A 144179-nucleotide genomic window follows, 5' to 3' on the forward strand; every position below is an offset into this window, starting at 1 on the left:
TTGAGATATGCTCCATCGAACTTAACAATAAACAATAGGAAACAAAGGATTTATTGACTGTTTTATTGATTTTTCACTACTTAAATGTCAAGTACTATAGACATGATATACATCATTTTAAAGCTAATTTCAAGCAAAATATTTTGGTTGAATATCTCAAAAATGATGATTGGCGACTTCAGGGCTCAGTTGTGCTGAGGGGTCACATATTTTGACAATGAAAATCACACTGATATTTACCTCAACTCTGAAAACATGCTGAAAAGAAATTCAGTGTGAAAAATCACACTGAAAACAAACCCTTTGTTATGCAGTTATGCAAATGAGAATAATGCTCATTTTCACTGAAATATCTCTGAAAACTTTAACCTGGGGCAAATCACACTGAAAATCTACTGAAAAGAATTGACCTCTTGGTAAATCACAATGAAATTGTTCACAACTGTGGCAGTGGTGATTCTTTAATCCCACTGAAATTGATTTAATCACACTGAAATGAGCTGGCCAGTGCTATTGTTGTGTAAATTTATCCTCTGAATCATTGCTCATTATAGCAAGTATCAAAATACTGAAAATACACTGAAATACTTCTGAAACACAATGTCAGAGTTGACTTTCTTTTGTTCTGGTCATTTCAGTGTTGAGGTTTGCTTTTCAGTGCTTTTTTCATTGACAAAATTTCATAGTGCTAGCATGTACATTTATCTACGAAGAACAGAGAAGTAGCCCAATTGAGGTGACCATAAAATACCATATGGTCACTTCAGAGGGCGTATGAAGCTGACTTGAAGAAAAATATTACAAACTAAGTAAATTATATTATTTTTAAAAAGCTGCATCACTTCAACAAAAACTGTTGCTTTTCAGCAAAGAATACATAAGAGCTGAAAAGAACTGTAATCACATTTAATGCTTTTCTTTAAAATGCCCAAAAGACATTGAGGAAAAAATGGACCCAGTTCCCTGTACTATTTATGCAGGAATGTTGTCTGTATTAAAAAAAACCTACTATGGAAATGTAACTTGACCTAAATGTGAAACTACCAATGACAAACGGTGGCTGGGTATCTTTATTATTACCTTTCAATTCTGAGACACAACTTCCAAGTCATTTCATAAAGATGGTCCCCAAGCAGAATCTCATGAGCTGAAAGACCGTCGGACATAACAGTAAACATTTTAAAAGTTAAAATGCATATTCATCTTGTTGTTTCTTTACACATTGAATGTTCTTTGAGTATATAATCTGTTAGCATAATCATAATTTCTTGAATATCGAGCCAATCTCATAAAAGGGATAAACACATATTTTCAGATAAATTATTTACGTTTTTTACCGTTTGCGGTGCATCAAATCATATTTTGGTTCTACAAAATTCTGGAAAAGGTATCAATATACATTTCCCCAATTTGTAGATAACGTTCCAGTATATACTAATAATTATGCTACAGTTGAAGAAGCTACCATTTACAGAACTTAAGTTTAAGAGCCTAGGTAGAACTTATTGAATAACCCTCGTAGAGAGAATATGTGTACAGTATATGTAAGACTAATCTTTCTTTCTTGCCCTGCGGGGCCATTATTTGGGGGAAAAGTATCAACATCAAGGCCTCACAGACTGGCAGGCCCGAAGCCGGCTACTCCATACGACGACATACCTTCAATGCTTATATTACAAAATACACTCATCAAAATGCACAAGTCTTTAATCTTCTTGGCATCGACCTATTTACACCTTTCCATTTTCCTTCTGGAGCTTATTTCCCTAGCACTGCGTCCCCTATTAACTCTTACCTCAACATCCATTTTGATTTAAGTGTACTAGCTTACCCAATTATCCCTTTACGTTTTGGGACAAATGGCTGTATAAGTAGTATTGGCCAGTCCAAATTAAACACCTGCACACCAGCTCGTGTTAGATGAACTGTAGGTTCTCGACTAAAGTAGTGGGCTATAATCAGACACGTCGGAGGGCCATATAGAATTCAAATATTCGACTTAGAATATTCGGTCATAACGTATTCATTATTTCAATTTTTTTTTGACAGAAACACGATTATATTTGATGTCGAATGTCTATGGGGAAAATTATTAGCAATCAAACATTCGTAGGAACACGACCGGAAATATAATGGGAATGTAGTGATTAACTAAGACATGTTGCAGCGAATATTCTACGTTCAATAAAAGTATATAGTGGGCCTTCCTTAGGTTGTCTGAATATTGATTAAACCAAACGAATGCTTAGCGTTTAGCTGCTATTCAAATATATAGAGTACTTTGACAGAATATCTTTGTGACCTAGTCTTCTAGATTCTTATTTCAAACCGTAAATTATTCATTTCCAAATAATGCCTATACACCGCTTTGAGCATTAAAAGCAAATAATACGTCCTAGTATTTACTGTGGATAATATTACCATATGATAAACTGCACATTTGTAAGTTACCAATGATCCAACTTCGGTTTCGAAAAAGGTAATTGCTTCAACGCTCACCTTTCAAAAGAGTTCCGCCATTGTAAAGTACACTGTCACAAGGGAGATAGCTTTCAAAATTTAATGTCTTTTGGGATATATTGGTGCAAGTGTGGTAAAGAAAACAGTGCTGACACAATTTTAGAAAAGCAGTCTGCAATTTATTGTTTAGATAATTTTTGCACATTTTGGCCAGAAATTTGAGGGTTTTGCCATGTTTAAGTTTTTTACTAAAAATATTTGACCTCGTCGTAAAATTGATAGCGCGTATGACAGAGGCCCGTCTACAGACTATTATTTTGCATGACAGCTCATACGAAATTCTTAAATTTTATGTTGCATTTTGGATAGTGTTTTTGTTTTCTACTAAAGCTGAGTGCCCCCGTGCATTGTCCTCTGCTTTGACGTGAGCAGGCAGGTCCAAAGCCATGAAAAATGAATTATTCTAGTTAAGATTTATACCCTCGGAAACCTCGGAGTAGAAACGAAAACTAATTTATACAGGATACAAGCAAACAAACCAATATCAAGATAAGCAAAGATACAGTGAATCTTTATGAACATAATAATCACTAGGAATTGCACATTCTGACAAAACAAGCCCCATCTACTAAACAAAACCTGAAACAAAATCCCATATTTATTATTTTCAAATGAAATATAACCTTTCTGATGTTGTAAAGGATATAATGCATTCAACACGTAATGTATAAGTCAACGATTACCCACATATAAACCTCTCGAATGGAACAAATGTCAATGCATGATGTATAATGTCACTTGAGGATTATGGTGTAATTGAAGATCGGAGAGCCAGACATAGTCTTACACTCTATAGCCATGTTTCCAATGACATGACATGTAAATTCATGTCCATCTTCACGTATTGCATTTCAAAGTCATCTATAGTGTGTTTTAGTCAAAAATGACTTTTTTCGAAATTCTCAATATAGATTATATAAAATATGAAGAACTCAGGCAACCTGAAAAAACGTTCTCATAAAATAATTTCAGTCATTTCAATTCGTCATTCACGACACAAGCTGTGTTAGTATTACTGAACCAGGTTGTCTATTCACACTCAATTCTCATACACCAGTAGAAACTTGTAAATATTGTCTGGCAGTAACCAGCGTGAACGAGAGAATTCGTGTAGTTTCCAACAAAATCAAGAGGAACAAAATCGCTTGAACACCGATATGAATTCCCAAGGTGTAAACATAGACATATCATGTGAAATCTCGACACAAATGTAGAAAACTCACTAGAATATCACTTAGAAATTTTCGCTTGACAAAACCAGTAAGTTTTTACTTACTCTCTAATATTTCGTCCTACACGTCGGAGGACTTCTTCAGATGTGAAACATCTGATCCACTTTCCCGGGAAACTGACTTCCGGTTGTGATTGGTCTTGTTTCCAGTCTTCAAAAGTGGGTCATATACGTGACTTAGGAAATAAGTGCCTTCCTCTCTATTCATGATCTTTGTCCCCCTCTTTCTGATCTCCATCGCTTCTCGTACTTCTCTGGATCTTCTGATATGTTCTTTGCCAAGTATCTTGGAGTCCTCCCAGTTGACAACGTGATTTGCTCTAGCGACATGATCAGATATGGCTGACTTCGTTTGTTCTTGCTCCGATGTCCTTCGCTCTGACCGAGTGAACCTTTTGTCATTCGCTTTCTTAACCTCCGCTTGATGTTCTGCGAGCCTAATCCCGAACAACCGAGAGGTTTCACCAACGTAACTAAGATCACAATTTTGGCAGCCGATCTCATAAATGCAATTGCCTGTCTTAAGTTTGTCTCTCTTGTCCTTTGGATGGACCAAAATCTTTTGAGGGTTTGGTGGGGCTTCATTGCAGTGTCTACTTTGTGTTTTTTGAAAATTCTTTGAACTCGTTCAGAGATTCCATTGACATAAGGGAGCACTACCATCCCCTTGCTTTTGTCCTCAATCTTTTGATCTTTCTTAGCGCTAGGTTTCACAGTCGCTTTAGATTTTTGGAAGAGAGGAAGGCACTTATTTCCTAAGTCACGTATATGACCCACTTTTGAAGACTGGAAACAAGACCAATCACAACCGGAAGTCAGTTTCCCGGGAAAGTGGATCAGATGTTTCACATCTGAAGAAGTCCTCCGACGTGTAGGACGAAATATTAGAGAGTAAGTAAAAACTTACTGGTTTTGTCAAGCGAAAATTTCTAATTGATATGTCTTACAAACCTGATGAATCTATTCACTGTCACTAGAATATATTCTAATATATTCGCGCCCGGTCAAACACGGAAGTTAAAAAAGCTAGCAGAAAAAATAGGGCAAATCTGTGACCAACAATGTAAGTAATCTGAGCAATTCTCATGTGGAACTGGACTTGCGTGGCACCCAACTAAAGCAATGGGTCAACAAACTGTCTGAAGCTCAAAATACAGTCCTAGCACGCGGCCTTGGACACGCGGTAAGTCCTGATAATTTAAAATAATTATTATCATGGACAAAACAGAGTACAAAGAAACAACTTGTACCCTCCTCAGCGACATTAAAACCTATGAAAACTTATATCGAGCGATTGTTTGCTACATATAAAGGTTTGACTGCAAAAATTCTAAAGATCCTTAATTCGCACGATAACGTGACCCGGGAACGTGACGCTTTTTACTAGGACCTATTGAGATCACTCGTCATTTTCTCAGAGAAAGACTTAATGAGGATCACGATATCAAAAACAGAACTCTCCTCGCTCCTGATGACATAAGAAAGTTACCAAATTTGTCTTACTACGGTTGCGTATTTCAGCTATTCAGGTCAAATTTGTCGCTAACCTTTCGGCATGGGCATAGGTCGCCCTCTCATGCAGTATCTTTATGGAGTGGCTTGAGCAGAAAGCTATTTTCAGAGCTCCTGAAAGCTGTCGCCCGCAGCTCTGGAAAAGATACGTCGATGATATATTGGAACTAGCCAGCAAACACAAAAATGTTCTTAAAACGTTTATTCAAAATGTTTTGATAACGTTTAAGTGCCGGGCTATATAAAGATCATGAATACGTTTTTAAAACGTTATTATTGTCAAATATTTTAGGCAAATATTTGTCAACAGTTTAATAACATACTGTTAGAATGTTTTGCATCATATTTTCAAAATGTTTTACGATATTTTCAAAATGTTTTACGAATGTTATTAAAACGTTTTTATACCCTTTATATAACCCAACTTTTGAACCTTTTCTGTAAAACGTCAAAATCGGCAATGAAATTTATAAGGTTTAACACGAAGAGCTACAACAATGTTTAATGAAAAGTTGGGTCCTTCACCTTCACCTTGTGTACACTTCACAGTGTACCTTGTGACAAGAATTGACTTTCGATTATTCAAATTTAAAGAGCTACGAGGCATTTCTGGATCAATCCATGTTATACATTGTACATAATAAACTAACGCCCTCATTTTACTCCCACATTTTTTTCAAGGGCTTCCATCCGGTACCATCAAGCACTAAAAATGAACTAAACGGTACTATAATTGAGAATTATGCTGAGTGATCCATAATATTATATTATGTGATATTCCCAACCCGATTGCAATTTTGTGTTTACAAATTAAATATTAACGTCCTCTACAAGTAAAGATACCTCAAGAGACAACTCAAAGTGGTGCATTATGCATTTTCTATATTTTACTTTCATATAAATTTATAAGGTGCGAGCTACGCACGAACATTGTTCCAAATAATCTATTTTAGGGGATCGGAGCATTCACGTAGCGATCTTCGAAAAGTTTTCGATACGTTCATTAACTTCTCTATGTAGATCCCCACATTTAGTGGCTTTGCTGACATATCTTGGTTCGACCAGTGCTTTTTAGTCACGTTCTAACCAGGCTGCTAATATTATAGCTCGCCGTTGTGACATCCACCTCTACTCTGGGCACATTACTATCCAGAAAAATATAGTCTTCAACTTAGTCAATCGGTGATGCGATGTCTGGGGGTTATCTTAAAGGAGTATTTCGTGATCCTAGCATCCTCTATCTATGTCATTTTTCATTAGATATCCAAAAAAAAACCCTATTCCCAAAATTTCAGTTGATTCCGATTTTGCGTTCGCGAGTTATGCATGATTATGTGTATTACACGGCTCCATAGACAATGCGTTGTAATTTCGTTCTGGTGCACCAGAACGAAATTCAAATTTCACGATATCTTTGCTAAACGAATTAATCTGCAAGAAATATTTTGTACATAAACATTATGTAGCCAGAGGTTTCCAGTGATATAAAAATCTCAACTTTTTTTGAGAAAAGTGGGGGTTGAGGCTGTGGATCACGAAATGCCCTTTTAACATTATCTCGCACTTGGCAAGGTTGATATTAATCATTCATTTATTGAAAGCTTTGGCTAATTTTCATTTCTTCAATATAGATATAATTTATTCATTATGGCGGTCTAACACTTGATGCTCTAAAGAGTAAGACAAAGTAAACATAATCAAGCCGACGGATGCACTTTCGCAATGTACAGGGTGTCCCAAAAAAAAGAGGCCCCACATTGCGCCCTCTTTTTCTCCTATTTCTGAAAAGTTGATCAAATACATTTTGGTATGTAAAGAAACCTACAATCGTTAGCTTTAATAAACCAAAACAATTATTTCAATCGGCTCATAACTTTTGAAGATATGTCCTTTTAAAGAAAAGTATCCGTTTTTCACTCTGTCCACGGAGGAGGTTTGGCTACTTCAAAGATTGAAAAGTGCACATACCATGCATGAATATAAAACATTCATCGATGATAACTTTATAAAATAACAACTTTATTTAAGGGAATGGGCTTTACCGGTGGGCTTATGGGTTATGGATTTTGTTGAGTGTCATTAATTTGGGCGAAATTGATGTGGGATGAGACTTCTTTTGCTATACTTGCAATTACTTATGTTTTTCTCGTTTCTTGCTTTCTTTTTATTGACAACATAAGTCATTTCTCTTTTTGGAATAAAAGGTAGCCCTGAAAGTGGCTGTTTAGTTTGTCTTTGGTTCTTTTGAAGTGAGTTTACTGTGCTGCTCTGCCCTCTACCTGGTTGCCTCCGTGACGAATACAGGTTTCAGCCCTAGTTCTCATTGCATTAATTGCGTTGCGTACCATCCTTAAGGCCTTGTGCGCCGGATACTTGCGAATGCAGCAGTAATACGGGGTTGCGAAGATGTTTGAAGCTAGCTGGTGATCCTCGCTTATAGTGAATGCTTTCCCAAGACTAATGCTATTTAATATCTATCCATGTCATTAACCGTGTGTTTCGTTTAAATCTTTGATGTAGCCAAACCTCATCCGTGGACAGAGTGAAAAACGGGTACATTTCTTAAAGAGGGCATATCTTCAAAAATTGTGAGCCGATTGAAAGAATTGTTTTGGTTTATTAAAGCTAACGATTTAGGGTTTCTTTACATACCAAAATATATTTGATCAACGTTTCAGAAATAGGAGAAAAAGATGGCGCAATGTGGGGCCTCTTTTTTTTGGGACACCCTGTACATAACACTCTCTACTACATGTATCTAGGCCATGTGTAATAGTGTGTGAACAGAGATGTATATAAATAATACTATTATACATTTATACTTCTAACTCGCAATAAGTAATGTCATTGTGTAAAACCTTTTGCAAAATCATGCCGCATCTATGAATGATTCCTTTCTTTATACTTAATGTGTAATTATCTGGTGATTTTATGTAAACATCTCAAAAAAAACAACTAACCCCCTCAAATAATGACCATTATTCAAAAACGGGCGATTGTATTACAAATCTGTAAAATGCGTTGGAAGCAGAATGTATTTCTTCTCATTTGTAGCAATCGACTAAATATCGACGTCACAGTGTACATTTAAATCAATGTAACCCAAGATTTGAAAGTTGCAGTAAATTGAATTGATTTTGTATTCAGTATAATGGAAGGAGATCTGTGTAATCAGATACCTAATATATCCATCTCCCTTTTGCCACATCGCGACATACACCCCTTCGGGAATTACAATGTTCACGCTATTGAAGAGAAGTAAACAATGTAAGTACAGCACCTTTTAATAACCTTAGACATGACAAAAAGTTTAAACAATCCCAGGAGGGATATTTTCACGCTTAATAGCAACACATTTAGTTGTTCCAAAGAATTGCAGCGTAAGAGCTATCTTTTAAGTGTCGCAGCCCAGATGGATATCAATCTAGCCTATGGCTTGTATGTCATGGGATATATTAGCGGGAAAATTGGTTTGCATGTTCACTTAATGCTGTAATTAAAGTCAAAGTAGGCACTTTCTTAAAGAACTGTACCTAAATGTCACAACGAAACAAAACGGAATATGTATGTTATTAAGGAGGTACTACACCCCTGGCCAATTTTGTGCCTATTTTTGCATTTTTCTCAAACATTATAGCGCATTGGTGACAAGAAAGATATGTATATTATAGGGGCAAGGACTACTGCACTGGAAATTTTATTTCAGCACAGACAACAGTTGTGGAGTTACAGTCAAAAATGAGGGAAAACCGGTATTTGATCAATAAATCAATAACTACTTGCCTTGAGTTGCTGAATTTTCAGTGCAGTAGTTGTAGTCCTTGCCTCTATAATATAAATATCTTACTTGTCACCAATGCACAATAATTTTTGAGAAAAATGCAAAAATAGGCACAAAATTGACCAAGGGTGTAGTACCCCCTTAAGTTATTAAGTGCTTGGACCTATACTCTTCACCATCTATTCCTCCCCTATCGCAAACATTGCTCGGAAACACGCTTGATTTGTTCACTTATGCATACGATACACAATAATATATATACTCTTTCATTTAAATGATCCAAATGATGAAATGTTAGCTCACTAACAAGCAGAAGCTTGTATCTTAGAAATAAAGTCATGGATGTCAAAGAATAAACTCAAACTAAATGATGAAAAGACAGCATACAATTTGGGATCATTCCATTGACGTCAGTACCGCTAAAATTTACGCTTCAAAAAGTGCCCGTAACCTAGGAATTGTTGTCGATGATAATTTGTATATGGATCAACATGTCAAACGTATATGACAGTCTGTATACTTCCACATCAGAAATGTAAATAGTATTAGGAAAATCGTAACAGATGAAACTACTGCAACCATCATTCGTGCACTTATTACATCACGCCTTGACAATGGAAATTCTCTTCTAACTGTCATCACTGATCGCTTATGTCGCAAACTTCAACTCGGACAAAATGCTGTCGCTCGTATTCGTGAGAGAATTGATTTCAAAATACTCATTTTAACTTGTTTTGCCTTGAATGGCACTGCACCAGAGTATTTAATGAATCTTCTTCTTCCTTATAATTATTCAAAGTCGCAAGCTTCGGTCTTCTGATAAACAATTACTTGTCGTACGACGGGTTTCATCTGCATTTGGAGATCGAGCCTTCTCAGTTGTTGAACCTACGCTTTGGAACTTGTTACATTTGAATATAAACTGTGATTCTATCCAGACTTTTGAAAACTTGTTAAAGACTTAAAGCGGATACAAAACATAACTGATTTTTACTTATTGACTATTACCCATGGTTATACTTAATGTATTTAATGCTCAATTGTACTTAATTACATAATTGTATGTTTAATTGAAATTGGGTCCAGGGAGAACGTCGGGAGATTGCGCGGCACCTTCAAATTTGCTGGAGCCAAATTCTCCCAGCAATTGGTCCGGGAGATTAGTAAGATCGCGCTCGTCAGAAAATCTATCTTAAATTTTGCTACAAAATATATGTATATACAGTTTATTAGTGCGATAACAGTTGGAATTATTCAGGTCTGGAACTGAACATGATAATAAAGATTTGTTAGAAATATTAATAAATGAACACATCAATCAACCGTGTCACGCATTGATTTTGTCGGAAGTGAAGAATGTTGCAATCAAAACGGATATTCTGAAACAATTACGATAGAAGTTGTTAAAAATCTTTCTTTAGCGAACTATATTACTTTGAAATAACAACAATACACAATTACATGGCTCCAGTATTATGAGGGTGGGTCAGTATGTCAGTGGACTTCGGGTATATATATAAATTCGCATATATAAATGCGCACGTGACATCTACAAGTCGCCATACCGTGTTCAACGATGTAAGGTACCCGGATGTGCACAAATTCCACACGCAAAAGTATAGGCGAAAATGACATGTTACAAGGAAAATTGTTTTTGCAAAATAGTGGCATTGATTGCAAAGGGGAAAATAATTTGACCCGAAACATAAACTCTTTATTTGGATTTTCCATCACGGAAAAAAAATTAATGACGGAAAAGCTAGATATAGCTGATTTTAAAACTTATATTTCATTATTTCCGTGCTAAATGGGCGTGGCAATTGGACATATTGATGACGAAATGTTATTCTTACTGGTCAGAACTGAGTAGCTGCCGATGATGTTATTTGATAATTTTTGCACGTGAAGATAGGGAACTTAGGGGGCTGTCATTTTTTCGGAAGGAATGGGTCATGGATTTATTTACTTGGGAGTCACGATAAATACCCCCCCCCCCCCCCGTAGTGCCGCCACTGAACAATAACCCTGACCCTAATTTTAACTCTATTTTTAACGTCAATTGACGAAACTATAACTTTAGCCCTTTTCGGAATAATGACCCTCTCGAACTAATAGGCTAGATGTCCCCGCCCGACCTCCTCAACCAGGGGCGTAGCCAGCTTTCTTGGTCAGGGGGGGCAAAATAAAAATTTTTAGGGCACAGACGAAAAAAATTGCAGTTTCATCATACAATACATAGAGACTGTATGTCTTCGAGCTTCCTGAAAAGGGCCTTTTTATTGGGGTAATGTGCGCGCGTAGCGCGGAAAAAAAAAGGTATTTTACACTATTTTCGCCCATTATCCGGCTAAAAAAGGGCTTTATTGTCAATGTGCACGCGTTTTTGTATTTTACACTATTTTGGCCCTGAATTTTGCTAGAAAAGGGCTCCTTGCCCTTTTCTTTTCCTTTGCCCTCCTGATTTTCTCTTTCATTTTTTTGTCAGAGGGGCACTTTTTCTTTCATTTTTTTGTCAGGGGGGCACTCTGCCCCCCCTGCTCCCCCCGCTGGCTACGCTACTGTCCTCAACCATAACTTACTCATTCGCTCGCTCACATCACAGACGCTTACATCAAAAATTGACAAAAAAACTAATTCAAAATGTGTTTTTAAGCACCTTTTTGTGTCCCCCATGCTAAATCGGTGATCTGTACACCCTTTGACCATGTTGACGTACAATTTAGAGTATAAACACGTAGATGACTGTACATGATCTAATGATCCTGGCTGGAAGATGTTGAGGAAGACTCGTATACTATACATCACGCTCATACGTTATATGACAATTTGACGTACAATCACGTATGTGATGCATGGTTTGAGGTTTATTAAGCTAGTAAGTTAGATCTCGTCATACACATTATTGTCATGGTATTATATTGTAATTGTATACGTCAATTTTGATCAGTTTGATTCAACCGGCTTATAAAGTTTTACTTTACACGGAAGGGGAAAGTTAGCAAAAAACAATTAATTTATGAGTGTAAAAGGGGGGAGGGTGGTTTTGGGGGAAAAGGAGGAGGCAAATAATATTTATAAAATTATAAGTAAGGCGAGAAAAAAAGAAACCCTGTTCTACGTGCGGACGGACCTTTCAAGTAGGGTCGGTCGGTCGGTTGGTATTTTTTTCATTTTTTTAAATAACCCAAAAAATCACAAAAATCTTTAAATAAATTTCAATTTGAGAAAATACCAAAAAAAAATATCCTGAAATTTCCGAAATTTGGGGTCGGCATTCATTTGTACAGGAAAAATTTGTTTCCCAACTTGTTCAAAATTGTTCGTTTTTCGTCGCCTAAGTACATAAATAAATAATTAAATAAATAAATAAATAAATAAATAAATAAATAAATAAATAAATAAATAAATAAATAAATAAATAAATAAATAAATAAATAAATAAATAAATAAATAAATAAATAAATAAATAAATAAATAAATAAAAATAAATAAACATTAGTTATGTTTGTACATGGGGGGGGGAGAAGCTGTGCAATAATCATGATCCTTCGATATCCATGATTTATCCTTGCAAATTTATAGCATCGAACCTCCAGCCAATGTTCCTTGCCAGTGCTAGCCACGAAACAAGGTCACAACTGTAGCCACTCCTTCAATGGTCGCCATTTCAGTGATTGACAGTGATGTAATGCAAATATGGCGCTGGCCATCTGGTCACGTGCGCATTTATAAATGCGCATTTATATATACAACCGAAGTCTACTGTATGTAATGATAGTTGACTTTTAACCCCATATATGGATCATTTTCGTGGTATTTCTCTATGATCACATAAACACTGTACCTTTTACTTTTTAAACGACACAGCATATGCAAAAAATCAATGGCCTACAGTCACTAGCTGAAAATGATTCGTTTTTGTTAAGGGAAATATGAGGCATTGTTGTATAGTTTAGAATGAAGTGTTGTTGTATAGTTTAGATTTTCTCGAGAATTGTGAAGGTGCTGAATTTTGGAATAGTACTAGAACACAAACTTCCAGCTCACCCATGTGTGGTCAAATCGTCGGCTGCATTCCATGGTGGCGTATTGTGATTTTTGGTCATTTTTTTTTAATTGGCACATATGTTTTTAATGATCATCTCTTTCCTTTTTTTTCAGCAGTCAAAATTAGCTAATTAATTAGCAATTAATTAATTGAATGTGGCGTATCGTTAAAAAGTGAAATTTTGTGTTTTCTGTAGTGGCGTATCGACCATACGCCACTTTTTATACACATTTAAGCTACTATGGAATGAAGCCGACGATAAAATAACGCCATAGGGATTACACGTCGAACGAGGTGGCGTAAGAATAAGATTAACTTTAGGCTAGGTTATTGGGTTTTGCGTGTTTTTCATAGTGACGTATAGTTTTATACTAACTGTTTTCAGTTTGACAGCAATATTATGCATTTATTTCTTTTGAAAATATTATATAAAAATAAAATCTATTTAGTTTACTACAGAATTTCACATCATTTACAAAATGTAATGAATATCTGATTTACACAACTCGATTTTAAATTGGCATTTCTTCAAACACGATTTTCTCGAAAAGATGTTTATTCGCGGTGCCCTACTATACGCCACTATTGAATACAGCCGACGTATTCTATAAACATTTTGATATTGCTAACAATATTAAACGTGGACATTTACTCTTTTCTACCAGTTCTGGTGACAAAAGTCCAAACATTAAAACGGGAGTCTCCCTTGAAAATATTTGAAACCATTTGAATGAGCAATTTATTTTTAAAATTTTTCTGTTCATATGTCAAGCTAAAATATTGAGGTTGCTGACCTGTTTTTAAAGCCATAATGTACTATTTCCGAATTGTAAATTTGTTATTCTATACTCAAAATGCTTTTAGAAATTAATTGTCAGGAAAGGGTTCTGTCAATAAATTTATTTTGGCCGTTTTTCATGCAGTACTATAGGAGGACATAAAGTCAAAATTCATAAATTATGACCTTTAATTAATTATGACCTTATGTCGTACTTTGCTCTGTTTACCTACAATCACAACAAATTTGACTGATTCTATTTAGGTGCAAGTTGATATTGTTACGAGTCGTACTTGACTCAAGGCCAAAATCACCTTTTACCCGAACTCACACGAATGCACAACACAAATACACTGTTTGGTTAAGCTAACAAAATCTAAGTCTTTAATTGAAAGCACGTTATGATTGGTATAATATATGACAACAAATGCACATACACAATAATCAAATATAATCACTCTTTATCTATTTAGTACTTAGCCAGCATTCTTCTTCTTGGTGATCATAAAGTTCGATTGATGTAATATATCCTTATTCACTTGTCCTGCGAAAATCAGCGAAGTCCAGTGTACACTTGTGTTTATAAATATCCTTGCGTATGAAATCCTCACACAAAAATGGTGTTGCTTTCTCCTTGCCGTTATCTCCTTGCGCTGCTTTCTCTAAACTTAACTCCTTGCGCTGCTTTCTCCAAACTTGGTGCTATTTCCACCTTTCACACAATATCTTCAGGAAGCAGGACTGCGATGCAGTTGTCCCCACTTATTTTGACAGTTGTGTTGCTCCTTTAACCAGACTTCAGCAAATCAGCAAATATTTTCCTTTCATGGAAGAAGTACGTTCCTTGACGTATTCTAAATCTTCTCCGACAACACTGGCAGGTAGTAGTGCATTGACTACTTAAATTAATTCTGGTTCGCAATTTCCTTTCTTTGAAGAAATTGGACTGTAAGCATATTAGCTAGCTAGCCCAGATCAACACTATCAACTGTGACAATAATTGTGTTTACATTTTCTTATATATCAAGCAATGGGAAATCCCAAGTATTAATAGCCAAATGTGATCTTGGGAATTCCCAAGCCTTAATTATAACATTAACCTTTCTCATTACATCACTTCCTTAGGGGAATTCCAAATATTCCAAATTAGATATGATTCAACTTGTTTTGCTCAATTTGAGAGGGGAATTCCCCAACATGTCATCACTCATGTAACTTTGTAAACAAAGACAAATCATCAAATTAAATTACTCAGGGCACATCACAATATGCAGCACACCTTCCAATTGTTGTGCAGGAATGCTACAGTAATTGGAAGCTGTGTTCTCATAATAAGGATCCGTGCTCTTATAACCCTGTTAGCAACCGCAATCCTACTATGGAGTGAAGAGGAGTTGTTATCATCTTAGGCCAGTTTGTTTTGTAGAGTGCAGTTCTTTATTTCGCTGATGCATTCTTCCAGTTCATTGAGTGATGGCGAGAAATCGTTGGAATTAATGTATAATTAAGAGTCATCGGCGTAGTACATCCCATTAACATGATATGTTCTGACAATGTCTACAATACGAGACGAGTACAAAGTGAAAACTTGTGAGCCAACGACCGGCCCTCTGGATCTCAAGTTATAAAGCTCAGATTTAGACTCGTCTGTCTTAATAGCTTGTGTACGACCACGTATGTAAACCAACTAAGTGTTCTGTCAATAACATTATATAGTGTCACCATCAATTGTATTGAATACGGCACGAGTGACAGGAGCTGTCACAAATTGTAATTGCATTGATGCATAATGAAAGTGAAAACTTGTGGGCCAGAGACTGAGCCCTCTGGAACTCCAGTTAACAATTCATGGAGCTCAGATTTTGATCTCATATCTTAACAGCTTGTGTACGACCACGTATGTAACAGTTATACCAACTAAGTGCTCTGTCAGTAACGCCATATTTTGGTTCAATCCGGCGGATGAGAGTGTCATGATAAATTGTGACAAATCCGGCACTAGCGACAGGAGCTGTCACAAATAATAATTGCATTGATGCATAATGAAAATGTATTTGTTTTTAAAACACAGGCGATTCTACAAGATTCAAAATATGTTAAAAATACAACAATGTAATAGCACAATTATCTTACAAAATATTGCTGACATAATATTATGTGAAAGATATGAAAGCAAGATGTGAAAGCATTTAAAGGCAAGGACAACTACTTTATCATCAAACCCAGCAAACACAAAAACGCTTTTAAAACCTATTAAAACATATTTTGGGTTTTGGTTTAGATAAAAACGTTTTAATAACATTAAATGTCAGGTTATATAAAGGCCAATAAAACGTTTTAAACGTTTCGTATGAAAACACACTACGACATTATTTAAAATTTTTACAAACATTTTTTGCCATATATTTTGTCAACACTTAAATAACATTATGTTAGAATATTTGCAGTAGGTTATCAACAAATGTTTTTGAATTTTATACCTTTATATAACCCGACATTTAAACCTTTTCTCTCAACCTTTTCTAACCATTTGCGAATGACGTCCAAAATGTTTTGTGTTCTTTTCATAAAACGCCTTTATGGCTTTTCCTCGATTTTTCTTTAATTCCTTTACAATTAACCCTTTTTCACCCGAACTCTAATAAAATGTGAATAGTGACAGTTAGAAAAGCTAATATTTTGAAAGTCAGTTGCAGACTCGTAAAAGCCAAAAAAGCTGAATCTACTATCCTGCCCTTATCCGCTACCTACCATTACATGCGCGCCATTAGTATTTGCACTGAAAACACAATTACGCTTGTTTAGGCGGGATGCACACCAAGAGTCGTCTATTTCATATCAAGTACTGGCATAAGGAGAAGTCGTGCAAATAGGCGTCAGGTAAGTGTAGTTCACAGTGTTATTTTAACGCTTGTATTAATTCAAGTTTCACTTTAATTTTTCATTACTTTACGTCCATTTTGATTATCATTTTAAACATTGCAGTTGAATTGCAATAAGCATTAGAGTACATTGAAATTCGTACCTGTGGTTATGTAAATAAAGCAAAGTGTTGTTTTTATTGGATAATAATATTGATGAAACAGCAAATAGTCGCTCGATTAGATTTTTTTTAAACATATTATCTCTAATAGAGATTACAGAACACTGAATAATACGTTTCTGACTTTCTTGCCAAATATTTCTTGCGCAATTAAATTCATCAGAGAAACTACTGATTTATAAAACGTTTGCAATTGGAATGAAACGTGACCATGTGTTTATATTACCATAAGAATGTATACGAAACAAAGCAAAAAAGTGGGTATTAGCATACATTATCTGGTATTAGTAGTAATAGTACAGCTGCAAATTCAAGCATTGTGTACTTTCTAGTAGAAGCATGAGAATTTCCAGACATGGTACAAGGTTATTCTCAACCAATTTCAACAAATACGATCTTGAGTCAGAGCTAAATAGTATAGGTATTGGCTGCTTGTTTTAATGTTGACATATTTGTCTTTATTTAGGATATATAGGGGTTAAAACACCACTGGCACCTTAGTTATTTGGCTTACTGTATTGTTCATATACTAGCGTCATTAGAATGAGCAATGGCCAATTCTCTTTAAATTGCAAATGAACTATGACTTTGCTAAAGAGCGCTTACAAATTGATATGCAAATCCAAAATGGCTCCACATCTTTTTTTCTTTAAATGTTTTATTGCATTTTTATGGTCTTAAAATCAACATTGGATCTTGTACTTCATGTGTGGAAAATGACATGCTTCTACTAGCATAAAAAAGTGCACAATGGTGCTAAGTTTTGGAGCTTAGCAGCTGTACTATATTTATGACAGTGCGTTTATATGAAACAATCTCAGCATAATATAACTACAAAATAGTTGTCACTGAGATACATTTCAATTCTTTTTGCAGCGCAAAGCTGTTTTTGCCTCCAAGGCTAAAAAAAGCTAGGTCTCAAAGCCCACGCGCGCGTTCGTTTTTCTTTGCTCGTCCATGTCAGCTTTTAGGTTTTTTTTGTCGTTAAATCATAAAATTGTGAGACAAATTTGGAAGAAAAGTTACTTGATTCGATACTCGCATTGTTTAGGTATAAAACAACTGATAGGCCTATTTGTACTTCAATTGTGTAAATCAACCACAATTTTATGCTTTGTTCTTTGGAACACTCGAAAATGACATCTTAATTCAAAATTTAGTTAATATTTTTAAAAAAACCTCATTCCGCATTCGTTTTTGAAACTGCCATGGGCTTTGAGACATAACCCTTTTTGACCCAAAGTGTCGTGACCTGATCCCATGGCCGCTAGAGTATTCATGATCAGTATGAATTTTGTGTTCCATCTTGGCGCCGTGGTCTTTATGAAATGGCGCCCTATAAATGCCTTGTATGTAATGTAATGTAATGTAATGTAATGTAATGTAATGTAATGTAATGTAATGTAATGTAATGTAATGTAATGTAATGTAATGTAATATAATCTATGACAAACCACAGTGTATTATTGTAATTGCATAAAACGCAAAAATTACGACATTTAACATTGGGCTATTCCATTTAAAATCAACACTAACCCTGTGGAAGATTTTGGAAATATCTTCCATAGGGGGAGTATGAATTTCAAATGGAATAAACACATTAGGCAGCTCCATTTCATACACCTTCTGAGAAAGACTCAACCTGATCATCTACAAAGATCTTGAATCAGAGCCAAAGAGTACAGGTATTGGCTGCTTGTTTTAATGTTGACATACTTGTCTTTATTTAAGATTTACCAAAGTGATCACAAACAGATTGACCACTCAACTGGACAAAAATCAACATGCAGAACAAGCTTGATTCAGGAGCAATTACTCCACAATTGACCACTTACAGGCAGTGAATCAACTTGTTGAAAAATCTAGGGAATACCAGCTGCCCTTATGCCTTGCTTTTGTGGATTATGAAAAAGCTTTTGATTCGGTGGAAACAAATGCAGTCATCCAAGGCATAAACAAAATCTACATAAAGATCATACAGGAAATATATACCAATGCCACAGTTACACTAACACTTCATAAGGACAGTGAACCAATTTTCATCAGAAGGGGAGTTCGTCAGGGAGATACCATGTCACCCAAGTTGTTTGTGGCAACCCTAGAAGAAATCTTCAAAAGATTGAACTGGGTTGATAAAGGCACCAATGTAAATGGAAAGAAATTAAACCATCTAAGGTTTGCAGATGACATTGTAATCATATCTGGAGACGCAGCCGAGTTGGAGGAAATGTTAACTGACTTGAGCAATGAGAGTAGGAAAGTGGGGCTAAAAATGAACATGTCAAAAACAGAGGTCATGTTCAACATGTATGCAGATAATAAGGAAATCAAAATTGGAAATGAAACACTGGAACATGTATCCAAATACACTTACCAAGGACAAGATATTTGGCCAGATGGGAATCAGCCACAGGAAATAAAGAGAATAACACAAGCAGGATGGGCATCTTTCAGCAGACACAAAGATATACTAACAGACAAACACATGCCAAATTGTCTAAAAAGGAAACTTTTCAATCAATGCATCTTACCTGCCATAACATATGGAAGCGAAACTTGGACATTAAACAAAGATATGGAAAGGAAACTTCAGACTACACAACGAAGTATGGAAAGGATGATACTGGGGTATACAAGGAGAGACCGGAAAAAGAACAGCTGGATTAGGGAACAAACAAGAGTAAAGGATGTGTTAACAACAGTAAAAAGAATTAAATGGAGGTGGGCTAGACATCTGAGTAGGATAACAGATGAAAGATGGAGTCAGCTCACAACAGAGTGGCAACCGTTATATGGAGTAAGGAAAAGAGGAAGACCTCGAGCTAGATGGAGAGATGAGCTGGTCAACTACCTGGGAACAACAGCCTGGACAGGAATTGCAGGAGACAGGAGAAATTGGGAGAATTTGGGAGAGGCTTTTACCCAGCAGTGGGATGATATGGGCTGATGATGATGATGATGAAGATATACAGGGGTTAATACAACTGGTACCTTAGTTCTTTTAGCTTACTGTATTATGCATTATCCACGTGAACTGAACTCATTTTGTTCTTAATGTCTGTCTTAATTGAGCACATTAGCGATTCCGTTCGGCCATCACTGTATGATAAGTGTCAATTAATAGTCGAACAAATTTGGCATACGATTGTGAAATTGCGTACTAATGCTGTTTTTTATACTTTAAGTAAGAACAAGGAGTTACTATGATACAGTAAACAAAAAATATATAGGGCTAAAATGATTTACTAAAATGGTTTAAAAGCACTTTGTATGTAGAGATATTTTATAAGTTCAGGACATGAGGTGATGAACATATTTATGTACTTCATAAATTTGCAAAAAAAAAAGAAGAGGGGTACTGATGAAAATCATGGTATTATACCCCCTTAACGTGCTAATCAATGGAAGTACGGCGCTAGTTCACTTGTTCGTGAACGCTTTATGTAAAAATCAATGGCGCATGCAATGGAGCAAACTGCAACTTTTGAATTGGAATCTTCCTTGGGTTTTTTGGATCGTCGTGTCTTTATTTCTTAAACAATTTCAACGAATGAGATCTTTAACTAGAGCTAAAAGATGCAGCTATTGGCTGCTGATTCCAATTATGACATATTTGTCTTTATTTAGGGTATAGAGGGGTGAACATAACTGGTACCTTAATTTGTTGGCTTACTGTACTTTCCGTTACTTAACTTGTCAGTTTGTAAGCCACATAGTACACTAAATCTAGTTAAACGAATGTAACTAGCCGACAGGTAACTTTTCAACACAGGTGTATTTCTTCATTAACCACTATCAAAATTGTAAGCAAGAAGACGTTGAAGTAATCAGAACGTTGTTACTTTGCTTTTACGACCGTAATAAGTGAGGCGCGTACAGGCTCGTTTTCACATTCAGCACATTTTTCTTATATATCTCTTTATTGTTCCAACAACGTCACATTAATTTTGAGAGTACTAATGAATTTAGGATGCCACATAGTATTAGCATCATTTACGTGATAAAATCATGTTAATAAATTCAACCTTACATTTGATCCGAATATCAGGAATTAAGTGTATAACATAAAGTGTAATCCGGAATAGAGGAAGCGGGGGAAGTTGCTTCGTGACAAAGCATGGTAAATAATAACAGGAGACCGATAACGGGAGCACCGTAGAGCGCATGAGTTGAAATTAATCTCGTTGTACTGCCCTCAGCTCTACCACCTTGATGTGCTTTGCACAGTGGCACATCAGTATACACTCTCATTCGTGTGTGCTGGCGGTTCATTGTTGCGCATACAAATGTTGCATTTGTCGCTTTTAGCAATTGGTAATGGAAAAATGCATCCAGCGATTCAGAGAAATAACTGTCACGGTGTTTAATGGTGCATATTGTTTCAAACCATATGACGTTGTAATATTTTGTGTGCCATCTCTCCATTAGTATAACATCATTACAGTTGATAATCTGCTTGTTTCAGAGAGATGCTGTAACCCAATAAGTTAACAATGGCGTTTGTAAAGTTGTTAGCCTGTTTGTTCCTTTGCTTCCAATACGTTTGTGCCATGAATCCTGTGTTACCAGATAATGTCTGCGAAGTTTATTACAAGCCGGGAGATTTGGTAATAGGAGGAATGGTACCTTTGTACACCGGTGGCAATCCATGTGGGGAAGCTTTACTTTGGCAAGTAGTCGAAGTAGTGGAAATGTTTGCATATGCTGTGGAGTCTATAAATAATCGCACTGATGTATTACCAAACATCAAACTTGGGTTTGAAATACGAAATGACTGTGGTAACAAGGATATTGCATTATGGACAGCTATGACATTGTTATCTACGATTGGAACTCAAGAATTTGAAGCTGTATGTGGGCAACAGTCTCGCTTAAATACAAAAGCAATCGTAGGAATAGTTGGACCATCTCGAACAGCTACCAGCTCAGTTGCAGCAAGGGTTGGGAGACTTTTTCGAGTTCCTGTGATATCATTTGCTGCTACAAGTGATGAGTTATCAAATCCAGCCGATTTCCCTTACTTTTTACGCACCGTGCCCTCCGATAATTTTCAAGCTGGTGCTATTTTAGATCTTTTGTTATATTTTAACTGGAAATATATCACTCTTTTGTATTCAGCGGATACCTACGGGATTCGAGGTGCTCACCAACTTCAACTATTAGCCGAAAAGCGAGGAATCTGTATAGGTTTAACGTTACCCCTCCCGGGCTTTGCAAGTGAGGATAATTTGATAGATCTAGCCAACGCATTAAATAGTCCAAAGATAGCAAAGGTTATAGTACTTGTATCCATAAAAGAAACGGCTGAGTCTCTTTTGAAAGCAGTGGATAAGGTTAAATTCGATGAAAGAATAACTTGGGTTGGTAGTGATGGCTGGGGTAGTTCTATAGCAAGGAGTGACGTTAATCATGTTGTACATGGCTGTATATTTGTGCAACTGTACAGTGAGAAGGTACCAGAATTCCACGCGTACTTTAAGAATTTATATTATAACCGAAGCCTTACCAAAAACCCATGGTATGATACGTACATTGAGAAATGGAAAGAATCAACACTAAAACTGAACAAAACTGACAAATCTGGTATACCTAGTTTTCCTGTCCCAACATTAGATTTTGAAACAGTTGCCATCAATGCTGTATATGCTTTTGCATTTGCACTGCATGACTTTATTAAGCATCACTGTGGTGGACATTTACCGTGTAAACAATTAAATCCAATTGATGGCGAGGAATTTTTATCCTTTCTTCTTAATGTTACGTTTCAAGGAGCAAGTGGCGACAACTTCCATTTTGATGAAAACGGTGATACAGGTGGGATTTATAAATTTCGCAATCTGCAGTTCATTGATGGTACTTATCAGTTAGTGGACGTTGGTATGTGGGATCCTTCTAATAAGAGTTATCCGTTTTGGATTCAAGAAAATAGCATACAATGGGGCCATGAAAGAACAAATCCTGGAAATTCAACTTGTCGAGAGGTGTGCTTGCCTGGATACATCCCTGTTCCATTAGAGCGGAAGTGTTGCTGGGGTTGTCGCAAATGTCCAGATAATGCAATTGCTATAAATAACACTGAATGTTCAGCTTGCCCAGATCTTCAGTGGCCAGATTCGGACTTCAGGGCGTGTATCAGGCTTGTTCCTCAAGGGCTGAGCTATTGTCACCCGACTGTTATATTGCTCATAATCTTTGCGTGCATAGGCATGGTAATGACAATCCTCGCAGTTTGTGGATTGCTACGGTACCTCGACCATCCATTGATGAAGGCCAGCAGTCGAGAGCTTTCTGTGCTGAACTTACTTGGAGTATTTCTTGCCATTATTACACATATACCTTTACTTTTGCCACCTACAACAGATTCTTGTGCTGCGGCAGAGGTCATGTTAACAACAAGTTTTACTTTAACTTACGCACCCACTCTTTTGAAAGTAAACCGCATATTTCGTATATTTAACGCTGGCAAGAAATCTGCTAGAAGACCCCGATGTGTTGGGCCAAGGGATCAAGTTTTCATTATAAGCGTGATTGTCGTGATTCAGGTAAGCATGGTAAGGTAATATAAAACAGACGTATCGAATGTATTCATTAGCGAAGACATCTGAGAAAAAGATACTAACACTTAATTGTCGCTGTAGCATCGCCGTTTTGATCTTGGGCTACTCAAAACATGATACACATTTGAAAACAAATTTATTTGATAAAGCATCTTGAAAGATTACATTATTTTACACACATTAAATTGTGTTTAAAAACCAAACCCAAAGTAATTTCACATTATAAGATCATACATTATGATTTTAATGACAAAAATGCATACGATACCCTGAAAGTAAAATAAATGAAACTAACACCCAAACGCGAATAAATTAATTTTATTTAATATACCTTCGTTTTAATATTGGTAAGTTCTGCAGATGTTTCATTTGTCGTGTTACTACTGTTTAATAGTATTAAATGGCGTCGCATTCATAAACCGGAATTTAAAAAAATATTATTCATATCAAATTGTAAGCGCTCTTTAGCAAAGTCATAGTTCATTGAATTTACAACCGTATGACAAAACAGGCGAAAATAGTAACTTTTTGCACAAGATTTGCAATTTAAAGAGATTTGGTCATTGCTCATTAAAATGAGACTAGTATGTGGACAAGATAAGTGTGCTTTTTCATTTAATGACATAAAATTTGAAAAATATTGTAAGGAACACTTGAGGTTTTGACTTTTAAAACCTACGTTTTGGTCAAAAAATGTGCTTGGATAAGTAGTTTTCAATAGATTTACCACATTCGCCTTGCTATAACATTGAATTGCGTTATCTGTTGACCTAATGGGGAAAAGTGTTTTAGGGGGAAGTGTTAGCTTTCGTTTGATATAAAAATTTTTTGATGAAGATTGGATGAAGGGAACACTTAAGGGTTCGACAAAAACCAATCACAGAGGCCTGTTTTCCAGCTAGAAGCTCACACAGCTCTTACGATGCTATGCACTGAACCGTGTAGTGTAATCAAAGACTGTGTAGAAACAATTCACTGCTTGCTTGGAAGCTCTTGGACGAAAATCAGGTGTATCAAGGTGGAAACTGTGCATAGACGGTTTATAAGAGAATCGTTTTTGTATACAAACCTTTCCATATGAGATTCAGATTTTATACACCTTAGGACTTTGAGGAGGTGACAGATTACATAATAAACCTAACACGCATTTAAAGATACATAAGAATGATATAGATTTTGATCAGCAAACTGATAATCTGATATAAGTAGTTTTAGCGTCATCAATCAATATAAAAAACAAGGCAAATAATACACATTGGAGTTTATAGAGATACCTCTTCCATACTAAACTTGCGATGCCTTGAACCTTTGAATTTATTAAACAAGACGTATAATACAATTACAAAGAATAAATAAAACTTTCAGTCAATTATACAGACAGAGAGGCAACAAATGCTTTCATTCTGACGCCTTAAGGTTGGACCAAACTAAGAAAGGAAGGCGTATGAACATGGTGAAGCATAATACTTGGCTATATATTTGGAGGGCTGATTTCTGTGATCGATAACATCGTTTGTTTCCCATTTTTCAGCGACATCTGCTTCTGTCACATAAACAGATGTTTTCATAGTCAAATATAAACACCAAATTAGCCAAAAATATATGATTTACATGCGTAGTTTCAAGTTGTTTTTGTGTGTGATATATGGGTTCAATTTGTAGTATTCATATTGTGACAATGCATATACAGTCGTCAATTTTTTGAACAAGACGAGCAACGTTGACTAATAGCGTAATTACTGTAGTTATGGTTACGACATGGTTACCATACACATTTGATTGCATTGTATTCATAGAATATAGAATAGTATATTCACTGACCCATGACCATAAGGATATATCATAACTATGGAGTTATGGCTTATACACACATGTCTAATTGCACAATATCGTTAATGCTAATTTGCACTATTATTATTAATGCTAATTGACAACAAAGGAAATTGATAGTGAATATCGTAATAATAAAGGACGTCCCTCCATTTGCTCGACACTCCACCTATTCACACGGTAAACCCTCACCCTAAACCTAATCATTACCCTAACCCTACTGCTTTAAGGTGGTACGCAGGATCACTCAAAGTGGAAAATTTTAGACATTGTTTTTTTATTATATCTTTAAAAGTAATTACGATTATAAAAGTATACATTTTCAGAAAGGAAATAATACAAGAAATCCAACTAGCATAGCAGATTCCTGCAAAAATTAGTTTTTAAGAAAAGCGCTAAATTTGGTTTTCAATGCCATTTTTTTCGGTCCACCATAACAACTTACCTTAAATATCCAAATTGATGAAAATTACATTTTTTCTTCGTTTTAAAAATATACTTTAAAATATCAAAAATTTTGGAAAAAAAAAAGAGGCAAATTTTGACCTTTTTTGACCCATATTTTTAAAATGAAGAAAAAATTCAAAAATTTGAGAAATATGAAAACACAAATATGCAATTTTCATCAGGGTAGGTTAGGGTAAGTTGTTATGGTGGACCGAAAAAAATTGGCATGGAAAATCACATTTGGCGCTTTTCTCAAAAACTGCCCATTTTTGCAGGAATCCGCCATACTAGTTGGATTCCTTGCATCATTTCCTTTTTGAAAATGTATACTTTTATATACTTATCATCATTATTTTTTAAAGAAACAATACAAAACCCTGTCTAAACTTTCCCACTTGGATTGATCCTGCGTGCCACCTTAGAGTCTTATGTAAACTGATCTTTGTTGTTGAATGCATGTCGAACAAGTGGGATGTTGAAAAAGTTGAAGAATGAGTAATAAAGCTAATTGAACGAAACGCATATCGAGTGTTTTGTAAATCGATTTGCTAGGCCACATTTTACCAACAATTTTAAATACTATATCCTTCGAAAATATAAGCAAACACCATTGTAATTTGAATGGTATGAATGGGTGTATAATTAACAAACGAACGAACAATAACAATGGTGGATATATGCAATTTTTAACAATTCGGCCGAATAGTAGTATTGAAAACGTCAAAAACAACAAAGTTAACGAACAAAGAAGCAAACAATAAAACAACATGATAATATTTGTAAAGCAATTAAGCTCAGTCACCCACCTTTGCACAGTATTTATTATGGGACCTGAGAGCACATCAGACACACCAAATTACATTCTGAGTACGAGGAATCTCCTTCTGATATCAAATAGTTTTGACGTTTTGAAATTCGGTATATAATACAATTTTTTTTTGCAAATTATTAAAAATTGACTTTTTTGACAATCTAATGCTAAATACGTAAAGTGCATGTAGGACCATCATATAAACATTTTGAACTTTTGTATTGAAGATAATACAATAGTATACAATTGAATACAAAACTCACTCCATACTTTGACCAAATTGAGTCAAGCATGGGAAGTCCAGGACTTGGGTGGTTTTTGCATACATATTATAGTGTCTCGCAAAGAGTGCAAGATGGCTGACCTGCTGAGGATAGCAACAGTGATGACGAAATAAGTTGTAAAAAACGCAGAAATGAAGCTGAATGGGCACAGAACAATAAACAAGACTGAGAGCGAAGGGTATAAAATAAACTTACTATGTGATTAAAAAAGCACACAAGTATACAAAATTACCCCTCACGAAGTCCCCGAAATGCTAATCGTCATACCTTGACAGTTGAACCCACTCATTTGCATGTAAAACTTGCCCTCTTTACCAGGTGAATCTAACTGAAGGAATTAAAATGACAAACACGTTTTTTCTCAAAATCACTTTGCATGGACTTGGGTGGGTTTTATATGTTTGCTGCATTTTACGTATAAATCTTCTATACAAAAGGTCAATATTTTCACACGATTCTCGGCTTTTGCTCCCAGATACATACACTTTATTTACATATCATTAGATTTGTAATGTTTATTTTGAGGACTGTTAAATATCATAAATGTAATTTTTTAATAATCTGACATACAATTCGTATTATATTACGAATTAAAAAAAAACTGCTACCAGAAGGACATTCATCGTATTCAGAATGCAATTTGGTGTGTCTTATGTGCTCTCTGGTCCCACAAAAATATTTTACAAAGGTGGGTTACAGAGCCCTTCAGATATAAAATGCGAGCGCATTTCCTTTATTCATATTTTTCTGCGTCGGCAGCATAATCCATTAAGCAATTGTTTTCCGAAGCATGAAAACCCTTTATAACGCCTCATACTATTTCCTAGCAACATTTAAACGCCATATCCGTCTCGAAATGTTACTTGGCTGCTGTTAGCTAACACAGATTAGCATCTAATAATGCTTCAAGCTAGCTGTAATTCAACTATTTTGTCTGCTAATGGAGTTATATAAATAACATTAGGCAATTTAATTAGCTTTTATCAGACATGAACATCATGATTGGGTCATTCAACCACTACAACGGTTTCAATGTTATTTGCAACCACGTCTTGTAAGTTACAGAACTAATTGTCATTATACCATTTTTCGCCCTGATATGGCAGTGACGTCAACACGTTGAGGCAGCTGTTTTGCTTTAATCGCAAGCGTATACGCCGTCACTTCGAGCGCGATTTGAACCTGTGCTCAAAGAAATGCCCACTGACGCGTGACGTCAATGCCATTTCAGGGTGAAAATGGTAGAGCTATTGCCGTTAATGATTCTTTTCAACTAACCTACCATTTATTAATTACCATAATTTTTAAAACCAAAATACACCTTGTTCGGTTCTGCGATGATTATAATGAATATGAATGCTACAGTATATGTGACGTGTCATGTCAAAAGGAGACACTTTTGGGCAGGTTATCAATTTTGAGGTTTTTACATACCTTAAATATAGAGATATTTTGCTCCACAACACCTTTTTCCCCAGTGAAATCGGGCATTCCTAAGCAAAGATATTGAGTTCGTAAGTTATAGTATTATAAATACAACTGGAAATTGAGATATCGGCCTTTAAAAATATTATTGACAATGTTGAGAGTAGGAGTTGCTTTGAAAAATGTCTCAAAAAATACAAGATGCCAGTTATATTCTGGTCTGAAACTATCAAAAAGTATTTTTAAAATTAATAACATCACAAATTTGCAACAAACCCAAATTGTGAAAAAATCACCCCGGACAGATTTTTGACTATTTCTCCATTTATGATCCTGCCCAAACGTGTCTCCTTTTGACATGACACGTCACATATGTCCCACAAGACACTTTTGCAATATTGCTTCACCCCATATTTTTATACAATTAGTAAAACAAATTAAACATTCATCTTAATGAACCATACCTTTAATAATAATTCACATTGAAAATGGTTTGTAAATTTAGAAGATCCGTGCAACTACTTAACAGAGGCTAACGGCAAAACTTGCTATGACCAATCAATACCGTGAAAAATTGACCCGTATCTCACGTGAAAAATTGTATCATAATAAGCCCATGTCAATGATCGAAACAGATGGGTGTGTCAACCAAAAGATGCTACATTTTGTAATTGAAAGGCAACCTAAAAGGGTAACATTTAAGAGAAAACAGGAAGATTGAGGGTGAGAAGTCAGTAAGGGAGGTAAGGAGAGGGGATAGTTTGTGTGTGCGGGGGTGTGTTAAACAACCAGGGTACGGTACAAATCCGCATATTTAATATATAGTTTTCTACTCAACACCATTTTACGGGACTTACTTGGCCAATACGGGATGTGAGCAATGTATATTAAAATTGTGATCGTGATATTATTTTAACCAAAATGTTCCTTGCTCACTCTTCTTCATGGATTATCATCTCATCTGGTAATGCTTCAAGGTAGCTGTAATTCCAGTTCTGCAATAAATTGATATAAATGACATCAGACAATTTAATTAGCTTTTATCATCTTTACTAACTCCCTTAAGGTGTCATGTGTCGGTGAAGATGCACCCATTGCCAGTGGCAACATCAAGAGAGGGTATTCAACCAATACATGTACAAAGGTTTGAATGCCATGTCTCGTAACTTGTCATTGCCTCTTGGCATTAATAGATGTACTTGATTTTTTCAACTAATTACCATTAACCTTTCAATTTGAAAGACAGATGTCAATGATCGAAACAGATGGGTGTGTCAACCAAAAGATGCTACATTTTGTAATTGAAAGGCAACCTAAAAGGGTAACATTTAAGAGAAAACAGGAAGATTGAGGGTGAGAAGTCAGTGATGGAGGTAAGGAGAGGGGATAGTTTGCGTGTGCGGGGTGTGTTGAACAACATACACACACACCCACGTGTAGACATTAATGTAAGAATGTTGACGGTCCCTTAGTTTGGGACAAGTATTAGGTTGGTATTCGATCCTATCATCCGAAAGAAAGGAACAATAGAAGTGAGCGTTAGAGAAACTTTAAAAACACTATTATGTGTTGGCCATATATCGAGTAAAAATTGTTTCCACTTTTAGAAATTAAGACTTTCTAGAGATATGAATATTTTCATTTTCAGTAAACAGATTAGATTTATATTAAAACAAGAAAGAAAGAAGTCTTTGAAAGTAGTAGTCTTGATTCAAGGCGTCAGGCTGTTTTTTGCTCTCACTCTTGTTTAGTTCCACCATTAAACGACTCTATTATTCGATGTTGGTTTTGCTTTCCTACAATGACAATCTTTGCTAGACCACATCAGTGGCGTAGCCAGAACTTTTACAGAGGGTGGGCAAGGGGGGATGGGCAAGCCAACTTTTAAGGGAGGCAAAAAGTACAAAAAAGGGCTAAAAATCTTACATATCAGGGCGGCCAGCATCCCACAGGGGACAAGAGGGGAGACTTCTCATAGGGGTAGCTGCCCCCTTTTGCCTCTCTGGTTACACCACTGGACCACATGTACTTACATGTGAGCGATAATAGCAGTATGCTGCAATAATACCAAAGGGTATCTGCTCCGCAGGTATAGCAAAGGTGGCTGCAGATAGACACAGCATGCAGATCATTAGCCTCAATCCAATACACTCACACGCTGTACACATGTGTGTATGTAACTGCGGACAGAGTATTCTCATTACAGTGTTACAATTAGCCTAGACTGGTGGACTGCACTGGATGATGTTATATGTATGTATGCATGGATGTAAGAGTGATTCATTATTTTGTATACTAAAAGTATATGAATTGATATTACCTATGCTCTATTTAGGTCAATGTATTCCATGATTAAATAAAACGATCAACTGATAGAAAAAAAAGCATCACCACAGAAAGCCTGATGACTTGTAGCAAGTCTATAAACGAAGAAACGTCCTTTGGTCGTACCTTTTCAACTCCTTCGATCATCAAATAGCTATTATGTACCTATAGTTTCAGTATATCAACTTTTCTTGTTACCAATTATAATGGCGTATCAAGTGTTTATAAATTATACATTGCTAAGTATAGCCTGTTTACATCAGAAGTTGAACTACTTCACCGATCATTAAACAAATTGAACAAGTAGAATACATCGGCCAGACGGCTAGATAATAGTTTTCACAACCCAGTTAGCGGCTCTTAAGAGGGCTTGAGATCTTATTAAGTCATTAGAATGTTTGTTTGGTAAACATAATTAATAATAAGTAGGTAAATATACGCAAGTAGATTTTCTTTCCCTTTAAAATTAATATTGACAGAAAAAACCCTTATCAAATCAAATATATAATTAATTATTTTGCTCATATTGAGATTTGGTACTTTTAGTTTTTGCCGATTGCTAAATTCCCTTGCATAGATTACTTTCATGTTCTTTGTTACATGCCAATAAGTAATGAAAAAACATTACTTCACTTTAACAGATTGGATACGCAGAGAGTCAAAATGTCTATAAATGTATATATCAGAGACATAATTATAATCGCTTATCCGCTATTGAACTTTGTTGGGAATAATGAATAATAGGGTTGTAGTGAAGGGCTTCTGGTCACCATTGCCGCAAGAAAATCATGATGTTTGTATCGTCTAGTTTATTTAATGTTATGCAATCTTCGTTAATTTGATATTAGGCAAATCTTGTCATTTAGCATTTTTAATAATAATTAATTCGCTGGTTTTTTTTTGCTATGGATCGCTTCCATCTTTTGATGATGTCATCAGGCTCCGACCTCAGCTCAAAAATGTGAAAAAGCTGACATTGACTCCTCTAATGTCAAAATATTTTGATTAAACTTGCTTTGCTGGCTCATCATGAGGAGGACGCTGTCCTTTAATCGCAGAACCTTTATTATGAGGTACGCTGTTTGGTACCTCTCCAGTAGGTGATATCTAAACCAGATTATATTTTGAGTTATTGTATTGAAATCAGTTAATCTTACTCCTTTGATTACACTTTGTAGTAGAATATGTTTTGCTGTAAGGGAATAGAGGGATATAATTTGCGCATTCACCTATTGCTTAGACACTTCATTATACGTTGACCATGTATTACCAGATCAGTGTGTCTGAAATTTTCTATTCCGAATTAGTAGCAATAACAGGGAAGCAGAACTATTGAAATTCTATTAATCGTAAAAGAAGATTCGAATATTCGTCAAATATATACTTGTACATGTACAAAAGAATTCAGGAAGTTAAATAATTCGATACTAAACTCCTCAATAAAAGTGTTGAAACTTTCCAAAGCAACATATCAGAAATATTTGAAATCTAATTCCGTATTTTAGGCTTGATTTTTGATTGCCAAATCCAAGGATACTCACATATTTAGACTTTCGCCATCTTGGCTGATGGCTTCTTCAGAATGACCACTGGGGATCCACTTTTCCCGCGGGATTGACCGCTGTTTCCGGCGATTTTCGCATCCCTAGGTTGCTGAGTTCTTATAAGTGGATCGTATACGTGATCAAGAGAGTAACTACCGATGTCCCGGTTGACTGTTTTATCCCCCCGCCTTCTGATCCAAATTGCTTCTCTGATGAGTCTTGTTTGCTGGTTTCCATCTTTCTCGAGTAGTTTAGGCTCTTCCCAGTTGATGACATGATTTTCAATGGCAATGTGGTCAGTTATCGCCGATTTGTTAAGTTCAGTTGTTGACACAGATCTATTCTTTCTTGTATACTTTCTATCAGCGACTTTTTCAGCATCTTTCTGATGTTCTTTGAGTCTCACTCCAAACGGACGACCCGTCTCGCCAATGTAGGACTTGTCACATCCTTTACACCCAATTTCATACACAACTCCACTGGTCTTGATCGTATCAACTTTATCCTTTGGGTGTACAAGTAACCTTTTCAACGTGTTGTGTGGTTTCATGGCGACAGCGATCTTATGTTTTCGGAAGATCCTCTGAAGTTTCTCTGATAGGCCTTCTACATACGGGATGACCACCATGCCTTTAGTTTCTGTGTCCTGCTTGCTGTTCTTAAGCTCTCTTTTGGTCTTATCCAAAACTGCTTTCGCTTCCACCTGTTGTTTTGCTTTGTCAAAAGCCCACTTGGGGTATCCACAACTGTATACTGCCTTCTTAATCCTACTCTCCTCCTCCTCTTTGTCTTCTGTAACGATGGTATGCATTCTGTCTAGTAGAGTTCTGACGACGCCGATTTTCTGGTGTAAAGGGTGCTGTGAATCAAAGTTCAGGTACTGATCGGTATGGGTTTTCTTTCTGTAGACCAACAGTTTAACACTACCATCCTCCTTTCTCACAATGAGAGTGTCTAAGAAAGGGATCTTGCCATTCTGCTCTTCCTCGTAAGTGAACTTGATGTTGCCCGTGGTGTCTACTTCGTTCAGGTGTTCTGTAAGTTGTTCTGTTGTGTCTTTCTTGATGATTTCCAACACGTCATCGACATAACGACGCCATAGGCGGGGTTTGCATTCCAATGGTGCGGTGGCGATGGCCTTCTTCTCCAACCATTCCATGAACAAGTTAGCTATTATTGCACTAACGGGGCTACCCATTGCTGCGCCGAATCTTTGCCGGTAGATCACCCCTCTGAATGTGAAGTATGTGGTAGTTAAAATGAATTCTAGTAAATCCATGATGTCATTGACTGTTAAAAGTGTCCTATTTTTCAATGTTGTGTCCTCTTCAAGTCTCTCTCTTATGATTTCCATTGTCTCCTGAATTGGTGTATTTGTGAACAACGAAACTACAGCGGTCAATCCCGCGGGAAAAGTGGATCCCCAGTGGTCATTCTGAAGAAGCCATCAGCCAAGATGGCGAAAGTCTAAATATGTGAGTATCCTTGGATTTGGCAATCAAATATCAAGCCTAATTTATATTTCCAATCCTACAAATGCATCTATTCCATAATTCCGTATTGTTTCATATCAATACAAACATTGTTCTTTCCTTTCAAAAGTGACACCAAATTTGTGACCATAACTTATTCCATGGTTGAAAGACAAGGAGGTCTGAAAGAAAATGTGCCAAATCTGCCATTGTCTGCGCCAATTTTATCAGTAAACACGAATAAGCAATATCACACTGTCAGTCAGTATTAACGAGTAGAGAACCCATATGCGCTCACAACAGCATTACATCTTCTTCTCATGTTTCTTATCAACTTGGTCACACGCTCCTGAGGGATGGCATTTCACTCTTCAAGCAAGATCTGTCTTAAACCAGCCAGACGTTGTTATCGACAACGTGGGACAGTACAAATTAAACGACCGTACGTGCGTGCGTTAGGCGTGAACGAAAGATGCAAATCGCCACCTCATTTATTGTACGTAGAGATCTCACATACAATATAATGGACAATCTGCGCGTTTGTACCGTACGTATAAATAAAGTCAAATTGTCTCACCTCTCTGTCACTTTATTAAAATGATTTCTTGCTAACATAATAGATCATATTAAAAGTTAAGTCTTACTAGTCGTACATTTTACAATTTAATTTATCCATTAGGAAATGACCTTATACCTACACGTTGCACGATGAGACGGTTGTTTGATGGCATGTAAAATTGAATCATTTTAAAGAAAAGTTGAACAATGATGGCGCTATTTATCTAAAATCTTGTTTGCATTTTTACAAGGGGTAGACATTTGTAAAATAGTATTAGAACATCAGCAAACAGACTAGACTATTTTCAAAAAACTTTTTATCATGAAATGTAGGATATAACTCATATTATTTGGCTAATTTGAATTTAAAATATATGTAAATAGCGCCCTCAATTTGCACACGAATGTGCAATTTATAGAATTAAAATTACCAGAAAAAAGCAAAAAAGTATGAATAATTTGATATAGAAACGAAAATTTATATTAAAACTTAATTAATAAAAAAATAAATTAATAAATGGCCACATCAAACAACCGTGAGATGTAAGTGAGAAAACTCTTGATAATCATTCTGACTTGACATATTTGACTTGTGCGTAGGACTTCCTGTTCCTTGGATTTCCTCCATTACTGTCTGTTGATTGCAAGCTGTTTTGCCTTGCCGACTGGAAGCTGGGAATCCTGTTGTATTTTTGGCCCTTCTAACGCAGTATTGGACGGCGTAATATATTGCCAGGCATCATAACAACATGGCCATGGATGCAGCTTCTGTTATAGTTGTTGTTATATTAAACTTGGCACGAATCTTCACACTTCACATCCTATCCCTCAATGATACACCCACTTTGGAGCGGAGACATCTCATCTCAGAGACTTCCAGTTTGTGCTTAGTAAATCGTGTGGGGTCCAATATACTCTGCGCCATATGTTGCAATTGGTAGTATGACGACATTATAGATCCTGATATTTAAAGATATTGTCAGGTTGTTGTTGACTGTGGTTTTTATCCAAGCAAAGGCCTACGCACAAGTAGTGTCCGCCTTTTCACATTTTCCTCCACTGAAGGGACATTGTTCCCAGGATTTCAAACTGCTGAACTTTTTCAACAGGTACTTCATTGAGGGTGATATCTCGTAGGTCGTTTGTCATGCTTTTGCATTTAGTTGAGTTGATCTTTACACCCCATTTCTTGCATGCTATATATCCAGTTTATTTGTGGCAGTTTGGAGCTTGTTCAAAAATCACAGCCAGCAGGGTGGTGTCATCCGCATTATAGTGGATGTCATTGATTGTGACGTCACCTATATTGCCACCTGTATCAGGTTGTTGTAAATCTTCCATGACAAAGTTCACGATAAGGTTGAATAAGGCTGGTGAAAATAGGCATCCTTTGCTTATACCCAAACTCCAACTTTAAACCACTCAGGTATCGTTCCATTGATAATCATTGCACACTTGGTTACTTTGTTTGATGGTACATGACTTCGATGAGATCAACTAGTTTGCTATCAACTCCAACTCCAATCAAAGAAGTTTCAGTAGATAGATACATTGCCATCAAGAAAAGTTTCTAATGGTCATTAGCATTTCAAATCACGGATGATCACGATAAAACCTCTGATGATCATTCACATCAAGAAAAATATTTGATGATCATTCACGTAATGAAGTCACGAATGATCATGAAATAATTTGACGATCATTCACATCAAGAAAAATTCGATTATCATTTACATCTGAAATCTCGAATGATAATTCACAAGGAAAAATCTCGAATGATCATTTATATTTGTTTTTTCAAATTAAGTTTTCAAAGAAAAGCTCGGATGATTAACCTCATCCGCGTCAATTTTGTCCAAAGTCAGGATTGAAAATAAATTAATAGGTTGGAGCAGATAATCAAATTGTAAATTTTTAGTAAGGTTAGCAGAGATCATGCAACTTTAAATTGAAGATTTTGTTACAATTACCCTATTATAAAGGGATCTCGGATCACAGATTGATGCAGCATGTGAAGTAGGAGCATTAGATATTAGCAACATCCCCGAATCGACTTCGCAAAATACTTTTGATTTATATCATGATCACGGATTCAGAATTTTAAGTCCATCATACAGCGTATATCCAATTTTCAGTTTCTATCTAAATTGCCTACATAGATTGGTTTTACTACAAATTGTGGTGAAAACGATAATGGTATGATATGGTGGTAAATCATTTGTTCCGACATCCCAGATTTGTCTGATCATCAGATGTGATCCCTGGTGTTATGCATAGGTATTAGTTGAGGATTTGTCGGATGTCTTCCCATGTCGTTGCATTTCGCTTCAGTTGATAAGAGTGTGATTCATGAAAGGAATAAATAGTATGCCTATCGCATGTGAAACGTATTACGATACAGTATATTTCATAGGTGGTGGATCAATCATTCTTGAATTCGGGATCAGTCGAGACTGAAGGACAGGCGTTGATGGATTCCTGGTATTATATATCATTCGTTGTCGAATCCTCCTATGTCACAGTATGTGCCCTTCAGGAGATTCCAAAAAGAGGGATGAATGATGTAACAACATCGTTGCACGTCAGTAGTATAGAATGTATGATCAAATCAGATCATTGTAGATTCCCGCCCAATTTTTATCGATCTGAGACGAACCGATTTGAGGGAGGGGATATGTTGTAGAAATACTTTAAGAGTGAGGGCTCCCTTTAGTGACGTTTTGTCACGTGATCGTCAGGGTATAAAGTACTCCCGAGCACTCAATGCTCGTCAGTACCCTGCGACCATCGAGGTAGGTTGGTCAACATATCGCGCTCTCGGGTCAGCTAACAAATAATAAATCCATCTCTCTGTCTCAATCATTAGAAGTCTGACTCCAAGTTAAGACAAGTGGGGATATTGATTGAGATATATAATAGAATTCCAGTGGATTCGAATATTATTCATTATGTTAGACTGATATCACAAACTGTTTTCAAAACGTTTCATGCTTTACAGTAGTTCAAAGGTCAATGTATAGTCTTTTGCAATCTCAGTTCAACATAGAAACTGGGATTTGAAATGAACATTGTAAATTTTCAATCGCCTCATTTACAGACCGCCACAAAGATCAAAGCAATCATACGAATCACAAAAGACTGGGCACCGCTAGTACACACAGCATCTGGGATGCCATTCTGCAAAAAACCGATCACATCGCTAATGACCCTAGTTCCCGTACATGAAAGAAATTAACAAGTACAAGAACGTTAGCTTACCTACTTGTCAAATTGACCAACCTTTAAAACTCATTTATTTATAAATGTATACTGATGTTTTTTTAAATCTATTTATCTTTGTAAAGCGCTTAGGGCCGTTGGCGTAAAGCACTATATAAGCATGGTTTGTTGTTGTTGTCCGTAATGGTGTACTTATAAGTATTCTTATCAAATTATACAATGATAACTACTCGTCTAGATCTGTTAAAAGATAAAATACGTCACCGATCATTAAATAAATTAAACAAGTAGAATACATCGGGCACAGGTTAGAATAATATATCGAAGCTTTTACAACCCAGTTATCGGCTCTTGAGATCTCATTACGTCACTTAAAATACACTCTGTTGGTTTGTCAAACTGAATTCCTAATTTTCATTGCATGGGTAAGCTGTCCACAAACAAGTAGTCTACAGTAAGCCAAATAATTAAGGTACCAGTTACGTTCACTCCTGTATTTCCTAAACAAAGGCAGATGTGTCATATTTGAAACCCACAGACAATAGGTACATCTTTTAGCTCGAATTTAAGACCTCATTCGTTGACATTGTTCAAGAATTAAAGACATGACGATCCAAAAACCCAAGGAAGATGCGAAGTTAAAAGTTGCAGTTTGCCACGATGCATGCCCTATTGATATGTACACAAAGCGTTCGCGAACAAGAGAACTAGCGCCGTACTTTCATTGATTAGCACGAAAAACTAGCGTCGTGATTTCATTGTTAGAACACAAAAGTGCAATCTTCATTAGGTTTTGTATCACCGTTTCTTTAATTCTCAACCAATTTCAACAAATAAGGTCTTAAAGCAGAGCTAAAGAGTACAGGCATTGGCTGCTTGTTTTAATTTTGACATACATTACCTTTATTTAGGATATACAGGGGTGAATACAACTGTTCCCTTAATTCCTTTGCTTACTGTATACTATAAATACAAGCATAGTTTTATGCAACGGCAATTTTCCTTCCTGTTTTATTTATTTGTGAGAAAAGAATCAGATTTCGTGAAAATAAATATTAAACATATCGATTTAGATGTCCTTTTATGGTATAGGAATGATGAATCTCTTCAGTTTGTTACTATGACAACCATCCCGTGTAGAATTCGAGGTAATTAGTTGCTCAGATTTGGTACTTTTGCTGATTGCTAAATTCCCTTGCATATATTCCTTTCAGATTCGGGTCAATATGGTTCAGAAAATATCAGATCAGGAAAAAATTTCTAGATTGGGTACTTAGAGAGCCTACCGAGCAACAATTTAGAGACAAAATTAATATTTATAAATCTATAAAACTGAAAATAAGAGAAATATTGTGAGCGCTTATCCGCTATTGAACTTTATAGGGAACAATAGATAAGTATTACATGTGAAAAAGCCAAAAGCTGCATGTGAGGAAATCTCACACAACCACTAGTGAAATTAAACGACATATCAAATCAAGTGGTAATGTAAGCTTGTGACTTAAAAATCATTACACTGTCTTAAAACATGTTGTCTTTTATCTCGAGTCCATATAAAAGGACTTTCTTAATTAGGACATGATACCTCACATGCTGATATCTATACGAGGTCGGGCTTTTGAATCGTCAATCGAATACAAGATTTGCTTTGCTTCAATGGTTTAATGGAATAAGGATACCCTTTGCGCATCTACTGATTGCTCAGCAACTTCCTTATATTGCCGGATCAGTGTGTCTGAATTTGAATTAAGTCTCTATTCCATACTTAATACCAATAACACGAATGCGGAGCTTGTGAAGTATTGATAACCATATTAACTTAAATTTGAATATTCGCTATTAAAGAGATACACGTTCAAACAAACTACAGAAATATCTCTTATAATTATGTTGCTACGATTTTCGTAAAAAATTACTTAAAGCCTTCATGGAGTCAGGCAGATAGTTTCCACAATCTGTGATGTATATTAAAGAACGTGCTGACCCTACCTTTTTTTGCCAAGTAACATATTAACTGCAAAAGCTTTCGGGAATAAAGATTCGCGCTGATTTGCATTAAAAGACTTCAGACATTGATTGAATTGTATTATCATATTACGTGTCTGAAATAATTGAGTGACATAATAGAATCCCAGTGCAGTCAAATACTATTCACTCTGTCATTAAACAGAACTGCCAAGGGAGAATCTGCATTTGACAGACCGATATCTCTAACGTGGTGAAAGCATATCAATTACATAATCGTGTTTGTAAACTTAAAACCAAAGTTAAAAGCCTATTCAGTGATTTGAATTCAGGATCGTAGAATTCACAAAAATTCAGATTTTGGCACCTTTGTTAGTGTCATGTATGTGTTAACATAGCCAGCAAGTGGCAAATTCGAATTTAAAGACAAAATAAAGATATTTTATATGAAACTGTAATTTCTCTACTTAAGTAGAGTAATTAGGTATTTGAATGGGACTTCAACATTGTCAATACTGCTATTTTCCACGTTTTATCCAAATGTTTCATTTCAAAAATACCCAGTGACAATTTATGCACAATTTTAGATTTTTTACGCTGTCGCCAGGATCACTGAATAGGACTTAAAGTATGGATATAATAAGAGAAAAATAAAGAAATTACATTGTTTTACTACACTCTAAATTACAGGGATTGAAATTCCAAAAGACTTACTTTCAAAACTTTCAGAGACTGTAGTTAGGGACCAATCAATATATATAGGATTAAAATAAGTCTTTACAAAGTTTTAAACATTTCAGTCCCACAGGGATTTAAAAATGCAAGTCCATTGGATTTAATATTCAAGTCCTTTAAGATTTACTTTTAAGCATATCTGGGATTTATTTCAAAATAATATTAATCTTTATGGGGATTTATATATCGATATTAAATACAAGTCTGAGTGACTTCTTATCAAGCAATACGTCTATTCACGGCAGTAATACCAAGTCAGGACTACTTCTTTCATAAAGTTTAAGCAATAGTCTGCAGTACCAGTGATTATTCCAGTGTCACTGCAGTGGCCGAGTGTGATCCTTCATGGAAATAAGCTTACCCATTTATAAATTATATTATGTGTGTAGGTAAGCTTATACAGCAGAAGCACAGACTACTACCTCGGCGATTGAAGATAATGTTCACATTGGCCCTTCGTGCACAACAATGTAAGCTTTTTCATGGAAGTTATAGTCACTGACAGTGGCAATTACAGCATCTGGGATGCCATTCTGCAAAACAAATTCATATTCGTCCATATCACTTCATTCATTCGCTCGCCACCACACGAAATCGTAAAAGAAAGATGGCGGCTGAGCAGTCCAGGAAACCGTTTCGATTTGATCACGTGCACGCACCATCGCGTTGTGATTGGTTTAATGTTTAAGTCTTTCAAAGATTTAAAAATAGATTTGTTTTTACCCGATCCCAAAGAAAATTTAAATCAAACCCCGCGTAAAATAAATCTTAAAGACTTAAAAATTTATAAATCTCAACTAAGATTTAAATTTTAAGTCTTTCTAATTTAGAGTGTAAGTTTATCCGTGAACGCTCGTATATAATTTACATCAGAATTTACCTGATCATCACTCTCAGTTTTACATGCACTCACAACCTATATATTAAATTATCATCAGGATAATAATATCATGTTTATTGAGGATCCATCAATAAGACCTGCATGCAACATACTGTAAACTGGTCACATTTGTACGTACATACCAGAAGTACCATTTTCCCTGAATTGAATTAAGGGATCTGGAATGAGCGTTTTGAGCGTTTCGACAGTATTTTTTGTGGGACATGAGAGCACATCAGACATATCAAATTACATTCTGAATACGAAGAATGTCTTTCTGATATCAAATATTTTTCATTTTTTGAAATTCACGATATAATACAAATTTTATGACAAAATATTAAAATTTGACACCTCATTTGTATCAATTGACTAAATATTGACGTCACAGCGTACATTTAAATCAATGTAACCCAGGATTTGAAAGTTGCAGTACATTCTATTGATTTTGTATTTAGTATATAAATGGAAGGAAATCTGTGTAATGAAATCTTAGTGTTCTTGTATTGTTGTAAGTGCAACTTTCAAATCCGGACCTCACTACAATAAATTGACCGGTTTTTTATTGTTTCTGGGCTAATGTATCAAATGAGGTGTCAAAATGCGCAGAAATTAATTCTGCTTCCAACGCATTTCACAGAGTTGTAATACAACAGGCCGTTTTTGAATAATGATCATTATTTAAGGGGGGTTAGTTACTTTTTTGAGATGTTTATTACATCTTATTAAATCGCATTTCTAAGCCTGAATAACAACTAAATTAGATTTTACACAGTTCCCACTGAGATATATGAGGAGATGACAGATTCGGTAAAAGAACGTTTTCAAATGAAAACATTTAGTATTTGGCTGAGATTAGTAAACCTGTACTAGTCGCGGGTGTTTGGTCATTGTACAAAGCAAAATAAAAACAAGGCAAACTAGAGCTTCTGCGGCTCAATATCAGGCGGGGGCTTCTGATTTACCTCATTTGACCTTTTATCTCGGACAAAAACAGGTAATCTATCCTCCTCCCTCATATCAAGGATAATTTGCATCAAATTTGAAATTTAAGCTCAATAGGGCCCATTTTAACATTTGACCTCGGGTGACCTCAGATTGACTTTTTCATGTTCCCCTTCATATCGAGGAAGTTTAAAGGATGATTTGTTTATGTTTATGTCCTATCGGGCCCATTGTAACGTTTGACCTCATTTGACCTCGGATGACTTCATATTGACCTTTTCATGTTCCCCTCATATCGAGGATGCTTTGCACCAAATTAAGTACCATTGAGTGCAGTTTATCGTTTGACCTCATTTGTCCTTTGACGTCGGGTGAACTCGGGTGACCCTAGCTTAACTTTATATGCTTTCATCATACCCATCGGGCCCATTTAAACATTTGACCCCATTTGACCGTCTGATGACTTCTGATTGATTTTGTCATTTGTACTAGGTTTAAACCTAATCGGACATATTCCAAAACTTAACCATCCACCACCCCCGCATAACTATTCACCATTATTGCACCATCAATTGAAACTATATAGCATTTACCACATAGCCTCGGTGTGTACTGAGCCTTAATATTAACAGCCACTATCAATGTGGATTTTCATAAATGCATAATGGGAAGGCATGTATTCCTGTGATCTAAATACTAGAAAATCACAAGAAAGCCCAATAGACATAATATATCTTATCTTACAACTGTAGGGCACTTGCCTATATATGCAATACTATGTGTAAAGCACCTTAAACGTTGCCTTCGTTTATCACTTTTTATCACTAACAATTATTGTCCCAAGCATACTAACCCTTTAAAACGCCTCGTGTTGGGCTTAGTTACATTTAAGCGCCATGCAATTCTCTAAATGTTCCTTGCCTGCTTTTAGTTAACACGGATTGTTATCTTGTAATGCGTCAAACTATCTGTAATTCCAGTAGTTAATTAAATTTTAAATGACATCAGACAATTTAATTAGCTTTTATCATCTTTACTAACTCCCTTAAGGTGTCATGTGTCGGTGAAGATGCACCCATTGCCAGTGGTAACATCAAGAGAGGGTATTCAACCAATATATATAGTCAATCAATACCAAGGTTTTAAGGTTATTTTAAGCATCTCTTGTAACATTACAAATTAATTGTCATTGGCTATAGGCAATTTGAAAGGCTGACGTTAAAGATCTAATACAGATAGAGTCTTCGTCCGCAAGATCACATACGCTAGATCTTTGAATATTATTGAAAGGCACCCAAGAGGTTAATATTTTACTTTAAGAGAATATAACTAACAAACATACCGTGTAGATGTAATTCGCAATTATTTGCTCAGATTTGGTACTTTTGCTGATTGCTAAATTCCCTTGCATATATTCTTTCAGATTCTTATGTTACGGGTCAATAGGTTTCAGAAAATCAGATATGAAACAAAATATCTATAAATCTATAAACTGAGAATAAGAGACAATTTGTGAGCGCATATCCACCATTGAACTTTGTTGTGAATAATGGACAACTATCACATGCAGGTAAAAAGCTGAAAGCGGCGTGTGAGGAAATCAAAAGGATTAATGAAAGCTTATGACTTTAAAATACAAAACATTGTCTTTCTTTAATGACCTATAATGTAACATATATATACCCAGGTCCAAAAATGCTCCGTCCTATAGAGTAGAACATACTTATACTGTATAGCCAGCAACAATAGTAAGTCTAGATGAACAGTTTAGAATATTTAACTTAATTTATAATAGGTGTAATTATCTTCAGTTTACAGTGATGCATTTGTCTCTTTGTTGCAATAAAATCATAGACGTTGATACTCAACTTGTTGGAGAAAAAGTGAAATTATCATATGCCCAATTTTTCATAAAAATGGCAAACACAATTCCCAGATTGCATAAACAAATTGTGTTGTAGTTTTCTCCCGATAAAGAGGATGTCCATAGCTTTAACCACATAATTTCTGGAGGCACATTTCAAATATCACATGCAAATTGTATTTACAAGACTATGCAGTGTGCTTAAGGTGGCAATTCACCCCTTGATAAATATGTGACTATTTTTGCATTTTTCACAAAAAATAATAACACACTGGTAACAAAAGTTATGTATATTATAGGGGCAAGGAATTCAGAAAAACATTGTCTTTCTTTAATGACCTATAATGTAACATATATATACCCAGGTCCAAAATGCTCCGTCCTATAGAGTAGAACATACTTATACTGTATAGCCAGCAACAATAGTAAGTCTAGATGAACAGTTTAGAATATTTAACTTAATTTATAATAGGTGTAATTATCTTCAGTTTACAGTGATGCATTTGTCTCTTTGTTGCAATAAAATCATAGACGTTGATACTCAACTTGTTGGAGAAAAAGTCAAATTATCATATGCCCAATTTTTCATAAAAATGGCAAACACAATTCCCAGATTGCATAAACAAATTGTGTTGCAGTTTGCTCTCGATAAAGAGGATGTCCATAGCTTTAACCACATAATTTCTGGAGGCACATTTCATATATCACATGCAAATTGTATTTACAAGACTATGCAGTGTGCTTAAGGTGGCAATTCACCCTTGATAAATATGTGACTATTTTTGCATTTTTCACAAAAATAATAACACACTGGTAACAAAAAGTTATGTATATTATAGGGGCAAGGAATTCAGAAAAACATTGTCTTTCTTTAATGACCTATAATGTAACATATATATACCCAGGTCCAAAAATGCTCCGTCCTATAGAGTAGAACATACTTATACTGTATAGCCAGCAACAATAGTAAGTCTAGATGAACAGTTTAGAATATCTAACTTAATTTATAATTGGGTTTAATTATCTTCAGTTTACAGTGATGCATTTGTCTCTTTGTTGCAATAAAATCATAGACGTTGATACTCAACTTGTTGGAGAAAAAGTCAAATTATCATATGCCCAATTTTTCATAAAAATGGCAAACACAATTCCCAGATTGCATAAACAAATTGTGTTGCCGTTTGCTCCCGATAAAGAGGATGTCCATAGCTTTAACCACATAATTTCTGGAGGCACATTTCAAATATCACATGCAAATTGTATTTATGCAGTGTGCTTAAGGTGGCAATTCACCCCTTGATAAATATGACTATTTTTGCATTTTTCACAAAACATAATAACACGATGGTAACAAAAGTTATGTATATTATAGGGGCAAGGAATCCAGTTACTACACTGGAATTTCAATGACCCAAGACAAGCGGTACGTTATTTATGATAAGAAAAGAGGTACTGCTAGAATGTACCTCATTTCCTAACATACATAATGAACCACTTGTCTTGAATCATTGAAATTTCGGTGAAGTAATTGGATTCTCTGCCCCTATAATATACATAACTTTTGTTACCAGTGTGCAGCTATTTTGGAAGAAAAATGCAAAATTAGTCACACAATTTATCAGGCGGTGTAGTACCACCTTAAGGGAGTATTTTTTGACCAGGAGTATATCAACTGCAAAGGATTTCGGGAAATAAAGACAATTGTTTGCGCTGATTTACATTCGTTGAATTGTAATGGACCTTGAAATAATATTGATTTAGGTCATAGAATCCCAGTGTTCTCTAATACTAATCACTATGCCACGAGGCAGAACTGCCATGGGAGTATCTGCTTTTGATAGACCGATATCTCTAACGGGTTTAAAGCATATTAATTGCATCATCGTGTTTGTAGACTATTCCTGGAACCTAAGTTAAGTATTGATATAATAAGTGAACAATGAAGAGACAACTTGCCTGATCATCAAGCAGTATGCAGACTGCGAGTATTAGACGTACAATATGTGAGTGGACACTACGAATGAGCCGTAAACTCGGCAAATTGCATTCTGAGTTACAGTGTAAAATGTGTGTGAAGGTCGTATTCATAGGTATTTCAATTCGTTGCGACAAGTATCTCTTCAAACACTGTTTAAACCAATCAATAATCCTATTGCTAAAGAGGATAATAAGCTTCTACCTATGTGGAAATGGAATTTCTACGAAATGTGGAAAAACAGTCATGTAGAACCAAAAAAGGTACAATTTTCAGTTCAACAAACCATAACCCCGCTTCTGGATATCGTTTGAAGTCAAATGATATACCATTTTAAAGTATGATATATATTTTCTAAACACGAAATAAAACAAAATTTACCGGGGGCCGACTTTACGGCTGATTCGTGGTGTCTAGTCACATATTGTATGTAACATATCTACGTTATTGAAGCAGCTCCCGCAGGCGATGCTTCCCTATTTAATTTCACCGAAATGACTTGCATACGATAGGTGATATGCCTCAACTTTTGTTGATACACCATTCAAAATACATACGATAATCGAGCTCAAATGAGATCGAAAATTGTAGTTAAGCGCATGCACATTCTGTATTTCTTATGAGTTTGTTTTGTATGGCAGTACATGACTGAGAAAGAGATTAAACATAGTTTGGTCTTTTTAACAGTCATTTGTCATGGGTTTGTTTTACATATGTCAGTAACTGACTGAGAAAGAGATTAACATAATGCATTGCGAGTCAAGCATACTAGCGACTGATAACAGCTGTTACGTCATCATTTTCATCTGGGTCGCCAGCATTGTCAGTTGATATTCTCTCACAACTCCCGTATTTTGCGTGTGAGTATTAGGACTGGTGGATTTTGTAATGTCAGAGAGGGGTTGTCATGGTCCCATATACTGATATACTAGGCACTGAACAAGTGCTAAAACTAGGTTGAAAATGTTATTTTATCGTGCCACCAGTTCATGTCATGTCATGATTATACTTTGATAGAGGACGGGAGTACAGGAGGACAGGAAAAGCAAGGTTATCGGAAATATTCAATTATTCTCATGATCATACACGATACAAAATATACGTGGGTGGGGGGTCTCCCTGGTTGGAGGTATACGGGGATGTGCCACGGTTTTAGGGTACCGTACCCTTTCAGCGATGTTGGTATATGATTATGGGTGGGTTTTAAGTGCATTGGACCAATATTTAAATGATAAATCCTTGGCGCTGCTTAACCCTTTAAAAGGTTTTTTTTTTAAATCTAGTCCCATTCTATTTCCAGTAATGTTTAAGTTCTAACGAATGTTTGATGACGTAAAATCGATAATATGTTACGTATAATATCTGGTAGAAATATATTATCGATTTTACGTCATCAAACATTCGTTAGAACTTAAACATTACTGGAAATAGAATGGCAATAGATTAAATAACGTAGATATGTTATATACAATATTGTACGTCTAATAAAAAGTTTGCATACTGCTTCATTGTCATTTTCACATGTACTTTTAAAGGGTCTGTAATGGGCAAACTAAAAGTGCTGGAACATGGAGAGGGGAAGACACGACCTACTCCAAATCACAGCGCCAGATAATGGCCAGGTCACCAAGTGCGAATCATAGCAATTTGTAAGCTGAAGAAGGGACTTTACCCGAAATATATAATGGTGATAAACAACCTATACAACGCCCTCATTCGACCGAAAGTCGCCAATGATCAACAAAAGGGCAAGTCCATCACAACATCTTAGGACTTCTGATGAAGATGTGTGTCACACGTCGAAAATTCAAGGTTACTTAGATCTTTGTGCTGAAAGTCAGTTTAAACTTTTATAAATTTACTTTAATGGTTCCTTTATATTAGTGATAAAGTGATGAAAGGGCATACGTTGCAAGTCCATTCTGCTCCTGGCCAAACCATATGTTTCTATTATAAGGTTGAGGTAATTGAATCTTATTTGTAACTGCGATTGTAAACAATCTGATCCGACATCTTGATTATTTTCCAGCCTAGAGTAATTGGAATGTGTCATGCAATGAAATTGTCTGATCGTGGACAGATTTGTTTTGATGTAATTTAATAGCTTGCTGTTTACATATTTTGTTAATAAAATATATGTAAAGCAGCTTCCCACAGCAGCTGAAGGGAGTATCCCATCATGCATTGCACTCTATCTGCTTGCAAATAGCATACAAAACATAAGTAAGAGCGGCTTAAATATTGAGAGCTATGGATAGTTTCACAATACTTTAGAGATCATATTTTTTCAAACAAAAGTCTTAACTCCCCTGATATAAGCGAGTAATTGAAAGTTGAAGTGAGGGATTTTGTGTACACTTTCTATGGCATGTGCAGTAGTACTATGGTACCAGAGAGCATGATGGGATACACCTATCAGCTGCTGTGGCAGCCGCCTCACAAGATGACCTCATGGAACTCGTTACGTGCCTGAAATTTAAATGTGTATTGTTTATTTGCAGTATATTTCATATGTTACGAACTGACAAGACAAAGCTAGATGAAATTAAGACAAATTACTGAATGACATTTTCAATAATGGTCACGAAGTATGTATTTTGCAAACAAGTCAATCAAGCAGTGGTTTATTTAGAATCGGGTAAATAAAACATACCTCTCCACCCTCTCTACCCTGTTTTAGATAGGTGTATTGGACAAGGTTTCCTAAATTTGGTTGTAGGCCCGGGTTGTAGGTTGTAGTCCAATTTATCCTGCAACTTCATACTCAATATGTTATTATGGCATATGGGTCTGTGCTTAACCGTGCATGTTGACCATGTTGAGAGTTACATTTGATCGGATAAGCTTTGTACTGTGCTTTCTTATAGACGTGGTAAATACCAAACCCTTTCCAGAGTTATTCTGCCACCAATGTACATTAATACGAGGGGGTATCAAAAAGTTTTAGAAATCGCCCAGAAGTGAAAGAGCTATATCAATGAAATTTTGTCAGTGCAATCACTGGTCCTTATGTACACTATGGCGCAAAAATGGTCTCATAAGTATGTTTACTTTTTTTACAGGAGCTAGATGTCACTACCTGCCTATGTAACCGCATAACCAGCAAAATGGAGAAAATTGAGGCATGCAGCATGATTAAGTTCCATTTTAAGGGTTACAGTGCCCAGAAAATGTGTGATTAAATAAAAATTCCTTTTCCAAATAGCGACAGTGACATATCTCAATCACCACCGAAGATAACTTTCATTTCATTATCAATTTTCTAGGCACTGCAACCCTTCAAAAGCAGGATCTTAATAATGCTGCTTTCCTCAATTTTCTTAATGTTGCAGTTTATGCGCAGTAACTGGGGCAGCAGGTTATTGGCATCTAGTGCCACCTGTAAAAAAAGTAAACATACCTATGAGACCATTTTTGGACCATAGTGTACATAAGGACCAGTTATTGTACTGACAAAATTTCATTGATATAGCTCTTTCACTTCTGGGCGATTTCTAAAACTTTTTGATACCCCCTCGTATATGTTGTACGCCTGTGGGTCTCCTCTCCCATGTGACTTCAATGCATATATGAATATATGTAGGCAAATGGGTCTCCTATGTCCTGTTATAGGATCAGATATTGCCCTGTCATGATAGTTGAGTATCGTATCAAGGATTCTCGAGTAGTAATATACTACAGGATAAGCCACACGTTTGCGCAAATGAGGTCAGTCACACACTCAATGAGCAATTTGTGCAATGAAGCGTGTGGTGATGTGTCTTGTATTAGAGATTGACTGGAATAGATTGATTGGAAGAGGTGATGCATATTTGTTTTGTTGTTGTTTCAAAGAATAGATAAATGACTGTTTCTTTCCATTACTATTATAACCAAATAGCTGAAGTGTTAGTTTAGTATCTAGGTTTAGTATCTACCCTATGTTGTCATTCGCTAAATAAGCTGTAATTTTGCTGGGAAGGTCCAAATTAATGGCACTCGTCATCTTGGAAAAATAGCTCGAAATAGACTTCCTCGATAGTCGTTCAAAATGGAGGAAATTTTAGTTGACGATGTTAGACTTGATAAAAACTGAGTGTCGTTTGTAGCGCAATAGTGTAAATGTGCATATTTCATACCTAAAATTAGCTCAAAACTCAATAAAACAAGTAAAATATCGGTATATTGTTTGATCAGCTCGTAATCGGCGGAAATTGTTTGGTTTTCACCACTACGCCGAAAATTAGTCCGGCATTAAGAGCGATATAGCTAACCTCTGTCAAGATTACATTTTGCGTGCGAAAGAAAGTAGACAAAAGGCTTGAAAATATGAAAGGTCAAAATTTTCAATTGATCGTCGGATTTTCCTTCGCGGACTGTTATATATCAAAAATGTGAAAAATATCAAATTTTAATAATTTGTCATAACATTTGTATTATATCGTGAATTTCAAAAAATTAAAATTATTTGATATCAGAAAAACATTCTTCGTATTCAGAATGCAATTTGATATGTCTGATGTGCTCTCGTGTTTCACAAAAAATACTGTCGAAACGCTCAAAACGCTCATTCCAGATCCCTTAAGTCAGTAGACAACTTGTATCATGGTGTTAGAAGTGAATGTTTGATACTCGCGAGAGCACCGGTCGTTTTGAGATGACTCTGATCGCCGTGGAATCAGCGACACCAAAAAGTACTAAAACTATCTATGTTAATAAGAAGCTAAATGAAAATCGGTGGAATCCACTAAGCCCTAACCCTGATTCGGCTTAAACCCGACCGGGTATGGTGGTAGTTCATTTTATCTTCCAATAAGAGCGTGAGCGGTGTAGAACACATTAGAATGTTTAAAAATTTCATTAAGTATCCAAGATTATAATATTGATACGTATGAAAGAAATTTTCCGCATTATGTAATATTTCAATTACGCCATGCACTTTTTACTACACGCTTCATCTTTCGTCAACAGAATATGTAATATATTGATACGACAAAAAGTATGTTAGTCTTTTGGGTATTATTATCATGAGCAGCATCTTTGTCGTCATTATTGTATTCATTGGGCATTTCTCACTCAGATGATCTGATCAGTTGATATAGCCGTAATTAAATTAAGTACACGAAATGTCATGAACATTCGTTATACCTTTATTAAACAAGACGTACACAATTATAAAAATTAGAACACAATTTCACAGATATACATAGACAACACATAAATGTGATCCCTTAAGCTTTGACAAAGCTGAGGGCGTGAAGACATATACTTTATTTAGATTTTTGGCGGGTTGATTACTGTAATCGATTACGTCTTCTGTTTCCAATTGTCAGTGACATCTGTTTATGCGACATTAACAGATGTTTTCATAGTCAAAAATAAACACCAAATTTGTCAAATTATCTATTTTTCTCTCTTTACACCTAAATTGAAAACGACTGCGTGGTGTTGGCTAGGTGCTGTTTTATAATTCATCTTCCATGCCAGTAGGTATTGTTCTATTACAACACAATGAGGTTCAAGAAGAACTTCACCCAAGTTCTAAGGTTGATTTCTTTGAGTTTAGAACAGCTATTCCCAATATTGTTATTCTAAATATATATCTTTGTAAGACTGTGGTGAAAAACGAAGAGAAAAAATTAAAAGATGGGACGTGTTCAATTAGCAACAGTATTGTTTCAAATATTCATATAATTGATGCACAATGAATTACTATCAAATATCTATGAAATAATGTACCCCAAATTAACATTAAATGAAATTAATATAACAATTAATATAACAATTACCCCACTACATTGATTTCACCTGGTTCGAATTTTGTACATGAAATTATGTGAAATTTCTAGACAGGGGTTTAAGGGGGTACTACACCCCTGGCCAATTTTGTGCATATTTTGCATTTTTCTCAACATTTTTAGCGCATTGGTGACAAGTAAGATATGCATATGATAGGGGCAAGGACTACAACTACTGCACTGAAAATTCGGCAACTCAAGGCAAGTAGTTATTGATTTATTGATCAAATATTGGTTTTCCCTCATTTTTGACTGTAACTCCGCAACTGTTGTCTGTGCTGAAATAAAATTCCCAGTGCAGTAGTTGTAGTCCTTGCCCCTATAATATACATATCTTACTTGTCACCAATGCGCTATAATTTTGTAGAAAATGCAAAATAAGCACAAAATTGGGCAGGGGTGTAGTACCCCCTTAAGGTGTCAAGATGAGACAATTGACACCACATCACAAGGGAATTTATGACAGAGGTATACCCAAAAATGTGGAGCTTTTTGGAAGTCAAGAAGTATTAGTTATTTATGATCAAGGGGTGATTGATACTGAGTACTAACCAAGCTTAAGGTATCTGCCAATATCCACCCTAACTGAGCTGGGAAAATCCCGATTATTTTACTCATCAGGTGAGGGCGGAAGACTGATACCCCAAAACTGATCTGATCATGTCTTCTGACATCCACTGGAAAAACACTGGCCCCAGGATTTGAACCCGGACCCTTCGGTACAAGTGATCCATGGGTAGAGCTAATTTATTTATTTATTTATTATTTATTTATTATGCTTCATCACTGGCTCATATACAATTACAAAGACAAATATATTATATATAAATATTGCACATACTAATCAAGACAAAGTAAATAGAATAAAATGCCAGCGAAACGAATGGGACAAACAGGTGCAAAATCACCTCTAGGACCATCCCACCTTTCGATTTTTGAAAACAATTTATGGAGAAAAAAACACCCAAAACCCATCACAGCCCCATCCCAAATTAAATAAGCCTGCAATTCGAGCATCTGCAGTAAGAGCTCCAAGAGCATGTATTCAATAATGAGTCAGATGAGAAAGAGTAAGTGACCCATTAGCTATGCCCACTTGCATGAGACCTTCTCCTGTTTAAGGGCCCTTCTTCTTAAAGGTCCATAACCCGATCGACAGCATCATCCACTTGATTTTTCTCATTGATGAGTTTTTGGTATCATATAATAGATCATATTTTCTCATTACCAGTTCGCTCTAATGATATACACTTCAAACAAAAATAAAGAAATACACTAGAGGCGAAATATATAAATAAAATCGTTAATGTGAATTTATCTTGTCAAGCATGATACGAGGAACGTGGACAATTAATATACAGCCTGTCTCAAAAAAAATTGTGCAAGTGAAAATCGCCCTCTTTGGCAATTAGAAAATACCATTGTGACATGATGCCGTTTGTTCTGTTCAATTTGCTTGTTTTAATCTCGAGATATGTTTAGTTAACAACGAACGGGCTTTTCACTTGCACCATATTTTTTGAGACAGGCTGTATATTAATTTTCCATGTTCCTCGTATTTTTAAATTAAAAGCAAAATGTGAAATGTACAGTGATGATGTACACCGGCAAAATTAAAAAGAAATACTCCAGGGGCGAACTAAATAAAAGATATGAGATATCTAGTCAAGAATAATATTCGGGTGTAGTGGCATGGCGAAACGTCGGGACATGAAAAGAGAATACGACACACAGTGTTGTTTTGGGATGTCGTCCCAGAATGCAATTCACGCGTACCAATGTATTGGCTTGTTAATTCTCAAATAGATGTATAAAGGGGACGATATTTGAAATTGATACACGTTTAAAGACAATCCATATCCTAAACCAATAGGTTTAGTCTATCCAAAGACATTTCCCCAGTCACTTCCCCAGTCTATCAAATCTTGAAGTTCGGTACCATCTTGGAAATCCAACGCTTAAAAAGTCCTCATCAGCACATATGTACAACTGTTATTATTTTTATTTTGTTATATATTTTCTCTCTACCCATCTCGTTTGGCAACTTTTCACTTTTACATTTCATCGAACTATACACCATTTACCATGTTAAATTATCATTGCAATATCTTCGTTAATAAATATATAGACTCGTTTCAAGTGCACGTGCAATGCTTATGCTATCACTCGGACTAAATACATTTTTGTTATTATTGTAATACTTATGCCATGCCTGAACTATTATTATAATGTGATTTTACAACCCATTTACACCTACTGTGTAGGTTTGGTTGTTATTTTCACCATCATTACTCGTTGCTTTACTATTGAAAGCATAGCTCTTGTGATAATAAGTTTATACCTAACCCACAAGGCACACACCCCAGCAAACACAAACACGTTTTAAAAACGTTATAAATAACTTATATTTTGGCTTTTGGTTTAGGTAAAAACGTTTTAATAACATTAAAATTTCGGGTTATATAAAGGTCATGAAAACGTTTTAAAACGTTTTATATGAAAATACTCTACGACTATATTTTTTAATGTTTTTAAAAATGTTATTGTAAACTTAAACTATTTTCGCAAACGTTTTTTGCCAAATATTTTGCCAACACTTAAATAACATCATGTTAAAATATTTGCACTCAGCAAACACAGAAATGTTCTTAAAATGTTTTTTTCAAAACGGTTTAATAACATTTAAATGTCGGGTTATATAAAGGTCATGAAAACGTTTTTAAAACGTTATTGCAAATATTTTGGGCAAAGATTTTTCGCAAAATATTTTTTCAACCCCAAAATAACATTCTGTTTAGAATGTTTTGTAATAAGGTTTCAAACATGTTTTTGGAATGTTATTAAACGTTTTTATACCCTTTATATAACCCGACATTTAAACGTTTTCTGTAAACCATTTTGTGTTTGTTGGGCAGTAGATTATCAAACAATGTTATTAAATGTTATGAAAACGTTTTATACCTTTAATATACCCTTTATATAACCCGACATTTAAACATTTTCTGACCACCTTTTATAACCTTTTGCGAATGATGTCGAAAACGTTTTGTGTTTACAAACGCATATTTATTACCCTTCTATGTATAATCTTGTATATCATATATTATTTAATACTAAACCTTTGTAAAGTTTGCGTTTCAGCGGCGTCCTCATCATTTTACCATATTATATGGTGTTTGTAAAAGCTTTTTTATATTGTAATTATTTGTATGGATAAAATTTAATGAAATAAAACTGAGCTGAACTGAACTGATCAGGAGGATCATCTACCTTTAATCAAATAAAAGTGACCAACTGATAAAATATTATCGAATATCTATCTACACAGATAAGCAATGGCAATGCAAAAGCTGCTTTAAAACCACAAACAAGTTAGGTACCAAATATGTGAATAGGGAACTGAGGCTTTGAAACTATATATTGTTCATCAAAATTGATCTGCACAACATTGATTTTTAGTACTTGCCTAGAGGGGCACCAAACTAAGAGATGGATCTTGAGTTCCCCATCTCGGTACTCAACAGCATACCCATGTAAACAATTATTTTCCAAAGCATGCAAACCCTTTCCTAACTCCTCGTATTTTTAGTAGCCTTTAAGTACCATATCAATCTCAAAATGTTACTTGCCTGCGAATCTCAGGAATATTCGGCCTTCTGTAAAAGTAAAAGTACATGCAGGAAAAGGATGATAATCATCGTAAGCTGACTGAACAATATTGACGAATTGCTAGAAATGATGTTAGGCAATTAAATTAGCTTTAAGTATCTTTACTAACTCCGTCAAGGTGTCACCATGTGTCGTGAAGATGCATCAATTGCTAGTGGCAACACCGTGAGTGGGTTTTTCAACTAAGACAAATGTTTAAATGTAAGCCTGTAACTTCAATAATAATTGGCTATTGACGTTAATATCTGCTTGATTGGGCTACGTGTAGTATAGTCTTTCAATTTGAAAGAGTGATGTGAATGATCTAAAACAGATGGGATGAGGTCTTTCAACCATAAGGGTCCCCACGCTAGACTTTTGAATTGAAAGGTAACCCAAGAAGTTTATATTTTACTTTAAGAGAGAGAGAGAGGTTTATGAAGTAACCAAGTGACCTTATTATAATTCCTGATTCCCCAATGCCTTGGAAGACTCCTTCATATTTATTTTCGTCCAAGCACCACTTCCGGTGCAACCTTCTGCCGTCATCACTTTTCTGATACCTTGCAAAATCCTAAACCAATTGATGACCATTCGAAGGTCATGAACATTTTGTTTTGTAGTCTCTGTGTTTGAACAAATTTCACGCAACATTCTATCCTATTGATTAGCCTGCTCTTACTTGTTCCATGCAAATGACATTGCCATCTACAGCCTGTCTCAAAAAAAAGTTGTGCAAGTGAAAATCGCCCTCTTTGGCAATTAGAAAATACCGTTGTGACATGATGTTTATATCAACGTCAAGGGCACAGTCTTAGCTCTCAAATGCAGTTTGTTCTGTTCAATTTGCTTGTTTTAATTTTGAGATATGTTTAATTAACAACGAAAGGGTAATATCGCAATTGTGCCACTTTTACTAGGGAAGAGGGCTGTACATGTAAATCAATGATAGCTGACGTTGATGCGTCTAATGTACTTTCGGCTTCGAAGCTCGTGCATAAGACTTATCAACATCAGCGCATGTGCATTATTTTGTCTAATTTCTCCCCCAACAAGTAATACGCGTTCATTAACCTATATTGTGTGCAATATTTGTTTGTCTTTTAACATGTCTTGAGTGACAGAGAGAACAGTATTTACCATGATAAAATCGTTCACATGCACATGTACTTGATTTTACAGCAGAATGTGAAATATTTATTTATCTTTTAATCTGTTTTAAGTGGAAAAAGAGAATCATTATACCTGTATCATGATAAAACAATAAGACAGAAAAAACATTTTGTATTGTTGTGTAATTGATGCATCCTTTTGATTTTACGGAGCAGGGAACTCTTGATAAACTTGATAAACTTGATGATATCATTGATTTACATGTAATGTACAGCCCTCTTCCCTAGTAAAAGTGGCACAATTGTGATGCTACCCTTTCTTTTTTAACTAAACATATCTCGAGATTAAAACAAGCAAATTGAACAGAACAAACGGCATTTGAGAGCTAAGACTACGCACTTGACGTTGATATAAGCATCATGTCACAACGGTATTTTTGCACAACTTTTTTGAGACAGGTTGTACATGCAGTAAGTAATATGAAATTGATATTCAATTGATAGTTTGACAATGCTTTCTTATTTTTTCAGCGACGTTGCAATACCATTGGCAAGTGTATGTTGTTTTGGGGAATTAATTTAGCACAATATGTGATATATCAAGTAAATCAGTCTTTCTTATTTTGAAAATATGCTAAAAGTCACCTTGATGTAGACAAATGTACTGAGATCCCATTGAACTTAGACTAATGTTTCCTGAGATATGAATATTTTCATGTTGCAGTTAAAAATTATATAAAAATACCAAAGAAATTAACTATTTCAACATAGAAACTTCCTTTCGCCATATCTCAAATGTAAAAAACAACTAAAAACGATACAACATTACAGAACAAATAACTTCAACTTGTTTTCTTTATATATTAATAATCAGCAAGTGTTTTATTCAATGAAATTCTATTCCTTATAATAGTCTATCTATATGTCAACGATCATTAAAAAAACAAAGCAAATATATTCCCCCATCCAGACGTCTTGATGATACGTAATAGCTTTCTCACAACTAAATTATTGACTCTTGAGATTTCATTAAGTCATTTAGGGCGAGTTTCCCGACAGGAGTCTTATTAAGCCGTAGTCTTAAGGTGGCCTTGAGGCTACTAAGCCTAGCCCGCTCTCGAAGCCCGAGTCTTAACTCAAGCCGGATTTCTTCAACGCAAATTCAACCTAGTCTTAGTGGCCTTGTAGGCTTAACGTTTGACAACCTCGTCCCTTTCAACCAGCGACTTAATTGTATAGGCTGTTGGAGGTAGATGTACATAAGCTGTGGTCCTCACGGTTTACCGTACTAACAAGGTTGCCGTCTCATTATCGCAATGTTCCCGGCGCAAAGACTAGCCTGGACCCGCGGTCTTGTGCTTGGGCTTATACCGTACACAACTTGATGCAAGAATATTGTATCTGTTTTTGTGTCTTTTATATATTATTTTATTTCCACTTGACTTTTTATGAGTCCAACTTGTATGAATGATACGTCTATGCTTTATACTCGTGATTTTTTCTTTGCATCCCAAAAAGGGTAAAACTGTAAGCCCAATGGAAAGGAATCTGTGATTCCCCTAAAAAGGAAAGCAACCAACGTGCTATATACTGCTGATATCAGTAGTCTTCTCAGATCTCACATGAAGTTATCTGTTGGTACAATATTTATAATTATTTAAGTAGAAGATATAGCAATATTATATGCATCTTATCCGTAAATTCAGTTTTAATACTGCATGCATTATTGTTTCGTGTCAAATATTTACTATATCTTTACCAATTTTGTCCTTCTTCTATTGTATTAAATTGATGTCCAACCTGGTATAATATAGGCACTCCAAAATAATATTGTAATAGGCCTACTTATGAAAAGTACGAGTATCAAACTATTAAGGCTTGGATAGGGACAGGTGGTATCATATAGGTCTTCATGATGATGATGATGATGATGATGATGATGATGATGATGATGATGATGATGATGATGATGATGATGATGATCATGATGATGATGATCATGATCATGATCATGATGATGATGAAAGAATTTTTTTTAAAATTATATTCGTTGTTAAACAAAATTATCATTCAAAATGAGTAGGTCTTATGATAGACTTCTCCGTAGTCCACTTGCCAATTGTGCACTACTCTGGCTATTACATTTAAGCTTAAAACTCTGATTTAATTAATGAGTGCACAATTGATAGATTTTCACAACTGATCTTTTCAGTCACCGTACGCCCTCTGTTTGTTAGCTTCCCAAGTGGACTACTGACTTTGCCTTGAGAGTTAGGCCAATTTCTGGCCTAACTAAAATTGGTGATGATGTAATGCATCTTTAAAAATGAATCTGGCTTGTGATTGGTCGCCCAGATCTCGTTATTGTTTAAATCCTCCCGACGCGTACTGCTACCATTATAACTATACATGGTACACAACTATCTAGGGAATGCGGCGCTTTTGTGCTGGTGGATGAACGTATGCATCTAGCGCGTATTGTACCACCATGCTTAGTCTTGTGGTTAGATTTTATTGATAAACAAGTATGATTGACAGTGTGTGAGTCCCGGGGTAAAGTTCTGCTTAAAAGTGAAAGTCCATAGTCGGTTTTTCGGATAATAAACTGGCAGATTCTAAAATTAGAATTGTTCAGTATTGAAGTGTCATTATAATTATGCCATTATATGTTGCATTCAATAATATAAGCCTACGTAGGGCCTATTACTTTTACTGTCACAGATATAATTATATAGCCTAAACTTTTTCATAACCATTTTATTCTAGTATTTTGATGTAGGCCTACTAAATATCAGTATAATTTCGAGTTCAACTGAATGCGTTCATCATGATTAATAACATTTTTATTTATCAAAAATCGACTATGGCATAGTCTAGTCTTATGATAGCAACAGCTATAGGCCCCCTACTTAAAAAAATTCAACTAACTCAAATGAACACTAAAATAAAATGCTGAAATGTTCAACTAAATCGAACAATTACTTACCCACAGTGGCGTAATTAGACATTTTCATTTGGGGGTGGGGTGGGGGAAAGAGGGGGAAAACATAATAAAATGAGGGGCAGGCATCGTTCATGCTCTTTGGGTTTGTATGGGGTGGAGTGTGTCTGAGGAGTTATCTGCTTGGAATGTGTCCCCGGAACATTGGCGTAGATTTCTTTTTGACATGGGGGGGAGGTGGGATTGAAAAAAAATTATGGTACAAATGCAATATTTAAGCTGTTAAAGCTGGTGACATATAGGTCAATGGTACAAAAGTTGGATAAATGCAATTTATTTAACCTTAAAAATTGAGTTTTTAAGGTTAAAATGACCAAATATGAGGTTAATTAATAACTCTCAGAACATGGAAATAGTAGCTCAGAAGTAGGCCTAATTTACCTTTTTCATGGGGGAGAGCTCCCCTTACCCCCCCACCCCCACCCCCAGTTACGCGACTGCTTACTCATGTTAATTGAAAGACCGTCAAAAATACAAACTTTGCGTTACAATTTAAATAATTTGTAAATTGAAATAGACCAAGGCTTACGACCTAAGACCTGCTCTGAGGCAGGGCCAAGAAAAGCCGATGTAAGCCTGGTCTAACAGGCTTGCGTAGACTACGGCTACAGAAGACTGATTTCGAGAAATGCAAATTTTACTGAAGCCTGGGGACTAATCCTACAAGCCTGGCCCACGGGCTAACGAAGCCTCGAGGCTATGGTAGCCGTGCTTCGGGAAATACGTTTTCAGTTAAGCCTGGTCTTACGACCTCTTAAGCCTTGAGGCTAGACAAGCCAATTGCTAAGCCACCCGTCGAGAAATTCGCCCTTAGTATCTATTAGTATGGACTCTGCTATGAATTGTTAAACCAAAACATCCAATTTAATGCGTTGGTAAACTATCCACGAGCTATTAAAAGTGCAAGTGTTATGTAAGTTTCACTATTTTTTATTTTGAGAATTAAGTTTGAAAGAAAAAAAACACCTCATTAAAAAGCATTGAATATTGGTATAAGGTGTCCTCTAATGATACAAGAATGATACAATCACTGCATCTTCTTACCATGACAACAAAGCAATATCGAGATCTACGATTCAGGGGAATAGTTAATTGTTTGTTCAGATTTGCTATACACTCAGAACTTTAGTCACCAGCTTCTATTGTTATGCATAGTCGCTCTAAAAGTCGATCAATACATGTTGAAGTCAGCACAATTCAGAGATACACCTTTTTGCTATGAAATTAATTTTCTTGGTCAAATATAAAGCAATATTTTTTTCCTTCAGAACCTTCAGAAATGTCAGTAAAAAACATAGTGCTTAGATATACATTTGAAAAATCCTGGTGTTAAAAGTAGGCATGAATTTGTGTCTTGATTTTTTTATATTTTATAGGCCTTTTTTAGCGTTTCAAACTAGTATATTCTGCTAAAGAAAGATATGTAAGGCACATCTTGTGGGTCTATATATATAGTTTGGTCAGAATTTCTGTTTTGATTTCACCTTTTTTCACTTGCGACTGCCAAAATGTCCAACCAGTTCTTCATTTCTAATATAACCAGCAGAATAATCGATATTTCTATTGTGGCCTGCAAATTTATCTATCCTTGGGTACATTCGTGAGTTGATTTTGAGTCGGAAATGAAAAATGGTGCAATCAAAACCGAAATTCTGACAAAACTATGACATATAGCTTTATATGATGTGCCTTAGAAAGTGGGGAAATATCTTTCGTTAGCGAATTATGTTACTTTGAAAAGTAAAAACGTTGATCCCACCCCCACCCCCAAAAAAGCTCGCGCGGTAAGTTGAAGCCTTTGAAAATCGGAAAGTTTACACTAGAAGCCACATTTTACACCTAAGTTTAACATCAGGGTTGAAAAAATATACAGCACCGAACATTATAGTTTTCTTTTGACATTTACTGAAAAAAAAAAACAAAAAAATTATTGCTTTTCATTTGACCGAGATAATTAATTTTAGATTAAAAGGTGTAACGCAAAATGTTGCTCATTTCAACACCGAATTCGACGGCTTGTATTGCCTCATTAAATGACTGAGTGAGCCTTGTACAACAATAGCTATCGGTTGACTAGGGTTCTGAGTGTATAGACTACGTTTAGCTTTTGCTGATTGATAAATTCCCTTGCAAATTTTCGTTTCATGTGTAATCAATATATAAATGATATGAACGAAATATAAACTTTCCTTTTCTTTTTCACAATAAAAACTACCCTTCTTTCTGGTGTGTTTTCCTATTATCGTCTCTGTGGGAAGGCGCCCTTAATACTTCCCAGACCAATTTAACTTTCCCAAGGCCCTATGGTGGAAGCACTAAATTTTAAGTCTTATCGATGCTGTTATATTCAATACCAAAGCAGATCAGTTTTGAGACTTCGTATAATAATAATGACAAAATTTGAAATGTTGCATAGTTCAGCAGACTGTGATGACTGGGTATATCATTGCCTACAATGCGTTGGCGGTTTTAGTAGTGAAATGATATCAATTTTCATCCTTTTCCTGCATGTACTTTTACTTTTACAGAAGGCCGAATATTCCTGAGATTCGCTGTTGACAGCATTAAAAATTAGCGTTGGGAGTACCACTGCTAATTACAAAAGTAAACATAGCGTTCGACTAGTGATTTAAATTGACGTACTCAAAGCATAATACAATAACTAGAATGTATCATCAAATGAAATATGCCAATCCAACCACGGTTTGCATTCATATGCCTCCGCAGATGAAACAATAATAGTTTGCTTTTACAGAAGGTCGTATATTCCTCAGACGCGCTTTGGAAGTAACACTGCTAAGCTTTGCTAAGATTTGCTATACACTCAGAACTTTAGTCACCAGCTTCTTTTGTTATGCATAGTCGCGCTAAAAGTCGATCGGTACATGTTGAAATCAGCACAACTCAGAGATACACCCTTTTGCTATGAAATTAATTCTTAGTCAAATATAAAGCAATATTTTTTCCTTCAGAAATGTCAGTAAAAACAGTGCTTAGATATACATTAAAAAAAACCCTGGTGTTAAAATTAGGCATGAAATTGTGTAAGATTTTTTTATATTTTTATAGGCCTTTTTTTAGCGTTTCAAACTAATATATTCTGCTAAAGAAAGATATTCCCCACCTCTGTAAGGCACATCTTGTGGGTCTATATATTATAATTTGGTCAGAATTTCCGTTTTGATTTCACTTTTTTCACTTGCGACTGCCAAAATGTCCAAGCAGTACTTCATTTCTAATATAACCAGCAGAAATAATTTATATTGTTGGTTGCAAAATTATCTATCCTTGGGTATATTCGCGAGTTGATTTTGAGTCGGAAATGAAAAATAGTGCAATCAAAACCGAAATTCTGACAAAACTATGACATATAGTCGTTAGCGAATTATGTTACTTTGAAAAGCAAAAACGTTCATCCCTCAAAAAAAGCTCGCGCGGTAAGTTGAAGCCTGTGAAAAACGGAAACTTTACACTAGAAACCTACATTTTACACCTAAGTTTAACATCAGGGTTTGAAAAAAATATACAGCACCGAACATTATAGTTTTCTTTCGACATTTACTGAAAAAACAAAAATTAATTTTACATTGAAAAGTTGTAACGCAAAATTGTGCTCATTTCAACACCGAATTCGATGGCTTGTATTGCCTCATTAAAGGGGGGTAACCCTATTGGTTTTGGATATGGATTGTCTTTAAAATTACATAATAATATCAAATATCGCCCCTTTATGCTGCTTTGTGAAAAACGAGAGCATTTTCAGCGTAAATGTGAATAAATAGCCAAATTTGCAATCCAATACCTTGGTATACGTGAATTGCATTCTGGGCAGGCAAGCAAGCAACAACAATTCCCGTTCGTATGACGAATGCTGACATGCTGTATAATGCCCGGCCCGTATTGAACGGAAAATATTTGTTGTTGTTTTCGTACCGTTTCAGAAAAAAAGGAAACAAAATATATTTCCCCTTGCAATAATGTACATTTCAAATGAATATAAAAAAGTTTGGGTTAAAAATGGAGAGGAAAAAAAATCTTCCGATACGAGATTTTGAACCGGGTACCTCTCGGGTAACTCACAGTGCGCTAACCGATTGAGCAATTTAGCCCACGATGTACATCGTAGATTTTTTTATAATTAAATACGGCATACCGTCTCGATGGTTCGCAATTAATTCCCTACCCAGAAATCCGAAGTAATTTTTATTTTCACAAACTGGTAGCCTGTAAAAACCGCTGTGTTTCATGATTTCTCCGGAAATACATCGACTTGGAGCGTCAAATTTCAGGATAGTAATGAGAAAAATAGTATCTATTATGTGATACCAAAACCTCATCAACAATGAAAAAAATCGGGGATGATGCTGCTGTCGATCGGGTTACGGACCTTTAAATGACTGAGTGAGCCTTGTACAACAATAGCCATCGGTTGACTAGAATTCTGAGTGTATAGACTACTTTGAGCTTTTGCTGATTGCTAAATTCCCTTGCAAATTTTCGTTTCTTGTGTAATCAATATATAAATGATATGAACGATATTTAAACTTTCCTTTTCTTTTTCACAACAAAAACTACCCTTCTTTCTGGTGTGTTTTCCTATTATCTTCTCTGTGGGAAGGCGCCCTTAATACTTCCCAGACCAGACTTAACTTTCCCAAGGCCCTATGGTGGAAGCACTAACTTTTAAGTCTTATCGATGCTGTTATATTCATTATCAAAGCAGATCAGTTGTGAGACTTCGTATAATAATAATGACACAATTTGAAATGTAAATGCATAGTTCAGCAGACTGTGATGACTGGGTATACCATTGCCTACGATGCGTTGGCGGTTTTAGTAGTGAGATGATATTAATTTTCATCCTTTTCCTGCATGTACTTTTACTTTTACAGAAGGCCGAATATTCCTGAGATTCGCTGTTGACAGCATTAAAAATTAGCGTTGGGAGTACCACTGCTAATTACAAAAAGTAAACATAGCGTTCGACTAGTGATTTAAATTGACGTACTCAAAGCATAATACAATAACTAGAATGTATCATCAAATGAAATATGCCAATCCAACCACGGTTTGCATTCATATGCCTCCGCAGATGAAACAATAATAGTTTGCTTTTACAGAAGGTCGTATATTCCTCAGACGCGCTTTGGAAGTAACACTGCTAAGCATAGCATTTGACAAGTGATTTAAATTGACACACTCTGCAAAGCATAATATGATAACTGGAAAGTATCATCAAATAAAATCTATCAATCCCACCAAAAGGTTTGCCCTCATACATTGTCATATGTCCCTGCAGACGAAAATATATGTATAACTGTTTGCGATGTTTGCAGCGAAATACATGTACTTTAGATATCCGGCGATTTGTAATGTACCTTAATGATTCGGTCTCATATTACTAGTTAACTTGTCTGATATTGATTGAGGTAATAGAACCCAGTTCATCGGTAAACTATTACTAATGTCAGGAACCAGAACTGGTAAGGTGAAACTGCATTTGACAGACCGATATCATTAATGGTTTAAAGCATATTAATTGCATCAGGAGGTTTGTAAACTATTCTAATATACCAAAATTTTGATATAATAAAATAACAGGTATGCTAGGAACGAAAATTAATTATTGCATTCTTCAGTTTCTTCTGTTTAGGGCGGGGGCAGGATCATTCAAAGTAGGAAATTTTATGATGATAAAGTAATGATGATAAGTCCATAAAAGTTTACATTTATTATTTATTTATTATTTATTTAAAATGTCACAAACTTACACCCATCTGCTTACAGAAGAAGATTTGCCCACTCATCCTGCACATAAAAGAATAGTTAAAATTAAAAGTACATAAAATAGAGAAAAGCAACATTTTGGAAAAAAAAAATGAAATCTTGAAACAATATTATAAATATGTAATTTGAATAGGCATTTGAAAATACATAAGCCAAAACATATCATACCATAAATCACTTAAGCATGTTCAAGTAAAACGACTTAAATACGACAAGGCTGTTTGACACTGTAAACATCCTCAAGCTTAATCAATTTAAGGTCTACAAGCCTCTCAGAATAAGATGGACGATCTTCAAAATCAACTTCAGGAAAATCTTTGTAGAACAAAGTACGAGTGATTTTCCTCTGGATTTTTTCTAACCTGTCAATATGATTCCCGTTAGTATTTATAATAATACATGTATTATTGACACTTGCAAACTAACTAAATGAGGTTTAGGTAACCATTAATTTATTCATGTTAAAACCGATTAGACTTCTGAATGATCATTCCTCTGATCCAGAGGATGATTTAAGCACTTCCCACCACGCCACTGTGTTGACTTGTGGTTAGCACAGGTGTGTGAGTGAACATGACACCACTGCTCGCACATTGCATTGACGGGCATGGTTAAATTTGAATTTGGACTGATATATTTACAATAAAAACGCATTCAAAATGCTAGTCGATTTCACATTTTATGTTTCCTACAGAAGGTGTGAATTATCCTTTATGCATACATCACTTTTGTTCTGAAATCGACCAAGTAATAATGACACGCGCACAATTCTTAAACAACATCTTTTGCACAGAATTCAATGGGATTTGAAAAGTAAAGTGGCAGTTGAAACTTTAGTTATAACACGTTTGCAGTGCATGATGGGGCTTCCTTAAATCATCCTCTGCCTCTGATCGTAGTGCAGTTAAAATTGGGTTACCAGCCTTGAACCTTGAGGCTATATACCACTAATAGCCCTGGGCGATGTATGAAAATACGACGAGGAACTATTTGTCTGTGTGACATCTGAAAAGGCTGCTTTAAAATATCTGAAATATATATTGCAACAAAAAAGGACATGATTGGTGCTTCGTAATAGTATATTTTCTCTGCTCATATGACATTTTTATTGAAATATTACCAAAATTCTTCTGCATGGCATCGGGTTTTAGTAAATATTCGCCATCCTAATTGTAACTTTCAGCTTCGAGGGCGCACTGTCATTTGAGATATTTAAAGTGTCAGGTCAACCTGTTTAGGTTTTGATCATTTGGCATCTGAATCATCTAGTTTCATATCGGTATAACTGTGAGAGTTCTGAATATGAGAAAATTCCGCCCGAAATTAGCCAATTTCACATTAAAAATTGGGTAAAAGATAATAAGAGGGTATTGAATCTTGAGAACAACTGCAGTTTGCGGTAACTGTTTACAGACCATACTACGAAAATGCTTCGGGCATACACTAAATTGCAAATCAACATTTCCACCAGTTGATCTCATATTACCGGTATCAATTTAAAATGCTGCCTGCAACTGAAATTGATATTTCTCAAATTGCTAAACTGTCCTTTGTTTCTATGCTGTATAACCCACGTGTTACGAAAATAAAAACTGACAATACAAAGTTGATATTCATAAAAATGTCTTTATTGCATTTTCTTACTAATAATTGTTCGTCAACAATGGTCACGGAGTATTATTTTGCAAATAAATCAATCATGTATTGAATACGTGACTTAAACAATGTTTCAGAAATTCTGTCGTTATTGACCAATTTATCCTCTAACTTCGTATTCAATATGTTATGATGAATGACCCTTCACCGGGCCCCTCAACAGTGTTAACCAACAGTTGCAATACATAATTATTATTTTGATGAGGTCATGATGTTCACTGGGTTTTCCTGATGAAAACTATTAAATCAACTTCATTTACTACATATGCAAGTTCACCTGGTGATTTTCCAATCTGTCTCAAGAGAATGATAGCAACAGAAACGCATGATGCCTGGCGCAAATGTTACAATACTACGGTACACAGCGTCATCACCCCTATATCTCGTGTCAGAAATTACTATGATAGTAGGGCGAATCCACTCGTTCTTCAACAGCCACGCGCGATTTTGTTCAAGATAGGCCGATCGACTCAGGCCAAGCACCTGTTAGGATAAATAGATACGTTTCTTCCCCATTACGAATACGGCGTTGCCATTTATCAGCTGAAATGACTCATTTTTATGATCTACGCATGCTCATCACCCTCTTTAATGTTATCAACTCAAGAAAATTCGATCTTTTGTAAGTTTTTCTTTTCAATAGGCAGGGCGGGTTTTCAATACGAATACGCACAGTGAAGATTATCATATTCTTTCAACACATATATCTTCAAATGCAAGTCTTACAAAAGTATTTTACAAAAACCAAAAATAACAAAATATATTCAAGGATTTGAGATCATAATCATACAAGAGTAAATAGGTCTACATGTAGCTTGGAATAAATACCAGAAATGATTTTAAGCATGTCAAGTGGCGGTAACACACAATTCATCTGAGTTTTCAATTCTATAAAGACAGTGCGTCGGCAGAGTGCAACACTATTATATCGTAAGTGCAGTTTGGACAGTTTTACAGGAGGAGCATATTTGTGTTTTGCGTAGCCGTTTGTTTCCAAGTAGCCATAAAGGGACATGGGAATGTAAAGCAATTTGATTTTAATAATATAAACTATATAAATGGTGTTAAAGTTAATAAATCGATGAATTATTACTGATATTTTAGTGCAACACTATCGTAAGTGCCACATACGATAGTGTTGCACTCAAATAGAAATGTGTGTAGAGTTCAACACTATCGTATGTGCCACATACGATAGGGTTGCACTAAAATAGAAATAAGTGTAGAGTGCAACACTATCGTATGTGCCACATACGATAGTGTAGCATTCATTGCTAAATTAGGATATGCGTAGTATCGGTTCAAATGTCCAATATTTTGTCATTTTATGTTTCTTAACAAGTGTTAATTTATTTTGGCACATAATATTTACATTAGCAAGACACCTTTTGCCGTAATGTTATCTCTCAAGATTTATTACTGAATCTAAAAATAGAAACACCGGGTTTATCGTCTCTATTACCAGTCATGGGAGCTATGAACTTAGCCGGCATGATGACAATGTATACAGCCGTCAGCGTCACAGCCAGTGATGTGTTAGAGACTGTTTTGCACTTACGATGGTGTAGCATTCCGTGATTTTGTTTTGTTATGCCCAATAAAGTAGCGTATGTGGCACATACTAGATTAGCGTGCAAGACTATCGTAAGTGGCACATACGATAGTCTTGCATATTTTATTTTATTAATTAAAAATAATTAAGCAATTTTGAATCGTCAAAATCTCATTTTGGCCAAAAATGTCACACGATAGTGTAGCACTCTGCCGATACAAGCTTAATGTCCGACATTCAACAATAGGATAGGTAATGGTATAGGGCCTGATATTTTGAAAGACAACTCATAGCTGAATTTAATTACATCGCTGAGCTATTGTGATTAGTTTTTAGCCAATGAGATACCAATACCAATCGCTCACCGCGCGCCGAGAATAAATTTTAACTATAGGAGCTATTATCAGCAGCTTGCGGGGCATTCATAGACCAGTTCGTTTACTGCATATACAAAATAATTATTTACCTCATGTGAACGATGTGCGGTATAGCTATTCAACATTCAAATACTTTGTCATCGGTGGTGATATGTGTTGTTTTATATAAAATCGGTCACATTTTGTACAGGTAACTTGCTAATACAAATGTCAAATACTTTAGAAATCACCCTTAATAGAGATGCAAAAAAGCCCACATAGATTTCTTTCATACATTTTTGACTTTTGGTGCAACTGTGGTGAGATGAAATGAATGAAAACTACAGTAAAAGACGTGGTCTTCAAAGCGAAAGAAAGCGTACCAATATTTCATATACTCTCGCTAATGTTATCATCGAGCTAGTAAGTGTACTTGGATAAGGACGTATTGATATGACAATTTGTACTTGATAAGATCATTTATCTCAAAGTGGCTGATTCAATTAGAGTGAAAAACGAGTACAAGACACCAGGTGCATAGTCACTAATGCATGTTGAATTTCATTTATTCTCGTGCAAATGTAGTCCTCATGACGTTAATTATACTTTTGTTATTATGTCGTTATACTATTACATCAGGTGCAAAATATGCTACAATATTTAGGCCTATTAATTAAATTAAAAGAATCCACATTATAATATACAGACGTCACAATAAGTATGGAACATTTCTTCACGAAGTGCCAAGGCAAGTCTGGAATGGGTCTGCATGAACCGCACGGGCTAAATATATTTTTTTTTTATGTCTGAACTATGCAAGGCATTAACAGCTGCTATCGGTATGATAGCGCTGATGGGTTGGCGCCAAGATAGTTGTTAACCTCCCGTTTGAAGCTCAGCCGATTCTGGTTAGAGGTAATTGGACCAGGTAGAGCATTCCAAAAGTGAGCTGAGGATGGATTGGGAGGTAATACTCAATTTCAGCCAGAGGTGGATGTAAAGGCTTTTGCAACTAAGATCTTCATTATGTTGTTTTAAACTGGTATATTATTGCAGGGTAAGACCAGCGGTTTCGGGCCTACCCTGAATAATAAAGATAAGTAAGTAATAAATGGTGTAAAGTAGTTGTATGATAATATTATGAGTTAACATTAAGGTGCTTATAATGTAGTGCATTTTCCTAAAATGGCAGATTTTAAGAGGCTGAATTTGAGCTTTGTGGAGGACATAATTTCGGTCTTTATGCAAAATTGTCTGTTATTATCACATTTATTGGGGGTTGAGGTGATATTTCCTAAACTTTGTCAGCAATTGGCATTTGACAGAGCTTAAAGGTGCTTGCCATGTTTTTGAACATGGGTGGAGCTTAGAATATGGCTCTTAAAAAGTGGTACGTACTCGGAAAGTTTGAATAGCCCCATGGAGTCATTCCGGATTTTCTAATGAACTCACGCAATATTTTTATGTACATTAAGTTTATAAAAACATTTCGCCATATGGGGCGATTGAAACTTTTAAGAGCCGTTTTTTAAAAGCTCCTCTCGCTTTCAAAACTGGTACATTACAAGTACATTTAGTTCTGACCAACACGTATTGGTATTTAGGTGCAGAAAATATCACCTCACACTTCAATAAATTTGATAATATCAGGAAAATGTTTCCCAAATTCAGCAATTTTAACCCAAATTCAGTCTCCCTAAACCAGCCATTGTAGGCTAATTCTCTACTTTATGAGCACCATAGTGTAAACTCATAGAAAGCACATTTCCTATCAAAAATTATTTGATACTATCTCCCGACACCCCCTATAACTATTTAACCAGTGCGATTTATGCAGATCCATTTCGGATTAGTTTTGGTACTTTTAATAGAATGCCTTCCATCACCGGGATGATCACCCTCAGCCTATCAAACACAATTTGGTATGCTTGAAATTGCGAATTTTGAATTCCACTCCAATGCAATAAGTGAGTCATTGAAGTTGTTATCAGGCAAAGTGTTGGTTAATGAATATGCTGGGCCATGAATATTGCTTCTTACAGGCAGGCCATTTATATGACCATTTCTACTTCACTAAGCCCTTCGCGTCCAATAAAGTCTGTAAGTAGCAAAGAATATAAAAGGTCACAAAGTGTACACCGGAGTCAAGAAGCCTGTTACAACAAATATTTCCGATCAATATTTTTTCAGGTTGATTTTTTCGAGTAATTGTAATCTAGTTTATCTATATTCTATTTATCGATATTTAAATCCACAAATTCATTCACGATATTTTGGCCCAAGGCCTTTATCAAGTTTGAACTCACTGAGCTGTGATCCGTGTACCTGAAAATAACCAAAGAAAGGATGGTTGCGTAAAAAGCTGCGCGTGAAATGCGTGCGAGTAAAGTGTGAACGCAGAATATAAAGTACGCGAAAAACGAAGACAGCTAAGCGGATATAACTCATAGACTACTGAAATGCATGAATACTGAAATTAAGGAGTCAAAGTTATTTATGTTGAATGCATTGAATTGCAGACTCATAGCGTTGGGTATAAAGCCATAATGTGTGATTTGTTCCACAGCAAGGCCCTCAATTGTTTTCGAATTTATACTTTTTGCACGATTGTAATGGCTATTGGTGTACATAAATGCTCCGTGAGAGACATCGCCTGCTTGTGTATATTGAATCAGTGACGTACCGTATAAACTTTATGCATATCGCTATTCGTAGTACGTCTTGTTTGTACACCCCATCAGCTGCGTGTAGCTCCTCCAATAATCAGGATAAATAATACAATTGGCATGATTGGCGAGATTATACACGCATTGTGGGGGCGCCATATAATACGTCGACTTGACGCATACAATGTGTGTATATCGCTGCGTGAAGCTCCCGATAATCATGATAATAATAATCGGCGAGCTAAATACACTTATTGTAGACGCTGGAATGAAATAAAAAAATTCTTCGTTATACCTCATTTGTAATTACAAGGGGAAATGCGATCAGTAGCTATCAGTGAAAACTAACATTTAAATAGGAATCTATTTTTATCACACATTATTGCTTTAAGTGTCCCAAGTGTCGGAAATTGCTGTTACTTCAATATCATCCAAAGTGTGATCACTGGTTCTGAGATCCTCTAGGACTGGTCGGGAAATGTCACGCAGAAGGATGTCACATATAAACGTTAATAATGTTGAATTCTTAGTCATAATATTTCGCATGCAGAAAAAAATTCAAGGCGCCAAATGAAGTGCAAAGATGAATATGTTGATGACAACATTTCCTCTTATTCTTAATCAATTCAAGTTACAACACTTAGAACGTACTTACCTTAGTTTGGTAAGATGGGAAGGACGTACTTACCTTAGTGTACATGACCCAGAAAATAAGCAGAGATTTGAATTAAAATATATATCGGGTTTCCCAATTTTGGAATCTCAGAGCTTAACAGTACTCGTTGTAGGAGATCTAATAAAGAACTTTGGAAATAGGACTCGCTAAATATTTTAGCCGGCGAGGTAGGTACCAGGGAATAATCACACGGCTTGGTAGATGCGTCTTGGTTCACTCGTCTCGGCTAGTCTCTCTGATTGGTAGTTCTGCTCCTCGGCTCTTCATCGTAGATTTGGCATGAGTAGGGGCGCTAATATAAAGTTCTTCATAGAACTAGAGGTTCGACCAGGGTCTTATTTAGGCTTTCAGATTCAGCCAAGCACGAATATTATCACACAAACATGAAGACAATCAAAACCACAATTTACTGATAATTAAGTTATATTTATTACTTACTACATCTTCTTCATTCCGTATGAAACGTTATATAAAATCTAACAAGTGAACTAGGAGTAGAACAAACTCCATTATCAAGTAATAATTAGCGAGAATTGTTCTCGCTCTAAACTAAGAAGTTGTGTTCAAATCTTGACGCACACGGAGAGTTTATGGAGAGGTGTTATTCCTCTGAGTGACTGCCACAAGCTACAATTCATTCTCAGTTTGCGTCGTCCACAAGACCTCCGTTTACAAAAGACCATTGTGACGTTTTACGATAGTCTAATCGAAATGATACGAGAGAGTGATCTCACTCGGGGTGAATGACACCATAATTTTGATTAAATAAATAAATTAAAATAGAAGGCACGGGATATAAAATAATATATCGCCACAACAGAGATTAAAACAACTCATTGACTTTATTAAACGTCGAAACTACAACTTGCAAATTAACTCTCATAGTTATGGCCAATGAGACAAAAATATGTACAAACATTCTCTACGTAATGTCGCTATGACCACGGCTTCTGGACGGCATAATGAGAGTGTACCCTCAAGAACTTGAAAAATCTTGGCCAGTTTCACACCACAGTACATATAAGGTTATGTTATATGCTCGACTGAACAATCCTAACATGCAATTTTCACCAGTTGTTTTGCTAAATTGAAGAACGAAAATGGCTTTATCTAAACAAATACCCATAAAAGCCATGTCTTGCTTCACCAACCCAGTATATAAACCTCGCTATTTGATGATCGGTCTTACCCCAGGTTGGGTGGAGTTTAAAAATCACTCAAATGAGCGCATAATGTCTCTACGATTAGGCTAAGACATTTGGGTGTATTCCGGATGGAACACCCTCCTACGCAGAACAAGTGTTAATTCTTGAATTACTTCGTAGCTCCGATGTTCGCTGATTCTCCTAGCTAAGCATAAGAAGATTTCAATCCAATCCGCAGGCAATACAACGTTTTATTTTTATGGTATGTTGAAAAGAGAGAGTAATTCGTAATCAAATATTGATGCTGACTGTAATTTAATAAATGACCAATTATTTTAGTCACGACAATGCAATGAATTATTAGTTGTTTTTGGGTTCTCTGCAAACTAGAAAGATCAGATAGTAAATGTATAGGGAAAGTGAGACACGAACACTTTAAGTCTTTAAATAGATTCTTAGTTTTGATCCTGCTTACAGTTGCCTTTGCAGATTGGCGCAGGATTTCCTTGGTGATTGAATTCCTAGACCGTAACGACAAGCAAATGCCAAAAAGGAATTAGGCAAAATAAGATTAATTGTTATTTCATGACACAGAAAGTAAAGTAAATATATTGAAGAGTATTCCCTCATCAACATGATCAATGAGTATTAAAATCTCGTCTAGTACAACTTTACAAAAATACCTTTGCTGTGCTTTCTGCAGTACGTACATTCATGATCAATGATTATGGAACTCCGATTTGAGCAATTATAGTTTATCAAAGCCACGACAGTGCTTTAAGCGTACTGTCGTTCTAAAAGTTATAAACGAGAATGACGGGGGGGGGGGAGGAGGTTGATTAGCAGTAATTGAAATAAACTTTAAAGTAATACTATATCTTATTATTTGTAAATTCATACAACTAGTCCAATAAATTCCACTTTACATGCAGACGTTTCGGAGTTGCCAGTTGATTTTCCTTCAGAAATCAGATCGTCAAATACGTGACTTAAGTTGTATTGCCCCTCGTCACTGTTCATGGTGTTGCTAAGCAGCAGAAAACATCAGCTGTACACAGATCGTCAGTGCAACAATAGCATCGAAAAAGTAAACTGGTAGTTTACGAAATGTCTGCATGTAAGTGGAATTTATTGGACTAGTTGTATGAATTTACGAATAATAATCTACTATGAACAGTCCTGATGAATATCTTCAAGAAAATACTATATCTGATATATATAGGTTCACATCATAGAAATAGTAGTTACCTTTAATCAGATGCTAACAGCTATCTCGTTGCAACATTGGACTGGACATACCCATGTGGTTGGGGACATTAACATTGTTCCCCATATGCGACACTTAAAAGGGCATTTAGAGATTTTTATATCACCGAAAACCTATGGCTACATAATGTTTATGTAAAAAAAAATCTTGCAGATTAATTCGTTTAGCAAAGATATGGTGAAATTTGAATTTCGTTCTGGTATAACAGAACGATATTACAACACATTGTCTATGGAGCAGTGTAATACACATACTCATGCATAACTCTCTATCGCAAAATCAGAATCAACTGAAAAAAAAATCTGGCAAAGTGTTGGTTAATGAATATGCTAGGGACAAACTGGCTTCTTACAAGGCAGGCCATTGATATGACAATTTCATCTTCAGTAAGCCCTTCGGGTCCAATAAAGTCTGACAGTAACAAAGAATAAAAAAAGGTCAAAACACAAAGTGTACACCGGAGTCAAGAAGGCTCTTACAACAACTATTTTCCATCAATATTTTTTCAGGTTGGTTTTGTCGAGTAATTGTAATCTAGAAACTATTTATCGATGGATAACTCTGGGCAATTCTTTGCCGAATTCATAACGAGATGTATATTTAAATCCACAAATTTATTTACGATATTTTGGCCCAAGGCCTTTATCAAGTGTGAGCTGTGATCGGCGTACCTGAAAATAACCAAAGAAAAGAGGGTTGCGTGAACTGGTGAAGAGCGTGCGAGTGAAATGCGAGCGAGTAAAGTGCGAACGCGTGGAACGCGCATGGCAACAGTAAATGCATTGAATTGCAGATTCATGACGTTGTGTTTCAGTGTCTCAAGTTGGAAAATTATTCTTTGTTCCATCAGTTACATCCAAAGTGTGATCATGATCACTGGTTCTGAAGTGCTCTGGGACTGGTCGGGAGATGTCACGCAGAAGGATGTCACATATATATACTTTAAAAATGTTGAATTCTTAGTCATAATAATTCGCGTGCAGAGAAAAATTGAAGGCGCCACATGAAGTGCAACGATGAATATGTTGATGACAACATTTCCTCTTATAATCTCTAATTTTTGATCAATTCAAGCTACAACACTTATGCAAGTGTTGTAAGGACGTACTTACCTTAGTTTGGTAAGATGGGAAGGACGTACTTACTTTAGTTTGCATGACCCAGAAAAGATGCAGAGATTTTAAACTAAAAGACATATCAGGTTTTCCAATTTTGAAGTCTCCGAGGTTAACAGTACACGTTGTAAGAGATTAAAACAACTCATTGACTTTATTAAACGTCGAAACTACAACTTACATATTAACTCTCGTAGTAATGGCTAATAGACAAAAATGTGTATAAACATTCCCTACGTAAAGTCGCTATGGTCTCTGAACGGCATCCATCGAGTGGGCCCTCAAGAGCTTGAGAAATCTGGATAGTTTTACACCAAAGTATATGACAAAATAAGGTTATATGCCCGACTGAACAATCCTACAAACATGCAATTTTTACCAGTTGTTCTGCTAAATTTGAAAGCAAGAACGAAAATAAACTCACTGGCTTTATCTAAAAAATACTCATAAAAGCTATGGCTTGCAGCTGCTTGCTTCTCCAACCCACTATATAAACCTCGCTATTTGATGATTGGTCTTACCCCGGGCAGGGTAGTGGATTAAAATCACTCAAATGAGCGCATAATGTTTCTACGATTAGGCTAAGACATTTGGGTGTATACATGTAAGTATTCCGGATGAAACACCCTCAGTCGCAGAACAAGTGTTAATTCTTGAATTGCTTTGTAGCTCCGATGTTCGCTGATTCTCCCAGCTATAAGAAGATTTCAATCCAATCCGCAGGCAATACAACGTTTTATTTTTATGGTATGTTGAAAAGAGAGAATAATTCGTAATCAAATATTAATGCTGACTGTAATTTAATAAAATGACCAATTATTTTAGTCACGACAAGGCCATGAAATATTAGTTGTTTTTGGGTTCTATAGAAAGATCAGATAGTAAATGTATAGGCAAAGTGAGAATCGAAGTCTTTAAATAGATTCTTACTTTTGATCCTGCTTTTCCTTTGCAGATTGGCGATAGATTTCCTGGGTGATTGAATTCCTAGACCGTAACGACAAAAAGGAATGATGCAAAATAAATTGAATTGTTATTTCATGACACAGGAAGTAATATTGATGAGTATTTTCTTATCAACATGATCAATGAGTATTAAAATCTTGTATAGAACAGCTTTACACATTTCTGTGCTTTCTGCAGTATGTACTTATATTCATGTTTAATGATTATGGAACTCCGATTTGAGCAATTATAGTTTATCAAATCCACGACAGTGCTTTTAGCGTACTGTCGTTCTAAAAGTTATAAACGAGAATGGCGGAGGGGGGGGGGGAGGAGGTTGATTAACATCAATTGAATTAAACTTTCAAGTAATACTGTATCTGATATAGGTTCACATTATAGAAATAGTAGTTACCTTTAATCAGATGCTAACAGCTATCTCGTTGCAACATTGGACTGGACATACACATTTGGTTGGGGACATTAACATTGTTCCCCATATAGGGCATTTCGTGATCCACAGCATCACCCCCCCCCCACTTTTCTCAAAAAATGTTGAGATTATTATATCACTGGAAACCTATGGCTACATAATGTTTATGTGCAAACAATTTCTTGCAGATTAATTCGTTTTGCAAAGATATGGTGAAATTTGAATTTCGTTCTGGTATAACAAACGAAATTACCAGTCTATGGAGCAGTATACATACTCATGCATAACTCGCTACCGCAAAATCAGAATCAACTGAAACTTTGGGAATACGCTTTATTCTTGGATATCTACTGAAAAATGTCATAAAAGAGGATACTAGGATCACGAAATACGCCTTTATTAGTTTCAACCATTTATTTAGTTCAATCATCTAGTTTCTGTTAATGAAGACAATCTGTATGTGGCGGCATTCAACTAATTCAATGTTGATTCAATGAGAGATCACAAGGGTGTGATTAAAGGATGACAGGGGCATAGTACGTCACTGAATGAAAACGCATGCTCCGATAAACTCGGGACGAATAAAGTAAAAATTTGTGAAAAAGTGCACTGACCTGAAATAAGAAGAAAGAATATTCTACATTAAAATATAATTGTTCAGTTCGGTTCAGTTCAGATTTATTCACAATATAATATTCAAGTATTCATATTCAAGTTAAAAATTACAGCGGTACATAAATACATTATGACAATAAGAGCCTGTCATAATTATAAACACACATACGAAAACAAAAATAAAAGAAGGTCTCTCTGTTTGTCGACCAGCACTTATTTCCCTTACATCACTGATTTTCGTCGGTTTTTCATCCCAGCTACATACACTTTAAGTACATATCATTAGATTTATAAAAAAATACCAAAAATATAAATTTTTTATCATTTGCCATACAATGTGTATTATATCGCAAATTAAAAAAAAAAAATTTCATATCAGAAGGACATTCTTCGAATGCAATTAGATATGTCTGATGTACTCTCATATCTCACACGTGTCCTTTCTTAACCAGTTCGTGTAGTATTTAAAATGTCACAAACTTACAAACTTACACGTACACCCATCTGCTTACAGAAGATTTGGTTTGGGACAGATGAGAATTCATTTAATGACAGGGGCGTAGTTAGTATTCTTGGCCTGACCAAGAATAACATTTTCAAGACATGTATGACCACAAAAACATTTCAGGGGCAAATAAACTTTCGTCCCGGTTTTAGTGAACATGTTTCATTGGCGGAAAACACGTACATTATACCGAGTGTCTGTTTTTACGATTAAGAGCTTCAAAAAGCTTTATTGTGTGGCAATGTGTCCGAATAAAAATGTTGCATTTTGATGATCAATGTGCATTTTGGTGTGAAACGGGCCATAGAGAAGATGCCACGGCCTTTTATTGCCACGCCTTCTTTTCGTTTTTGGTCTTTTCTTTACTTTTCTTCATTCCTAAAATTGAACCAATTTCCAAACAACAGTTCCTATGCTCACGATGATTTAACTTTTGATATCACATTTGGTATCAACCTTCGAAGGAAAGTGTATAGAAAATTATTATATAAATTAATTTGCCATAAACTCATCAGACTCTGATTAAATTGGGATGGAACTAATGGCGACTTTTTAATATGGCTGTATTTAGTTTCTATTAATGAAGAAAATCTGTATCTGGCGGCATTCAACAAATTCAATGTTGATTCAATGAGAGATTACAAGGGCGTAATTAAGGGATGGCAGGGGCATAGTACGTCACTGAATGAAAACGCATGCTCCGATAAATTCGGGACGAATAAAGTAAAAAAAAAGTGATAAGCTTGCACTGACCTTAAATGAGAAAAAAGAATATTCTACATTAAGATATTGATCAGTTCGGTTCTGTTCAGATATATTCACAATATAATATTCAGGTATTAATTTTTTTAAATAATAATATTGAGAGTTGAAAATTACAGCGGTACATAAATACATTTTGACAATAAAAGCCTGTCATAATTATAAACACACATACGAAAACAAAAATAAAAGAAGGTCTGTCTGTGTGTCAGCACTTATTTCCCGTACATCACTGATTTTCATATATCATCCCGTGAACCAGAAAGCACTTTAGCAGCCGATGGTACGACTAAACATTACGTTAACAGCCGTTGGAAAAGTGCTTCAAGTGCTCAATTGGCTCATTTTAGAGTAGTTATGGCAGCATGCCTTCGAGTTGCAAATACCATGACGAATGGGTGGGTAACAAGTCACATTTGATAAGTAAGCGCACGACTCCATAAAATGAAATAAAATATCGTGAGCCTATAAAATCCGAAAATTAATGGTGCAAAACCAATGTCAATCTCAGCTATTTTGCAAGCAAAATGCACATCATTAACCCTTGGCATTTGTTACAATTAAATGAGCTCATTTTCAGACGGACACTGATTGACTAACTTCTTTATAAAAATGATTCATATTAATAAAACATAATCATAATGCAAAAATATGATTAAGTTTGCTTAATAGTATAGATGGTACAGTGGTCTAAATCTATCTTACATCAGTATAGTATGTAATGTTATGTAGATAACTTATCTTCGCATTGATACATCCCGCTCTGGGCTAATGTACTTGTTATAGTCTTTACATTCCCGGCATATGACCTTAACATCAACATTAAGGATTATCATTTTGACGCAAGTACTAAATCATACAAATAAACCAGGGTATACTATACGCCAGATATGAGATATACCGATAACGAAATACTCTTTTTCAGACATACCAGTAATTATAAATGTCAGTACAGATATTCAGGATTCATTGCCATCTTTCTGTGTCCATGTCCGTTGTACCTATTCTGTTTTTCTAGTTGACAAAAGATTTTAAAAGAAGTTACAATAATATCCCCCTACCAAACGTAGAACAGTGCAAGTGGCGAACGTTCATTGAAGCAATACTTCAGGTCGAAACACTTTTATATGTATTATTTAAAGGTATCGTACACAGAACTTCTAAATGTATTTCGAAAATAGGAAATGGTTAAAATTGTTAATGACGTATCTGAAGGAGCTATATACACACTATTAAATATCGGTTAGGTTAAATGTCACCATGCTTGGCAATTACTGTTAACCAGCAAAAAGTCAACAAAAGTAATTGAGCAGAAATCCACCTCATAGTATTTTTAACGTTCTCATTTTACAAATGATTAAAGACGAATTGGACCAGACCATTGGAAAGTCCAAGTAAAAGAGATGATTTTCCTTCTCCTAGCGCACCCTGCAACCTTTTACGTACCCATCTTGTCTCCTGCCTATGACATACGAAACCGTCGATTAAAAGGGCTTCGAACTATGTAGTCTCTAAGGTAACCCTGAACAAGATTGAAAGCAAACGTCAATTTTACAAAAATGAAATAAGTTATCCAAATGAAGATGTTTTCTCTCAAAATCATGAGATTTCATCACATTTACATTCGAAAGGGCATAACCTTTTCAAAACCTCAGTTCAGTATCCCTTAGACTTTTCCGTAGTCCACTTGCCCATTGTGCATACTCTTAAAACTCTGATTTAATTAATTTGTGCACAATCGATAGATTTTCACATCTGATCTTTTTAGTCACCGTACTCCCTCTATTTGTTGGCTTCCCAAGTGGACTACTTAATTTCGATTGCGGTTAACAGGGCTGTCTATATATGGATGAGATTGTCGGATTTCTGGCCTACTAAAATTGGCCATGATGTAATGCATCTTTAAATGGATCTGGCTTGTGATTGGTCACCCAGATCTCGTTATGGTTTAAATCCTCCGGACACGTGCCATTACCATTGATTACTACATCGTACACAACTCGGCGCTTTGTGTACTAGGTGCATGAGCGCGTCTTGTACGTACAGGTTTTGTCCTTGCGGTTAAATTGAATTGATAAACAAGTATGATTGACAGTGTGTGTTAGGGACTAAGTCCCCGGTCAAAGTCCTGTTAAAAATGCAATGTTCATAGTTGATTTTTAACTCGGGCTTTCGCGATTATTAGCTATTATTAAACTGGTAGATTCTAAAATCAGAATTGTTCAGTATTGAAGTGCCATTATAGAATGTTATAATATGTTGCATTCAATAAGCCTACGTATACGCTACTGTTAGGCTACTGTCACTAATATAATTATATAAACTTTATCATAACCATTTACTAGTATTTTGATGTAATAAATATCAGTATAATAACCGAGTTCAACTGAATGCGTTCATCATGATTAAATAACATAATATTTTTATTTATCAAAAATCGACTATGGCATAGTCTAAGTATCCCTGTAATAGAGCGTGGGTTAAACTAAATCAGCTCAAACTAATATATAGAACCAACATTAGGCGAACACAGAATTAATGCTGAATAAAGATGTTAATCACAATAATGGTTTGTTAACAGTCAGATAGGAATGCAGGTGCCCTGATGGGATTTTAAGATTTAGGTCAACTACTCAGTTAAACACTTAAATTACAGGAGTCAGTTTCAACAATGGTTTGCTTACAGATCAGAAATGAACGTGCATGTCCATTCCATCTTAACAATATTTAACCAGCTATGGTTTTAAGCTTCAGGTGAACAAAATTATAAACTGAAAACTTAATGAAAAGTGTTAAGGTAACCCTGAACAAGATTGAAAGCAAATGTAAATTTTAGAAAAATGAAATAAGTTATCCAAATGAAGATGTTTTCTCTCAAAATCATGAGATTTCATCACATTTACATTGGAAAGGGCATAACCTTTATTTTCAAACCTCAGTTCAGTATCCCTGTAATAGAGCGTGGGGTAAATTAAATCAGCTCAAACTAATAGAACCAACATTAGGCGAACACAGAATTAATGCTGAATAAAGATGTTAATCTCAACAATGGTTTTTTAACAGTCAGATAGGAATGCAGGTGCCCTGATGGGATTTTAAGATTTAGGTCAACTACTCAGTCACTTAAATTCCAGGAGTCAGTTTCAACAATGGTTTGCTTACAAATCAGAAATGAACGTGTATGTCCATTCCATCTTAACAATATTTAACCAGCTATGGTTTTAAGCTTCAGGTGAACAAAATTATAAACTGAATACTTAGTGAAAGGTGTAAGTTTCAACAATGACCCTCTGACAAGGTATAAATGAAGATGTCAACCTCACTGAACAGATGAGGTTTCATGCTCCAGTTCAACAACCAGACCAAATATTGAGTGTAGATGTAGCATACAAAATGGGTTGCACAGAGAACAAGAGCTTGATCTGGCATATGATGCCATTGTATTTAGAAATTAATTTAACAACATGCGCGGTGTGAGATTTCCAGGGAATTATCAATAAGGATTCCTAAGACAGACTTGAGTGGCGTATACTTAAATTATAACTGTATCATCGTTTTTGTTTATATTATTAACTGCTCTGTTATTGTGTTCATTTGTTAGGTTTTAAGGAAAGCTTATTTAGAAACAAGTTGGACGTTTTATTTGATTAATTCTTGATCATGTTATTAATTGGATTTTCAAGTGATATGGAATATTTGAAGGAAAATGATATTAGCATAAAGTGTGAGAATGCAGGATTTGTGCAACCTAAGCTGATATTTAATTTAATTATAATAGTCTTGATGAACTTATGCAAACCGGCATTTTAATGTTATTAAAACGTTGTGACCACATACTAACACCTCTGTTAATACATGTTTGTATTTGTTTGGTACCTACCTACGATGTATCTTGCGTTCCTGCACCTGCTGCCTCACACTTCCAGCTTTTGCGGTCCTGTCCTGTGCTGTAAAATGACCAACCACTTGTATATTGAAAGTTTGTATGAGAGCCCAAGATGACCTTTTAACCAAACAGACCCGGTTGGTTTCTAAGTTCGGAAATCAATTTGTTGAAACGGTCACTTTTCAATACTGACAAATTAATTCATGGTATTGTAACATTTTCGTTTCTTGTACTGTTATATTTCCCTACAGATTCTGGCAGCGTGTTGTTCAGCAAGCATCAACCCATCTAAACCAAACTATATGTTTACATCGCCTAGAAGAGACAACATAGAGCTTTACTGCACACTAGGAACTGGGTTTTTGATTTCAGTAGGATATAATGGTATCATCATTGTAGCTTGCTGCTTCTATGCCTTCAAAGCCCGAAAGGTTCCTAGCAATTACAATGAGTCTAAATTTATTGCGGCTAGTGTATATTCAACAGTGGTTGTATGTGTATCGCTTATACCTGTTTACACAACAGCAGTTGGTGCTGTTCAAAAAGTTTCCGCTTTATGCGCTGCTTTGCTGTTGACAGCTTATATAACATTGGTGTGCTTGTATCTACCTAAACTTTATGCGATCCACTTTGTCAATAACGATGGCGATCTTCAGATTCAAAATTGGCGAACATCAAGTACAAGGGTCGGATTGGAAATGAGACCACAAAGTATGCAAAACCAGAGTATGCTAAACGTTAAAGGGGTACCTGTTACTCAAACCTAAATAGTATACGCATGCAGTGGCGGCGCTAGGGGGGGGGGGCATTTTCCCTCCAAATATTTTTCTTGCCCCCCAGTACCCCCCAATTTTGAGGCAAACCCCCCAAAACTATGTAATTTTCCACTTTTTGTGGCAATTTTGCGCAAACTATGTCATTTGTCGAGTTTGCCCCCCCTGAAATTCACCTCCCCCCCGAAAAAATTCCTAGTGCTGCCACTGTACGCATGTAAAATAGAAAAGCTGTTTGTTAAATGTGAAGCACTCGCAAAGCTCTGTTATAGCTAATCATAGAGGATCTGGCAGTTTGATTCGGGATAAAGTTGTATAACCCTAACACACTTTCTGGTATTTGGCGACGGGGAATTAAAGAAGGAAGAAAGAAGATGAAGAGCAACATTGTTTTCTGTACTTGTTCTGAGTAAAGTATTCACTATCAAAAAGCAAAAGCATTAAATATATAAAATGTTGGTATGCATACGTTGCAGTCGAATATGGAAGCATATTTATTGTTATTATTATCATTATTATTATTATTATTATTATTATTATTAATATTATTATTATTAATATTATTATTATTATTATTATTATTATTATTATTATTATTATTATTATTATTATTATTATTATTATTATTATTATTATCTTAATTAATCAATTCTTAAAGACAAGTGTCGTCCTCTTCAATAACACTATTTTAATTTCTCTTGTTTGGATTTTCGACGGATAAGATGAAACACACAAATTATCAAAGCAATTGCATGTGCCAATTGGACTATTGTATTGAATACAAAAAACAATTAATAAGTAAGACTACAAGAAAGAGTGGCTTTGGTAATTAGTTAAATGCACTATCAATGATTTGACTATAGATAAGAACTAAGTGATGAGAGAAACATGACCTAATAGGTCATATTATGGCCTAATGTTTCATGTTTGACAGTGGAGTGGATATTATTTGCAGCTACACGCAATTGAATGACACTTCATAATATGAATCAACACCGCTGTGTTCTTTCTTCTTGCAAAGGTTTTCAAATGATTTTATTGTCTTATTCTTCACATTGCGTTTCAATACCTGAAGAAGATTGATCAGAGATTGAATTCCCTCCTGAGGTTCGTATCTGTAAATTAATTGACCACATCACCAGGCTGTCATTATAACTAGAGGCAGTATATGACAAACGTGGGTCAATGAATTACTTAAAAATGTATCTAATTCCCAGGAAGTGAGTTTGCCTGAGGCAATTTGTGGTTAAATGTTGATCCCTCACTATAAGAGTTATAACCATCGATTTTGTTGAAAAAGGAGGTGAGACATGATCAATTCTGTACAGGCAGCGAAACCTAATGACCTTTAAGCCATTACTAAAAATAAATATGATTACTTGTTTTCATAGATCACTGATAGTGCCTTTAATAAACCTCGTAACGGGCCATTCATTTGGTTAAATAATGAATTCTTTTACTGTGCTCGAGTGGAACCGTTTTTGTAGTAGGAGTAATATAATTATGATTGTTAAAAAGCTGTGTGTAATTTGTGCGTGATGGTTGTGTGTGTGCTAAACATTTTGGTGTGTGCTGCAGAGGGATGTGGGGGTGTGTGTGGGGGGTGCGCTAGTGCGAACAATTCGTGTGATGGGATGAATGGATTTATATATTTGGTATGTCTGGTATGTATGCGTGTTTATGTGCCTTTACTCTAGCAAATCTGTTATAAGCTAAAAAAAATAGTTTCCGGCTGGCGATTTTATTAATCAATTTCCAGCACACCCTATGATTGGTTAGCATCGTGTTACCAGGGCGAGCAAGGGAGGTGCATTCCCTAGTTACGCGATACTAACCTATCACGTCAGAGGCGACCTAACCAACACAAAAAGAAAGCACTCATGGTAATTTGATTGATACGATCGTGTGCAGCATCTTTTTTAACTCCAATTTGAAATCGCATTTGTTACCAAAAGCTCTAAATTGACAAAGATTAATACCAGTATTAATTTGATAAGGCTGAAATAAAACAAAATGCTATATTTCAAAGCCCTTGGAAGTTTCAATTTGTATTTGTTATTTCTTTCTTTCTTTCTTTTTCTTTCTTTCTTTCTTTCTTTCTTTCTTTCTTTCTTTCTTTCTTTCTTTCTTTCTTTCTTTCTTTCTTTCTTTCTTTCTTTCTTTCTTTCTTTCTTTCTTTCTTTCTTTCTTTCTTTCTTTCTTTCTTTCTTTCTTTCTTTCTTTCTTTCTTTATTTCTTTCTTCTTTCTTTCTTTATTTCTTTCTTTATTTATTTTGTTTTAAAGATTTGTTTAAAACTTAATTTTGAATTCGTTTGTGAGTGTTCAGAAGTACACAGCATACAATTTTGTTCATGTACACAATTGAAGTACAAACAATTGTTTCTTAAAAATCAATTTGCCATTTCAGCTGAAATGGCCCCGCTAAGAAAAACAAACGCGCAAAACGCGCTTTTAAACAAGCTATTTGGTTCATTTTTTAAATTCAATTTTATTTGTAAATTTGAAAAAATAAAACATTTTAAACAAAACAAGTGCATTAGTGGGGTGGGGTGGGTGGGGGATGTGTTTATTTGATTGCCGTCTTGGGTCCCCCATTCATTTCAAGTATTGTATGTACATGATCGAGGCCGTGTGTGAGAGTATGTGTGGCTTAAGTTTCGGATAATGAGCGTGATGTGTCTTGAAAGGTGTTATAAGAGTGTTTTTAAAGGGCGTATTATTAAGACTATCGATTTCATTTCTTTGTGCTTAATTTTGTTCTTGTGCGATGATATTGTTTGCGATCATAAATATATCGTTATGAATTCGGCAGAGTGACGAATCGAGAATTTTGAGTAAATTGAGTTATTGTATGCTTATAATTATGTTTCAGATGATCTTTTATTTCCACAAAAAAATTAATGGTAAATGTTATACGTAGATACCGAAATTTTGATTTGGATGAATCGCGTCTGAGTACAATTAATGAATTCGACCAAAAGACAAATCGTATGGCTAGCTGTACAAATCAGCTTGATCTTTAGCAGTGTATAGCTGGAAACCCTGAATTTTCTATATTAAATGTCCTATACTATTATATTTGATACCAATGGATAGCTATAGGTGTCTTCTATCCAGTGATACCAATATAAGTACAAACATTCCCACATGATATCGCCCTGGCTTAATAATGTGAGTGCGCCCTCGTAAAATCCCAAAAATGGTATGCAAAATATAGGCCAATATTGTTATTTCTGGTTTAAAATCCTCGGGTTTAGCTAAATATTACAGGGATGACTATTTAACTTATATATCAAATGTAAAGTCTACAGCCTTTGGACAACCAGTAATTTCTACACAAAAGCCCCAAATCAAGAATGCGTGCTATGGTTTACACGTAGTTGAATACGTATTCGACCTCATATACAACTATTTGCGCAGCGGTTGAGACATTTTGGATTCAGCATAAAGCCGAATAGCTGTAAATACCCGTTTGGAGGGATGATATCGATTGTTTCAGAACATCTAGTTATTGCAAATAATTTGTGCACATTCACTTCTATAATATACATTTCAAATGAGTGCTCAAGAATGTTCTCAATTTTTAGAAGGACCAATGGAATGGTACCATGATTTTCGAACGCCGTTTACTCAGAACAACAATTTTGCGTATTCGGCACTCTGCCGTGTTCATAACGAATTATTATTCCCATGAGGCATGACTGTTTTTTTATGAACGGCTTTAAACTCGTATAAGTATGATATTAGAGATATATGACCGTCCACCACAAACCAGCCGTAAAGTCGGCCCCGGTAATTTTGTTTTATTTAGAAAATAAACATCAAGCTATACAATTGTATTTCATTTGACTTCAAACGATATCCAGCGGGATTATGGTTTGTTGAACTTTGCTCCAAAATGGTATTTCGGTTCTACATGTGTCTCTTTTTCCACATTGCTGGTGGTAAATATCAAATAGTCATAAGTGACGGTCACTTAAAATCATCCCTAAGCCAGCGAGGTTCGAGAATGTCCTCTCATTGTTAATTGTTGGTTATAAATTCCTGTAACCCACCACTTGAAAAGGATTTAGCCAAAGCAAACAAAAACTAGAGCTATTTAAGAACTCTATAGACAAAGGTAGAAGCTTATTATCCCCTTCAACAATATGATTATTGATTGGTTTAAAAGGTGTTTGACTGGCACTACCAACATGAGATACATGTAGCACCAACTTGAGGTACCTATGAATACGACCTTCATGCACATTTTACACTGTAACTCAGAATAAAATTTGCCGACTTTACAGCGCATTCGTGGTGTACGGTCACATATGCCCGAAGCTTTATTCCTTGAGGATATTAGTAGTTTAATATAAATCATGAACTTACTTTTCACAAGAATTACTATTAGGTATCATAACATTGCTCAATTCTCAATTCATTGGAGCATCGGTCAATCTATTTTGAGGTGTTTTTGTTTAGATTTTGAACTTTTATTAAGAATCATTACTGCCAGATATCTATGAACGTCTACGTCGTGATTTAAAGGTGTAATTTTGTAGCACTCAAATAATACAGTTTATACTGGAACATGCCAAAAAAGAAGGAAACATTGGTTTTCTCAACTCTCAGTGTACTTCAGAGGACAAAACGACTGTAACTCCCCATGTTATTATAAGTGTTCCACTAATGTAAAAATTGATGTGCTTAAATTCATGTGCTTCACAATTTTGCATTGTACAATATATCAATGGGCATTATATTCTCCTAAATTCCAAAGTTTTATTTTCAAGAGTGGCAAATATTTTAGAACCTAAAAGTATAAGTCATGTAGGGTTAGTATTTATCCGTCGGATTCAATATTGTAACCTTTTAAAGTTTTAAGTTGAATTTATATTTCCAAATGACTTATTTTTTAATCCTAAATTTTTGTCTTTAATAACGGTCTTAAAAGACTTAAAAATAAAACTTTGTAATAGCGAGGACCGCTTGAATAAAGAATAATATATATTTCGTAAGGATAAACGTGTATTATGTAATTTGTTTGTCTTGGTATTTAATACACTGTAAAAAAGTGTTCTGAATTGGAACACTAAAAATTTTAACACTTATGTATGAGTGTTCTCACTAATTGCATACACCAGGTGTATCATTCATGAACATGGTGTGTTCACCATTTGAACACTTGATGTTTAACCTCTAAACACACTTTGGTGGTCAAAATCGTAACATATGGACATGTTCAAATCCATGTCACACTTTTTGAACACATGAACATGTTCAAAATGGGCATGTTCAAAATCAACTGAAAAGAACTATAATTTGTGTGAATATATAAAATATTAATTGGTGTGCATACTTTGAACAGCGGGTGTTTAAAATCTGAGATATGGTGATGTGCATGCTTCAAGCAAGATATTTCTGCACACAAAAATCCACCATGACAAGTCAAGTAATTCAAGCCTACAAATTTGTCTTATTCCATGTACTGCAAATTCAGTACAGTCTACATGACTGGAGCAGTGGTAGAGGGATAAGTACCAACCGTCATCAGTGGCGTAGCTAGGGTCATCTGATGGGGAGGGGGAGGCACCGACCATGATCATAGGGCCTGCACTTTGGCTCGTTTTTTGCAGGTTTACATGGTCCAATAATCACAAGATGACTGACATGTGGTAACAAAGGAAGCAGTCACTGCAATTTGATTATGTCCCATATGATTGGCCATTCAAGACACCCCTGTGAATATACTATAGCGGCCTTTTCAAAATATAATACCTGTTTGCTTGACTGTATTGACAATACCCGGGAACAATACACACAGTATATGCATTGGACAAACTTTTTACAATAAGCATGATAAGTGATGATGTGACCTCCAGATTTATACATCGTTCGTCTCGCACACTGACAACATTTGATTGAATGGACTGTAGGCTACTGCGCCGTGATTACGGTGAAGGACACCGGTTCAAATCCTTTGTTTGGAGCCAATCGATAAAAGCATGCAGGGCTTCTATACCCATGTACAGTTTATCCCTACATAACCTATGTCTTGAATACGCTGGCAAAGTTATGTAATAATCGGATTAATACTATACAGCAGTAGGTAAAAACAAGTTTTGAATAATCCGCGCTATAAAGTCCCATTCATTGATCCCAGCGAAAGTGAAAAAAAATCAAATTGTTACGTTTATAAATTTTTTGATGAAAAACAAATGGCAAAAAAACAAAACAGGAAAACGACAGTATTGACGAAGTTGAAGCCCCATTCAAATATATGTAGCTAATTTATATACTGTCAGTACCGGTATATAAATTACAGACTCACGTAAATGCATTATTTTTGTCTTAGACACACGGTTTTCGGCTGAACCACTGCACTAGCAAGCTATGTTAGCACATCTATGACAATGACGAAAGGTACAAAATCAGCCATAGGCCTTTAGATAGCAGAAGACACAAAAGTGGTGTTTTATGACCTTTGACATTCTTTTGTGGCGAGTGACATGTTCTTTCAATTCACGCCGAGTGTCCTTGACAGGTTTGACTATGCTTCAGTGGTCATGAAAGAATTCAAAAGATAACCTCTGCCCCAATAATCCCAAGCAATTGTCTGAAACTGCTCCTCGGATCATAAGAACTCAGTCCTCAAATGATACATGTAGTCATAATAATGTCCAACATATAAAAATTACTGACTATCATTGAAGACTGAGTTCTGCAGTCTAGTATCCAAAATCTGAATTTTGATGATTTTTACGATCGTCGGGATGAAAAAAAATCAAAAAATCACTGAATGGGCCTTTAGTTCCCTCTCCTTACCCTGGCAATATAAATCAAAGAAAAATAAAGAAAGAAAACAAGAAAAGAAAATTAACCAAATTAAGGGATCTGGAATGAGCGTTTTGAGCGTTTCGATAGTATTTTTTGTGGGACATGAGAGCACATCAGACATATCGAATTGCATTCTGAATACGAAGAATGTCTTTCTGGTATCAAATAAATTTCATTGTTTGAAATTCACGATATAATACAAATTTTATGACAAATTATTAAAATTTGATATTTTTCACATTTTTGATAAATAACAGTCCTCGAAGTAAATATCATAAATCTAATGTTATATTCTTAAACAGTCCCTGGCATGATACCATACATGTATAGGCCTATGTATAGTAAATTTGTCTGCTTTATCTGTTTTGTGCTGTTTAAGCAAATAGTTAAACATAATTTCCATAAAATGTAAGCTTTTACTGTCAGCTAGATATGTCCCCTTTTAATTTTGAGCAGAACAAGTGAGGTAAAGCAAAGAAAATTGAAATTTACTACTACTAGCGCCAATGAATGTAATAAGATTGTAAAACGGTACGATCCTCTGGGTGGGGTGTGTGTGGGGGTGTGTGCGTATGTGTGTCCTGCACGCGTATTTTTTTCTGCAACTATAACGGGACGCAATACGATACCGGTATGTTATAAGAATCAAACTTACAAGAAAGATGGCTCTTGTCAAATCCTACAATTCTGTCAGAGAAAATATGCATATTTGCATTAAATTTTTAATTAATTGACATAATAGATTAATTAATAAATATTTTATTTAATGATTTACCATAATTCCAAATATGTCGTACAATATGTCAAATTAAAGCTAATGAAATGCTTTATAAATTGGTCAGAGCGCATTTTGCAGAATGCATTTAGTACTTTAGTTACATGATTCCAAACATTCTATTCCAATTTTTTGCTATACACGCATAAGAGCTGTACTTTTAAAATCCGCGCCTAATCAATAATAATAGTCTTTCACTCCATTATCAAAGTACTGTGCTCCAGGTCGCGATATTTTTTTTTCCTAGTCAACATTTGCATCACATAATACATTTACATGATATAGGCCTATGAGGCTGGATTGAGCTGTGTTCAGTTTTATACGGCGGATTTATTGCCATAATTATTACCTCTTACTTAACAAAAGAAAAACAAATTTATTCCAATTAAAATTCTACCAGGGTTCGAACCCACAACCTTTTGATTAACAGTCGAGATCGAATACCACTACGCTGTGAGTGCTTCTGCCAGAAATGCGTTTGTTCATCATACTTATTGATTACGGAATAAATCGCAAACACACGATATATATTGTCTATTACTAATAAATACGTATATAATCTCCAATCTATGCGGTTCCTATGCAAATGTTGACTAGTAAATTAATATAGGCCTCCAGGTCCTAGAGTGTGATGGTTTTGTAGCAGATGACAGTGCTCATTCAAGCCTGTCAAGGTCAGTTAGTAGCCACTTGCTGAATGGATGGCCATGATCAGCTATCAAAGAGATGCCTTGTGCAGCTGCCAATCACAGAAGAGGTTTGATAACATTTTGTTAAAAACCCAAATGTGATATAAGGACAAAGCTGTGCATGTTGGTACTTAATTGTTTGGATTCTTACGTTGAAATTCCCTTGTATTAGTATTTTTTTGTGTAGTGTATAGTGGTCATAAATTATATAGCTTTTAAATTTTGGGCATTTTTGCTCTGTTGCACTGTACCATTATGGAATTTGAGCAAATCAATTACCGACACAAGCAGGTATACAGTGTATTATTTTATTTTTATTTCGTATCTCAGGAGCACAGCTCACTTGGTAAGGCATCAGAATTTGGTACACTAGCGCTTCGAACTTTAAATCGGAAGGTGGTGAGTTCGAGCCTCATCACGGTCACATTAATTTTATAAACCAAATATTGTTCGAACTTTTCATATTTGTTTTTCTTTTGTTTCTTTTCTTTGTCTTTTTTTTTTCTTGTTTTCTTTATTTTTTTCTTTATTTTCTTTGATCCATATTGCCAGTGTAAGGAGAGGAGGAACTAACGGCCCATTCAGTGATTTTTTTTTTTCATCCGGACGATCGTAAAAATCATCAAAATTCAGATTTTGTACAAGACTGCGGAACTCAGTCTTCAATGATATAGTCAGTAATAATCTTTTGGTCATTATATGACTATCATCATTTGACGACTGAGTTCTTATGATACATCATCCGAAGAGCAGTTTCAGACAATTGCTTGGGATTGTTGGGGCAGAGGTTATCTTTTGAATTCTTTCATGACCACCGAAGCAGAGTTAAACCTGTCAAAGACACTCGGCGTGAATTGAACTGACCATGTCACTCGCCACAAAAGAATGTCAAAGGTCATAAAACATCAACTTGGTGTCTTCTGCTAGTGGTTCAGCCCTAAGCCGTGCAGGCCTATTTAAGACAAAAATAATGCATTTACGTGAATCTGTAATTTATATACTGACAGTATATATAAATTAGCTACATGTATTTGAATGGGGCTTCAACTTCGTCAATACTGCCGTTTTCTTGGGTTTTGTGCCAATTTTTTCATTAAAATTTTTTATAAAAGTAACAATTTGATTTTTTTTTCACTTTCGCTGGGATCACTGAATGGGGCTTTGCAACGCGATATATTCAAAACTTGTATTCACCTACTGTTATAGCAATAATCCGATTATTACACAACCTCACCAGCGTATTCAAGATATCCAATGCAAATAATCACCTAGATTATGACGTATCATACCGTAAATATGGCGGAGTACTCAAATTCATTCAACAAAAGCATGATTACAAGCTATTGCAATCTACCGCGACAGCTCGTCTCACACACATAACAAATGCACAAATACGATCAAATAGGTTGACGACAACGTTTGATTGAATGCACTGCATTGTGCCATGATTACAGTGAAGGACACCGGTTCAATTCCTTTGTATGGAGCCAATCAATAATTTCACGCACATCCTCTATTATTGCCCAATTATTGCCCGGGATGATTGCACACTGTAAAAGAGCTATTGTTATAATGTTTGATGAAATCGTGTTTAACTACCGTATTTGCTTAAATTAAGAAGGGGCACAATACAGATAAAGCAGACAGATTGACTACATGTGGTACATGTATATACATATTAATATAGGGAATGTGTGTGAGTCGAGTATTACCTAATTATAATAGGGGCGTATCCAAAAATGAATTCACGCCCCTTTCAAATGTCGAGCCAAAGTGCAGGCCCTATGTGGGGGGGGGGGGCACCGGGTCTGATGGGGGCACAAGCCATATTTTAACAATTTCCTTTGGGGATTTTCTAAATTTAGCAATTTATTGAGGGCACATGCCCCTATGACGCTACGCCATTGACCGTCATGACCATGAAGTATGACATCAGATGATCTTTAAGACTGGACCTGGTCACAAGACTGAACAACCATAAGTCAAGTCAAGTCCTGCAGAGCACACTCCGTCTATATGAGTCATACTGCAGTTACTGTCCGTTTTCCTATACACAATACACAGTGCTCTTTCCCATTGACGCGTGACCTCTACAAATAGCCCTACGTTATAAGTATGGGGATATGACTAGTTAACGTCGCTGTGTGAAAAATAATCGGCCAATATTAAAAGTACTCTTCTAAAGTTCTAGAAAATATAGTTTTTAACATGTCCTAAATTTTTAGATAATTTAGATGTTTGGAAATATTCGTACTTTGGTGTTTTAGTTAATGTTATAGGTAATAGTACATTGCCTAGTTAACGTCGCTGTGTGAAAAATAACCGGCCAATATTAAAAGTACTCTTCTAAAATTCTAGACAATATAGTTTTGTAACATGTCCTAAATTTTTAGCTAATTTAGGTGTTTGGAGAGGGTCGTACTTTTGTGTTTTAGGAAGGATATGTAAACGACAGATAACACCAAAAATATGAAGAAATTATTCTATATGAAGAAAGTCAACAATCAACAATATGTTGCTCATTTTCAAGAATGCTGGTTTACAAAAAGCACGCCATTGTCTCATTTCGTGAACAATGGTACACATACCATTGTTTCCTTTCGTTTCCTTTATAATCGGTTACCCAACTGAAGCTGTAATACAAACTTTATTGCGATATCGCACATGAAAACAGTCACATGTGCACAGCCAGAGAAGATCCGATTTAATCAGTTGAGCTGTTTCAATGAGTGTTATCTTGGTTTAATAGCTTTTAATGGGGTTAAGTCCTGCAAAGGTCGAGCATACTGCAGTTACTGTCCGTTTTCCTATACACAATACACAGTGCTCTCACCATTGACGCGTGACCCCTACAAATGATCTACGTTGGAAGAATGGGCACTTGCCTAGTTAACATCACTGTGTGAAAAATAACCAGCCAATATGTTAGCTATTCTCCAAACTTCTAGCAAATATGTTTCTCTAACATGACCTAAAATTACAGCTAGGTTAGATGTTCAGAAATAGTCGCACTTTTGTAAAATATGAGTGAGGGCAAGGCATAGCTAGCCAACTCCCCGTGTTAATTGAATGGAGATTTGACCGAAAATATTGGTATCGGACCGCTCACTTCTGAAGAATGCCACAAAAAAACGGTACAAGCTACATTTTAACTATTCTCTGGCAATCATCATGATGAGTTTCTTATATAGTATGCCGAAATTGGGTACTGTAGGTGATTGACAAATGGTCGCACTTTTCTGATAAATAAGTGACAGTGAACATGAAATATCAGCGCCCATAAACCCAAGTTAGTAGCTAGTTAGTGGAGGCCGTCACGGGACTGATTATTGATTATTGAAGTGCCTTATTAATAGATACGCACGATTTAGGGCAAGAAAAACAAACCGGGACACTTTTGGAGACATCATCATCATCATCATCATCATCATCATCATCATCATCATCATCATCATCGACATCATCATCATCATCACTTTCTACATTTTTCTACAACATAGGGCCTACCGTTTTAATAAGATTTTTTTCTTGAAATGCATGTAACTATAATTATTGTTTAGAGCGTGATGAAATAAAACATCACGATTTTCATGACAAAACAAATATAATGCATAAGAAATCGTTTGTTTTAGAGCGTGATGATGAAATAAAACATCACGATTTTCATCCCGAAACAAAGTAATACATAAGAAATCAATTTTTCGTGAGTGATGAAATAAAACATCAAAATTGTCATCACGAAACAAAGTAATACATGAGAAATCGTTTGTTTTAAAGCGTGATGAAATAAAACATCACGATTTTCATCACAAAACAAAGTAATAGGCCTACAAAAGAAATACATTTTTCAAGAGTGATTGAAAACATCACGATTTTCATCACGGAACAAAGTAATACATAAGACATCGTTTGTTTGATTGCAATCAACCGCGACAGTTCGTCTCACACACATAACAATGCACTGCGATCAAATAGGTTGATGACAACATTTGATTGAATGGACTGCACTGCGCCATGATTACGTGCACCGGTTCAAATCCTTTGTTTGGAGCCAATCAATAATTTCACGTACAGGCTCTATGCAAATTAGAGTTTACACACGCTGCAGCTGGGGTAATCGACCGAAGCTTGTTGCCGTTAGTGATCGAATGCATGAGCTTATTTGCTTTACTGAATCGATTTACTGGATTAATTTCCTGTTAACTGGGTTTAATGCCACAAAGGTCGAATCGCCTTTGCCATGGACCATGACTGCATCATGGATGAATTCTACTGTAGACATGACTGCATCATGTTAATCAAAGAGTTGCGATTTTGATTTTAACCGTAGGGGTTCTACTACAATTCAGCCTGCATGTACAACACATGTGCACCACTGCATTGTGTATAATAGTGTAAGCTTACCAGAAGCGGCACATGCATGAGTACACTATAATCACGTAATACAAAAAAAATGAATATACATTTTCACTCACAATGTTCTGTGGAGTATTGGTAACCCTTTCGATATAATTTTGAAAAATTAAAATGGTGTTTTGTGGTTAAAATCGTACCTTCAGAATATCGGCTACATGGCATCACATCTGGATCGCTTGTCTGCTCTAAAACGACGCATGCGCCCGGCCAGGGATCGCTTGATGTTCATACAGTGTTCGAAAACGAGTACATTAAATGTTCGTGGGAATATTCACGTTTTGAAACCTGTAAAATACGTAGTGTTCAAATTTTTAACACTACATGCTTATTGAGTTTATGGGCGCTAACGATCATTTTATGAACACATAGTGTTTTATTACTGAACACTTTAATCTTATTACAGTAAGCTCTGACGTTACGTTCTGAACACTAAACGAAATTGAATACAGGAAGTCAAATTCTGAGCAGCTGGTATTCTAATGCTCAACCTCTTTTTTCTGTGTAGTTTCAAACAAAATAACAAAGAACTGATGATAAAGTTTAATGGCTAGAATCCAGCAATTAGACTTGATTAACAGCCTCAATGTTTGCATTACATATCGAAAGGATCATTCCTTTTACCGCAAAAAGTATTGATAAATCTGATCAAGTTGAGCTTGCTACTGAAAATCTGTTTTTACCGGTAAAAATTCAACATCCAATCACAAATTTAAAAGAAGAAAGCTTTGACTTGAGTTGATCAAAATTATCAGTGAACAAATATTCATTGAAATTCTAGTGTTTTTTTCCCGTCCCAAGTCGACTGAGGAGGAGCAGCAATTATAATGGTAGTACATGTATTCCTGGGATGATCCTGGGCTTGTTATAACAGCACTACAAATACAAATAAAGATGTGGAGACAGAACAAGCCAGGAACTGGCTCTGATTGACCATGGTTTACACGTTGTACGACTGCTGTTTCAGTATAAAATTATCATTTGTAACCAGAGAATAACCGTAACACGCTGGCTAATAATTATCGTACTGACAAGCAGATCACCAGGTTTTAAGAGTTAGTGAAAATAATTGGAAATTATTATCAAATGAAATTGAATACCCGCCAAATTATTAGTCCACTTGGGGGATAGATTGTTTCTTAGATTTGCGCTTTGCAAATTATATTCATTATGTCTCTGTCACACATAAACGGAGCAAAATATTTTATCCGGTGGCAAAATCACCAGTCCGACAGAAGATTTGGGGTAGGATTTGGGGTCCGATTTCCGTTAGTTTCTCTATGCGTTATGGCCGGTTAAATTCCTGCAGGCGTCTTATGTAAGTCCGATCGCTCAAATCCGTCCCATGTGGTGCCAGTAGGGGCGTTTGTCCTCTTAGCAGCAGATGCTAGAAGCATATAGTTTTAGCTTTATTAGTATCTCACAAGCGGGAGGTGGTGTTTTTCACTGACGCCCCACACACAAACACCTCTTGATTATAAGAGAGCCGAAACTCCCCAAGAGAGAGTGGTTATCAACAGATGACCCCGCCGGTGAAGGCACAAGACAATTTCCATCTGTGGTCTTTGTATATATTTAACTTAATTCTTCTCTTCCCTTTTTCTCCATTTCTCTTCTCCTTTTCCCCTTTTCTCATTTTTGTCTTTCTTGTCAGTCACTAAAACTTGGGGAGGGGGGGGGGACGGAGCCATTTGATATTGAGTCCCACACCCTTCAGAAAGTGGGGAGACGTGTCTTCTTGTCTACCTCCCTCATGCTCGACGCCACTGTTCGCCAGTAATGCGACTAATGCGTCCGTCGCCAGCACCAGTGAAATCTGCCGAAGACGTTCAGCATATAAACAAAAGAATAACGAACAAACTCAGGAAATATATACTGGACAATGCGAACACACATCGCAAAACTGCCAATTCGGCACACTCCGTTTAAAGGTTTGTGTGCCGACGGACTTAACGAACATAACAGGAAACTCATTTTTCGGATGAAAGTAGGACATAAAAAGAACATTAAATGAAAATTAAAGAACAACAGCGGATTTACTAAAATAACATTTGTTTGTGGTACGTAAGGGAGATCCGGCGATGTGTGACAGGCACATCAAGTTTTGTGCATGCAAAAAAAAACTTGCCGGCGGACGAATTTGGCGGATGACAGCAGGATATAAAAAGAACATAAAATAAGTATTGACGAACAACCACGGATTTACTAAAATACCACACGTTTCTTGTATGTAGGGCCGATCCAGTGATTTGTGACAGCCGCATTACAGGTTGATCATAGTGATTATCAAGTCTGAAATTAATGGAAGTAATATTATAACTCCCTTTTTGTATTCCATTAGTAACTCTATTCTCTAAGGTCACAAAATCAGACCTGGGCGTACACTGGACGTTGCCAAACATTTTGATAAGAAATATACATAACTTTGATGCAACTGTGCCTATGTGAAACGTATACAGAATTGAAAACCATGCAAATACTTTGCCAGAGAATTTCGCCCAAGTTGTCATATGGCAAATTGGGTTAATTGGATTGAGTGGGTACTACACCCCTCGATAAATTTGTGTCTATTTTTGCATTTTTCTCAAAAACTAATAAGACACTGGTAACAAAAGTTATGTATATTATAGGGGCAAGAAATTCAATTACTACACTGGAATTTCAGTGCCCCAAGACAAGCGGTTTGTTATTTATGATAAGAAATAAGGTACTGCTGGGATGTACCTCATTTCCTATCATATATATATACTGAACTGCTTGTCTTGAGTCACTGAAATTTCAGTGTAGCAATTGGATTCCTTGCCCCAATAATATACAGTGTGTTCTTATTTTGTGAGAAAAATGCAAAAATAGTCACAAATTTGCCACAGGGGTGTAGTACCCACTTAATTGGCATTACACGTGTATTTTAACCATTTGAATGACAAATCAATGACAATCATCTGATAAAATGATTTATCTAGCCGATTTAAGAAGAAGGGATTTAATTACAAGTACAAGACACCAGGTGCAGTGTCAAAATTAAAGCACACTGGAAATATATTATTTTCATCTAAGGTTACACTCCTACTCGTTTATATTCATACAACCGAAATGAACTACGGCTGATAATAAAAAGACATCTAACGCAATATGGCTGAAATTGTGACATTTCAATTCGTTTAATCTGGATACCAGTATCTGTTATTTCGGGAATGAAAATTTACACAATAATATAATTATATACTGTTATACGTTGAATGTCTTAGTAATTATTCACATGTACTATTAAAAATTACATATGAAATGTTTTGCACACTCGCAACAATGTCACAACATAATACTTTCTGGTAGTTTGTTTTAGCAATTTGCGTCCTGTTTCTATTCTTTCCGAAGCAGTTATTATCGTTTCATATGCGTCAAATGGAGTGCAATGCTAAATACGTTGATGTCACTATTTTTTTATTACTCTTCATTAATTTCAAGCTACATCGCTTATGCATAATGTGAGAAGAGACGTGCTCACCTTCATTCCTGTGACGAAGAAATGATGAAGAGAAGACGTGATATACCACCTAGTTTCCGAACTCCGCAATCTCTTATTCGTTGTACAGTAGATAAATTATAAGAACCTCAAGTAGTTCCTGATTTACTTAAAAAGGAACTGGTACCTACAATAGTGATAGTGGTCCTCAAGTCATATATAGATTATATTTTACTATAGACGAATCCAACGAGCCAAGTCATGGTCAGGATTTGGTCGGCCATATTTGATTCCCCGCATGCACCAAACAGTTGTTGTGAGTGCCCAATTGGATGGATTAAACCCGCTTAAAATTCGATGTTAGATTCTTTTATGTTGTAAACTGTCATCATTCTTTTGTCTACGTGTAACACGGGTGATAGAATGCAGTTTAAAATACCCTTCAAGGCCGCATCATTTCACATTTTAGGTGAGATAGCTGGATCCCCGTCGCGACTATGGCTGCCATTGAGGAGTAGGAATGCGTGAAATTGGATTCGTCTATATATGCGGTGGTCATTTATTTTCTCACCTAAGCCGCTGACTGTAATTTGATAAACGACCAATTATTTTAGTCACGACAATGCCATGAATCGGAAAGTAATTCAGGCAAATCGAGAAGCGAATCCGTTTTCCTAATTTTGATCCCGCTCAGAGTTTCCATTACCGATTGCCGCAGGATATCTTGGGCGGTAAATTCCTAAACCTCCCTCACAAGTATATAACAAAAAGCCATTAGCAAAGGTTTAATTTCAAGACACGGAATGGCAAATACAGATCATGTATATTGTAGTAACTCTTGTCTCTTTCTATTTTACGCTTTCAGAATCCTGCTACCTTTGCTGTACTTTCTGCAGTACATATTCGTGTGCAATGATTATGAAGCTCCAAATATTTTCTTAACAAAGCGACAATTTGCAGTGTACAAAACATGCAGTTTATAAAAGGCATAAAAGAGAAAGACCTATGGGAGTTAATGTTTAACACAGATTTAATTAAACTTGAAAGTAGATCTATTTGAAACTGGAACTGGTAATTGACATTCGGTTGGAGACAATTACGTTGGACCCATGTGTGTGTCGCTTCCAGCCGCAAAGTTCCAACTCTTTTATTTAGTTTATTTATCTTGTCGAATCAGATACTACGGTAGGCTATGAGTGTCGCATGAAGCAAATTAATGTTTCAATATTTAAAGTTGGTCTGATGGGACTATGACCTAGTGATGTTCGAACCCGCAACCTCTCGCACCATAGTCGAACGCCTTATCGATTGAGCTAACTTGACTGTGCAAAACCAACCTAAAACCAACCCCAAAAGACAAATTCCATCCCTAATCTCCCCGAACATTGTAAAAACCGAAAAGTGGTCCGGTAAGCAAAATATTTTACATTTATTTTGGGCTACAATTTGGGTGTAAAATGTAAGTTGTGTTTGCGGATTTTGCGCAATTGTGACGGTAACACAGGGCCAAAATGATGCCCAATGAGATTTGTTTTGATCGTTGTCCTCCTCAGACATCTAATACGACATCTGATACGAAACTGTAAAACACCACTTATGGCTTATGGTAATGAAAACCTGACAAGCAATAATATAAACCAGAAGTATTTGATTCCTTCCCAGCAAACACAAACATATTTTCTTAAACCGTTTTAAATGCCGTGACGTGTTATAAAGAGATAATGAATACGTTTTTAAAACGTTATTTTTAAACATTTTGGGCAGTGAAATAATATTCTGTTAGAATTCACGTTTACAAAAATGGTTTATGAATCCTATTAGAACGTTTTATACCCTTCGTATAATCAGACATTTAAACCTTTTCTGTAAAACGTTTTGTGTTTGCTGGGTTCCAATGAGAGCTAATGTGAAGAAACTACTGGGAACCAATATGGGTATAGAAATGAGTAAGTTTGATGACAACTGCAATAACTTTTAAAATTCTTTGGGGCTTTGTATATAAAAGGGAATACTATGGAAACGCATAATTTATTCCCATACTCACAAATTTGCCCTTTAAAATACACTTTCTGACCACAGCAACATCATGATATGCGATTTTGCACTGATTATTGGTGCTTCTCAGAAGAGTTGATGTTTTTCATGTTTCCAAATCCTCCCTCAAAAATATTTTAGTTTTACCAGACATAATTATATTTAAGTGTGATTAGATTAATTTAGGAATCGCCACTTGGTTCTTTCAATAACAATTGAGTGTGTTCATTTCAACAAAAAGGTTTTGGGTGAAGAAATCATGATTGATGATGAGTGCAGCCTACTTTGAGTGCAGGGCATTACATTCAAAAATTGTTTTCACCTATCGCTATGGTAATTAATCCTGTTATATCACTACAGTGAGTAGCACACACATATAAGCCCTCGAAAATAGAAATAGACCAACAACAGGTACTCACTGCAATAATTGTGTTCCACGCATCATTGATTTCTATTTGTCATCACTTGAACCAGAAAACACTTCAGCAGCCGGGGGCAAGGACAAGTAAACAGGCGTTGAAAAAGTACTCCAAGTGCTCATTTTAAAGTAGTGTTGGCAGCATGGCTTCGCCGGGTTGCCAATATCATGGTGAACAGTTGGGCAACAAGTCACATTTGATAAGTAACTCACAACACCCCAAAATACAATATCACGATCCAAAATCATTTCCTTCGGGTTCCATAAAACAAAGACGAATGGGTGGATAATAAGTCACATTTGATTAAGTAACGGGCGACTTCATAAAACACAAGATTCCAAATTGATGGTTCGAAAGTTATTATATATTTTGCAACATATGTTTAAGATCATCGTACTTATAACATCGAAAGAGTTAATGGCGCTCATTGTCAAACGTGACTCTATTACCCTGTTTTTCGTTTTGTGTAAATAATAAGATAATATAAAAGTATGATAATGTTTGTCATATTTTTAAATATTAAAATATCAATATTTCAAAAACGGTTTGCTCTACCCATTGAAAAGATTTACATACATGCAGCTTCAAACAGGTTATACTACACCAAATATGAGGTGTTATACTACACCAGATATTCAGTATTAATAATTATTTTGTGTGCGCATGGTTGACATTTCCAAAACCTGTGTTAAACATTTCATCTTGCTATTCTATTTTATAAAAGTATTTTAATTTTGATTAAGAAAGTTAATGATGTGACAAGAGCGAAAACAATTATACATTGGGTAACCGGTAGCTAATACTATAGTCTTATTCGGCAACTAAGGTCAACCAGACATAAGTAAATCAGAGGGAATGACCAGAATAGCGTTCAAATTTATAAAATAAATAGAGATTAGTTTGAGCTCCATAGGGGCAATTTGAAACTTCTACTTTTTTGACCTATGACCTCTTAACCGTATAGTAGGTCAGACGAAAAGGTCACTGTGGGAATTTTTAGTTGTTAGTCCAAGGTCAACACACCTACCAAGTTTGAGCTCCATAGAGGCAATTTGAAATTTCTACCTTTTTGACCTATGACTTCTTAACCGTAGGTCTGACGAAAATGTCACCATGGAAACTTTTATTTGTTAGTGCAAGGTCAACACACGCACCCAACAAGTTTGAGCTCCATAGGAGCAATTTGAAATTAGATTTTAATTGGACTTGACCCGGTCGTTGACCTTTGACCTTAAAAAATATAAACTAGTTCTTTCTCATATCAAGCTGCACCCACCTACCAAGTTTGAGTAACGTGAGACCCCTAGTCTCCGAGAAAAGATGCGGACAAATACAGACAGACAGATTCCGGTGAATTATAGTAAGATGATAGTCTATAATACACACATGCAATCGTGTTCATGTTTTCATGATGGTAAGAGAGTTGTTTCTTAATAAAATAGTTTGTGGTTATCAAGTTACGAGTGGATTCGTATTCACTATTCAAAATATTTGCCTATCCTCTATGATTCATAGTATGACACGATATAGGTTAGTTGAAACATAAGGCAGGTCAATTCAAGTTTCGTTTAAGAATATACATCAAAGAGGTCAAATCATCATATTAAGTTAATGGTTAATTAAGGAAGGACGATGTTTATCTTATTTTTACTACAAATTCGAAAGGTTAAAATATGATTCTGATAAGTACAATACCTTATTTTAACCAAAAGGCTGCACATGAAACAATAACAGCTATTCTTGACACTCAACTCATGATAGTTTTATAAAAATTGTAGCTAGCTGTTCATATCATATCTATGAATAAAACCTGCACAATGCTCACCAGTTCGACAGTCTACCTTTATTCAGGTAATGGCCATGATGCTAAGATGCTCAATGCAGACACAAACAGAAGTTGACTGCATTCTGCAAGTGCCTGCAGCACAAGTAAACATCTCAAAAAAAGTAACTAACCCCCCTTAAATAATGACCATTATTCAAAAACGGGTGATTGTATTACAAATCTGTAAAATGGGTTGGAAGCAGAATTTATTTCGGCACATTTTGACACCTCATTTGCAGCAATTGACTAAATATTGACGTAACAGCGTACATTTAAATCAATGTAACTTAAGATTTGAAAGTTGCAGTAAATTGTATTGATTTTGTATTCAGTGTAATGAAAGGAAATCTGTGTAATGATATCTGAGTGTTTTTATATTGTAAAAATTTGTATGTAAGTGCAACTTTCAAATCTGCACCTCACTACATTAAATGGACCGGTGTTTTATTGTTTTCTGAGCTATCGTATCAAATGAGATGTCAAAATGCGCAGAAATAAATTCTGCTTCCAACGCATTTTACAGATTTGTAATACAATAGCCCCTTTTGGAATAATGGCCATTATTTAAGGGGGTTAGTTACTTTTTTGAGATGTTTACTAGACTTGGGAGAGTAACGTACTATTCAAAGCAACTTGTCTATTCTTGTAGATTTATATTTACATGTGGATGATGTAAATTACTTGAACATAGCTCTGCAAATGGCGAAATGAGTTGAGAATAAAAGTCTATTCAGATAAGATACGCGACCCAGCAATTATCTTGGCCAACCTGTCGATCATTCACTCTGAATTAAACGAAAGTTGCTTTCTAAAAGAAGTCTGAAAGACTTTTTATAAACAATCTATACATTTAATCCTTCTTAAAGTGACTGGTAGTTACAAGAAATTTATTCACAGGTTTGGCTCGTTCCCCGTATAATTATATTCGTGTTTACTGAAAATCTCTCTAACTGTCACTGGTTTGTTTGACCCACCAGTAATGTACTAAAATACATTTGAAGCAAATGGATGGCGATAATTTGGCATCCCAAAGCTTTAAAGTGTTAAAACACTTAAGGGTCCAGAGATGTGCCGTTGAGTAGGTTGTGTCCATACTGGGTGCTCTTTGGTTACCAATGAGGGTGACATAGGGAATATTAAAATGATTTTAACATGAAAGTTGATTTTATGAATGATAATCAATTATCACAAAATGTAAACTCTATAGACAGTGGACTTCGGTTGTATATATAAATGCGCATATATAAATGCGCACGTGACCAGATGGCCAGTGCCATGTTCGTGTTACCTCACTGTCAATCACTGAAATTGCGACCACAGTTCCAGGTGGTGGCCGCATTGCATTCTCTAAATTCAGTAAATTTTCATCGTCAACCGTGTAATTGAATGGGATTATTTTGAAATTTTAAAACGCTTGAAATATCACAAACAAATAGGCCTATGTTGATAAATAATATAAATACAAGCTAAAACCGTTGGGGTTCGATAATGAACCCCACAAAATTAACCGACTGTATTGGAAAATGCCATACGGCCGGGCGGTTTCACAAGTTGCCGGCTCGATCATGTCATCCGCCGCCTGCACAGTTCTGACCTTAAAGCCAATCATGTCCCCTTTCATACTTTCATGCCGTTGCGACAAGAGGCATGACTTATCAGCCATTCACAAGTCTTGATTGTGTCTGTTTGTCTATACAATGCGCGTGTGTCACGCCGCTCGGCGGCAAGCAGCATGATAGTATGAAACCAGCACTACGTCATAGATATGGCCAATTGGCACGCCCATTTAGCACGGAAATTATGAAATATAAGTTTGTAAATCAGCTATATCTAGCTTTTCCGTTGTTAATATTTTTTTTTCCGAGATGGAAAACGTTAATAAAGAGTTTATCTTTCGGGTCAAGTTATTTTACCCTTTGCAATCAATGCCACTATTTTGCAAAAGCAATTTTCCTTGCGACCTGTCATTTTCCCCTATACTTTTGCACGGGGAGTTTATGTACATCCGGGTACCTTATATCGTTTAATACGGTATGGCGACTTGTAGATGTCACGTGCGCATTTATATATGCGCATTTATATATACAACCGAAGTCCACTGATAGATAAATAAAAGTAATGAAATACCGTAGATAAATAAATGAATATATATTAATTATTATAAAGATTACTTTCTGGGAATAAAGCAAGTAATTTTAATATCCTTTCAGGAAACCAAAACCATACAACTAGATATGCTGCGGTCAAAAAAAAGACTAAGTTAAGTCTTGACCTTGAAATGATTTCTGTTGACTTTGAAATTACCTTGGTCAAAATTGTATTTTCGTGAAGAATGCATGCACTAAGTTAACAATTCTTTTAACAACAAAAGAAGAGGAGGAGGAAGAAGAAGTAGTAGAAAAGAAGAGGACGAAGAAGAAGAAGAAGAAGAAGAAGAAGAAGAAGAAGAAGAAGAAGAAGATAAAGAGCAGGAGGATGTATGTCCATTCCTGAGAATTCCACCCTAACCCTCCTTAACCAACAATGAATAAAGCAAGTAATTTTAATTTCCTTTCAGGGTCATAAATACTGCTCATGACTGTATGACAAACTGGTAATCTCTCTCATCGTCAGGGAAAAGATTTTAAATTCAACACGTTCAACAAATATTACATGTCGAATAAAGACGGGCGAATAACTGGCTTTTTTTTGAAATTTTGAAATAGTAACACCGTAATGATATATGAAAACCTGTACGCTTTTGTTTAGCTTTGTTGTTAGGAAAAATTGACAACTCCAAGGGGATCGTCTTGTCGTGTTGAATTAATATCGAATGCTAACTAAATATTTAAATTTTCTAGTGAATTGCAGATTTGTTTAATCTTAGTGCTCTACTGCGCCTTATTTCAAGATAATGAAATTCGAAATGAGACTATAAGCCCAAGTGGGATTTGTGAAGCTGCATATTATATTTTGATTAATATTACATCTGATTTTACACACTTTAGCACATATTGCACATAATGTGATACTAAGCTTAAATTATAGAATGTGAACTGCCTTAGAATGAAAAATGGGAGTCTGAAGTAAGTATGAAGTAATTCATATCATTAATAGAATTGTGTTGTATTTATGTACATATTGGAGGACGAATTTACTAATAATGCAGTTACTGGCAAAAAAGAAAACTACCATCTAGAGCGGAAGAATTCAAATCATCCATCTGTATTCACGTATTAAGTTATAAATGGTATATTAAATCGGTAATAATGGGTGTTGAAGCAAAACGGATACTTTGATTTACATTTTCAAGCTTAAAACCATGACAACAAAACATTTCCTTTTTGTCAGCTATGGCTAAACAAACTTAAAGCCATTTTATTGAAGAAGTGCATGACATATGTGACAACATTATTTAGTTGCGTACACCAAATCAAAATGAATATATTCGGGTAGCCAAAATAAGCTTTTCTGTCCCGTAACGGATTGTGTAGAGTCTTGGAATTTGAAGAGCACAGTACACGTGGTACAACTGTACATTAAGAAGTGTCGATATTCTGCTTTTAATTTATAATGTAAATTTCTGGATTCCAAAGCACCGTAAACATGAGTATAACTTACGTAATTACGTAAAATTGTTATTTTAAATATTGTATCCTTCCTATAGAGATTCCGGCAGCGAGTTGTTCAGCCAGTATCAAGCCATCATACTCTATGTTTACATCGCCTATAAAGACGACAAGAACTATACTGCACATGAGGAACTGGTTTCGTTATATAATGTAGATTATAAGGGGCTGTACAATAATTATGAGCACGGGGGAGGGTAAAATGGGGGTAGGCAGCTATTTTTGGCAAGTAAAAAGCGGCGGGGGCGGGGGCATATTTTACCCAGCGGCTCATTATTATTGCACTGCTTCTATGCCTTAAAGCTCGAAAGGTTCCTAGCAATTACAATGAGTCTAAATGTATTGCAGCTAGTGTATATCAACAGTGGTTGTCTGTACATCGTGTATACCTGTTTACACAACAGCAGTGGGTGCTGGGTAAAAATGTTCCGCTTTTATGCGCTGCTTTGCTATTGACAACTCATACTAAGTAACGTTAACACGAGTGTGCATCTTTTTAAATTGTATGCGATCCACTTTGTTATAGTTGACAAACATCAAGTGCTAGAATTGGATTGGAAAAGAGACCACAAAGTAAAATAATACCTGCTACTCAAACCTAGAACTTCTAGGCATGAAAAATTAGAACAGCTACTGATCAAATTTGAAGCACTCGCAAAACTTTGTCTTAGTCGTTGGCTCTTCAGCATTGTATAGTGCGTGACGGTAAAAATGCCAGGTAAGTTACGTTGTCATAAATTAAGAATGTCCATAATAATTAAGTAAGTGTTATATATAACACTTACTTTAAAAGGAACATATAGCACAATCATGTTCATTCCAAGCTTGTTGATCCCTGGGCATTATTAATTGATTTGATGGATGTATCTATTAGATTCCCATGAATATCTAGGTATTTCAGTTATATTTGAATATGAATAAATTAGTTTGGTTGTGCAAATAAAACCTTTGGATATTGCATCATACTAACTGAAACATACAAGTTCTTTTAAATTGGAATTGTTTCAAGTATTTAACCAGACATTTTGTCTCTCTTATTTTGTAATCCCCATGGAGGTCTTTTTAACTACTACGAAGTATTTTGAATTTTCACAGTACCCTATCATCTCCCATGAGGAAGTTCACTTGCCCCCATGCTCCCAGAAAAAAATCCTGGTGCCACCATTGGGACCACGTAATCTGATTCGGGATAATCACTGTCATGACTGTCTGAAAGTCGTACTATGAAACAAGAAAACAAATTTAAGCCCTGCAGATATGTACTCGAGACATATCTTGTGATGATAAAGTGAACTTGAATACAAGAAGATATTAAAGCTACTAGCATGAAGAATATTCACCACAACAAATATCTAAATCCGTCTGTTTATTCCAAGTGATGCTACTTCGTCACAAGTTCGAAATAATTATAGCATTGTTTCTGTATTCAATACAGAACCATACAACTAGATATGCTGTGGTCAAAAAATACTACAAAGTTCCGCCGTGACCTTGAAATGAGCTCTGATGACTTTGAAATAACCTTGGTCAAAATTGAATTTTCGTGAAGAATGCATGCACTAAGTTAACAATTCTTATAACAACAAAAGAAGAGGAGGAGGAAGAAGAAGATAAAGAGCAGGAGGATGAACACGGTTGTTTGATGTATATAGAATTGGCTTCATTATTAAGTAAATGCAAACTATAGGTGGCGCTATTTATCGTAAATCATATTTCTTAATTTGCAAGGGGTAGGTGATTATTACTGCCATTAAAACAGATGGAATAGGTGAAACAAGCAACAAAGAAATTTTATAAACATATTTCATCAAAAAATAAAAGGAATTTTATGTAACTAACCAGTAACTAAATAGCGCCACCAATTTTGTCATAAATAGATACATTTTATATCCAAAAAAGCTTTAAAATGCTGTAAAAGTGAATATTTTGTAAAAGATGTGAAATTAAAGTTGAAAATGACTCAAAAGCATCTGTATACATTAGGATGATATCGATCGTAGCTGATTAAGCCTAAAATTGGGTTGTACTTGATGTTTTGTTTGAAAAGAAGACTCAAACTGGGCACAGTAGCTGGTTTATTTACTGAGTAACGGCCGGCCCTATGTTTTAGCGTTTGGGCCCCTTTAGTTTTAGCGCTAGCCTTGACAGAATGATGTGTTTGATAGGAGAAGGAGAATAAGGAGAAACCACATGATAACGATATACCCTGCAAGCTCTGTATGCGGGTATAAATATTCCCTGCATGTTCTGCATGCGGATATAACTAAAAGCATAAGCAGAATATATATGCCCTGTTACACAGGCATAGATAAGAAATTGCTAAAATACATGAGTAGTTCGGCTGAACTAAGAAATTACTGACATACAATAGTCCAGCCGAGGTTCGGCTGGACTATATCATTAATAACTCGGAGTCGATTTTCATATCCAGGGATATCTAAGTGCAATCTGTCACTACAGAAGTGATTAAATGTGGTATGCATTGGCGTCCTGTCTCCCCACTCGCCTTAAGCTATATGGATTTTGATATACAGTACTTGGAGCCATCAATTGACATTCAGAAATATGCGTAAGTCATGTTTTATTGTAAATGTTCAACCGGCAAATTACAAATTTAAAGAAAGAAATCCAAATGAATCCATTTTTCAACCAATCTAACATTCATAGGAATTCGTTGGTGCTAACCCCAACTCCGCGGTAGCCTTTTGGCGGAGGGACAGGAAAGGAGGAAGGGAGGAAGGAAGAAAACGAAGAGAATTTTCATTTTCTCGGGGGTGGTTTTGAACCCCCTCGGGTGCTAGACACACAGAAGGCCATACCTTGCCACTCTGGATTACCTTGGTCAGGCAGCGGTACTTTTTCCCGTAGTAAGCATTTGCATCGCATACATCATGTACGCAAGTGGTTAGATTCCACGGTGTTTAGTTTTATAACAAATTTATTGCAATTATTATTTCCTCTATATACTTAACAAAAAGAAAAGAAATTTATTAGAAGTAAAATTCTATAAGGGTTCTACCGGAATTCGAACCAACAACCTACTGATCCCTAGTCCAGAGACTATACCACTGCGCTACGAGTCGTTCTGCCAGAAAGGCGTAAAATTGCAAATTAAATTGGCTTGGTGAATAAAAAAATTTCAAAATTAATGTTGGGCTAGAATAGTGTACAACTGAAAATTTCTATAGAACTACAATCCATGTCTTTATGATGCCTTTTCTTTGATAATCAATGGTCCGATGCAGAGTTACAGCGTACGTCTAGTCCGGGACAATACATTCAACAGTTGTATTCACCTATTGCTATAGTAATTATTCCTGTTACATCACTACTTCTACGGCGAATACCCAAACAAATGTATGTTATGATCATTGACTTGAATGTGTGTGGGCTGCTCTCTTTACAATGATTTTTCGACAAATAAATAGCCCGGGCGGGAAAAGTTAGTGCCCTTGGAGGGGAAATGGTCTTATATATACGCTGGCGAAGTTACGTAATACTCGGATTAACTACCATAGCAATAGGTGAAAACAATTTTTGAATATACCGCGCTGCACTAATACGTTCACGCGGTACCTCTGCATTGAACCATATCATGCTGATCACTTGCCCCTGTAAGATAAGTATCTTTGATAAGATCAGTATTGTATTCAATCTATGATTACAGACATACACAGGTGATGAGTGTAATCTGCTTGTAGTGCAGCGCGATATGTTCAAAATTGTTTTAAACCTATTGCTATGGTAATTAATCCGATTAACTTCGCCAGCATCATTAATGTTTATTTTTTTTATAACTCAGCTATCAGGTCTTTGATGGCGCCGTTTCATCTGAAATACATCAATAAAAATGAATTCGCCTCCCTTTAAAATGACCATTTATGTTTATTATCATTAATATTTTTTTTTCTTTTTACTCAGGTCTTCGAAGGCGCCGTTCCATCTGAAATACACCACATACCACCTCAATAAAAATGAATTCGCCTCCCCTTTTTTTGACTAATTGCGTCTAATAAGATCATATTTGATCTAGCCCATTCAAGCAGATTATAAAACATTGAGATTTTAATAAACGAAGTACATGGCATCAGGTTCATTGTCACTATTAAAGCATTATTAATAGTTTTATAGGAACGAAAATAACTATGGCTAACACAATATTAGTTGAATTGGTTTGTGAATCCAATCAGAACTTTATCCCTTCGAAAGTGTTAAATTATACATTCAAGCTGGCAATGTGATTCATTTAGATGGGGAATGGCTCCTGATAAGGCCATTCATATGACCATTGCCACCTCAGGAAACCCTTTGGGATACAATGAATATAGCGAAGTAGAAAACACATCAGATCAAATGCGTATTTTTAAAGTTGTTTTTGCTGAGTAGTTATAGCTATTTTTATTTCGAGGAATAATGTTAAGACATGTGTAAAATTCACACATGTTTGAATACTTACAAGAATGTCACGAAATAATGATTATAGGCGAACTTTTGTTTGTGTAGCACTCACATACCTACATCGATTACACAAAATTGACGCCACTTGCACACATGCATTGTTATTACCAAGTATCTATATGGTGTACACTGATCTGGGGTCAAAGGTCATTAAGGGTCACTTCCGGTATAAAACGAAATACTTAAAAAATTATTAGCTAAGTAAAACGTAGTACAGTAACGGTATGTTCACACATGATTTGTAGTTACCCAGTGTATATGTGGTATTTTTTTTATTTGGGGTCAAAGGTCATTAAGGGGTCACTTCCAGTATATATCGAAATACCTTTAAAATGCTTGTTCTTCCACAAATTACGTAGGACATTGAAACCACTTGCACACATGCATTGTTATTATCCAGTGTCTATGAGATGTACACAGATTTGAGGTCAAATGTCATTAAGGGGTCACTTCCGGTATACACAGAGGGCAAAAACATGATTTTAACACAAAATGCATCTTCTCTCACAAATTACGTAGGACAGTGACGCCACTTGCGCACATGTATTTGTTATTACCCAGTGTTTATATGGTGAATACAGATTTGGGGTCAAAGGTCATTAAGGTGTCACTTCCGGTGTAAAACGAAATACCTTCAAAAAATTTATTAGCTAAGGAAAACATAGGACAGTAACGGTGTGTTCGCACATGAATTGTGGTTACCCAATTTATATGTGGTATTTTTTATTGGGGTCAAAGGTCATTAAGGGGTCACTTCCGGTTTAAACAACAACCTTCAAAATGCTCCTTCTGCCACAAATAATATGGCAAAGTGATGTCAATGCACACATGCATTACCACTAGCCAATATCTATGAGGTTTTCATATATTTTGGGGTCAAAGGTCATTAAGGGGTTACGGCTGTGTTCTTTGTCTTAAACCACAGCTATGTCTAGTTTATATTCTTACCGAAGCTGTTATTATCGTTTCACATGCGCCAAATGAAGTGCAATGCTAAATATGTTGATGTCACTAGTTCCTATATTACTCTTTCTTTATTTCAAGCTACAACCCCTATGCATCACGTGCTGAGGGACATGCTGACCAACCATTTCTACGACGCAGAAAAGATGACGAGAATTTCAAACTAAAATACGTGAGTGTACCGGGTTTCCAATTCTACAACTTCCGAGATTTGCACCACTCGTCCTTTGGCAGGTTCAGAAATCGGTACTTTATACTGATCCACAACTCATTACAAATTATATATTTTATATATGTGGTGGTCACTAAATCTCTTCTTTAAACAGCTTTGGGATGAAACCAAAACACGACCGGCGGTTGACCGGCGATTCCGTCTGGCTCCGGTTGCCATTGTTTTGAAAAATAGCAACTGGACGGAACCGGTGGTAAACCGCCGGTCGAGTTTTGATTTTATTTCTTGCTGTAATGTGATATTAACGACCAACTATTTTAGTCACGACGATGCCATGAATTATTTCTGGCATTCTCTACAAAGTAGACAAAATTGGAAATAAAGTCAGGCACATTGAAAAGGGATTCCCTTAAGCAGGTTTTGATACCGCTCAGAGTTTCCATTACAGATTGTAGTAGGATTTCCTTTGTGGTTAAATTCCTAAACTGTCCCGACAAGCAAATCAAGGCAATAGTTAGGAACTGTAGTTAGCATAACTAGTAAACAGGAACTGTAGTTAGCATAACTAGTAAAGATTGGTAAGAAAGTCTACTGGATGACCTCGTGCAAAAGGTCATGTCGCTCGTCTATGAAGAAAGTCTTACCAATTTATCCCTTTCCAACAAAAATACATCTTATATAGCATATGCCAACATGTGGTCATTAGAGGAAATATTATCTAAATATATTGGACACACCTAAGCGATATGATATTTTACAGAATAACAGTAATGGAAAAATTTAACTTTAGACCATTGCTTAAAGCCCTAAAAGAGTTTTGCTATTTTGTGTTTTGCTATTATGTGGCACAGTGCGTGCGAAGCGATCAAAAATTGGTAATTTTTTTATTTGGACCCAAAACACGGTGTTTTACGTACTAAAAGGCAAATATACAGAGCAATTATTGATTGACTTTCTCCTTCTGTTATTACTTTTAAGAGGAACGTTCCCCAAACATTTGGGGGGTGGGACGTGTCCCTCCGCTTCCGCCGCCTATGATAAAAACGCATGCACGAACGTAAGCCCTCAATTAGATCAACATCAGGTATGGTACTCACTATGCTTCAATATTTATGTTCTAACATTTATAGATTGGTTTTCATTTGTCACCACTTGAACCTAAAAGCACTATAGCCGCCGGGGGAAAGAACAAGTAAACAGGCGTGGAAAAGCACTTCAAGTGCTCAATTGGCTCATTTTAGAGTAGTTTTGGCAGTATGGCTTCGGGTTTCAAATACCATGGCGAACGGTTGGGTAACAAGTCACATTTGATAAGTAATCGCGCGTCTCCATAAAATAAAAGATCATGATGCTAATATCCAAAAATAAAAATGCGAAAACAATATACATTTTCACGGTTGTTTGATGTGATCATTTATTAATTTTTCTTACAAAACATGATAATGTTCAATTCTGAATAATACCAACAGCTATCACACTAATAAACTGTATATACACATATATATTGTAGCAATAATATTTTAACATAGATTTTTGATTCTGTATCAAATTATTCATCTTTTTCTGCTTTTTTGTGGTAATGTTTATTCTATAAATTGTATATTTGTGTGCCAATTGAGGGCGCTATATTTTATATTTAAATTTACCCAATAATATGCGTTATACCTTACATTTCATGATAAAACGTTTTTTGAAAATTCCCTTGTCATTTGTTAGTCTTTTTGCTGCTGGTCTAATACCATTATACACGTGTCTACAACTTGTTAAGATGCAAATACGATTTAAGATAAATAGCGCTACAATATATACAGGGTGTAACAATAAAATGTGTACAATTTTGGAAATAGAATGACACAAATATGTCGCTTATTTTTTGGTTTGATATTTATATGTCTATCAAGATCATTTCTTTAGCCACCAGATAAGCTTTGTTCCAATACAATCGATGGTATACAAGTGAAGATATGGCCAATTATGTAACCTAGTCTTAAAACCGCTTGGGCAACTTTTGTCTAAGTGTTACAAAAGTGACTGAATAAAGTTGAACCATGAACGAACCAGTTGGACGGTGCTTTTAGGTAGTTTTAAACACAGGGGTATTTGAAGTAATCCTTGAGTTTTTGAAAGTCACAACTAAGCATTGACATAACAACCTCATTTACTAGAAATCGTGGCTGCAGCTCAATAACTTCAACCCCAATTCACGTTGGAAGAGCGTATTTTTATGGGTGTGACATTCGGTAGCACATGGAGTCAAGCAGAAACCATCAGATTTTTTATAGCTCATTTTCCAAACTCACATCTTCCATCAAGGCATACAATTACATATAACTGTGAGATGTATGTAGAGTTTGTTAACAGAAATGCTGGCAATAGTGGTCGCCCTAGAACAGGTATATAGAAGCCCAGCTGAACTTAATTTCAAAATTTTATTGTTTAGTACTTATGAATGCATACATACATACATACATACATACATATACAATTTATACCGCGCATATTATCTAATTAAAGGTCAAAGCGCCTTTACAATACATAAGGAAATAATTACAAATTACATTTACATAAAAAGATGTGTTTTTAAAAGGTTCTTGAAAACAATGAGGGAAACAGCTTCTCTGATGGAGAGAGGAAGCATGTTCCATAGCCGGGGTCCAATAACTGAAAAGGCCCTGTCACCTGTTGAACGATGGGTTTTGGGAATATGGAGCCTAGTATGATCAACGGATGAACGGAGGTAATGATGTGAAATGCTTTGACTGTTGTATAAAGTAATATCAGAGGAGAGGTATGTTGGCAGTGAGCCATTTAAAGATTGATACATATACACAAGTAACTTAAAATTAACACGTTGGCGGACAGGTAGCCAATGAAGCCTCGCCAGGTAGGGAGATATGTGTTCACGTCTCTTAACGCCACAAATCAGGCGCACAGCCTTATTTTGAATACGCTGAAGTTTATCAAATTGCGCATTGGTGATGCCTGCAAGCAATGAATTTCCGTAGTCAAGGCGAGATAGAACAAGAGCCCTGATAATATGATGGCAAGTGTCCTCATCTAAATATTTCCTGATTCGGCCAATGTTTCTTAGCTGGTAGTTAAGAGTGCGGCACAATCCCCCCACCTGGCTGGTCATTGACCCATCCGAATCCATGATAACACCCAGATTGCGGACGGAATTTGTAGGTTTAATCTCAGCAGTACCAACATTAAGGGTGAGATCAGGATGAGATCTGAAATTGTGAGGTGATCCAATGATCAGAAACTCAGTTTTCTCCATGTTTAATTTCAATTTGTTTGATGTCATCCAATTTTTAATATCTGTTATACACCTCTCAATACAAGTGAGTGAACTAAGACATTCTGCTCGGTTCCTGGGATCATACGATATATAGATTTGAGTGTCATCGGCATAGATATGGTACAATAAATTGTGACTGCGTAATATATTACCAAGGGAAGAATGTATGTTGTAAATATCAGAGGCCCCATTATGGAACCCTGAGGCACTCCGCAGTCCAAAGGGATGTCACTAGAGCATTGGCCATCAATAGAGACCCGACTGTATCTATTTAACATGTATGACCGGAACCAAGCAAGAGGTGGACCTGTAACTCCAAGAGCTGTTTCTAGTCTGTGAAAAAGAGTGTTGTGATCGATCGTATCAAATGCTGCTGTGAGATCCAGCATAACTAAGAGCACCATTTTGTTGTCATCAAGCTCACGCAGGACATCACCATGAACTTTCAGCAGTGCTGTCTCGGTGCTATGCCCTTTGCGATAGGCAGACTGCATAGACTCATTCAGTCCATGGCAACTCAAATAGTCTTTAAACTTGGATGCCACAACACTCTCGATCACTTTGGCAATAAATGGTATATTGGAAACAGGCCTATAGTTCTTAAATATGTTTTGGTCCAGAGTAGGCTTCTTTAATATAGGAGTAACCATTGCACTTTTAAGTAAATCAGGGAAATTACCAGATTCAAGAGACATATTTACAATGCGGGTTATTGTAGGCACAACAACAGGCAGATTTTGTTTCAGTAGCCATGTTGGTAGCTGATCAAGAGCACAAGTTTTATTTGTGAGGCGTTTAATCACCGTTTCGATCTCATCCATAGAAATAGGCTCAAAAATGTGTAATCTATGAGTTGTTGTGTCTAAAAAGCTACTATCTAACTCAGTGGGAGCACCAACTTCCTCCAACTCATCCTGGATTTTGTCAATTTTTTCCTTGAAGAAAAATGCAAACTTGTTACACAATGCTTCGGCAGAATCATGAACAGGGAGGGGTTTGGTTGATCCATTGAGAAGATTGCTAATGGTACGAAAAAGATCTTTGGCATTCGCGTCCACCACCTTGGTCTTGAAGAAAGATGTTTTAGCTTGAGCAATCATGGTGTTAACAATATGCAGCTGGTTACGGTAGTTAGCACGATCTTCCTCGTGCATTGATTTTCTCCATTTCCTTTCAAGCTGTCTTCGCAGACGCCTTTCACTAAAAATGTCTTCATTAAACCAAGGTGGTGTACCACGAGTGGATCTACTTTTAGTTTTAAATGGAGCATGTTGATCAAGAGTCACTGCACACGATTTAGAGAAATAACAAACCAAGTCATTAACATGATCAATAGAATCAGGAATATCATTTAAAGCTTTGTCGAGATCTTGTCTAAAAGCCTGATCATCAAGTGTACGGAAATCTCTTCGAGTACTGGTCACCTTTTTGGGAGATGGTTTTTTATATCTCAGGGTACATTTAACAAAATGATGTTTAGATAGAAGAGATTCTTTAACACTATAGTTTACAACAATATTATCATCGGCCCTTGATATTAGGAGATCAAGAGTATTACCTGACTCATGGGTAGGACAAGATATATGTTGCTGAAACCCAGCAGTAGACAGAGAATTTTGGAAATTTCGAACTTCAGACTTAGTAGGAATATTAACATGAATGTTAAAATCACCCAAAATCAACAACTTGTTTGGCATAGTGGTGACATCATTAATAAAGTTGTCAAATTCATTGATGAAATCAGATGTACGATATTTGTTTACAACTGAAGGAGGTGGTCTATAAATACATATAAACCGAAGTCCAGACTGTAAGTCTGTTACACAACAATGTTCAAACAATTTAGTATCCCACTCAGTTACTGTAATAGTAAGATTGAGAGTCGATTTGTACAAAATGCCTATTCCTCCACCCCTTGTCTTACTTCCTCTTGAAAAGTTCAGAAATGAGTATCCCATTGGTTTAAGTTCTTGAATTATAGCGTATTCTTCACTGAAAAGCCAGGTTTCTACCAGAAAGAGAATGTCAACATCCCCTTCCAGGACATAGTCACAAATATAGTTTGTCTTGTTTCCTACGGAGGTTGCATTCCATACTCGAACATCAAGAAAGCTACCAGATGGTTGCACATCCCGTAAATTTGATTTGTCAACAGATCTAGGTTTGGAAGTTTTTTCTCGTCTAGCAGACAGCAAAACTGGAATTTGTTGCTCATGTTCTATATTTGGAGCATTATCCAAGGATTCATCATTGTTCAGGGGCACCATGTATGGTCTGGATACCGGGCGTGTATGTTTGCGCACCCCTCCCCGAACACCCCTATGAGTAGAAGAGGGTCGGCTGTTAATACCTAAATTAACAATATGGGACCAGGCATTTGGAGCCAATGCGGTAGTTTTGTACGAGTTTCCAATTTCAAAAGTTGATCACGTGTGTAAGTACGATTTATGTGGTCTTTAGGTGAGACTATTTGATGATCATGGTTAGCTGGCCCTGGGTTTGTGTCTACATCTCCAGCTCTCAGGATTTGGTCATGAAACGTAGCAGATGAGTTTGAGTAGTAGCTGATTCTAGTTTTGAGATAGGCACATTGTTTTACCATACGTATGACAGGCAGTTTAATGCAGTAGGCCTTGTCTATGGTACAACATGCAGGCAAGTTATCATGCTGGTTGATCACATATAGGCCCAAAAGGATTATAACAAGTAATGCTTGCTTGAGAACCATTATGAGGAGTTCAGTGATTAGGCTGCAATACAGTAAAAGTCTGAAATCCACTCAAGAAGATCAGATCAATATGAAATCTATTATAAAGTGAGTTTGCTGAAAGATCACTTTACAAGTAGCTACAAGTGATTTAAACTGATCAATGTAATTGCTCTCCTTGACCACTCATGCAAGGGCCTAGGATACTAGTCAAGTCAATGAACAAATGGTTGTTTAGTCTGCAGAATTTGGCTACATAAAGAGTCATTTCCAGGTATCAGAAATCGGCGTCAAATTGCAGAAAATATATCAAACGAACCAAAATAACAATCCAACTAGGTTGTTACTTAGCTTTCAGATGTACTTCAGTCACAATATGAGTTCAGTTCACAAAGTAGATGAGCATAAAATCAAAGAAATAATCAGAGCTTAGATGGCAGCCTGCATCCTGGCGCACACCATGTTCAGTTGTGTCATAACTGTTCTCAGTTTTAGCAATGATATATCAGGGATATGAGAAATTAATGTACTTTATTTGAATTTGAAATTAATGTACTTTATTTGAATTTGAAAAGATATTTCATGACTTCATTTATAGATTTTAAAGATATATCATAATCATATCATTATTAAGTTCCATGTTAATTATATGAAGAAACACCTCTTACAATTCTTTTGTGTCAGTTCTTTAATGCACGACAGGCATATCTACGGGGTTCAAACTTGATATGCGCAAACATGGCAAAAGTGGCCCAGCACGTTTTCTGGACGATTTGATTAATCGGACATAACTTTTGAACCCAAGCTAGTAAAGAAACCAATAACCAATGTACAATAATTCTTTTAGTTTTTTCATGGGAAGTCAAAAGGCGATTGTACAAATTTTATTGTTACACCCTGTATACAGTTTATTAGTGTGATAGCTGTTGGTATTATTCAGGTCTAGAATTGAACATTATCATAATGTTTTGTAAGAAAAATTAAAAAATGATCACATCAAATAACCGTGAAAATGTATATTGTTTTCGCATTTTTATTTTTGGATATTAGCATCATGATCTTATATTTTATGGAGTCGCACGGTTACTTATCAAATGTGACTTGTTACCCAACCGTTCGCCATGGTATTTGCAACCCGAAGCCGTACTGCCAAAACTACTCTAAAATGAGCCAATTGAGCACTTGAAGTACTTTTCCACGTCTATTTACTTGTTCTTTCCCCTCGGCTGCTATAGTGCTTTTTGGTTCAAGTGGTGACAAATGAAAATCAATCTATAGCCTATATGTTAGAACATAAATATTGAAGTATAGTGAGTACCATACCTGATGTTTATCTACTTTATGGCTTACGTTCGTGCATGCGTTTTTATTCATTTAGTCATTCAACGTTGATTGCACATATAAATTTACAAGGGCCATTGCATGGCGATACGATACAATCAGTCAAATATTTTTTCTATGGTCTTTGTCTTCCATCGCAGAAAAATCTTATATTTCAGTATGTCAGATTACTCGAGTGTTAACATCAGATTAATACAGAACGACGCAATAGTTGCTCGAAAAAGCGCATTTGACACACACATCACTGAGGTAATAAACACTACACTGCAAAAATATTTTACTCAACACTGAGTAAAAAGATCACAGCTCAACAGTTGAGTAAAAAATACTCAACATTCAGCTCATATAAGTCACAATTCAACAAATGAGTAAAGAATTACTCAATGTTAAGTATTTTTTACTCATTTGTTGAGTTGTGACCTATATGAGCTCAATGTTGAGTAATTTGTTACTCAACTGTTGAGCTGTGATCTTTTTACTCAGTGTTGAGTGAAATATTTTTTGCAGTGTATATAAAATGAGCTTTTGCAGCATAAGCTTTTCATATCTATAACGGAATGATTATTTGGAATGCGTTCACAAAGAGCTAATTAGTATACTAATATGTTACAAATGTGTTGTAATGAGGTTATGAAGGTGGTGTTAAAGAGGTTAATCGATAGTTGTCAAGATTTTATACTATTGCGACTGTCGAGGTCGTTGCAAACATTAAAAACTAATGTTATATTTTGCAAATCTAAGTTCGACGACACGTATTTACTGGTATATCTCCAGTAAGGTTTGCCAGAAACATTACATGTACCGCATACATACCGAGAGGTAAAGCATTGATCTACGCAGTAATTATGGTTTTGACACATATTAATGAATTGAAGTGACAAATCTGATATCAAGAATAAATTACAATCACTCGTCAAAAATACAAACAAGAGACATTTCCTGCAGATGTCTTCATGAAACGTTGTCCTCTTCTAACAAAAAACACGGTTAAAGAAACCTGATATTTACCTAATCACAGTTCCGATTTATATGCATTAACTCATTAAACATTTATTTGAGATTAGAATAAATGTCAATAAAAACTAAAGCAGACACTTGAGAGCTAACTTAATTTTGAACTAATATAAATAAGGAGCATTTATTTGTTCTTTGTACAAACAAAAACTAATTTTAAAGTAACAAACAAAAACAAACAAAAAAGCAAGTTCTAAAAGAAAAACGGCAACAATTATGAACAACACTGTGCACGGCCAATTATTCATTCCTTAACCACAAATCACAATTGTAAAGTGTACTGTGAGGTGTCATGTCAAAACGAGACACTTTTGGGCAGGTTATCAATTTTGAGGTTTTTACATATCTTAAATATAGAGATATTTTGCTCCACAACCTTTTCCCCAATTAAATCGGACATTTCTAAGCGAAGATATGAAGTTCGTATTAAGAAAACTGGAAATTGAGATATCGCCCTTAAAAATATTATTAACAGTTTTGAGACTAGAAGTTACCTTGAAAAATGTCTCAAAACAAGATGCCAGTTATATTCCGGTCTGAAACCTTCAGACAATATTTTAAACATTAATAACATCATAAATTCGCAACAAACCCACAATTATTGTAAAAAAATCACCACGGACAGATTTTTGGCTGTTTCTCCATTTACGATCCTGCCCGAAAGTGTCTCCTTTTGACATGACACGTCACAAATAAGTTATTAAAAAGATAAATAAATGAATAGATAACGGTTTCTTTCAGGAAAGCTGGAATCAATCAATTAATTTTCATTTCCTATCAGGGTCATAATTACTGCTCATGATAGTATTCCCAACTCACTGGGAAACTCTCTCATCGACAGGGAAACAATTTCCATTGGGAACTGCCGAATAGAATCGTCTGAAACTTAAAGGGGGGCTTGTGAGGTAATATTCTTAATATGTATTTCATTTGTTATTTTTAAACCTTAAATTCAACATGTTCAACGTTCATTAAACATTATTTCGGAGCAGTAACATCATAATACAAAAGTAATATGCAAAAGGTGTTTGTTTCTATTGTTATCCTTTTGAATATTGAATGCTTTTTTAATATTTCAAATTTCTAGTGCTTTACAAATTCGATTTGTCTTTTCTTACACCCTGTTTCAATACAATGAAAGTCAGAAAGAAATTATAATCTCAAATTAGATTAAAATCTATATATGTTTTGGTTGATGTGATTATACATACCGTACAAGGTGTGATGATAAGCTTAAACTATGGATTGTAAATTGCTTAAGGTTATTAATTATTTTAAACTGTTGTGATTTGGTAGTTCACAGCATCTTACCAATGGTAGTGAGCTTTGGCAAGTATTGCATTGCTCAATTCATAGCGAGCGTGTAGAAGAATTAAAATATCACAGATATACTTTTATAGGTGCTGCGGTTCTTGAGTTACGTTGTGAAGAGGGCTGAAACAACAACACTTTTGTAAAACGTACATAACTAATTAACAACAATAAATTAAGCAAGTTTTCAGAGTATACGATTTGTAGATTGAACTTTTGCAAAACATCAGGTGTTAATTTTCAATAATATATTGATCTAGATAATGAAAATCAATTTTTAGGTTGCTTCGACCAACAATACCTCGTCTACCCTTAATAATGAGAAGTGTATGTTCATGATGAATGCAGCAAGTAAGATTGAGGTAATTCATATTATTTATAGAATTATGCTGTATTTAGGAAGAGTTTTAAGCTGAATTTATACTCGATCGCTTGTGCAGAAAAGCGATTTTCACGCATGCTCAATGATTACTTACATTTCCAGAGCGTCAAGCCGATCAATCGATTCAAATCGCCGAGACAAAAACGACGTCGCTTTTGCAAGTCGAAGAAATCTCAACTTCCCTGTGATATCGCTTGACACGTGAATGCGTGAACCAATCATATACAACCATCTGAAGCTATTATTTTGCCAATTAGTTTACCTTTCTCGATTATTAATTTTTGGTGATGAATTAATTCAAATCAATAATTATTGACAACAACTGATGTTTTAACAATGTATTTTGTGGCATTTAGAATATTTTAATTGTCGTCTGCAATCGCTATCGCCGTGATAAGTATAAAATAATGCAAAAAAGACGAGCGATGTATCGCAAAATTTGGCGATTGCCCATCGCTTTTCAAAAGCGTTTAATCGCAATCGCTCGGCGATCGAGTATAAATTCAGCTTTATTATTAATAATACGGTTACTGGTAAAATGAGACCTGTCATCTAGTATGTATGGAGGAATTAAACTTATCCCTTCGGGTTAAAGCAAATTTATTTTAATAGTTTATAAAATCAGTAACAATGTATATTGCAACGAAACCTAAAGGTTAAATACCACTAATTATGTATTACACGGGTTTCAATGGGAAAATGGGTAATTTCGGGTGGAATTTTCTCATATTCAGAACTCTCACAGTTAAATGCCACTAATATCAGGTGAGACTATATGATTTAGATGCCAAATGATCAAAAACTCAACATAGGTTGACCTGAGACTTTTCTTGTTTTAACGCACTGAACCGTAAAATGGCAGTGCGCCCTCGAAGCTGAAAGTTACAATATGGTAGGGCTAATATTTACTAAAAGCTGAAGCCGTGCGTATGAATTTTGGTACTATTACAACAAAAATGTCATATAATGAGAGAAAATATACCATTTTGAAGCATCAAACTCAAAAAAGTACTTTTTTGGCTATATAACTTGATCAATTTCAGCGATTTTAATGCAGTCTTTTCAGATGCCATGCAAACAAATGGTTACTCGTCGTATTTCCATGTATCGCCCAGGCCTATTAGTGGTATGTAACCTAAATGGTTGCTTCCACCACGAATGCGTTAGTTCACGTTGTCATGTTAGTTCCGATGTTTATACATTTCTCTTTCTGTCAGAATTTTGTGGCTTAGCAAACTTCTACCAGCCGTTTTTATTGAAGAAGTGCATGACATACGTGAGAACACATACAAAAATTAAACTGAATATGTTCGGATAGCTAAAATTAGCTTTTTTATCCCCCGTAACGGATTGTTTACAGTCTTAGAATTGGAGGAGCACTCTAGACGTGGCACAACTGTCAATTTGGAAGTGTCGACATCCTACTTTAACTTGTAATTAAATTTTAAATGCGACGCAAACTGAAGTAGCTGTTTAAAGTCTTTCGAAGATGCATTTTTATATTGTAACGCTAAAATCGTTTTGCAATATACTTTTGTCGATCGTGGTCTTTAGTAAGAGCATTGTCACGATTGTGATTAACCCTAGATTGCAGATTGCAACCATCCCCACGTCAATTTCCTCACTAACGAATAACAGGGTTAAAGAACCTGGTATTTATTTCATTTACCGTTTTTATTTATATGCTTTAAAGGCCGCCACATTTGCCGTGTCTAGTCCTTGGTGTTAAACAATGTATCCAATATATATTTATATACACAAACAAAAACACAGCATAATTAGAAAACAAAAAACAAAAACAAGTTAAAAAAGTTATAAGAAAAACAGAAACATCAGCAACAACACACACTCTCAACAATAACACATTTTCACTTGTGCATTCATTACTCAAAATATAATTGGACCCGCCAATCCTGTATGATTTATAGTATAATACGATATACTCGTAGCATATAGTTAAAACAATAGTCTAAACAATATAGGGCGTATCGGGGTCACCGAGATGGAGGGGGAGGGGTTGATAGAACAAAAGTTTCATATCATTCCGCTGAACATTATGACAGTTTCATGACAATTGCAGCAGCTGCTAATTTAATTTCAATGACTAAAACCAGCTCACCAATCAGCATTGCACCTTTATTTAAAGGAATGGTCATGAAACTCGGTGTAGGAAAAAAACAAGTTTACTGCAAGTGCCTGCAGCAAAAATACTAGACATGATAGAGTAACGTACTATACAATGCGACTTGTCTGTTCTTAATGCTCGAACGATGTTAATAACTTGAACACTTGCCCTGCAAATGGGGAAATATCTTGAGACTAAAAGTCTATTTAGATATGATATGAGACCAAGAAAAGATATCGGCCAACATGTCGATCACTCGAGTGAATGTGTTTAATTTAAGGCGTCTGGGAGATACTCAACAAGATATTCCTTCTCTTTATAAACAAGTACCTGAACTGTTGTCATTGTTGTGTCCAGTCCAGAGGTAAATGGGACCTTCATAGTAGTTTATGACCACGTTCAGAGGCGTCGCCAAATATCTTGGTGGGGGAGGGTCAAAATAAAAATGTCTCTTTTAGTTTTTTCCTGGGAAGTCAAAATGCGATTGTACAAATGTTATTGTTACACCCTGTATACAGTTTATTATTGTGATAGCTGTTGGTATTATTCAGGTCTAGAATTGAACATTATCATCATGTTTTGTAAGAAAAATTAAAAAATGATCACATCAAACAACCGTGAAAATGTATATTGTTTTCGCATTTTTATTTTTGGATATTCCCAGCAAACACAAAACGTTTTCGACATCATTCGCAAAAGGTTATAAAAGGTTGTCAGAAAACGTTTAAATGTCGGGTTATATAAAGGGTACATTGATGGTATAAAACGTTTTCATAACATTAAATAACATTTGTTAGTAATTTACTGCACAGCAAACACAAATGTTTTACAGAAAACATTTAAATGCCAGGTTGTATAAAGGGTATAAAAACGTTTTAATAACATTCCAAAAACATTTTTGAAAACTTTGTACAAATCATTTCGAAAACATTTTAAAAATATTGTTGTAGTGTGTTTTCATACAAAACGTTTTAAAACGATTTCATGACCTTTATATAACCCGACATTTTAATGTTATTAAAACGTTTTTACCTAAACCAAAACCCAAAATATAACTTATTTAAAACGTTTTAAAACGTTTTGTGTTTGCTGGGTTAGCATCATGATCTTTTATTTTATGGAGTCGCGCGGTTACATATCAAATGTGAGTTGTTACCCAACCGTTCGCCATGGTATTTGCAACCCGAAGCCATACTGCCAAACTACTCTAAAATGAGCCAATTGAGCACTTGAAGTACTTTTCCACGCCTTTTTAATTGTTCTCCCCCCCCCCCCCGCTCCCCTATTGATTTTTTGGTTCAAGTGGTGACAAATGAAAATCAATCTATAGACTATATGTTAGAACATAAATATTGAAGTATAGTGAGTACCATACCTGATGTTTATCTACTTGATGGCTTACGTTCGTGCATGCGTTTTTATTCATTTAGTCATTCAACGTTGTTGCACATATAAATTTACAAGGGACATTGCATGGCGATAAGATACAATCAGTCAAATACTTTTTCTATGGTCTTTGTCTTCCATCGCAGAAAAATCGAGTGTTAACATCAGATTAATACGGAACGATGCAATAATTGCTCGAAAAAGCGCATTAGACACATCACTAAGGTAATAAACACTACACTGCAAAAAATATTTTACTCAACATTGAGTAAAATAATACTCAACATTCAGCTCATATAAGTCACTCAACAACTCAACAAATGAGTAAAGAATTACTCAATGTTAAGCAATTTTTTACTCAACTGTTGAGCTGTGATCTTTTTACTCAGTGTTGAGTGAAATATTTTTAGCAGTGTATATAAAATGAGCTTTTGCAGCATAAGATTTTCATATCTGTAACGGGAATGATGATCAATGATCATTTGGAAAGCGTTCACAAAGAGCTAATTAGTATACTAATATGTTACAAATGTATTGTAATGAGGTTATGAAGGTGGTGTTAAAGAGGTTAATCGATAGTTGTCAAGATTTTATACTATTGCGACAGTCAAGATCGTTGCAAACATTAAAAACTAATGTTATATTTTGCAAATCTAAGTTCGACGACACGTATTTTCTGGTATATCTCCATTAAGGTTCGCCAGAAACATTACATGTACCGCACACATACCAAGAGGTAAAGCATTGATATACGCAGTAATTATGGTTTTGACACATATTAATAAATTGAAGTGACAAATCTGATACCAAGAATAAATTACAATCACTCGTCAAAAATAGAGACATATTTTCCTGCAGATGTCCTCATGAAAAGTTGTCCTCTTCTAACAAAAAACACGGTTAAAGAAACCTGATATTTATCTAATCACCGTTCCGATTTATATGCATTAACTCATTAAACATTTATTTGAGATTAGAATAAATGTCAATAAAAACCAAAGCAGACACTTGAGAGCTAACTTAATTTTGGACTTATATAACTCAGATGCATTTATTTGTTCTTTACACAAACAAAAAACTAATTTTAAAGTAACAAACAGAAAACAAACAAAAAAGCAAGTTCTAAAAGACGGGAACAATATGAACAACACAGCCAATTATTTATTCCTTAACCACAAATCACAATTGTAAAGTGTACTGTGAGGTGTCATGTCAAAACGAGACACTTTTGAGCAGGTTATCAATTTTTAGGTTTTTACATATCTTAAATAGAGATATTTTGCTCCACAACCTGTTCCCCAATTAAATCGGACATTCCTAAGCGAAGATATAAAGTTCGTATTAAGTTAAGGTATATAAAATTGGAAATTGAGATATCGCCCTTTAAAATATTATTAACAATTTTGAGAGTAGAAATTACCTTGAAAAATGTCTCAAAACAAGATGCCAGTTATATTCCGAATTCTGAATATTTAAACATTATAACATCACAAATTCGCAACAAACCCAAATGGTGAAAAAATCACCACGGACAGATTTTTGGCTATTTCTCCATTTACGATCCTGCCCGAAAGTGTCTCCTTTTGACATGACACGTCACAAATAAGTTATTAAAAAGATAAATAAATGAACAGATAACGGTTACTTTCAGGAAAGCTGGAATCAACAAATTAATTTTCATTTCCTATCCTATGATTTCCTATCATAATTACTGCTCATGGTAGTATTCCCAACTGGGAAACTCTCTCATCGACAGGGAAACGATTTCCATTGGGAACTGCCAAACTTAAAAGGGGCTTGTGAGGTAATATTCTAAAATATGTATTTCATTTGTTATTTTTTAACCATAAATTCAACATGTTCAATGTTCATTAAAAATTATTTCGGAGCAGTAACAACATAATGCAAAAGTAATATGCAAAAGGTGTTTGTTTCTATTGTTGTTGTTTTTTTAAGAAAAATTAAGAACACACAGGAAAATAGCTTGTCCTTTTGAATATTGAATGCTTTTTTAATATTTCAAATTTCTAGTGAATTACAAATTTGTTTCGTCTTCTCCTACACCCTATTTCAATATAATGAAAGTCAGAAAGAAATTATAATCTCAAATTAGATTAAAATCTATATATACGTTTTGGTTGATCTGATTATACATACCGTACTTTAGCACATATATAGCACATGGACATACCGTATTCTGATAATAAGCTTAAACTATAGAATGTAAATTGCTTAAGAATGAGAAGTGTATGTTCATGATGAATGTAGCAAGTACGATTGAGGTAATTCATATTATTTATAGAATTATGTTATATTTATATTGGAGGAAGAGTTTTATTATTTATATAATTATGTTGTATTTATATTGGAGGAAGAGTTTTATTATTAATAATACGGTTACTGGTAAAATGAGACCTGACATCTAGTATGGAGGAATTCAACTTATCCCTTCAGGTTAAAGCAAAATTATTTTAATAGTTTATAAAATCAGTAACAATGTATATTGCAACGAAACCTAAATGGGTGCTTCCACCACGAATGCTTTAGTTCACGTTGTCAAACTTGACACCATAGACAACAAAACAACATTCTTTCCGATGTTTATACATATCTCTTTCTGTCAGAACTTTGTGGCTAAGCAAACTTCTACCAGGCGTTTTTATTGAAGAAGTGCATGACATACGTGCACGGTTGTTTGATGGCATGTAAAACTGAGTCATTTTAAATAAAAGTTGAACAATGATTGGGCTATTTATCTAAATTTTTGTTTGCATATTTACCAAGGGTAGACATTTGTAAAATGGTATTAGAACATCAGCAAACAGACTAACAAATGACAAGGGAATTTTCAAAAAACTTTTTATCATGAAATATAAGGTATAACGCATATTATTTGGCTAATTTAAATTTAAAAGATATGTAAATAGCGCCCTCAATTTGCACACGAATGTGCAGTTTGTAGAACAATTTCCACAAAAAAGCAGAAAAAGATGCATAATTTGATATAGAAAAATTGCTACAAAATATATGTGTATATACAATTTATTAGTATGATAGCTGTTGGTATTATTCAGGTCTAGAATTGAACATTGTAATAATGTTTTGCAAAAAAAGAAGTGTCCGTACATAAATTAAAATGAATATGTTCGGATAGCTTAAATTAGCTTTTCTATCCCGTTGTTTACAGTCTTAGAATTGGAGGAGCACTCTAAACGTGGCACAACTGTTAATTTGGAAGTGTCGACATCCTACTTTAACTTGTGGTTTACATTTTAAATGCGACGCAAACTAAAGTAGCTGTTAAAGTCTTTCGAAGATGCATTTTTATATTTGTAACGCTAAAATCGTTTTGCAATATACTTTTGTCGATCGTGGTCTTTAGTAAGAGCATTGTCACGATTGCAGATTAACCCCCTAGATTGCAGATTGCAACCATCCCTACTCAATTATAAACGGCAATTTCTTCAATAACGAATAACAGGGGTAAAGAACCTGATATTTATTTCATTTACCGTTTTTATTTATTTGCTTTAAAGGCCGCCACATTTGCCTTGTCTATACTGCTTGGTGTTAAACAATGTATCCAATATATGTTTATTTACACAAACAAAAACACAGCATAATTAGAAAAAAAACAAGTTAAAAAAGTTATAAGAACTAGAATCGTTGCGGTTTTCGACGCAAGGCGTCGAATGGGATGCCTCCACCATGGGGCGATTTAAATGTGTACAAATCCATTTTTAGTAATTTGACCTCAGATGACCTCTGGGTGACCCCGGATGACTCCAAAATGACATGCCAAAAATTTGGCTCTAAATGTTAACTGTACCCATCAAGTTTCATGTCCATACGACCAATTTTATCAATTTGACCTTAGATGACCCCTGGGTGACCCCGAAATGACCATCCAAAAATTTGGCTCTAAATATTGACTGTACCTACCAAGTTTCATCCCCATACGACAAATTGTATTAATTTGACCTTAGATGACCCCTGGGTGACCCCAGTGACCTCGGATGACCCCGAAATGACCTTCCAAAAATTTGGCTCTAAATGTTGACTGTACTTACCAAGTTTCAAGCCCATACAACCAATTTTATTAATTTGACCTTAGATGACCCCTGGATGACCCCAGTGACCTCGGATGACCGCGAAATGACCTTCCAAAATGTGGCTCTAAATGTTGACTGTACCCACCAAGCCCATACAACAGTTTTTAGTAACTTGACCTCAAATGACCTTTGACCTTAGTGTATGACCTTGAACCCCACCCAAAAAAAAAAAAGGAGCCAGATTTTTTGACCATGACCCACCTATTCTGAAAATCTGAAGTCAATCCACCCACCCATGCCCGAGATACAGCATCCGGACGGAAGGACGGAAGCACGGAATATGCCTCGCGGTGGAGGCATAAAAACAGAAACATCAGCAACAACACACACACTCAACAATAACACGTACTTTTCTCACTTGCACATTCGAACTCACCCCGGGCACGCTCACCTCACATCCATCTCAACCCACTCATTCACGAACACACCCCCACATTCTCTACCCCTCTAACAACCATACACCCGATGTCTTCAAACAAAATTTCTTGAAACAAGGATTTGAAAAAAAACTTGTCAGCCTCGCGTATGAGAGCATTGTCAACGTACAGGCTGTGTCAAAAAGAAGTAAACTCATGTTTGAGGGGCTGTAACTCGAGATCTGTAAGGAATCTACTAAAAATGAAAATACCACTGGAAAGAGCAAATTCTACACGTCTAAATAAAAAAAGGAATTGTTGCAATAGCTCACAGCAAACTCAAGTTATACTCATTTGAATACAACCACCCATTTTTGTAGCTGCACACGGTTTCACTTCCCAAGTAGGGGCCTACATATTATATTGATTGGTAAGGCGCATTATTCACATGCAAATAAAGTTATGTGGCAGGTGTGGTTTAGATCAATAATTCCTACATGTTAAAGGGCTCTTTTAAATATGAATTTTACCTCATTGCACTACATTATAATAAAACGGGCCAAATGACAACATGGTACCACAATTTACCGCACGGGAGAGCACGTTTCTGTCGACGAAGTAGCATGAAACTAAGAGTCTCACTGAAGTTCAGCGTCTTTTTCGTCTCCAATATCCTACAGCTAACAGGGTTTTATGTAAGGGAGCAGTATATAAGAATGTGAACAAGCTCAATGTGCATGGGACACTAAGGAACAGACAGCCGGAAGCTTCAGGCAGACCACGAACTGCTAGATCACAAGTGAACATTGCTAGAGTTAGACATGCGTTACAGCTCAATGAGCTCAGTCCTTTACCCAACATTCCCCAATCAAGCTTCTGCCGGATCGTTCATAAAGACTTAAATTGGTATCCCTACAAACTATAGTACCGTCATGGACTTTGTTGAATATAAATTAATAGCAAAAGTTGTCTTTTCAACAATAAATCCTGTTAGCACTTTGATGATTCGTCGAAATTCAAATGGATGAAAATCTATCATCCGTGTGCAGCTACAAAACTGGGTGGTTGTATTCAAATGAGTATAACTTTAGTTTGCTGTGAGCAATTGCAACAATTCTTTGTTTTTAATTAGACGTGTAGAATTTGCTGTTTCCAGTGGTATTCTTATTTTTAGCAGATTCCTTGCACATCTCGAGTTACAGCCCCTCAAACATGAGTTTACTTCTTTTTGACTCAGCCTATATGCCTAATACAAACAAGTGATCGTTTTCATGTTTTCACGACGGTAAGTACATTTTTACTAAACAAAATAGGTTTTTAATATCAATATAATATTGGATGCGCTGGCATTCACTACTCAAAATATAATTGGACCCGCCAATCCTGTATGATTTATAGTATGATATATAATTGTAGCATATAGTTAAAACAATAGTTAAAACAATATAGGGCGTACCGGGGTCACCGAGATGGAGGGAGGGGGGGGTTGATAGAACAAATCTGACACGAAAATCACATTATGACAGTTTTATGACAATTGCAGCTGCTAATTTAATTTCAATGACTAAAAGCAGCTCACCAATCAGCTTTGCACCTTTATTTAAAGCAATGGTCATGAAACTCGGTGTAGAAAAAAACCAAGTTTACTGCAAGTGCCTGCTAATACTAGATATGATAGAGTATCGTACTATACAATGCGACTTGTCTGTTCTTAATGCTCGGACGATGTAAATAACTTGAACACTTGCCCTGCAAATGGGGAACTATCTTGAGACTAAAAGTCTATTATATGATATGAGACCAAGAAAAGATATCGGCCAACATGTCGATCACTCGAGTGAATGTGGTTGATTTAAGGCGTCTGAGAGATACTCAACAAGATATTCCTTCTCTTTATAAACAAGTACCTGAACTGTTGTCATTGTTGTGGTCCAGTCCAGAGGTAAATGGGACCTTCATAGTAGTTTATGACCACGTTCAGAGGCGTCGCCAAATATCTTGGTGGGGGGGGGTGTCAAAATAAAAATGTCCCCGCATTGCATTTTGGCCAGGTATTATCCACATACGTATACTAAATGTAAAAAAGAGCTTTATTGGAACAATGTTCGAATTTGGGATTTTCACACAATTTTGGGGCATAATAAGGTGGCTATTGCTGGCAAACTGGCAGCAGGGAAAATGCACTGGCCAATGTTGAGGCCTTCCCGATTTTCCCTTTAATTTTTTGTCATGGGGGCCGGCACTTTGCACCCCCGCTGGCTACGCCACTGGCCTGCTATAGGAGTCCTATACGTATTGCACTAAATCAAATAGATGGATCTGATAACGCAATGTGATGTAGTTATAGCTCTTCTCCATAATCACTATAAATAAAAAGGCCTGTGTATTAATATATTCCTATATTTTATATTAAAAGATGAAACCAATACCTCAATCATCAAGCTTTTTGGAAGTGTCATGCTAAACCATAATGGAAAATTGGAAATCAATGAAATGTTTTAATAGATCAACGTGACACCCATTTATCACGCTAACGTATATCCTATTAAGATATTAAAAATTTAGCCCCAGGCTGGTTCTTCTATACGTCTACCTACATATTAAATTGAGAATCTAAGAGGATATATGATATATGAATCAAGCATTTTAATGCTAATTCAGGCTTACATGAAACTGCACTTACGGACCAGATGATCTAGTAAATAGACAGATAAGCTAGATTTATAACAACAACGATAAAGACGTATATTTAATGATGTGGGTTTACGTTCCTTAATACATAAAAGTTTTCTAGATACATGTAATTCTAAATATCGCTACCTTGCAATTACCATCACAGTTGAAGATGCCAAGTCACATTATATCTTTCAATAACATAACCATTGCAATAAATTGTTAAAGCCATAATTATAACATTTTCATACAAAATAGATTAGCTATTCTTTGTCATAAAATTTTAGCTTTTACTGTCAGATATATCCTCTTTTATTTTTGAGCCAAATAACTAAGTCAAAGCAAAGAAAATTGGAATTTACTACAAGCGCCGATGTCGCCAATACCTATCACTCCTTCGGTCGTGTTATGGGTTATTAGTTTTTCAAACAAAACATCACGTACAACCAATTTTTAGGCTTAAACAGCTAAATGCGATATCATGCTAATGTATGCAGATGCTTTTGAGTCATTCTCAACTTTAATTTCCCCTCTTTTGCAAAATTATTTACTTTTATAGCATTTTTATAGCTTTTTCGGATATAAAATGTATCTATAAATGACAAAATTGGTGGCGCTATTTAGTTACTAGAAATTACTCGTTCAAGCTTTTAATACAGATAATTCCTTTTATTGTTTGATGAAATATGTTTATAAAATGTCCTTGTTGCTTGTTTCATATATTCCAGCTGGTTTAATGGCAGTATTAATCCCCTACCCCTTGCAAATGAAGAAATATGATTTGGGATAAATAGCGCCATCTATAGTTTGCATTTAGTTAATATTGAAGCCAATTTTATATACATCAAACAACCTTTGTTGTTCGACTAATAATCCCATCGTAATAATAAAACGATGGTTCCTGCGTTTTATTCAAAATATCGGATTTTGACAAAACTACAGCACCTAGAGTCTTGATTTTTGCAGGATATGTTGGTTTAATAAAGTACAATACAATCGTCTTAAAAGAATTTTGAAAAATATTGAGGGCGTCAGCAAATATCTGTGACCGATCGAAAAAGTGTGTTTTGTTTCACTAATTATATCGTGGTTGATCAATTTCTCTCTTAAACTTCTATTATATTAATGTTAATTGTTAATTCATATCCTCATTAATATACGCGATATTTATTTGCCAAAACGCAAACGCTGAAAGCGGTTACTAATATTCATTCATAAGCTCATTAATATACGCAGCAAGTGCGATCCAATCACAAATACTACTTTTAAATACGCGGACGCAAATGCAGGTCATTGAAAAAGTATAATGACCGCGACTCGTGACGTAGCTAAAAGTACCCTCTACAATGACCGCGTTACGTGACGTGTTACGCGTTCGAACAATTTACGCGGACGCTGGCCGCCGTATTTGGACATCGCATGATTGCGTGCTAGTGTGATTGGTCGGTAGCAGTATTTCCTTAATGGGCTATTCGATTTTTTACAGGGAAAACGACAGATAAAATTAACATTGTGTTCTGTTTTCAAATTAAAAGAAGAAAATGTGACGTAAATTGAATTTAAAAAGTGACGGTTATGAATGAGGTTAATGACTTTGCATCAGTTATTTTGAGGGTATTGTGAAATATCTAAACATTGTGCTTTGGACCTCGGAATATCCCTCGGGGCTGCGCCCCTCGGGATAGTCCTCGGTTCCAAAGCACAATGTTTAGATATTTCACAATACCCTCAAAACAACTGATGCGCAGTCATTAACCTCTAAACAGTGGACCTCCGCGCCGTCAGCGTAAATATTAGTAACCTCCACTCGTGCCGTGATGTGGGTCGAACAAATTGCGAGAGCGCCATTGGCTGCCGTATTTCAATTACGCGCTACCATATTTGCACAGATAGTAATTCGCATTGGTCGTCCTGTTTAAGGGTAGACGAGGTATTGTTGGTCGAAGCAACCTAAAAATCGATTTTTATTATCTAGATCAATATATTATTGAAAATTAACACCTTGATGTTTTGCAAAAGTTAGTTCTACAAATCGTATACTATGCAAACTTGCTTAATTTATTGTTGTTAATGAGTTATCTACCAAACAAGTATTCCTGAAAAAAATTGGTGTCAGTTCCAATTTACAATGTAACTATTATTTTAATGTAATGTTAAAGAGAAGTTTTGCACTGCAGCACTGACAAGAACATTTAGTGGTAGTTCATTTTATCATTAAATAGGCCTAATTATACACTTACATAGGCGTGCGTGTTTTGGCGCAACGTCAGCCTTCTATTCTTCAAATTTTTTCACAGGAGGAAGATGGCGAATTTCATCATTCGAGATCAGCAAAGTATCAGGCCCTTGCAACTCCTATACCAGCGCAATACAAACAGATTTTTGTTTAATTAACACTGGACATGCTGGATGTTTTTATAAAAATATTGTATGTGATGAAGAAGGGGCTGGTGGTTTATTTGTGTAAAGGTCAAAATAGGATTCGAATAGGGTCAGGACTCTGTTTTGTCATCTTCCTTCTGTGGGTCTTTGAACCTGCTCATTGTCTGGTGTGTTTTTTTGTTTGTTTTTTTGTTTTTTTTTTTTTTTGTAATTTTGATCTTGAAATGGAGCCTTCATCTTTGGTTCGAGTTGTATTTTTTCCTGAATGTATTTTAATGCTTTCTCTCCCCCACCAGCTCTAAGTACTGATAAAATACAAAAAACTGAAAAAGAAAGAAAGAAAGAAAAAAAAAGATGTGGACACCGTCCGTTCCCCCCGTGTATTATCCGCCGACGCCATTATCACGTGACTGTAGAAAAATGCTGCTGCCACCAGATATAGGCTAAGTGAAACAGCGTATTACTATCAAGACTTATATCGATATTATCAAGACAGAGATAAGTGTCTGACGTCATCTGTCAAAGTCGTTGATTATGACTTGCAAAACTCGGCGGCAAACCGGGCCATGATTTTAAGCTTATTGTTAATTTTGCACCTTCAAACATACAAACCATCTCAAAAGTTAGGTCTTTATAGTAGGAAACCTTTTTGGGTGAAGGCACCATGTCAACAATGCCTAGAAAAGTTGCTTTTTTTTTTGTTTAAGTACGTAATTTTTCGGCACTTCCTGGTCAGCATGGAAGCAGATCGATTCGGCCAAATCAATTCGTCCACAGTAGACTTGGCCATATATGCGAATTCATGCATTTGGCCCCAAGCTAAGTCAGCCACAAACCAATTCGATATTGACCAAAAGGGATAAACGATTTAATATGTTAATGAATATATGTGACCGTCCATCTCGAAACAGCTGTAAAGTCGGCTCGCGGTCAATTTTGTTTTAGTTCGTAAGCTTTATATATCATAAGCTTTAAAATGAAAAATCATTTGACTCCAAACGATATCCAGAAGTAAAAAAAAGAGGGTTAAGTGCACAACGTACAAAAAAGTGACTATATCTCATTAACCGATGATCCTACAGATATGCGATCACTGACTTTTTTCCCTTATGACCAGAGGAAAAATTCGACATATGGCACGACTCGAGGATATTTGGTTAAAAAGATAGAGGGTTAAGTGCACAAAATTAAAAAAAAAAGTGACTATATCTCATTAACCAATGATCCTACAGATATGCGACCACTGACTTTTCTGTTCCTATGACCAGAGGAAAAATTTGATATATGGCACGACTCTCTAGGATATTTGGTTAAAAAAAAAAAAGTGAATATATCTTATTAACCAATGATCCTACAGATATGCGACCACTGACTTTTTTTGTTCCTTATGACCAAGGGAAAAGTTTGACATATCTCACGACTCTGTAGGAAATGATGTACATCATCATCATCATACATCATCATTTTATTTTCATTCAAATCAACATACAAAATATAAAAGACACAACATTTGAATGAGGAGATGCTCAAAAGGCCCAAAGGCCTGAAGCGAGTACCTCCTTACACTGCCTTAAGTTACAACATGCAATTACACAAAGTTAACAAATAAAAGAAAAAAGAAAGAGGAGAAGAACATGCAAAGAAAGACTCCAATATAAATATTTATAACATTTCATATAGATATTCCACAGTCCACACAAGAAATTGATAGTTGGAGTGGAGATTGGGGGGTGGGATGGGTGAGGTCATTAAATAATCCCTAAATATTAGATGTAATTTTTATTAGACTTTTCTTTATTTGTAACTTAAACTGGTTTACTGATTTTGCCATCTTTATATATTTATCAGTAATATTCCATTTCCTAGGACCGGAAGCCCGTGTTGTGAGGGCCACAAACTGCGGCTACGTACACGTACAGATACGCGAACGCTGACTTGTTTTGTTCTTTATGACCAGAGGAAAAGTTCGACATCGCACGACTCTTTAGGATATTTGGTTTAAAAGATAGAGGGTTATTGCACAAAGTACAACGAATTGGTTTGTGACCGAATGCAAGACATCAATGCATCTAAATATACAGATTTGGTGTAAAAACAACGGTTATGGAGAAAATCACGAAATAGTTAAATTTGGCCAACTTTTTTTGTACATCAATATACCGGGTTCGAAGTGGCATGTGGGCGATTTGGTTTGGGGCTGAATTGACGAATAGTATCGATATCGATATTGATATTTTTACAGAGCACGTGATATTTCGATATGATGATTCGAATTGTCACGTGATCGTCAAACCTGTACTAAAGGTGTCAGTTCTGCAGGAACGGACACAAAAAACGTTGACAACGTAAAGAAAGCAGCAAGTTTAAAAAGCCCCCACCTCGGCTCACTTTTTGAAACTTGGTCCCATTTGTAAAAGATACTGATTTAAACTTTGTCATAATTATCAACTTAAAACATTTCCAGAAGTATTATGTATCTTTAATGTGCCGATGCGATATTTTAAAAGTTGTTAGCATTCTGGAACGATCAGAAAGGTTATTATGTTGTTCTTGGCCAATATCCTATATATGTTTTGTTTTATAATAATTATTAAGTTCATGATCAATGATTGAATTAAACGAATAACAAGTAGGCATGTTAATGGCAATGATGCTATTGTTTAAACGTTAAAAACACCGATTTGCTGTTGATATTCAAAATGGGACCAAGTTTCAAAAAGTGAGCCGAGGTGGGGGCTTTTTAAACTTGCTGCTTTTTTACGTTGTCAACGTTTTTGGTGGATTTTATTTCTTTTTATGAATGTAGCCAAGCAGCGCTAAGTTTGGAAAGTCATCGGGTTACGAAGTACTCCATAAAACGAATAAAACGAAACATAGATGTTTGAAATTATGTTATCCTTGATTTATGACAGTAAATAATTTAATACAACTTTATCAGCCATTTATTTTTAAAACTTGCTGGTCACAGCTACCGCGTGACTGTAATGGTTATAGGGATACATATACATTTTAATATACTTCAATTATTCAAGGCAACTAAGAAAATGTAAATATGAACAACACATACCCAATGTTGACGATGCCAGCGAGACACAGAGTCAGTGCGATTTACTTCAAATTGAAGCTGAGAAATGCGTGTATATGTTGCAAGGCTTATACTACGGAAGCGTCTAAGTGCCACGACTTAGCAAGATAATTGTGTTTTAATGATTGTGGTTTTTGTAGATGTACAATATTTATTATATGAATTGATGTATCGTCCGGAAAGAACAAAAGAATTGTGAAAAACTAGATTTTTTGGCGAATGGGGTTCGGAATTTGTATGTACGGTATTTCAGAAATTGCTAGGGTATAATTGGAAGTGATTCTGAAAAAGTAGTGTGAAGGCGACAACCAGGTAGACCTGTAGCAGTGTCTAAAAATTCTGGATCAGTATGATTTGCCACTAATTTTCGCTATGAAATACCGCGTGAAATGGAAGCAAAAATATTTGTTTATTACGAACAATGATTGACTGTAGGAACTTTTTGAATTAATGAGTTGTCAAGATATTACACCTGGGACTGTAAATAACATTTAGCATGGTTTTAGATACATTTTGTACCCAGCGAAAAATAACATCGAACAATAGAAGTCAAGTGTTTTAATGTTAGCTGTAAATATAGTCTCGCGGGAGCATCTGTTATTAGTCTTCTTTATCAGTCTTTTTTTTTTTAAACTTGCTGGTCACGACTACCGCGTGACTCTAATGTACGTTTTACAAAAGTGTTGTTGTTTCAGCCCTCTTTACAACGTAACTCAAGAACCGCAGCACCTATAAAAGTATATCTGTGATATTTTAATTCTTCTACACGCTCGCTATGAATTGAGCAATGCAGTTTTTGCCAATGCTCACTACCATTCGTAAGATGCTGTGAACTACCAAATCACAACAGTTTAAAATAATTAATAACCTTAAGCCTGGTCGATTTTTGGAAAGGCAAAACGTACAAATTGTTTATTTTTGAGGAAAATTGTGTGTTATTTTGTAAAGTGAAGAGATGAAAGTGACGGTTATGAATGAGATTAATAACTTTACATAGGTAATATGCCGGGCATTGTGAAAAATCTAGCATTTTGCTTTGGATCTCGGGATATTCCTCGGTTCCGAAGGCAAAAATTTTTCGCAATGTCCTCCAATAACCGATACGCAGTTATTAACCTTTAATTGTGCGCTTAGTCATGCTAAAGTTACAATGTACGATACATTTGACTATGTTGGTTACTGCACCTTTCCGTAGACATGGTAAGTATCAAAGTTATCATCATTCCTTACATGTCCCATTCCCCTTGTTGATGAATTGAATCTGAAAGCTCATCAGTAACAACACCCGGGCTAGACGCATCAATAATCAGACTTGCGCTACACATCTTTGGACTTTATGGATTAATTTCATGAACAGAGGTAAAAATCCAGCAATGCATCCTTCAGATTCATTTCTTACCGGAGCTAAGCAAGTTTCACGTTACCATTTTCCAAATGTATTGTCTCCAAGTCAAATAGACAATTTCCTATGACCAGAAAAGTGATATGACCAAACGATTTGCGCGTAAAATGTCAAATTGCGCGGCTGAATAGCAAATCGTGAGGTTGTATAAAGTTTACATCAAAACTGAGATCAATTTTCAATTTTGACATTAATACTCAATGCAGTCATTTACGCGCAATGGTAGAATATAATTTTCGCTGATCGTCGCAAAATGTCGCACTGTGAAAATCGTTGGACCGGGATTAACAGTGCCATAGGCAGGCGGTGCTGCGTGCAAAAGCAGATACTTACGCAAAATATGATGTTTTGCATATGCAAAACTACATACTTTATAAAAGTATGTACTTTTGCATATGCAAAAACACATACTTACGAAAAACATGTAGTTTTGCATATGCAAAACATCATACTTTACCGTACTTGTACAGTACGTATACAAAAATAGATGTTTTGTGGGTGCACTACACCAAATCCTTCCGCATTTGGTGTAACCCTTCATAGTTCCGGTAAAAAATAACACCTATACGAAATATATCGGCGTCCCGAGGGAACCAAATTTGAGTGACTCTTGGTTGTTTTGATAAAAAAAGATAGAATAGGAGCTCAACATTACATATCTGTTCAGAAAAATTTTCTGAATCGAATGTGCATGGGTAATAGGCCCTCGGAACAATATCATGGCCGGAACTGGTAAGGAGGCGAGCGTGTTGGCTGAAATTCGGGATGGCGCTGTTCAGGAGTTCGTATCTCTCAAGTTTGTCTTAACTTGTCCCGAAAAATAAATTTAAATAAAAGTTTAATCTTTATTTAAGACATTGGTTTGATCAAAATATTAAAAATGTTGTTACATGGGGTAGAAAAACAAACTTACTTTCTTGTATTTTCCCGTGTATTTCAATGGGACGATTATTTAGTGGTGTGTGCCCTTCGAAGACTCATTTTAAATGCTATGGACATGAATAATACCTGATTTTAAAAAAAAAAAAGTTGAGATTTTTGACTGTAACTGATGTCTTTGCAAAGAAAAAAAGTCTGTTTTTCTATTTCCGTCTACAAATACGCGATTTCATTCTTAAACGCACGAGAAATTAGCTTCAAAACGCAAGTTCCCGTCGAATTGACAATTTAAGACCGTGCTTGAAATTGAGCTATTTTGGTCCCAATATCATAGAAGTGGTCACTTTTGGTTATCTCGGTGCTGAAAAAATGAAACATCTTTGGAATTATTTTGATGCAAAATGTAATTATAAGATCAAAACTCAATTATAACCGTTTTGAAAATAATCACTGAACCTTTAATTGGGTCTCAATAGACATTTAAAGTCAAAGCATACAATATTATGGCCTAATGATGACAAAATAACGGCATTTTTATCTCATGACCAAATGTTGAATTCCCAAGAGAGATATTTATCAATTAATTCTAATGATGGGGTTTCTTAATTTTAGATCTTGCAAAAATAATACACGCAACTTGGAAATTTAACATTTTAGAGTGTCAAATTACCGTTCTATCTACCCATAACACCCCCAACTTAAGGCATATGCCTATTGACACGTCCTTAATCTAAGAGTGGGGGTGAAATGATCACATGTCGCTTTTCGGTCTTGTTAAATTCGTGATTGTACATATATTGTTGTAAACAAAGTCACTTTCCTGATGTTAATGGGATTATAAATACAGTTTAACATGGTCAAAATGTTGTTCTGACCCTTGAATGCTGAAAATTGCGAAAAGTATCATATTTTCACTCAGTCCGAGCTTGTTTGGAGCCCTGTTTTATAACTTTGGAGTGACTAGCGATAAAAAGCAATTACACTTTTTTAGGATGTTGACCACTGATTCCAAAAATAAAGAATATCAAAATATTTTTTCTTATAAGGTGCACTACACCAAATCCTTCCGCATTTGGTGTAACCCTTCATAGTTCCGGTAAAAAATAACACCTATACGAAATATATCGGCGTCCCGAGGGAACCAAATTTGAGTGACTCTTGGTTGTTTTGATAAAAAAAGATAGAATAGGAGCTCAACATTACATATCTGTTCAGAAAAATTTTCTGAATCGAATGTGCATGGGTAATAGGCCCTCGGAACAATATCATGGCCGGAACTGGTAAGGAGGCGAGCGTGTTGGCTGAAATTCGGGATGGCGCTGTTCAGGAGTTCGTATCTCTCAAGTTTGTCTTAACTTGTCACGAAAAAATAAATTTAAATAAAAGTTTAATCTTTATTTAAGACATTGGTTTGATCAAAATATTAAAAATGTTGTTACATGGGGTAGAAAAACAAACTTACTTTCTTGTATTTTCCCGTGTATTTCAATGGGACGATTATTTAGTGGTGTGTGCCCTTCGAAGACTCATTTTAAATGCTATGGACATGAATAATACCTGATTTTAAGTGCCAAAAAATTTAGATTTTTGACTGTAACTGATGTCTTTGCAAAGAAAAAAGTCTGTTTTTCTATTTCCGTCTACAAATACGCGATTTCATTCTTAAACGCACGAGAAATTAGCTTCAAAACGCAAGTTCCTGTCGAATTGACAATTTAAGACCGTGCTTGAAATTGAGCTATTTTGGTCCCAATATCATAGAAGTGGTCACTTTTGGTTATCTCGGTGCTGAAAAAATGAAACATCTTTGGAATTATTTTGATGCAAAATGTAATTATAAGATCAAAACTCAATTATAACCGTTTTGAAAATAATCACTGAACCTTTAATTGGGTCTCAATAGACATTTAAAGTCAAAGCATACAATATTATGGCCTAATGATGACAAAATAACGGCATTTTTATCTCATGACCAAATGTTGAATTCCCAAGAGAGATATTTATCAATTAATTCTAATGATGGGGTTTCTTAATTTTAGATCTTGCAAAAATAATACACGCAACTTGGAAATTTAACATTTTAGAGTGTCAAATTACCGTTCTATCTACCTGATAACACCCCCCCCAACTTAAGGCATATGCCTATTGACACGTCCTTAATCTAAGAGTGGGGGGGGGGTGAAATGATCACATGTCGCTTTTCGGTCATGTTAAATTTGTGATTGTACATATATTGTTGTAAACAAAGTCACTTTCCTGATGTTAATGGGATTATAAATACAGTTTAACATGGTCAAAATGTTGTTCTGACCCTTGAATGCTGAAAATTGCGAAAAGTATCATATTTTCACTCAGTCCGAGCTTGTTTGGAGCCCTGTTTTATAACTTTGGAGTGACTAGCGATAAAAAGCAATTACACTTTTTTAGGATGTTGACCACTGATTCCAAAAATAAAGAATATCAAAAATATTTTTTCTTATAAGGGTGCACTACACCAAATCCTTCCGCATTTGGTGTAACCCTTCATAGTTCCGGTAAAAAATAACACCTATACGAAATATATCGGCGTCCCGAGGGAACCAAATTTGAGTGACTCTTGGTTGTTTTGATAAAAAAAGATAGAATAGGAGCTCAACATTACATATCTGTTCAGAAAAA

The 144179-nt window shown here is 35.6% G+C and overlaps 1 protein-coding gene across 1 annotated transcript; it reads left to right on the forward strand.

Annotated features, from left to right (window-relative positions):
* The first annotated feature begins 21171 nt into the window (after nucleotides 1-21171).
* On the forward strand, nucleotides 21172-83523 carry LOC140166456 (metabotropic glutamate receptor 5-like). Its single transcript, XM_072189938.1, has 2 exons — nucleotides 21172-23455; nucleotides 82905-83523. Exons 1-2 carry the CDS (start codon nucleotides 21407-21409, stop codon nucleotides 83418-83420), a joined length of 2565 nt encoding a protein of 854 aa, XP_072046039.1. The 5' UTR covers nucleotides 21172-21406; the 3' UTR covers nucleotides 83421-83523.
* Nucleotides 83524-144179: the final 60656 nt, after the last annotated feature.

This window comes from Amphiura filiformis, chromosome 1, assembly GCF_039555335.1.
Source record: "Amphiura filiformis chromosome 1, Afil_fr2py, whole genome shotgun sequence".
Taxonomy (NCBI): domain Eukaryota; kingdom Metazoa; phylum Echinodermata; class Ophiuroidea; order Amphilepidida; family Amphiuridae; genus Amphiura; species Amphiura filiformis.

What these genes read in the sequence shown, in the direction of transcription:
- LOC140166456 (XM_072189938.1), top strand. Translation starts at nt 21,407, where the DNA reads ATGGCGTTTGTAAAGTTGTTAGCCTGTTTGTTCCTTTGCTTCCAATAC. An exon ending in GCGTGATTGTCGTGATTCAG is followed by an intron (nt 23,456 to 82,904) that starts GTAAGCATGGTA and finishes ATTTCCCTACAG; the next exon opens with ATTCTGGCAGCGTGTTGTTC.